Here is a 109,302-nt window from a genome sequence, read left to right as displayed (position 1 = left end):
TAATACTCAAGCTCGCCTCCTTTGCCATAGCGTTTTACCTTGACATAGCACATATGTGATAAATGCAGTCTGATCTCACAAGAAAACGTAAAAAATGTAAATTTTGTGTTTAGTGGCTATTTCGTATGAAAAAAGGTTCTCATTGAGACCCTGATTACACTAATATGTTTTAAACGATAAGTTTTGCTACGGTTACGCCATATGTCCACACTACGCTGGAGTTTTCTTGCGCCGGAAACGCTGGAGAGGCCGTTTTCATTCTAAAACGCTGCTGCTCCGTCACAGTATGGATAGGGGAAAACGGAAACATCTGAAAACGAAGGCGAGGCTGCAGACGTTCACCATCTGATTAGAGCTTTTTACTTAATATTAAATAGCCTAACACAGTTCAGTCCGGCATCTTCTTCTTGTAAGTTCAGACTTCACAAGTTTTATATGGAAAACAAACTCACGATGACGTGTTGGGTAAATCTTTAAAGGGAGTACAGTGTACTTTATAACATCATTCACATCACCCTGGCTACATTGTGTCACTTTATTAACATTAAATGAAAACATGATTAAAGAAACTGCTATTTTCATTCTGAAAATAACAACTTAACAGACAGCAGAAACGTTGAGGCATCAAGCTACTTATTTATATGAGCTTCATCTTAACCGTATGCGTATTTATAACATAATGGAGCCTATAACATTACTTCCTCCTTTCATTCTCACTGAAGTTTCGAAACATTCCCTCTCTTTTGCTGAATATCAGGTTTAATAATCAATAGTGGCCATTATAAAAGTATAATGTAAGTTTATACATTATAGGAAATAAAGGCAAGCAATCAGTCAATATACAGAGTGTACGTGGTTACATTAATTATTAGTTGATCTTTGCGCTCAGCCAAAACATGTTACCTAAAAACAAGCAATAAACTCAAAAGACCAAAGTCGGGGAATGTGTCGTTAGGTAGAGACAAGATGAATTAAATATCACATTTAACAAATATAGTGAGATTGGATCCACCGGTAGATCATTGATGAACAATCCAACGAGCACAGCTCTCATCTATGCTCCAGCGCGTGCTAGAGAGTGTGTGTGTGGTCACGTGATGTGCATTTTCACTGGTGTGGTGTAGACGGAGAGCTGTTCAGAAACGCTGGGTGAAACGCTAGTGTGGACGCAGATCGTTTTCATTCTAAAACACCTTTTTAAAACTAAAACGTACTACTGTAAATGGGGCCTAAGTAGTGTACAGCCCCTTTCAATATACTGGGGCATTAGGACCAACACTAAACGCCCCCTGCTTACCTAACACCACTTCCAGCAGCAACCTGGCTGTCCCATGTGGTCTTCCATCCAGGTACTAACCTGCTTAGCTTCAGTAGGTGACCATGTGAGAGTTGCAGACGGCTGGCTGCTGTCTGTTTAGGTTGCTTTTCAAATGTTTTCATTCCAATCAATCAATCAAAAAAAACATTTTACTTTTTTTTTTTATTAGAATATGCAAAAATCATACAAATACAAGAAAACATCAACAGATAACAAATACAAAGCAACAAAACAAAAACAAAACAAAAACATCAACAATATAGTCAGGTACTGGTATGTGCGTGAGTGTGTGCGTGTGAGTGTGTGTATGCATGTAAAGGTAACTTGGTGGACAGGTCAGAGTACATACATTAGAAACAATAACAGTCAATAAATGAAGCAAGTGTCACAGATATAGATAAAACATATAGAAAGAAACCAGTCAGAGGTAGGGAGTAACAACAATGCTTATTAATGTATGATAGTAAATATGAGAGTAAAAAGAGAGAAAGGACAACAGTAATAACTGACAACAATAATAATAAATCACAAGTGCTACACCAACTACTACTACAGAAAGTTACTTATATAACAACTACTACTGCTTCTACTACAGCCACAACCACGACTACTACTACTAAAGTGTCTACTAATACTGATACTACTACAACGACTACCACTACTGACACTACTATAGTGTTTGCTACAACTAATACAACAACGTCTACTGCGACTACTACTTCTACTACTACTACTAATACAACCACTTCTACTACATCTACATCAACAACATCTACTACTGATATTACTACACCAACAACGACTACTACTACTACTACTGTAACAACCACACCATTACTACTTCTGCTACAACTATACCAATGACATCTAATACTACATGAACTACAACTTCTATAATCTCCGTAACAATTACTCAATAACAATCAATACTATTACAATGACTACTACTTCAACTACTACTACTTCCACTACTACTACAACTACTACCGTTACAACTACAACAACTGCAACCTTACTAATGATAATGGTATAAATACTTGTAATAATGATAATGAAAAGATAACAGGACAAGTCAGAACAGTAATAATAATAATGATAACAAAAAATAAAAGTAATACCATTTATGACAAAGGTGTCGAGGAAAGGGGAGGATGGGAAATCAGGGAGAGGACAAGTAATAATAATAATAATAATAATAATAATAATAATAATAATAATAACAACATTAAAACAAATAAAAACATTTTACATTTTTCTTGCTCTGTTAAACATCACTTGGGAAATATTTGAAAAAAAAAATGCGTTCAATTTTAGCATATTATTGAAATGCATTTTCAGTTGTACAATAACTATCTCCTTTTTAATGCCATTTAGATACAGGAGGTATTAGAGACAAGGAATTGAGCATTTTGATTGGCCACAGATCTGTTAGGTGCAGGATGAGTCATGATCTGTTCTTCTCAAAGAGAAAAACAGTACGTTTAGCAAATCTACTAGGAGCACACTACAGCATGACCTCAAAAACAGACTAAAAGGAAGAAAATGTCTCATGATAACAGACAGCGGCCCTTCTGTGCGAACGTGCTAGTCTTTGTACGACCCACACTTTGTATCTTTGATGGGCTGATAATGGAGTACAAGTAGTTTCAAGAGCGATCGGCATCTGGAAGCGGCGTCTTTAGTGAAAACTCTTCACACTCTATCGCTCAAAGACTACATAAGCATCGGAGAGGGCAGAGGGGTGTTTTTGGGATATGTGTTTGCATCGCCACAAACAGAAGCCCTCTCTATTGTTTGCTTGTTTGTTTGTGTATGTGCGCTGGAGGTGAAGGGAGGGGACGGCGAGTCAAGAATGGGGGCAGCTTGTTTCGAGTTGCATCATAACAAGCAGGTTCAGCGCAAAAGTGCTGTATGTTCGAGTACACAAAGGTCTGCAGGGTCAATGCGTTTGCCAAAAACAGAGTTGAAAAACAGGTCACATTTTTTTCCATGATGCCTCGACTGAGCCTCAGGTGATCTGCGCAGGTAGACGCATTGACATTCAGATATTAAAGCAGCTCATTAAACAATTAGTTCATGGTTGGAGGCGAAAGTATGAACAACAGCCTGAGGCGTGACAGTGGTCTGAGAAGCAGTTGGATGAGAAATTCATAATTTGCTAGGACTGTGAAATGTGTCAGCATATGGATTTTCTAAAAGTTGATGTTTGTATATATATTTTTTGACGTTGAGATATGAAATCTTTTTTTTTTTTGACATGTAAGATTTGGTGTTGAGTACAGTATTATGTGAATTATGACACATCATATCACCTGAGCTAACCATGGTAAACGGCTAGAAAAGACTTGTGGTAATTATAGTTAGAGGGAGGGTATGTTTGCAATTATAATAATTTACAGTGTAAGCACTGTAAGTGTCATCTTTCCTCACTGTGAGATGCAGTCTTTGTTTTGTTTTTTGTTTTGTTTTGTTTCGTTTTGTTTTGTTTTATTTTAATTATTCTATTATTTATTTATTTATTTATTTATTTATTTATTTATTTATTTATTTATTTATTTATTTATTTATTTATTTATTTATTTAATAATTTATTTTATTCTGTTTATTTGTTTATTTATTTATTCAGTTAATTATTTGTTTATTTATTTATTCAGTTAATTATTTGTTTTATTTTTAATTCATTATTTATTTTAATGTATTATTTATTTTAATTTAATTATTTATTTAATTTTTCTATTTATATTAATTATTCAATGTATTTTATTTATTTTGTTTTATTTAATTTTTTATTTATTATATTTATTATATTTATTTATTTATATATTTATTTAGTTTTTTGTTTCATTTTATTTATTTATTTTATTAATTATATATTTAAATTTAATTATTTATTTAAATTATTTATTTATTTTAATTATTCTGTTTACTTTTATTTATTATTTAATTTTAATAATTTATTTAATAATTTATTTTATTTTATATATTTTATTTTTTTAATCAATTTTATGTATCAATTTATTTATTTGTTTATTTATTTGTTTATTTATCGTTTTAATATTTTATTTAAAATATTTATTTTATTGAATTTAATTAATTAATTAATTTATTTTTTTATTTATTATTATTTTGTTAATTATATTTATTTTATTTAGTTTTAAGGTATTTTATTTTATTTATAAATATCTATTTATACTGATAAATAGGTTGTGTATTTATAATTCTTTTGGAAATGTTATTGTGACTATGTAATTCCATAAATTGGTTGTATGGAATTCAGCATTTTTTCCAGAGTATCTATCTTTTTTTTCTCTATTTTTTGTCTGATCTGTTATAATTCATTATCATTATTGATGTTTTTGGTGGTTTGTACTATATTTGTCATCAATTTATAGAATGAGATGATGCAATCTGAGAGCATATACACCAGAGTGACACATTATGGAGCAGTTTGTCTGACAAAAAGCCGCTGTGCTCGAAACATTACTGTGAGTTTTTTATATGTGATTAAATTTGATACTGTTGGACCTTTTGGTGTTGCCGCATTTTCAAATATATTTACAAATGATTAGCATAAACGTCACTTCGTTCACTGGCTTTTTTAATATATTACTTGCTATTTTGACCAACACATTTTAGTCAATAGCTTTATATTCTCGGTTTGCACAAGCTTTCTTAGCAAGTGCTTTGCTGCAACCTGTGGCCTCCGAGGGAACTGCAAAGTGGGAGGTAAATCTAAAGGGTTGAACTTCTTACTTTAGAAACACTTGTGCTTTTAGATTATAGCAGCTGCTGAAGAGCTGTTTTTGATTTTTTTTTCTTTACCTTAAAATATGTGTACTAAAATAAAAAAGTGCATATCTAGAGTTTAAAATCCTAGTTCATTGAATGAACATTATTTACATGATCGTATGTTGTCTCAAACCAAACCTGTATGACAACTTCTGTAGTAAACCAACAGATTTTTCCCCCAAACCTGCAAGTCTTGCTTTCTTCTGTGGCACATAAAAGAAGATCTTTTGCTTTTTTAAATGCAAAATATCTTATTTTGTTACTTTTATTAATATTGCCATGAAACATTTATTGAAATGTTGTGTCATTTGAGTGTTTAATGTGTCTCTGAGGCTGTGACATCCACTCTTTTTTTCCTGTTTTAAAATGCTCTCTACCCGCATAAGCAGTTTTAATTGTTCTTGTCTGAACTGAAATGTTGGAAAATACTAAAAGTAAATTTCTGTAGGACAAAAACATTAAGTTCTTATACTGAAATCTAAAAAGATCACATATTTACATTTATGCATTTTTTATATTTATGATGGAGAGCATCATCAAGTGTGGAAGGAAGACCTTTTTTTTTTTTTAAATGTGTCTGGATTATTGTAGCATTTTTTTATTGTAACATTTTATTTATTTAATTTTTAAAAATTGTTTATTTATTTTACTATTTTTTATTTTATTTTTTTATTTATTTAATTTTTGTGTCTAATTCTGCACAAAACATACATGCTTAGTTTGTCTTTTCTGCCAATGAACCTGTATTTAAAGGCATAGTACACCCCCAAAATGAAAGTTGCTGTTAATTTACTGAAACTCCAATCATTGCTGATTAACAAAATGCAAGTCAACATCTGTCAACACTTTTAAGAGTCAAAAAGCCACATATAGAGTGGCTCTTCACATTACTGGGTGGGCCATTTATATGGGTACACCTTAATAAAATGGGAATGCTTGGTGATATTAACATCCTGTTTGTGGCACATTAGTTTATGTGAGGGGAGCTTTTAAATAACTATATAAGAATATATAAGTAGCTTTATAAAAATAAAGTTACGTTAAAACCAAGCACACTATTGTTTTTCTTAAGAAATTTCGAATAAGTTTATTAAGGTGTATCCCTATAAATGGCCCACCATGTACAATGACGTCTGTTGGAGCGAAAGTAATGTGAGCAAGAAGCTCAACGTTATTTAAAACATTATTTAATACCCTTAAGCCAAATCCTCTGCAATCTAAAAATGTTTTCTTCTTCTTCAAGAAAAAAAAAACTATCTCTTCCCTTTGAAAAGTTTATTATCACTACTATTTTTTCATTAAAGGGAAATGCATACATATTTAAACTTCTACACACTGTAAAAAACCTTGCTGTGTTAAATTTTAAAGTCGAATCAAGTTAACTTTTCTAGTCATCAAATTGCATCAATCAACCTGACTAAGAATATTAAGTTTAACTTTGTTCAACTTTAAAAAAATGTTAAAACCTGATTGACCTATTAAAATAAAATAAAGCAACATAAACATTTGTTGTCTTAATTTTATTCATTACATTTTTCACAGTGCATTTTATGTTACATTTATTGATTTCCCCCTATGCTATATCTGCAATCGCACCTTTCAAATCATTTTTTCAGGTCATGCAGTCAAATACGGCCATTTATCATGAAGTGATGGCTAAATGGGCAGTTCTGTGTTTCGGATTAATGCTGGTGAAGTCATGCATTATCTTAATGCAGATAAAAAGATGAACACGATATCATCAGTCTTCTTTCTAGCCTCCGCAGCAGATCAATCCACTCTGCATTGAGTGACAAGCCTATTTTTTTCTGTGCGCATTCATATTCATGCAAACCACAGCAAGTTTGATGCATTAATTGCACCATATTGAGCTACTTATACAATGGCGTATGGCCAAATGAAACCATGTCAAAGGAAAGCCCTATAGGATGGGTTATAAGATGATATTGATGGCACTATTGCCAAGTAAATGCCGGTAAGCTGAGACTTTGGGCTATTCGTATTCACATATGAGGCCTGGCAGCGTTGTGCAATGCATTCTTAATGCACAGCCGTTATTGACCGATAAGTATTTAGACTAGCAATTTCATCTTGGCATCTTTTCATTATGCGCAGAGTGGTCAAAAGGGGCTAAATGGAGTTGGACTAATCACCTCTAGATGGCAGTGTTGTACTTTGTATTTTGATTTGTCTTTTTTTTCTAAGGTAGGAAATGTGTGAAACTATTTTAAACTCATTTGCTGGTTTTAATTTAGTGTATTTAATCTTTTTGGCCTAATTTTATCTATATATAGAACCCTATGTGGTTTAATGCACATGCTATACCAATTTTTTTGATGTGCTGATCGGGTTTTGACCTTTTTTCTCTTTCTCATGGGACATAAATCAATGTTAGACTTGCGATCTTAACCTCTTACTGTATATCCGTACTTCTGATTCTCATCTTTCACTGATGCTTTCACACCTCCTACATTGTTAATTAGCACTGTAAACAAGAACAAACTTTCCCCACTCGCCCACTGATCCTTCCAGTGACATCATACTGTGGCAAACCCAAAAGTTGCTGTTGTTTGTCAGTTGTGTGTTTGGAAAGGTCAGTGGAATATGTTTTCCCTGAAGGCATGTAGGGGAAATGGTAAGCTCACCTATCAGTTTGCACACAGAAATTGGAGATTTTTGCACTTTTTGTCTATATTGAGGAATTATATATGTGACAGATAGGTCAAAGTCTAAAAGTGCATCTGAACATATATTTTGTAAATGCATTAAAATACACTCACAATGATTTTGCTGCTTGTTCAAACTACTAATGTAAAATGAGCTTAAACAACACACTTCTTTAGTTTTTTGGGAGAGCTTTAATTGCTTTATGTTCAATCCACTTATATGTTTTAAGTTAACTTTAAAAATTTGTGTTGACAACATTAATGAATTGTGTAAAACCCTTTATTTAAAAAAAGATTCCACACAATCGATTTGTGTTGGGACAACGTTACAAAACAAAAGGAATTAAGTTACCTCACAATAAGAAAAATAATTATTGAACAAGTCATGTTTTTTCCCTGGGAATTATATTTCTAAAGTAGCTGTTGACATGGAAATAAACCAGATTTGACGGAAAAAAAAAAAAAAAACATAAAAAAATGAGTTATGTGTAATAACAATGGAATGACACAAGGAGAAAGTACTGATTACTAAAATGTAATACTTTATATAAAAGGCTTTTTTAATGATTGCATTTTAGAGTTTCTGGGCTGTGTTTTAGATCATTGTAATTGCTCAAATGTCCACCCTGGTTTCATCTTCATCATCCAGCATAATGTAAATGTTGGATATTAATTTACAATGGCGAAGGGCAGAGGGTTGCTAAAAAACTACAGAAAGATTTCAGTTTCTGTCTGGGCTTTCCATGTCTTTCTACAGCTCCCTTTCTTCATGTGTTCAATGCTTTTTTTCATCCGTCATTTTATTTTATTATGTATAACTTAATTTATAAACTAATTATGTATAACTTAATTTATAAACTAATTAGATTTGTTTTCTTTGTTTTCCGTCTTTCGGATGAGACGTTAAACCGAGGTCCTGACTCTCTGTGGTCATTAAAAATCCCATGGCACTTCTCGTGAAAGAGTAGGAGTGTAACCCCGGTGTCCTGGCCAAAGTCCCTCTATCGGCCCATACGATCATGGCCTCCCAATCATCCCCGTCCACTGAATTGGCTCTATCACTGTCTCTCCACTCCACCAATAGCTGGTGTGTGGTGAGCGCACTGGCGCCGTTGTCCTGTGGCAGCCGTCGCATCATCCAAGTGGATGCTGCACACTGGTGGTGGTGTGGAGAGACCCCCCCCCTCATGATTGTGAAGCGCTTTGGGTGTATGGCCATACACAATAAATGCGCTATATAAATACACATTACATTACATTACATTACATTGCATATACTGTATAGATTTCTTTGGTTCTGACCAACATCCGGGTAAAATTTCAAGTTAACAGCCCCTTTAGAAATATGTTTTCTGAGAAAAAAAGATGACGTGTCAATATTTATTTTCCCTGCTGTTTTAGTTTTTGCAAATTTAAGTGAATTTATCATAAAAAATAAGATTAAAATAAGTCATTTAAACAAGCATTTTTTTGTGAATGAATCAAATATTTTTACCATGATTTATAGAAAACTTTTACTAAAATATCAAGCAAGTATATTTTGGGGAAAAAACAACATATTTTCAGATATAGTTAGACAATAATCATTTAATGACATATTAAAATAATCTATTAGATAATTGCAGTGGGGGCGGCACGATGGTGGTTGCCTCACAGGAAGAAGGTCGCTAGTTCGAATCCCAGCTGGGCCAGTTGGCATTTCTGTGTGGAGTTTGCATGTTCTCCCCGTGTTTGTGTGGGTTTTCTCCAGGTGCTCCAGTTTTCCCCACAGTCCAAAGGCATGCAGTATAGGTGAATTAAATAAAATAAATTGGGCGTAGTGTATGTGTGTGAATGTTGGAGTGTATGGGTGTTTCCCAGTACTGAGTTGCACCTAGAAGGGCATCCGCTGTGTAAAACATACGCTGGATAAGTTGGTGGTTCATTCCGCTGTTGAATACGACCCCTGATGAATAAAGGGACTAAGCCGAAGGAAAATTAACGAATAAATGAATAAATGCAGTGCTGCCTCTAAATAAAATTTTTTGACCGAAATATCAGTTGTTGAAAACTAAACAATTTGTTTTTTTTTAACTGAAGCAATTTTACATTCTGCACCTTTAAATAAAAGTTTTTATTTTCAATGTACACATTATTCTCATGTTTATGCTAAGACGTAAATAACATTCAAAAACATGCATTTGTTCGATTATTTTTATTCAAGGCTTTGCTGTAGACCGTCAGATAATAAGAAAACAATATGGGACCATGTGGCAATAAATGTGTATATTGTTGCAAAAAAAAAAAAAATCTAATTTCAAAAACTTAAACCATAAATAAAATATAATAAAATAATCAAAATCCTGCTTTTAAGAGCTCAAGCATTGACAGGTGACAGTAAAACAGTACACAATAAACAGTAACAACACTGAAAATTGGTGCAAATACAAACATAAGAATTGTTATGATTAGGGCTGCACCATATTGGAAAAATGTGACATCGCAATATTTTATTTTGGTGTGATTTATATTGCGATTTGAAAAAAATCTGTAATTTTTTTTAGGGTTTTTTGGCAGCTGGGGTGCCGGAAAAAAAAACTTCAAATAACGGATTTTTTTCATAGTGTATATCGTATCGTACTACTGTACCTAAATATCTGAATACTTATTTCACTTTTATGTTTGCTCTATCTTATTTATTTATTCTTGCAGTTTATTTTATTCACTTTACAAAATTATTCCAATCAAAGTTAATGCTGAAATTGTATTCATATCACAATATAAAACCCAGCAAAATAAAATATTGCAATGTCAGATTTTTCCATTATGGTGCAACTCGTATTATAGCAATACTTATATTTGTATAACATCGCACCAAGATTCAGTGTTATAACTGTTAACTGTGTACTGTTTTACTGTTTACCTGTCACTTGCAATGCTTGAGCTCCTAAAAGCAGGATTTTGATTATTTTATTTTTGAAATTAGATTTTTTATTTTTTTTTTGGCAACCATATACACATTTATTGCCAAATGGCCCCGTATTATTTTCTCTTCTTCTGACAGTCCACAGCAAAGCCTTGCATAAAAAAATAATTGAATAAATGCATGTTTTTGAATGTTATTGTCACGATTACCAGCGACCGTCTTTCATAAGATCGCTGGATTTCACTCTCAATAACCATAGACTACAAATCCGCCACTTCTGGACCACATTTTCATACATGCACTCCGGTCACACTCACACATGCTTCCTCATCTAGACTGATTCCTCGCACCACCTGAGCATTGTCAGAAACTGATTGCACACACTATTTAAGCTACACACTCACTCATTCACTTAGCAGAGTCTTGTTAGCTGTATAGATGACATTACAACGCGTTACTCCTGTCTAGTTTTCCTGTATTTCGACCAAGCCTTGTATTCTTGCTCTCTCTGCCTGCCGCCTGCCTTTTTGACCTCTTGCCTGTTATTCGATTACGATTCTAGACTGCCTACATATACCCGTTTACACCTGTGTTGACCATCGCTTGCCTGACTTTGAATAAACCTGCATGTGGATCCAAACTTCTGTTGTTAGTGTCACTCCCCGGGGTTACAGTTATTAACATCTTAGCGTACACATGAGAACTTTTATTTGAAGTTATATATTGCAGCACTTCATTCATTCATTCATTCATTCATTTTTTTTAAATTACGGATTTTTTTTTACAGTGTACAGTATTATCATGATATTTTCCCCTGATAATGATAGATCATGATGTCAGAGGTATATCACAAGAAAATCGTCCACAATCTATCATGATATTTGTAAATGAAGAGGGAACTGCATCAAAAAATTATAAAATTTATTTCTTTTATTAACAGCACATATATTTTTTTAGACTTGCAACACTGATATATGTTCGATCCGCCATTACGAGAAGTGCCACCTCCTGCATATCGCCATTTTGTCCTGCCCCTATTATTGAATAATCAAATGTAATGTCAAATGTAAACACTGAACATTCGTCATTGCTGATCAACAATAATAATCCTAACTCCACATTGCAGATGCTGCCATGAGACTATTGCGAATGCACACATTGTGATATCGATGCTGAAACGATTTATTGTGCAGCCGTAGTTATAATCATTTTAATAATCTTTGAATAGGCCTTTAAGTGTGTCATTAGGTGTCGGCGCCAGTGGTTTAGTGGTTAGTTCGTCGACACATGCACTCCGGTGCTCGCAGCGACCCAGGTTCGATTCTGCCTCGCGGTCCTATGCCTATCCTTCCCCTCTCTCTGCTCCCCAGGCTTTCCTGTCAATTCTCTCTACTGTCCTTTCAAAAATAAAGGTGAAAACCCCGAAAAAATTATTATAAAAAAAAAAAGTATGTCATTAGGTATTATTTTGGCTAAACGATAATTTCTGAAATTGATAAATGTAAAGAATATCATTCATTTCTTTTTGCATTAGAACTCTATGCGGTTTTGTAGCTTAGAGAGCAAGTATAGAAAAGAAGCGAAAGGCCATGCACTTAAAGCACAGTTATGAATCTCATAACCTTTTGCATGAAAGAAAAAAAAAGCTTTACATGCTGTAACATGAGCAGATAAAAGTTTCAAAGCATATTTTATCATTAAATCTGTACTTCTGAATAGGTTTAGTAGGTGCTGCTACTCTCTAGGCTTCGGAATAATGCATCATTGACTACACAGTACATTCACGTGCTTGATAAATCTGGGTGTAAATGGGGGTGAGATGTACAGTGATGTTCATTGCATTATTCATTGGGACTCATGGGAGTGCATTGTACTGTAGATGAACAGAAACCAGAATGTGGTAATGTTTATTTCCTCTTCCTATGTCTGTCTTCATTGTGAGGTGTGGTTATTGTGTATCTTTGGGAATATCTGTTAACACAAGATCAAACCCAACAGGAAGTTTCATGGTTACAATATTGATGTATGCGCTTGTGTGCTCTGATAATGGGATTTGTAAGCTTTGACGCCTTTATGCTGGCCAACTCCCAAGGGGATTGTCTTTTCCCAGATGTTGTGTAATAAAGTCTGTCACAAGATTTTTTTAGAAAAAAAAAATGATTAGAAATTGCCTTTCAGCTATTTAAAGTTCAGTTCAGAATTATTAGCTCTCCTAAATTATTAGCCCCCTGTATATTATTCCCCCATTTCTGTTTAACGGAAAAAAGATTTTCTTTAAACACATTTCTAAACATAATAGTTTTAATAACTCATCTCTGATAAGTAATTTCTTTTATCTTTGCCATGATGACAGTACAAATTATTTGACAAAATATTTTTCAAGGTACTAATATTCAGCTTAAAGTGCAGTTTAAAAGTTTAACTAGGTTAATTAGGCAAGTCATTGTATAACGATGGATTGATCTGTAGACAATCAAAATATAAAAGCTTAAGGGGACTAATAATTTGAACCTTAAAATATTTTTATTTAAAATATTTAAAAAACTGCTTTTATTCTAGCAAAAATAAAAAAAAAAGACTTTAGAAAAAAAATTGTAGGAAATACAATTGAAAAATTCCTTACTCCATTAAAAATCATTTGGGAACTAGTTTTAAAAAAGAACAGAAGGCCTGATATTTTTGTCTTCAACTGTATATATAATGTTTGTGTTTATATAAAGATCTTAATTAGGTATAAATGAAGCTTTTAACCTTTCCAACTTTCAAATCAAAATAATTTATTTATTTTTCCAGGTAAATGAAAATGGATCAAAATGATTTCTGAAATTAAAACATTTGAAATTAAATCTCAAGATTAGGGTTTATTCCATTAATATTTAATTTTAGAATTCTTCTGATGTCAAAACATTGACATTGTGTTGTCTTAAAGGGCACCTATGATGAAAATCATGTTTTGTAACCTGTTTGGACACAACTGTGTGTAGGTATAGTGTCTCCAGTCATAATGGAGGGATGTAAACCCAACAAGTCTCTTTTTTTTTAAGTTCTTGATGTTAAAATAGGGCCCAAATCCCAGTGATTTTTAGGCCCACCGCAATGTGACATAAGTGCAGTTTTCCCCCACCCACCTAACTGATTGACAGGCACCATGTTTCTATGATAACGTGTAAAAACATGTCCACAGAACATTTTTTGCAAAGAAACTGTGATTAAAAATCTGTTCCAATGATTTTTATACGTTTTAAATGTTTAAAATGTTTTTAAAAACAGAGCATGTTTGTAATGAATACAGTAAAATTGTGATTAATTCTTAAACGCTAGAATTACTAAGGCCACATGGTGTCAGTAAACGCGTAAATGTATGTGTGTGTGTCTGTGTGTGTGTACTGCAAATGGCATTTGATTGGGACTCATCATTTCAGAAAGGCTTGAATAAACTCCACCACATACATGAAATAAACTTACTTGGTAGTTTTGACTAATGAGCTGTCTCTGTCACTGACTGCGGTTTATCTGACATAACACAGCAAAAGCAGACACACATGTGGGAACGGTGGGTGGGGAGAAGCAGTTCATTTGCATTTAAAGCCACAGGCTAAGCTACACTGTATTCAGACACCAAAATGGACAAATTCTGGAGGCTATAATACATTATCTGATGTGTATTTTGAGCTGAAACTTTACAGACGCTTTCTGGAGACACCAAAGACTTATCTTACGTCTTGTATAAGTGGTAAAATGTGTGCCCTTTAAATGATTAGAAATCTGTTTGAAAACATGGCACATCTTATGCAAAGAAAGAAATTCTTAATGACAAATTATTTCAAAATTAATTGACTCCTAATATTTTTTCATAGCTGTATATTATTTGTATATCATTTTCATCATTTACCTTCACAGCAGTGAATTCACTGTTTTTGGAAAAGTCATAATGTATTATTTGCATAAATTGTTGTGCGCAGATATAGATTGTATTATTAATTTGTTAAGTTTGCATTTTTTGAAGGACATTACATCTCTGTTATTGAACTTTTCTTTCAGGTCTTAAGGGAGAAAAAGGATCCTCTTATCTTCAAATAGGTCATGTCCCATGTTCCAGGATCTAAACTTGGCAGTTCTCTGATTGGTTTTGAGATTGAGATAATAGGTATTTAAAAGACTGCAGAAGATGAAAGGCTTTATATTTCTTGATTCCCATGAAGGTAAACAGCATTAAAACATATTTTCATGTGGCATGTTAAAATAAATATATGTTGAATCTTACCGCTGCTTCATCAACAGCCAACTTTACAGCTAATCATGGGAGCAAATCTTTTACCAGTTTGTGTTGTGATATTTCTGTTTTGGGGTAAGGCTCTTTATCTTTTTGAATTACTATTTTAATTAACCAATATGCATTTAAAGAGTTTCTGCAGTTCTTAAAGTTTTAATTGACTCTTGCTTCCACATTTCACCTTTAAAAAGTTAAGAATCACAGCAGAATGTGGTATAATGTTGTATTAAATGTTGCCAGCACTCCAAAAAGATAAATGTTATTCTCAAAATGTTTGTTTTCTAATATAAGAATATAAAAAAAAACTTTAAGTTAACATATATGTTCAAAGCGAAGAAGTTAAGTGTTGTTTTCTTTTGATATCATGTGAAAATGTGTTTTAATCAAGTTGATTTTTTTTACCTAAACTATTGACATCATTTGAATCAATTGGAACCTTTAGACGTTTCATTGGAAGACAAAACCAAAATAATGAACAAAGCACCACTTTTTTTTAGAAGAATTATTCAAATCATTATACAAAGTTTGCTAATATTTTGTGCGTGTGTGCGTACGTGTGTGCGTGCGTGCGTGCGTGTGTGCGTGCGTGCGTGCGTGCGTGCGTGCGTGCGTGCGTGTGTGTGTGTGTGTGTGTGTGTGTGTGTGTGTGTGTGTGTGTGTCATTAGTTGCACCCTTTAAATGTTTATTTAGAGAACATACTGATGAACTTTTAAATTTATTAATTATTAATTTAATTAATTAATTAATTATCAATTAATTATTTATCAATTACCATTTGATTTCTAGGTCTTTTGTACTGTATTTACAGTACAAGTTGTGAAATGTTATTGCATAATAAATTACTGTTCAAAAGTAGTTAATTTAATTTAATTTAATTTAATTTAATTTAATTCCAGTAATTTTAATGATGAATTTTCAGCTTCATTACTCCAGTCTTCAGAAATCACTCTAATATTATTATTGTTATTATTATTATTATTATTATTATTATTATTATTATTATTACTTGTAATAGTAATAAAAGCAACAATGACTGGAGTAATAATTTCATTTGTTTTGCATTTAATAAATGTTTATTTTTTTACATTTAATAAATGATGAACAGATTAATTTTTGGCAAGACTTTATTTTGATGGTTCCTATTGCATATTTTGTTGACTAAAAGTTGCATTGCAACTACATGCCAATGACTTCTCACTAGAGTATTAGAAGACTGTTTGTTTAATATCTGTTGATACTGCTACTTCGACATTTAACTGACTATGAGAAATTTTGCAAGTACATGTCAACTTATACTAACCCTAATCTCAACCCTAACCCTAACCTCACACTCTACTTATAATCTAATGCGAATTAGTTGGCATGTAAATGCAATGTAACTTAAATACAACAAAATGTGTTAAAGGGAGCATGAAAATAAAGTGATACCTAATTAAAAAAAAAAAAAAAGACACCAAACTTTTAACCGGTAGTGTATATTTTATATAAACATTCATTGATTTAAAATGGACAAATATCTTTATAAAGTAATCATTAAAATATGCAACAAATTATTACGTGTAAATAAATGCATATGCAATGGCATTTGATATCAATGTCTTTCCAAGCTGTTTATATAAAATAATTCTCTCAATTCTTCTCTCTTGAATTCCTAAAGATGGCATCCAGGCTCGATCTGCAGGACAAGAATTTGCCACCGCGTTCATGCAAAACTATGTTTCTCCTTTTGACCTCCCGCTCTTTCAGCTTTATATCACTTGTCTGAATTATAATTGCCTGGTAAAGGTCTACATACCAGGTCTTCGTTTCACTCAGGAGGTGCAGCTGACCTCAGGTCAGGGCATCACGGTGACCCTCCCCAATGAAGTTGAGCTTTCCGGCACCAAAAGATCCCGCAATACTGTATCCATTCAGTCATCTAAAGATATAACAGTTTCCGCATTAAACTCAAAACAGTACACAGCAGATACATCGCTGGTTTACCCTTTGAGTGAATGGGGCACTGAATATTTTGTGTTCACCCCTACCAACTCCCCTCCATCTATGCTAAAGGAGTTTGTGCTGATCAACGGTAAAGAGCAAAACACTGTGGAGGTGTTTCTTCGAGCAGCGGTCCGATTCGAAGGCCGCTTGTATGCTGTTGGTAGTAAACTAGTTGTGGTGTTGGAGCCTTTTGAAAATGTACAAATCCAAAGTCAAGGAGATTTAACAGGATCCCGCATTTCATCGCAGCTTCCAATCGCTGTGTACTCGGGTCACATGTGCACTTGGTGGTTTTCTAAGTGCAATCACGTTTATGAGCAACTTTTGCCTGTGCAAAGCTGGGGAACTCAATACCTGGTGGCTCCGCTTAGCATCCAGACCCAGTTTGACAGCATTTATATTCAGGCATCTCAGTCTACAAATATAACAGTTCAGTTTGGCCGTACTACATTAACAAACGTTCTTCAGCGAGGTCTTATCCTAGAGTACAAAATCCAGTTTCCTGATGGTCTTAACATCATGGCGGACGGCGGAATCCAGGTGTTCTTTTTGTTTAATGGTCTGCGAACATCCAGCGGTGTCATATATGATCCGTTTCTTGTCAATGTCCAGCCTAGCAACCGTTTCTGTTCCTCGTATGCGGTTGATGGGATAGCAGGCTTTGGCAACCGAGCCCTCCTAATTGTTCCCACCAGAGAACAAGCAGGGATTCAATTTGATGGCTCGTCTGTACCTGGAAACATACAATGGAGGGTCATCAAAAACAGCAACTATTCCTGGACTGAGCTGATTTACCAGACTGGAGCAGGTCAGCACAAAATAACCCATCCGAGTGCTTCTTTTGGTGTCTATAGTATTGGATTTGATCAAGCTAATGGGTACGGAGCCCCAGCCCCATGCACTGATCCAGGTAATTATACTTTCTAATTAAAATTACAATAGAACCTGTTTTAGTTGAATAAAATCCATACAGTAGTCAACATTTGAAGTGGATCAAAACCTTTCGTCAAAGTTGTTCTTGTCTTTTGTCTGGAAGTATTATGGTTTTAACAATATTAAAACTTTCTCTTGAAAAAAGTGTTGTAAAAGATAAGGTTGCATATAACATCATAAAGGTTGTTTCATTAATAAAAAAGCTTTCAACAAAATAAATAAATACAGCCTATAACCGGCCCTTATACAAGGAATACAGTGGTCCCTCGTTATTCACAGTAGTTATGTTATAAAAATAACACGCAATAGGCGAAATCTGCGGAATTAACAGCTTTATTTTTTACAATTATTATAGCTGTTTTAAGACTGTAAAACCTCTCACTACACACTTTACTCAGACAGGCATTAATATGAACAGAGTCCTGAGCGGCACTAGTGTGCATACCCTGATGAAACCTCTGTTTTTACACAGTAAAAAAAAAAAAAATATATATATATATATCGAACTGAAAAAAGAAAATCAAATCACTTTTCAATTTAGCATATCAATTTTTCACCATAAAAAACAAATTGCCTCGCATTTCAATTTTCGTTATTTAATTTTAAAGCAAAAATAAAAAGGCTCTTTTTTCGTTTTTTAAATATCCATTTCTAATATTAAAATCCAATGCCCAAAATATACACTGACCTTGTCTTACAACAATTTTGAAATGCTTTTTTTTTTATTCAATTTAAAGGTTGACTACTATATTCCAATAATGTGTTTGAAATATACAGTTGAAGTCAAAATGATTTGCCCCCCTGTGAATTTTTTTTCTTTTTCAAATGTTTCCCAGTGAAGTTTATTTATAAACAATTTTCGAGAGAGTCACGTGCTTATGATTGTTCTCAGCTGTTCCAGCATCAGCTTATGATCAATTATCCAATCAGATGATTCCTAACTCCCTATAAATAACCAGAGTTTTCTTATCTCAATATCTTCGTCTTGAAGAACCCCTCCCCCACCTATCCCTACTTTCCCTCCTTTTCAGATGGGCGACACGGCAGCCTAGTGTATAGCACTGTTGCCTCACAGCAAGAATGCCTCTGGTTTAAGTCCCTACTAAACCAGATGAAATTTCTGTGCAAAGTTTCGCTTGTTCTCCCCATGCTCACGTGTGTTTTCCCCGGGTTCCTCCCATAGTACAAATAACAAGCACCCTAAGTAAATTGAACAGACAAAATTGATACATCACTTCCAAACTTGAGTACTCCACTCCCAGTCATCCATATCCATCATTTAGCTAGAAATAAGCTGGGGGGAGTTTATCGAGATTTACCTGAGCTCAAAATCCCCTGCAAATGGGAGGGAACCCAGGGTTTTAGGATCTCATAAGCTCAGGGCTCTCTCCCAGGACAGCATGCCAAACAAGCTTTTATAATCAATCATCAGCTAAGTGTGAACTTTTGAAATGATGTTAAGCAGATTAAGGAATGTTTGACAATACTTCCTATGATATTTTTTCTTCTGGAGAAAGTCTTATTTGTGTCACGGTCGAGGTGGGGAAAAGGAGCGAGGACTCGAGTGCAAAGAAACAATGGGAAACAGGACCAGACATGGGTAGTGTCCGAGCTCTGCTACCAAAACAAGAATTTACAAGACCAGAGTGGCAGAACTCTGACAATTTGTTTTATTTTGGCTAGAATAAAAGCAGTTTTTAAGGAAAAAAAAAAAAAAAACATTTAAGGGTCATTATTATTAGCCCCCTTTAAGCTATATATATATATTTTTATACAATGATTTGTCTAATTACACTAACTCGCCTTGTTAACCTAGTTAAGCATTTAAATGTTTAAGCTGAATACTAGTATCTTATTAATATACTAAAAATTATAATAAAATATTTATTAAAATATTATGTACGGTCATCATGGCAAAGATAAAATAAATAAGTTATTAGAAATTAGTTATTAAAACTATTATGTTTTAAAATTTGTTGAAAACAATCTTCTTGCCATTAAACATATATGGGGGGTAATTATTCAGGAGGGCTAATAATTCTGACTTTAACTATATGTATTACAATAAAAAATAAATTATCATAAACCCATCCAATTACTTTCTTACTTAGACTCACTTTCTTATTTAAACAATCAATATCTCTTTTTTTTACTAGTGGCCTTGGCATCACCTCGCTCTTGCTTCGGCATCATCTGTAATGAGGATGAGGATTGCATGATGAAGGGTTCATTCCCCGTCTGTGTGAAGAAACCATTAGGAATCTGTTGGGCTATGGGTGACCCTCACTATTCCACATTTGACCAGCGTTATTTTGACTTTATGGGCACTTGCACCTATGTTGTCACCAAGAACTGCCAGAAAAATGACAGTCTGCCTGCTTTTGAAGTCCTGGCTAGAAATGAAAACCGTGGAGACACAAGAGTCTCCTATGTGGCACAAGTAACTGTGCATATCGGTGGCATCACAATCAGTGTTGACAGTTCTAAACCCGGGAAAGTCCAGGTAAGTTGAAGTTACAAAATCAATTAAAACTTAAAATGCATTGTGAAAGAACATTAAAAGTGTCTCTGATGTTTTAGCTCAAATTAACAAACATATAATTATTTATAGCAGGTCCAATTAATTACTTTGTAAGTGTGAGCATTAAAAAAACATTTTCTTTTTTCTTAATTTTTAATTCAAATAAGCAGTTGCTTCACTTCCCCCTTTAAGAAGATATGGACAGTTTAGGGGGTGTCTCAAAAGTGCAAATGATTCCATAAATGTATTATTGTAAATATTATTTATTTTTAAATATAGTGATTACTTTGGAAAACAAAAATACATACTGTAATGATAAGGTGACAACAGGGGTTGGATCCAAATGCAGCTTTTTAAGAGCATCATCAGGCAAACAAGGTTCAGTACAGGAGCAGACAGTAGCATACAGATAATTCAAAGAGTAAATGGTGTGACAGGTCAAGGCAGGCGGCACAACAAACATTAACATAAAACAAACAAAGGTTTAAAAACATGGCAAGACAATCCTGCAAAATGCTAACATAATGCACACTACAGTATAACACGATTAGATATCAGTGTGTCTAGTGTATGTATAATCCAAGTAATCAGTCCAGCTTCAGTGAGAACCGTATAAACGGAGGTCAGAGCCTGTTTCAAGTGGGTGGGACTTGAGCTCCAAGTGGGCTGTACAAAACTAGGTTTTTTATTTATTTAATGTCTTGTACATGACACAAAGACCAACATTGTGTTTTATAAATGTCTACACATGCCTCAAACCTAAACCTAACATCCCAATAACCTAATGTTTTTTATAAATGTCTACTCCACCTACACCACCTAAACCTAGCCCACCTGCAGCACAAGTCTCTCCCTCTTGGAGGTCACCCAAACTACTTGTGGTGTAAAACCTCCCACTTGGGGGCCTCCAGGCTGCAGCGATATCTACTCGGCTTAAGCTATGAGTGTGTAATCAGGAGGTGAACTGAAACAGGTGTGGGACTGCAGGACATGATGGGATTTGTAGTTCGGTAGAATGACAGGGAGTGTTTTCCAGTAGCCTGCAAGGGCAACACTGCTGGTGATCATAACACATATATAAAGATATAAATATATTGCTTCAGTGTTAGAAAGAGTGATGGTTTTTGATTTTTGAGTTTTTGTAATGTTTTTGAAATCTATAGCATCTAAAACAATTATAATATCTAGCAATATCATAATAGTTCAATCGAGCCATTTTTGGAAGGCCATTACTTTTTAACTTTCAGATTTTAAACATGCTTAAACATCTACATAACACACTAAAGAAAAACAAAACAAAATATGGCCCCTTAAAATTTTTCTTTTCTTTTCTTTTTTAATAAAACACAGCATAAAAATGAACTGTTTACTTTGATATGCATTATGTTTTTATTCCTGCAGATTGACCAGATTTTGTGGAGCCTTCCTGTCATTCTTGATGATGTTGGAGTGAACATTTTTCAGTCTGGGAGTTTCGTCAGCATCCTTTTTTCTTTCGGACTGAATGTACAGTATGACTGGAGCCACTATCTCACAGTTTCCCTGCCTGCTGCCTTCATGAATAAAGTCTGTGGACTCTGCGGCAACTTCAATGGTGATCCTACTGATGATTTTACAATGCCTTCCAGCACCCAAGCTCCCAATTCGACAGTGTTTGGCCAAAGTTGGAAAGTCCAGAACTTAACACTTGATAAAGGCTGTAGAGATGATAATGGTGGCCATGAATGTGATGCTCAAGCACTTCAACAATGGCAGACTGAAAACTACTGTGGACTTTTAATGAAGGATCCATTCAGCCAGTGTCACTCTGTTATAGACCCTAATATTTACATCCGCAACTGTGTGTATGATGTTTGCATGGCAGACGGGAGCGGAAGCTACTTGTGTAAGGCGTTAGAGGTGTATGCAAGTGTATGTCAACGTGTTGGGATACAGCTAACCAAATGGAGAGAAGCAGCCAATTGTAGTAAGTATAAGAAGTAAGACTTTACTTAAAGGGGTGTTCATAAGGCTTCCATTAAACCTTTATAATCATGACAATGACACATGAGTTTTTATGCATGCTTATAACAACTGCCAATAAGTGTCATTTGCACTGTTACGACGTTTTAATCCAAACATGGCATTGTTTGTTATGACCACTCGACATTACCAAGAAAGCAATAATTGTCATAAATCTGTCATAAACATGATTGTCATGAAGCCATTATAAATATAGCATGAATTTTATAACACCATTATTTTTTTTACCTCAATTACAGTAGTACAAGCTAAATTTCTTAATAAAATGTCATTAAATAGTATTAACGCTGTTTTAAAAACTATTTTTAACACTTTTAATGAGACATTTTAAAGACAAATACAGTTTGTTTCACATAAAACATGATCAGAACCAATTATAATGCTTCATGGCCATCGTGTTTATGACAGAATTTTGACAAGTTATGTTTTCTTGGGAATGACAAGTTGTCATGGCAGAGATAAAGACTTGTTGCGATGTATTTGTCAACATAGGCTCATTCTGAGAATGCAGCCTTATATACGTTTCTGGAGATCGCAAAATATGTAGCCAGAGGTACGAATGGCTGCATTTCGTTTTTAAAACGAATGCTACGGGGCAGTATGACCCCCTTCCTTGTTGCGCTGTCCAGCTGATCGCCAACCTCCATATGGACAGCTTTCCCGCTGTTACCAGTTTGTCTGGTAGCTCGACATGTATGTCGGTGGACTTGAGACGCAGAGCGGAGTTAACTGCGACAATGAGGTTTGAATCCGGAGAAAAACGCTTCCAGAAAGCAGGTAAAACAAAACAAAAATAAAATAAACAAGTAAATAACAAGGTGAGAATGTGGTAAAATCTGAAAATGTAGTAAAAATCAGACGAGGGCTTTTCTTTTTCTGGAATGCTTTTTAAAACACTGCGGTTGGGGTTAGGTAAGGTGGTGGGCGGGTCAATCAGTGCTTTTTAAAACACTATTGGTTGAGTTTAGGAGAGAGTGGGGGATAGGTTGGTTGGTCATTCAGTAAATCAGTCAGTTGACAGCAGCCTCTGGTGGATTTACGAGACAGCAGCAGGCGCGAATGACACTCTAAAGAGAAATTTGAGATCTGAAAAAGCACACAGTGACCTATGGTGGATTCGCAAAAACAAAAACTGCAAGTATACGTAGCTCCTATTTTGCTCCCTCCAGAAATGTATATAGCGGTATGTAATCAGAATGAGCCTGGGTTGAAGAAATAAGCAAAACACATAGTAAACAATAATGTTGTTATTAATATTATCTGAATGTGCTTTCAGCTTACAGATGCCCTGAAAACAGCCATTATGAATCTTGTGGTAGTGCTTGCCCATTGACCTGCATGGACCTCAAGTCTCATAAGAACTGCACTTTACCTTGTATTGAAACGTGCACTTGTGATCCTGGGTTTGTTCTGAGTGGATCCAAATGTGTCGCATCGACTCAATGTGGCTGTTCCTACAATGGACGATACGTTCCTGCTGGGGAGGCTTTCTGGGCGGATAATGCTTGCCAGCGGCTTTGTCATTGCTCCGTAGAGGGTGGACTTCTTAAATGCCAGGATGCCAGTTGTGGAGCAGGACTGCGCTGTGAGGTGGTCAATGGCGTTACGGGGTGTTATCCATTCCTCCAAAGCACCTGCATGGCATTGGGAGACCCACACTACTACACCTTTGATGGGAAGTTCTTCGATTTCCAGGTACTACTTTGTTGATATCATTTTTACCACACTAAATGGAAGAAAATTTAGAAAATATGAAAAGCTATTGGGATTTTTGCATTGTTATACATTGACAAAAATGAATGTAGCAAATGATCGTTTTCGACAGTTTTTTTGTTTTGTTTTGTTTTGTTTTTGCAAAACTTTTTTCATATGGTTGATTACTAGTTTGTCCCAAAAAGGCAGCCTAAAAACCATAGTACGTTCTGTCAAATGTATCCACTTAGTGGCGTTTCACTTTATTTTGAACAACAAAAAATTAGGGGAGCAATAATATGTCAATAAATTATTTGGCAAAACATGATCAAAATATTCAAAATGTTGAAAATACTCATGAAGTCACATTGAAATTGTTCATTACCTTGATTAAAACAATTAGGCAATCAAATATGTAAAATTAAATTAAATTTAAAAATCTAAATGGCTACAATTACTTTTAAAATAAAACTAAAATGGGTGGCACAGTGGCTCAGTAGTCAGCACTGTTGCCTTACAGCAAAAAGGTTGCTGGTTCGAATCCAGCGTGAACTGGGTGCTCTGGTTTCCCCCACAGTCCAAAGACATGTGCTAAAGGTGAATTGAATAATCTAAATTGGCCGTAGTGTATAAGTGTGTGAATGAGAGAGAGAGTATGGGTGTTTCCTAGTACTGGGTTGCAGCTAGAAGGGCACCTGCTGCATAAAACATATGCTTGAATAGTTGGCAGTTCATTCTGCTGTGGCAACCCCTAATAAATAAGGGATTAAGCCAAAGGAGAATGAATGAATGAATGAATGAATGAATGAATGAAGTGTGAGTGTGTTTGAATGAGTGTGTATGGGTCTTTCCCAGTACTGTGTTGGGGCTGGAAGGACATCCGCTGCATAAAACATAAGTTGGAATAGTTTGCAGTTCATTCTGCTGTGGCAACCCCTTATAAATTGGGGACTAATTCAAAGAAAAATGATTGAATGAATGAATGAAATTGGCCTAAGTGTATGAGTGTGTGTGAATGAGTATGTATAGGTTTTTCCCAATACTGGGTTGCGGCTAGAAGGGCATCCGCTATGTAAAACATAAGCTAGAATATTTGGAAGTTCATTCCGCTGTGGCGGCGCCTGATAAATAAGGAACTAAGTTGAAGAAAAATAAATGAATTTGTAATGTAAATTTATAATATTACATAAAAATACTTAATACTTCATTGCTTCAATGTCTTTGTACAAAATAAAAGTATTATTTGTATAAATTTTCTTTTCAGGGCAGCTGCGTATATCAGTTAGTTGGAGTCTGTGTCTCAGCTCCTGGCCTGGTGCCCTTCAATGTGCTGGTGCAAAATGAGTTCCGTGGAAGCAGAGCGGTGACATTCACCAAACTACTGGAGATTAAAGTATATAACATCAGCATTGTTATCGATAAAGAATATGCCGGATTTGTTACCGTAAGTATTATTTACACACCTAAACCACTGCCAAACTATTTTATCATTTCAAATAGCTCGGTGAAATTGAAGCAGAATTGGCTTTCTTTTCCAGGTCAACGGTGTACTGTTGAATCTCCCATTTAATCTTCTTCAAGGTCAGGTTTCTGTCTTCAGAAGTGGCTTTTATGCTGTTGTTCAAACCTCTTTCGGCCTCAAAGTCACGTTTGACTGGAACAGCTTTGCAACCGTCACCGTCCCAAGCACCTACATGGGTGCCGTTTGTGGCCTCTGCGGGAACTATAATGGAAACCCAGAGGATGATCTGGCTGTCAAAGGAACAACTTCACTCTCTTATGGAGCCATGGAGTTTGGTGCCAGTTGGCTTGTAGCTCAGATCCCAGGCTGTGCTCATGGCTGCACAGACAACTGTCAGACTTGCGATCCGTCCAAAATGAGTCTCTATGGGACGTCTGATTACTGTGGGCTGCTGCGGGACCCACAGGGGCCTTTCGGGGACTGTCATACCATCCTAAACCCTGGTGCATTTTTTGAGGACTGTGTTTATGATGTCTGCCTGTATGGAGGAAGGCGAGATATCCTATGCCAAGCCATAACGACGTATGCATCTTCCTGTCAGGCCATGGGAAAGACCATCAGTCCCTGGAGAAGTGCTGAATTCTGTGGTGGGTGATTTCTGGCATTTTGTACCGAGAACTTTTGGGGAAATAAACACCGAGGAATATTGTTTCCATTCACAAGATTAAGTAGAGATAGACATTCATGATGCTGTAGTACTGGTTTCGTTCACATCAGCAAAGGCTTTGGGAATGCTAAAGCAGAGCACAAAAAACAAAGATAGTGAGGATAAAAGGGTGTGTTAGGACATTCAATAAGGCTATTCGAGATCAAACTGGACAGGATAATCTAGCCCAAGGGGTTCCCATCCTTTTGATGCCATACCCCAAAGTCATCCTTTTCTTAATATATAAAGGAAGTTGTAGATTTGTTTATCGTTAGAGGCACAATATGTACAATTTCCCACTTGAATATACTTATTCATAACCATAACAAAGGCGTTGATACATATTGCCGTAAATGAACATGGAATCATGGGAGTTATTGTGCTTACATAAGTCGGATGAGAGTCTGGCTGAAAAAATGTTCAGGATGTGGTAATGATATAAATAATTTTACAGAAATTAAGCACAGTTTAAATAAATATGAATGACAGGCTGCGTCCGAAACTGCATACTTCCATACTATATAGTACAGCACAATCAGTATGCAAGCCGAGTTGTGTCCGAATTCATAGAATTCGAAAATCAGTATGCGAGAAGACCCCAGATGACTTACTACCTCCGACAAGATTCTGAAGTACGCATTCCATGCACGCTGAGCTATCCCATGATGCCCTGTGAGAGAATTCATGAATGGGAGTAAATCGACGCAAATGACGCATGTAGGTCACGTGACCATGAAAAAATGGCGGATGTAGTACATCCGAATTCCATTCATACTTTTCACATTCATACAATAGAAGGTACTTTTCTAACGGCTGAGTAGTACGTTTAAATTCAAATGCCAAACCTACTGAGTAGTAGGCAGTTTCTGACTTAGCCTAAGACACTGATTTAAGCAACACAGGCTCATTGTGGATATGTATCCCTGTCAACATTTCTGGAGAAAGTGAATTATGTAGCCAGAGGTACATCTGGCTGTAGCTACTGTATAGGTGAGCTATTATTTAAAACATGAATTTACCTCACGTCATAGAGCATACATTATTGGTTTTATTTCATACTAGACTATTTATTAAGAAATCTGTACAATATATGACATGGGCCTGTTGGTTAGAACATTTTTGCAGTGGTTTAAATGTGTCAACTTGTAAAAATAGACTTTTACAATAAATAAAATAATAAATAAACAAGATCCTTCTTAATTATAATAAAAATAAAGACAATAATGATAATTATTATTAGGTAGGTTTTTTTTTTCATTTCTTAATAAATAGCCTACTGTAAATTACAGCAATTACCAATTTATATGATTTATATATGAGATAACAATACGTATTAGCAAAGTGGTTTTATGTTTTAAAATAAAATATGGAATCTTCTCAATAATAGCCTATTTGTAAAGGAAACATTGGCCCTATATGTGCCGTTTACATGTATATATTTCAATTAATAAGGAAAATGAGTGCATGTTTTTACCAGAACAAATGTTGGATTTTTTAATTTTTTAAATGCGCATGTGTGTAAAACAATATAATGTGCACAAAAAATCATGGGGTTTTTCCTCCAAAGAAGTTTTTACTCCACCCCGTTTAAAGTAGCCCCTTTCACACATACAGATCCTTCTGTATGTGTGAACGGGCCCTTTTTGAAAATACCGGTAAATTCGTTTCGGCTATTTTCCGGAAAGAGGAATTGTAACATGCCAGATTGCTGCGCTGTGTGAACGTAGAAAGAAGATAACCGTAAAGAGCGCGTTCACGTCTAGAACATGCTGATGTTAGACGTCTACTTTAGCCAATCAGGGGTGTGTTTCCTAAACAATGACATAACTCGCGGCTGAACTATCATAGTACGATGCATCGTTAAGGAAAAGAACGATGTAGTGACGAGTGCTTCCCAAAACGCACAGTTTCTCTGTCGCAGATCCATCGCTTGAACCACGTTAGTTATAACATTAAACGCCCATAATGACGCTCTAAACTGGGTGGAGTAACTACTTCTTTAGAGAACAACCCATAACTTTAATGCTTTTTTATTTTTAATAATTCCAACTTTGAATGTTAGAATGTTCTAAATGAATAGGGCATTGGGGGGATAAGTGGCAATAAAACACAACCAGGAACTATGTTTGTAACTACAGCTCCAGAGCTGTAAGTGCCAGTGCTCAAGTTTGCGATGCAGTTTGTGAATGTTTGTTGGAGCGACAGACTTGGGAAATGGCAGATCAACAAACTATGTTTCTAACGACAGAACAGTCAGACGCATTCACGTCTGTGCGTGTGTGAAAATAAAAGCCTATGAATATTTTCCCAGACACATTTATCTGCTAGATGTTAGTCAGATAACGTTTACATGTTCCTTCTTAATGCCAACTGTGTAAATAATTATCGATAATCAATAATAATCGATAATAATATGCCTACTGTATGATAAGCTGTTGTTTGTTTACCTTCAAGCTCTGCTTCCTTCAGTTGTGTGATGCGTCGCATGTGCCTGTGAAGCACCCCGTAAGCACCAGCACACACACATATCATGTACATCTCGACATGCAAAAGTGTTCCTCTATATTTTCATCAAAGTTGTTAACAATATTCATCCATTCACAGAGTTTGTAATGTAATCAAATGTTTACAAATACAAGCCCAGCCATTTAGAGGTCATCTCTGGTTAATGATGTCAGAATTTTATTTCTAGAAAAATACCGTAACGTCCTCGCCTGTGTAAATAGCGTTTTTTTTTTATTTACCAGTAAAGTCGTTTCAGAAATCTTCCGGATATTTACCGGTATCACTGTGTGAAAGGGGCTAGTGTCATCATGGGTGTTTTACATTATAATTAACGTGGTTCAAACAACGGCTCTGTGACAGAAAAACTATGGGAAACGCACTCCTGGTTGGCTGAAGTGTATATTGCGCCCTCTGGTGGATTTATACAAGAAGCGCGAGAGAAATTTGAGATCATCAAAAAGCATACACAGCGGCCTCTGGTGGATTTGCAAAAATAAAAACTGGGGTGCCTTCAGGATAAGGTTTTTACTTCAGGATTATTAATGTTTTTGTTTTCTACCTTTTTAATCTGCCCATTTGTCATTTTCCAGGTGTTCAGTGTCCTCTTCACAGCCATTACGAGCTGTGTGGATCTGGCTGTGAAGTCACCTGTGAGAGTTTGGCTCCTCCGGTTGGTTGTCGTAGCCTCTGTACGGAGGGATGTGTGTGTGACCAGGGCTTCATCAGGAGCGGGGATCGATGTGTACCGCTGGCCCAGTGCGGTTGTGTTTATGGAAGCCGCTACTACTTGCTTTACCAAAAGTTCTATCCTGGCAATAGCTGTGAGGAGGTGTGCACGTGTTCACCAGATGGCCTGGTAAGAAGACACAATTCTGTCACGATAGATAGAGTATATCATTGTTGTGATTTTGTAACATGATTGGATTTGTTTTGCAGGGTTATAAAGAAATTTTAGAGAAGATGTAGAATGAGACTTTTTTCTAATAATGAAATATTTTAACATCCTGCTCAGTTTATGAAGTCTGTGGAAATAATATTTATTTGAACAAAATTGGCAAATAAATTCATTTGAAGCAACTACTATACATACATTACTTACATTGGATTGTTTACATTTCTCTAGTTCAGGGGTTTTCAAAGTGTGAGGCGCGCCTCCCCTGGGGGGCGCCAGAGCATGTCAGGGGAGGTGCGGGAAAAAATATTATATAATAAAAATATAATTATTAAGTTTAATTATTTTATGTATTTTTTATAATTTTAAAACTTTTTAATTAAACAAAGCTAAAAAAAATAATATGCCAAAAATAAGAAAACCTTTTTTACCCAGAAGGCCATAGCTGTGAATTCGCTTCTGTTTGGCAAGCCCGCCAATACAGGTATATGCCTGCTAATACAATGGATCGGTTTCTGAGACCCCCCAATTCAAAGCCTTCAAGTTCAGGGCTTATGATGATCAGTATTTGAGTTTAGGATTTACGTGGACAGGACCAGCTAATGAACCACGACCTTTATGTGTGGTTTGTCAAGATATTTTGGCTAATGACAGCATGAGACCCGCTAAACTTCGGCGACACCTTGAAACCAAGCATGATTAGGTAGCAGGAAAACCTCCAGAATTTGTGTGTGTGTGTGTGCGTGTGCGCGCGTGTGTGCATGCGTGTGTGCGTGCGTGTTTGGGAGGAGGGGGGCGCCAATGGATAAGTTGTGTCAAAAGGGAGGCCCACTGTCTTAGACTTGCTCTAGTTTAATTTGTCTGCTACTGTAGCAATTTGACATGCAAACGTCTTCCCCAAGTTATGTATTTATAATATTAAAAATTATTTAAATATTGAAAGTATGGCTTCTGATAATTCAGATCAAGTACTTCACTAAATACAGATAAATTCACAACACCTGAAAATGCATTGCTCATCATTTTTGCATCATTTAAACAATAAAGCAATTTGATAGATGGCATTGATGACTTTATTTAGCTAAACCGAGTTCAATGTTGATTCAATAATAAAATACTTGCATAAATTCCTCAATGTGTAATAGGGTGTTTTTCAACTTGTCATTAAAGTGATTGTTTTTCATGTTTAAACTATTATTCTTGTATTTAAAGATTTTGTCATTGCGCTACGTCAGTCTCTCAGAGTCATTCAGAAATTATTATTAAATGCTGGATTAATCCACTAGAGAGTTTTTTACAACAGTTATGCAAACATGTTTTATACCATTTCAAATAAATTTTGTGCATGCTGTATATGTGCACATACATTGTTTACCCATAGTGTTTACATGGTCATAATACAGTAAGTAATACAACAAGCATTTAGTTTGGGCTAGCTTTTGCAGCTGGACTTTGCTTTACAATGCCTTTGATGGGTGAACATTAGCCAGTGGGGGAGTGTCTTTTGTCTCTTCAGGTGTGAATTATTTATGGCCATAGTCACTCACATGCTAGCTGAGCTGAGCTAACCCACAACACTTTACAAAATGTAAATCATTGTAATGTTTTCTTTGAATGAGAGAACAAAATAATTTTCACATAACTGAAGTAAATATTCTAGCATACAAGACTCAAAAGTCCTCAGTGTGGTTATTTGGACCTTATTTCAGCTACTTTTTTAACCATTTTAACCAAGCAGAATATTGTTTTTTCTAAAGAAATGCAAGCATGTACATCAATATTTCTCACATATTATTGTAGCACAGTTTGTGCTGAATACAAAAAATACATGTTAAGCCAATACTATGTAAAAAGTAGCTGAAATATGTCAAGGATTGTCAAATTGACCTCAGACCCCAGAGGGTTAACAAGCAATTTTATGCAAATTTGACAGTATCTTTATGAATGCTTGCGTATTGTCATCCTTATAAAGTTAAATTTGATTTGCTTGTGGCTGAAATTGCCATCTCTGCATTTATGTATTTATTTATTTATTTCTGATCATCTCTTTTAAACCATGCTTTGCCCAGTGCATTGACTCTTAATACAATGCTTTTCTCTTCACAGGTGGTCTGTAATAAGATATCCTGTGGCCCCTTTGAGAAGTGCGAGTTGGTGGATGGTGTTCAAAAATGCCAGCCAATTGGGAAAGCTGTTTGTCAAGCTTCTGGAGACCCACACTACGTGACGTTTGACGGACGGCTCTTTGATTTCCAGGGCACCTGTAGATATATACTGGCCCAGTCCTGTGGTGTGGAGTGGACCAACCTCACTTATTTCTCCATTCAGGTGGAGAATGAGCGATGGACTCCCAATAGAGTGTACAAAGTCTCCGTTACCAAGCAAGTGGCTGTAAGTCTGTACGGCAGCACCTATGTCTTAAGACAAAATCAGCCTCAGATCTTGGTAAGTGAAGGTTTATCTGCTTTTGTTCTTGATTGTGGTCTATAAAGCTCCCATAATACATAATGATAAGCAATTATGAGTTCCTATAATATTTGAAAACATTGTCTTCTTATTTGTTTCTTGGAATCTCAAAAGTGGAAATTGACAAACAACATATATCATTTGTGCATCCATATAGATTCAGTAAATAGGGAAACTTGGAGATGATTGCTTTACCACTGTATTGAAGGGACCCAAAATTAAAAATTTTGTCATTATTTACTCATCCTCCACTTGTTCCAAACCTATTTGAGTTGGTAAAAAAGCAGTCATTGACATCTAATGAAACAAAAACACTATGGATGGCTGTTTTCCTTTTCAGCATCCTTCAGTATGTTTCTTTCACTCTTCAACAGAAGAGAGAATTTCATATTTTAGAATCACTTGCGGTTAAGTACTACAATGATAAAATATCATGCTAAGTAAGGCAATATTCAAGGCATCAATCACATTTGCAATTTAATTTTGCTTAATCAACCAGCCCTACTATAAAAACAATGTAAGTCAGCACCAGTTTGAGCACAGCCCCTGGTGTGAACTTAACACATGTCAGTTTCACTAATAATACCTAGGTTATAGCATTTACATTTATGATGTAAACACCTGCACTGCCAAAAATGGATTTCTTGTTTTAAGTTTTTGTCTTTTGTTTGTTTTTTTGTTTGTCCAAATCTCATATCACAACATTCATATCTCAAAATTATTTTAAGTTTTCCCTTAAAACAAGCTAAATAATTTACCAGTGGGTAAAGTAAAATATCCAGTGTATATATTTAGTAAATATTTCAAACCAAAAACTATTTTGCAATATCAAGAGAAGCATTTTTGCAAATACAGGCTCATTGTGAAAATGTACCCCTGTATACATTTTTGGAGAGCGTGAATTATGTAGCCAGAGATACGTATGGCTGCATTTCGTCTTTAACACAAACGCTAGTGGTCTACCGGCTGACCACTTACTTCAGTGTGGATGGCTTTTCCGTTAATACTAGTTTGCCCAGTGGCTCTCTGCGCACGTTGGCGGACTTGAGACAGAGTGGAGCTGACCGCAACGATTCCAGAAAGCAGGTAAAACAAAAGGCTAAAAATAAAATAAACTAGTAAATAACAGGATGAGAATGTGGTAAGAATTGAAAACATAGTAAAAAAAATATCTGCTTTCTTTTTCTGTGTTGCTTTTAAAAACATTGACGGTTGGGTTTAGGGAAGGCGGTGGGTGGGGGGATAAATCGGTCGGTCGGTCGGTCAGTCGGTCAGTCAGTCAGTCAGTCAGTTTACAGTGGCCTCTGGTTGGTCGGTCGGTCAGTCAATCAATCAATCAATCAATCAATCAGTCAGTCAGTCAATCAGTCAGTCAATCAGTCAGTCAATCAGTCAGTCAGTCAGTCAGTCAGTCGACAGTGGCCTCTTGCCTTACGCAAGAACAGGATGACACTCGCAAGAGAAATTTTAGATCTAAGAAAGTGTACACAGCGGCTTCTGATGGGTTGGCAAAAATTTCGTGCTGTCGAGAAATGTATGCAGGGGTACATATCAATAATGAGCCTGGTTTGATTTCTGCAGTTTGGAAATGCATTATCACAAAGTGAAAAGGGTCCATTGCTTTCAATGTCTTTTAATAATACACCAATATTCCCACAGGTCAATGGGGTTTTAACAAACCTACCGTACAGTTCAAACAGTTTAAATGGCTCACTGGTGCGGGCCTATAAGGACGGTGTGAACTACATCATCGAGACTGGCTTTGGCCTCAAAGTGACCTATGATCTGGTCTACTACGTCACTGTTACCATCCCTGGAAACTATCGTAACAAGACCTGTGGACTCTGCGGCGTCTTTGATGGAAATCCATCCAATGACTTCCGTCTCCCAGATGGCAATATTACAAACGATCCTACTATATTCGGGAGAGCCTGGAAAGTGGACGTCCCTGGATCTGTGTGTGAGGAAGACGGTTGTGTAACAGGCACATGTCTGAACTGTGATCCCCAGCTGAAAGCCATCTATGAAAAGCCTCCATATTGTGGCGTTCTGATTGATCCCAATGGGCCGTTTTCTGCCTGTCATGTTGTGCTGAACCCTGCAGCTTATCTGAAGGACTGCGTGTTTGATACGTGTGTGTCTGGGGGCAGCAGCAAGGTGGTTTGTGACAGTGTGGCAAGATATGCTATTAACTGCCACACAGCCGGAGTCAATATACAAAATTGGAGGACGGATTCTTTTTGCCGTAAGTTTGAGCAATCAAAAAGATGATTTTCGATTTACATTATTTAAATATGACAAAAACAAGGAGTTTATGTCCATAAAGATCAATTCATCAATTAATATATTATGCATTCTACAAAACATGATTAAGCAGCACAAATGTTTCTCATTTATTAAATCTGTGTGTGTTGATGCAGAGAATTTAGATTTACCATCCTAGAAATAAATGCAGTTTAAAACATATTAAAATATGACCATAAACAAAGAGGTTATGACCATAAAGTCCAATCAATTCAAAACATATATTATGGGATTCACAAAAGTATTAAGCAGCATAAATGTTTATTATCAGACATGGAAAAAAAAAAAACTATATAAACAATATAATTGTTAAATATTGTTTTGTTTTTATTATTATATTTAAATATTTAAAAATAAAATTGGCGATTTTACTATTTGTACATATATGTGTAAATATATGCGTGCATACATGTACATATATAGGTTCATATATGAATGTATATATGTGTATGTGCACATATATGTTCACCTAAATGTTTACCTATACATTAGTAAAATGATTCAAATCCATAGCTGCTAGGCAACATAAATAAAATAAATGTAATTTTTTTATTTACTTAAGAACAATTAAATAGTACAATATATATATATATATATATATATATATATATATATATATATATATATATATATATATATATATATAGTACAAGAACAAAAATAAGACAAAAAACTTAACAGAAAAAAAAAATGTCATACATTACAATTGACCTTGTAAATGTTTCAGGAAAACGTGTAGACAGCATAGCTTTACATCTCCTATAATAAGCTATATAGGAGACATATCTTGTATGTACATATAGGGCTAATATGTGGATATAAAAAAGCAATACATGAGACCTATATGGTCTGTATATGCACATACATGCAGCTCAATTTTACCTATTTGTGGCATATGTACACATATATGCAGTATATACTGTTGAAGTCAGAATTATTATTTGTTCTTATCTTCCAGCAATGTTGTGTCCCGCTCACAGTCATTATGAGCTGTGTTCAGATGTCTGCTCTGCTGCTTGTCCCGGTCTCACCTCAATAATCCAGTGTCCTAAGACCTGCACAGAGGGCTGCGCTTGTGACAGGGGTTTCCTCTTCAATGGCCAGATCTGTGTTGAACACCGGCAGTGTGGCTGCTATGAGCAGGGGCGTACGTTTAAGGTAGAGCTATTGATTCATACTAGAGTTTATGAACCAGTCAATATCAGTGTCCTCATGGATATCCCTATAAATCATGTCCTGCTTGTGACTGTGTTTGTGTTTTCAGGCTGGTGAGGTGGCTTACCTTAACTACTGTGAGCAGAAATGTCAGTGTGATCCAGGGACAGGACTGACTTGTGAGAAATCCAATTGTCCCAATGGCACCGAGTGTTTACTCAGAGATGGAGTGTGGAACTGCTCTTATCAAGGTCAAGAGAATACTTCTTTTTTTTTTCTTTGTATCAGAAATCAGTTAAAGATATTAAGTGGAGTATGTCCCTCTACTCAGTGGTGTAGCAAATTACAAATACTTAGCATTTCTGTGTGGAGTTTGCATGTTCTTCCTGTATTCACGTGGGTTTCCTCCGGGTGCTCCGGTTTCCCGCATACTAGTGCAAAGACAAGCAGGATAGGTGAATTGAATAGGCTAAATTGCTCGTAGTGTACGTATGTGAATCCAAGAGTGTATAGGTGTTTCCAACTGATGTGTTGCAGCTAAAAGGGCATCTGCTGCATAAAACATATGCTAGATATGTTGGCAGTCAATTTTTCTGTGGCGAGCCCTGATTAATAAAGGGACTAAGCCAAAAAGAAATTAAATAAATGATAATCTCAATTTTGGGCTTGTGGCAACAAAAGAAAAACATGGTGCTAAATAGAATCTTTAATAGCTGTCCAATGGTTAATTTGGCTGGTGATGGTGCTATATAGCCCTATATAGGTGCTGTGTATCTCTAAAAATGTTCTTTGTCTTCTAATCATAGCAAAACCATTTTCATTGGTATTTCAATTGATATTTAGCATCTTTTTATAGAGTATTTATAGTGGTATAGCAACTTTACCACCACAAACAACCACTGGAGAACCATTACAGGTTCTTTATAGGCAGGATGTGATTTATACATTGACAATTGGTAGTCAAGTTGTTCAGTTATGTTTGGTAATATGCCTCAGTGAACCAAAGTTATATATTTAATTAAATTACATCTAATTTATAAATCAAACTTTTGCTTTCAGTGATGGATATTAATGACATTAATTTAACACTTAATTAATTAATTAATTATATGGTACTTAATGACATTGTGAAGTTTATTCATAAACTAATTTCGAGAGGATCAGGTGCTTATGATTGACACGGCTGGCTCTGAGTCAAGCTAATGTACGAACCACTTATCAGACTATTCCTAACCCAGTATAAATAACCAAACATCTTACCTTTAGTCATCTTCGTCTTCAAGAATCCCATCGTCCACCCCTTCTCCTCCTCTTTTTTACAGGGCAGCATGGCGGGCCAGTGGCTAGCACTGCGGCCTCACAGCAAAAATGCCTCTGGCTCGGGTATCCACCCAACCGGAGAGCATTTTCATGTGGAGTTCATGTTCTCCCCGTGCTTGCGTGGGTTTTCCCCGGGTCCTCCGGTTTCCTCCCACACTCCCAAAAACATGAGACTTAAGTATATTGACTAAACCAAATTAGCACCAAATTCAATTCTGTCAGCAACACATCAGCTTAGCAATCCTTACGCAGCAGGAGGGGGGGCCTTCTCGAGATCTACCCGAGCTCAAACTCCCCTCTCGCCCTGCAACGGGAGGGAGCTCCGGGCTCGAGGATCTTATGAGCTCGGGGCTCTCTCCCGGGACATCATGCCAAACTAGCTTATTACCAATCATCAGCTAAGTGGGAACTCTTGAATGTGATATTAAATAAACCTGACAGGTTTGCATTCCTGCACCTATTAATGGATGACCATGAAAGACTGCACATATTTTTTATTTTACTTTTTAACTTCCATGTAAGAGCAAAAGTGTGATAAAATACAATCTATCCATCTAGTTTCATGGACACCTACAGTACAAATGCGTATTTTAAAAGAAACATGTTTTATGAACATTTACACTGTTTGTTGGTGCTCTAGATTTGCCTGTTTCAAACTGCTACATTAATATTTTTGGCCCAACTAAACATTCACAATGCGTTCACAATTGTATAAGCCATTATATTGGTGGTCAAATGTATATACAGTTGAAGTGAGAATTATTAGCCACCTGTTTATTTTTTTTCCCCCAATTTCTCTTTAACGGAGAGAAAAATGTGTCCACACATTTCTAAACATAATAGTTTTAATAACTCATTTCTAATAACTGATTTGTTTTATCTTTGCCATGATGTCAATACATAATATTTTACTACAGATTTTTTCAAGACACTTTTATACAGCTTAAACTGACATTTAAAGGCTTAACTAGGCAGGTCAGGGTAATTAGGCAAGTTATTGTATAATGATGGTTTGTTCTGTAGACTATCAAAAACGTCTCGGGTTACGTATGTAACCATAGTTCCCCGAGAGGGAACGAGACACTGCGTCTAACCAGAACGCTAGGGGAACACCTCTTTTATACGCGTCTTGAAGCACATGTGAAATCAATCTAATGTAATTAAGCAGGTGTCGTCAGACCAGAGAGTATAAAAGCCTGTACTGAGCATTCAGTATCAACTTCGAATTTGCTTGAAAGAAGTAACAGGCAGAAGAGAGTATGGCGGAATACGCAGTGTCTCGTTCCCTCTCGGGGAACTATGGTTACATACGTAACCCGAGACGTTCCCCTTCTAGGGAACTTCAACACTGCGTCTAACCAGAACGCTAGGGGAACGCAATACCCACTAGGCCAGACTCACTGCTGACTGTGAACGCACACTACGCAGTGAGAATAGAGGACCCTGGTGAGGGGTCTACATCGAGTTGATAGTGACGCACAAATGTATGTGGAGTCGACCATCCTGCCGCCAAACAAATGTCAGAAAGGGCTGAGCCCGAAATAGAAGCTTTGGAGGCCCTGACAGCCCTTGTGGAGTGGGCCTTAACAAATTTAGGTACAGGGCGTCCAGCAGCCTGATAGGTAAATGAGATAGTCTCAACTATCCAATTACTTATTGTCTGCTTATTTGCCGGACTCCCCCTTTTTGAGGGTCCGAAGCAGACCAGTAACTGTTCACTCTTTCTCCAGTTGATAACCCGGTTAACATATGTATTCAGAGCTCTAACTGGGCAGAGTAAGTTTAACTTCTCTTGGTCCGACGACTGAAATGGGGGCGGGTGAAAGGCCTGTAGCACAGCAGGTCTCGCCACATGAGTGGGCACCTTAGGCACGTACCCCGGTCTGGGATAAAGAAAGGCTTTGGACATGCCTGGAGCAAACTCCAGAAATGAAGGTGCAACCGACAAAGCCTGGAGGTCACCAACCCTTTTTAAGGAAGAAATAGCCAATAAGAAAGCTGTTTTTAGTGTCAGAAACTTATCTGACGCCTCCTGCAGTGGCTCAAATGGGGGAACAGAGATGCCCTCGAGCACCAATGTTAAATCCCATGTCGGTACCCTGTGTGTGCTGACAGGCCTTAGCCTTATGGCTCCACGAAGGAAGCGACGAATTAGCGGATCCTGTCCTAGTGACTCATCATCTAGGGGAGAACGGTAGGCCGCTATAGCTGACACGTACACTCTCAGAGTGGATGCAGCTAACCCAGCAGACAGGCGATCTTGGAGAAATTCCAGCACTGAGGCTACCTGGCAGCTGACTGGGTTCAGCTGGTGTTCTCTGCACCAAGCTGAAAAGAGAGCCCATTTTAGGGCATAAAGCTTCCTTGTGGAGGGAGCCCTGGAGCTTAGAATGGTCTGAGCAACCTCGGTTGACAGTCCATACTCTATGAGGTGGGCCCCCTCAGAGGCCACACCCACAGTTTCCACAGGTCGGGTAGGGGATGAAGTATCATTCCTCCCGCCTGGGACAGAAGGTCCCTGCTGATGGGGATCTCCCACGAGAGACCCGCCAGCAGGGCTATGAGGTCCGAAAACCAAATCCTGGTAGGCCAAACCGGGGCTACCAGCAGTAACTGTACTCAGTCTTGACGGACCCTCTCCAGGACTCCTGGGAGCAGAGCGATCGGGGGAAAAGCATACAGACGTAGCCTCGGCTATGTCTGAACCATGGCAACCAGTCACAGAGGGGCTGAATGCGAGAGAGAAAACCATAGTACGCAATGCTTGGTCTCTTGGGAAGCAAACAGGTCTACCTGCGCTTTCCTTAATCTTTCCCAAATGGACTCCACCACCTCGGGGTGAAGAAGTTTCCATTCCCTGGATCTCACCCCCTGCCTCGACAGGAGATCTGCTCCCATGTTCAGATGGCCCGGGACATACATTGCCCTGATGGACAGGATTTTGTTCTGGGCCCACAGGAGGATCCGATGTGCTAGTTTGCATAGCATTCGAGACTTCAGACCCCCCTGCTGGTTGATGTAAGCGACCACCAATGTGTTGTTCGTGCAGACTAAAACATGATGGCCCCTTAGATCTGGGAGAAAGTGTTTTAAGGCCAGAAACACGGCCATCATCTCCAGGCAGTTTATGTGCCAGTAATGATGACGTTCTCCCCATCGTCCCACTGCGGGAAGCCCCCTCAGGGTTGCTCCCCAGCCCGTTAGAGAAGCATCTGTCATAAGCATGACGCGATGACAGACAGCCCCCAACACTAGGCCCTGGGACAGGAACCAGGGCATTTTCCACATACTTAAGGCTCGAAGGCAGCGCCGCGAGACCTTGATCATGCGGATCAAGCCCGTTGCTCCCTAGCCCATCAGAGAAGCATTTGTCATAGGCATGACGCGATGACAGACAGCCCCCAACACTGGGCCCTGGGACAGGAACCAGGGTATTTTCCACATACTTAAGGCTCGAAGGCAGCGCCGCGAGACCTTGATCATGCGGAAAGGATTCCCCTTGAGGGAAAACCCCCTGGATTTGAGCCACCACTGCAGGGGTCTCATGTACAGCAGACCGAACGGAATCACGCTGGCTGCTGCTGCCATGAGACCCAACAACCTCTGAAAGTGTTTCACAGTGATGAACTGGCCTAGTTTGACTCTGTGTACGGTTGACTGAATCGAAGCGATTCATGGCGGGGACAGACGTGCTCGCATCGTCATGGAGTCCCATAGCACACCTAAAGAAATGGTCGTCCTGGCTGGAACAAGCACACTTCTTGCGGTGTTTAACCGAAACCCCAACCTTCTGATATGGGTGAGAACGACATCTCGATGCCGAACTGCCATATCGTGAGTCTGAGCTAGAATTAGCCAATCGTCTATGTAGTTTAGGATACGTATCCCCTGCATACGAAGTGGAGCTAGTGCCGCTTCGACTATTTTGGTAAAGGTTCGAGGTGACAGAGCTAGGCCGAATGGAAGAACCCGATACTGGAACGCTTCGCCCCCGCAAGCGAACCTCAGGTATTTCCTGTGTTGGGGAAGGATGGAAATATGGAAGTATGCGTCTTTCAGGTCTATCGTCACAAACCAGTCCTCGGACTGAATTTGTGACACCACGTTTTTGATGGTTAACATCCTGAACCTGAGGGCCCCGACGGCCCGATTTAGATTTCTCAGATCTAATATGGGACGCAATCCTCCATCCTTTTTGGGAACTATAAAATACCGGCTGTAAAACCCTGACTCTCTGTCGAGTGGGAGAACACGCTCTATTGCGCCTTTTACTAATAAGGCCAGTACTTCCTGTTCCATAACCAGAGCCTGTTCTGGCTTCACTATGGTGGGTGGAATACCGTTGAAGCGAGGTGGGCGTGCACAAAACTGTATTTTGTAGCCATGTTTTACTGTGAACAGGACCCACTGGGACACCATCGGCAGGTGGTTCCACGCTGCCAAAAAATGTGCTAGGGGTACCAGCCTCTCGAGACTGGCCTCTGGTTGTTCTTTGACCCCCCTGCAGAGGGGGTGGGGCCCCCAATGCCCTCAGACTCTGAGGAACGCCCACCCCGGGAGACACAGAGCCCCCCACCAACATAAGTGGTGAGGTGGCCTCTCCCTTTCTCTGCGGACCCTGGTTCAGTGAGAGCGCTGAATGGTGCTCTCGGTGTCCAGGGGGGGCCCTGGAAAGCCTGACTCCCAACACGTCAGGACTTTGTTTTATCCTTCGTACCTAATGATATGAGGAGCTGGTTGACGGCTGGGGCTGTCTTTTAACAGCCCCCTGACTTTTTGATCTTGGGGGGAGAAAGTCCCCGAGGGAGCTAGAGCGTTTTTTAACTCTGTCGAGGGATTCGGCGACGCGATCGACGGCGTCACCGAAGAGCCCTGAGCTCGATATTGGAGCGTCCATAAGAATAGCTCTATCGGTTTCTGACACTTCTGCTTGTGTCAGCCAGAGGTGCCGCTCAGTAGCCACCAGGGTAGCCATAGATCGCCCCACCTAGAGGCTGCCTCTTTAGTAGCTCTTAAAGCTAGATCTGACGCCCGAAGAGCTTCTCGAAGCTGTTCGGGTGTTGCTCCCCCACCATCTAGGCACTCTTTAATTAGGTCAGCCTGATATGCCTGCAGCACTGACATGGTGTGCAGGCATCCAACAGACTGACCAGCCGTCATATATGCTTTACTGACTAGACCCGATGTTACTCTTAATGGTCTCGACAACAAAGGAGGGACCCTTGCAGATTTTAGATCTGAACGACAATGACGTGCTAAGTCCTCTTCTATCATTGGCATTACTGTACATGCCTTTTCCCCTAGCCCACGAACTGCTGAATAAATAGCTGTTTTTGGTGTCATTAACCATGCTGAATACGGATTTTTCCATGATTTAGAAACCGCATCATGTAGCTTGGGACAAAAGGGGAGGTCCCTTAGTGGAGGATCTACTCTGCTGGGTAATTCTCTCTCATCCAGCATTCCTGTCAGACGCAGCTGCTGCTGCTCACGTGCTGGCTGCCAATCTATTACTTCGAACCTGTCAGCAGCACGTGAAATCACCTCCACTAACTCCTCATATTCCACTGACTGGGGCGGCAGATTCCCCGACCCTCTTTGTATTTGTTGCTGCGGCGCCTCGGTTTCCTCGGAAACGGAGGACGCCGCCCTCCCACGAGGTGCAGAAGAAACCGCAGAGCGTGCTTCTGACGTTCCCGAAGGAGGATTAGATCTCACGGATCCAGAGAGAGAAAGGACAGAGTCCGTCTCCATCTCATCCGCCAGATCTAGCTGCGAACCCCACAACCGAAGTCGACGCTCATCCTCAGCACGAGCGGGACCCGAACCGCGAGGAGCGTGCGCCACGGGAGCTTTATTAAAGAACTCTCTCCGACTACGCAGCTCTTTTCGGGAGAGAACGTCACAGTGTCCACAGTCAGCATTCTCAAATGCTGCCAGGGCATGCTCTTCTCCCAAACACTCTAAACACAAATCATGTGAGTCACCAGCCGTAATAAAGCGAGGGCATGGAGGCACACAACGTTTAAAGTTTTTCTCTGCCATACCAAAATAAAAAAGTAAGTTGTCAGTTTTTTTGTATTTTGTGTATGCAAATCAGTAATGAAAGTTCACAGAAAGAGGGTGTATTTTCACGTGCGTGCTTCTTGAAAGCAAAGAAGTTGATACTGAATGCTCAGTACAGGCTTTTATACTCTCTGGTCTGACGACACCTGCTTAATTACATTAGATTGATTTCACATGTGCTTCAAGACGCGTATAAAAGAGGTGTTCCCCTAGCGTTCTGGTTAGACGCAGTGTTGAAGTTCCCTAGAAGGGGAAACATATATAGCTTAAAGGGGCTAATAATTTTGTCCTTAAAATGGTTCAAAAAAATTCTAAACTGCTTTTATTCTAGCCTAAATAAAACAAATAAGACTTTCTCCAGAAGAAATAATATTATCAGACATACTGTGAAAAGTTCCTTGTTCTGTTAAGTATAATTTGGGAAATATTAAAAAAATAAATAAAATAAAATAAATAAATAAATAAAAGGGGGCTAATAAATCTGACTTCAACTCTATACATTATCTATTATTTTAATTAGTAATATTATTTAATATACAGATCACAGCAAACTATTTCTTAACTATTAAAGGGAATCTTGTTTTGATGTTCTTTCGGGGGGGGGGGGGGATTAAACGTTAATTAAGACCCTGTTTATTGGTTATGAAGCACTTCAGTTGGTTCTGAGAAGAGCAAAACTAAATGAACAACATTATCATATTAATAATATTGTTGTTTTAATGATGTTGAATTTGTCACTTAGTTTGTCAAAAAGAACTAAAATCATCTGTGTATGAAAGATTTTGTAAAACCATTCAACAAACAAGAAATTAATACTGAGCAAACATAATTTTACATACAAATTTGCTTGATTTTATTTTGTTGGCAATGTAAATAATTGGCTTAATTTTAAAATGATCTACTTTTCAATATTTCTTTATACATTTTAATGTAATCCTCCAACTTCACTGCATGGTAAGCCTTTTGGACACAATGGTGGATATCAACAGGTAGCACATAATATCAGCATTATGATTGCTCATCAATTAAACACAAGGCTTAGCTGCATATGTGCATGATTATTCACAAGACAATCAACTAATATGCAAATAACCTGAAATATACAAACAAACATGAGATTTTACCTTGTGTGTGATTTTTCTGCAGATCCATGTAAAAACATCCGCTGTCGAGAGAAAGAGACGTGCAGCGTTGAATCTGGTAGGGCTGTTTGCGTGCCCCTGTACCGCAGCAGCTGCTGGGCATGGGGCGACCCGCACTACCACACCTTTGACGGCTATGACTATGACTTCCAGGGCACCTGCAGATACGTCTTATCTAAGACCTGTGGGCTTCTGAGTGGACTGGAACCTTTCTCTGTGACCCAGAGCAATGAAAATCGTGGCAGCCCTGCGGTGTCTTTTGTGCGAGAGGTGGAGGTCATTGTATATGGCAACACTCTTACTTTGGTGAACCACCAGATGGCACAAATCATGGTAAAGAGCTCCTTCAGATATTTGTATTATTGTTAGTCGCATCTATTCAGTCATTTTTTATTATTAACATTAGCTAACATGATTTGACAATGATCAAGATTTAATATAATGTAATTAAAAATATATAATTTAACATATATGTATTTTAGTTTTTATTGATCTTAGCTGTTCATCTCGCAATATCCTAATATATATTTAAAGGTCATGAGAATATTCACAAGAGTGTATAGATGTTTCCCAGTGATGGGTTGCAGATGGAAGGGCATCCGCTGCGTAATATTCAATATTTATTCATTCATTTTCTTTTTGGCTTAGTCCCTTTATTTATCGCGGGCCACCACAGCAGAATGAACCGCCAACTTATCCAGCATATGTTTTATGCAGAGGATGCCCTTCCAGCTGCAACCAATCATTGGGAAACACCCACACACTCTCATTTACACACATACACTATGGATAATTTATCCTACCCAATTCACCTGTACCGCATGTCTTTGGACTTGTGGGGGAAACCGGAGCACCTGGAGGAAACCCACACGAACATGGAGAGAACATGCAAACTCCACACAGAAATGCCAACTGACCCAGCCAGGGCTCGAACCAGCGACCTTCTTGCTGTGAGGCGACAGCCCTACCCACTGCGCCACCACGCCGCCCATCCTAACAATATTTTATTTATAATTTACATTTTATACATGTTTTAATATAATATTAACTGAATACAGCTAAAATGGCAACTGGTTTATCACTTATACACTCTTACTGAACAAACACAAAACATACATGCATAGGTTTCCTCCAGGTGCTCCGGTTTCCCCCACAGTTCAAAGACATGCACAACTGGTGAATTGAGTAGGTTTCATTGTCTGTAGTGTATGAGTGTGTATGGATGTTTCCCAGAGATGGGATGCAGCTGGAAGGGCATCCGCTGCGTAAAAGCTTGTGCTGGATAAGTTGGTGGTTCATTCCGCTGTGGCGATCCCTGATTAATAAAGGGACTAAGCCGACAAGAAAATGAATGAATAAATGAAGCAACGAATTAATAAAAATTGAATGGTAACATGTTTGAAATATTTTTAATATTTTAAAAATGCTAATGTTTAAATATATTTATCTTAATGTGTCAACCTATGTATATATTCTGAATTATTTGTTAAATCTGTGGGATACAGTAAAAAGGATTAAATAAATTCTTCTTTCCAGGATATTTTGTCACCTTACTTTAAGGTACAATTCTCACTATAAACAAACTGTTAATTATGATTTTTGCTTCAATAAAATTTGAAACTGCTGTTTATAACCAATATCCACTACCTAATAGTGAGAATTAGTACATAAACTGGAATGTTACCGGATATTTTATCATCATGGTTATTACAGTATTATGTAATATTGTGTTTATATTTATATAATGTGTTTATTGGTGTTACATTTGTATTATAATGTATACATTTTTATTTAAATTATATTATCTGTTAATATGTACAGTTAAAGTCAAAATTATTAGCCTTCCTGTTCTTTTTTTTTTTTTTTTTTTACTTTTTAAAAATTTCCCAAATGATGTTTAACAGATTAAGGAAATTTTCAGAGTATGTCTGGTAATATTTTTTCTTCTGGATAAAGTCTTATTTGTTTTATTTCGGCTAGAATAAAATCAGTTTACCCTTTAATATTTGTCTACAGAACAAACCATATTTATGCAATAACTTGCCTAATTATCCTAATGTGCCAAATTAACCTAGTTAAGTCTGTAAATGTCACTTTAAACTGTATAGAAGTGTCTTGAAAAATATTTAGTAAAATATTATGTACTGTCATTATGGCAAAAATAAAAGAAATCTCCGTTAAACAAAAATAGGAGAAAAAATATACAGGGGGCTAATAATTCAGGAGGGCTAATAATTCTGACTTCAACTGTAAATAACAAATATAGATCACTGATGATGTCATTATAATTTCTTAGTCATTCATTTTTTTTACTTGTATATTAGAATATCTTTCCACTTTAATCATATAATCTTTAAGCATGATCTTTCTGATTTCTGGTCAGGTGGATGGTCTGCTGTTCTATCTTCCTCTTGATCTTCACGACGGCCGTGTGAGGGTTCGACAGAGTGGTACAGCAGCTCTTTTAGAAACTGATTTTGGTCTGAGCGTCTCTTATGACTGGAACTCAAAGGTTGTCCTGCAACTTCCCAGTAGTTACTATGGACTTGTGTGTGGCCTGTGTGGAAACTTCAATAATAATAACGCAGATGAGCTCAGAGACCCTACTGGAAGTCTTCTGCCAGGCGTGTACCAGTGGGCAAAGAGCTGGAGAGCAGAAAACAGCAGCACATCTGCATGTCAGGATGGCTGTGACACCAACTGCCCTGTTTGCCCTCCCGAACTGGTTGCTCTCTATAAAACAGATACTTTCTGTGGACTCTTGACATCTGCAGGTCAGAGTGTGTTTAATGCATGTTATGCTAAAGTGAATCCACAGGCGTTTCAGCAAAGCTGCGTGTTTGATTTGTGCTCCAATAATGGCGACCGGAGACTTCTGTGTCAGGCTCTGGAGACCTACGTCCAGCGGTGTCGACAAGAGGGAGTCATTATTACAGATTGGAGAAGGAAATTCAATTGCTGTAAGTTTGCTTTAACACTTATTTACTAAAGTTAACTAAAGTTTGGAGTCATTATTGGATGATTTTTTTTAAAGAAGTCACTTGCTGTGTACATGAAGGCTGCATTTATTTGATTGGAAGTTCAATTTATGAAAATATGAAAACTTATTACACAGCGGTCTGAAATACACAATGCTGATTGGTCAGTCGTGACATGCACGATATGTTAATCAGAGATAATAACCGCTAAATAACACTGGCTCATTCGGAAACTTCGAATTGATTGTCCTACATAGACTCATTCTGAAAACGTAGCCCTATATACATTTCTGGAGATCGTGAATTATGTAGCCAGAAGTAGGTATGGCTGCATTTCGTCTTTAAAATGAATGCTACAGGCGGTATGACGATGTTTCCTTTTCACGCTTACCAGCTGACTGCTTACCTCCATATGGACAGCTATACCGCTGTCACCAGTTTGTCCAGTTAGCTTGCCATGTATGTCAGCGGACTTAAGATGTAGAGAGGAGTTGTCTGCGACTATGGGGTTCAACTCCGGCGAAGAACGGTTCTAGAAAGCTGGTAAGACAAAAACAGAAGCCAAAAACGTAAATAAAAGGGTGAGAATGTAGTAACATCTGAAAATGTGGTAAAAAAAAAAAAAAAAAAACAGGCGATGGCTTTTCTTTTTCTGGATTGCTTTTTAAAACTGTCGGTTGAGTTTAGGGAAGGAGGAGGATGGGTCAGTCAACAGTCTGTCGACAACGGCCTATGGTGGATTTACACAAGCAGGTGCAAATGGCACTCACAAAAAAAATTTGAGATCTAAAAAAAGCATGCACAGGAGCTTCTGGTGCATTTGCAGAAAACAAAAACAGGGGAAAAAAAAGTAGCTCCTGGGACGTATTTGGCGCTCTACAGAAATGTATATAGCGGTACGTTTTCAGAGTCATACCTGAATTATTTGGACTACATTCACAGTTCATGTATATTTAGAAAGACACTTTGGGCTTTATGATTCTTTATCTATAGTTTATAATGCTCAAAATGAAAAAAAAGAAAAGAAGTTATAGATGCTTAAGTGTTGTAAAAAATGCACTGCACTAAACATTTTATTAATTCATAAACAAATATATGAAATTAATCCTGGAGTGATGTAAACAATTAATAGGTCGAAAGCCACAATCTCTCAAGTATATGTTTTGAATTTGATGGCAATATTACTCAAAATGGGTTACACAGTGGCTCAGTGGTTAGCACTGTCGCCTCACAGCAAGAAGAAGGTTGCTGGTTCAAGTCCCGGCTGGGTCAGTTGGCATTTCTGTGTGGAGTTTGCATGTTCTTCCCGTGTTGGCATGAGTTTCCTCTGGGTGCTCCGGTTTCCCCGACAGTCCAAACACATGTGCTATAAGTGAATTGAATAAATAAAATTGTTCGTAGTGTATGTGTGTGTGTACAGTATAAGTGTGTATGGATGTTTCCCAGTGATGAGTTGCAGCTGGAAGGGCATTGGCTGTGTAAAACATATGCTGGATAAGTTGGCGGTTCATTTCGCTGTGGTGACCCCTGATAAATAAAGGGACTAAGCCAAAGGAAAGGAAATTTTACGCAAAATGACATTTCTGAAATAATTTTTCTGAGACAATGTCTTGTGCTTTTCTCCCTGTCCTTCTTTGTAGAGATGCAGTCAGATGACCACTTGTAGGGGAGAGCGAGGCACAAAGTAACACTTTTTGGTTTTGGCCAAATAATTAACAATGTAATGTAATTAAATATTTTTTTTCTATTCAAATATATTTGTAATAAAAATTAAAAGTTCCCAACACTCAAAATTAAATAATTGTATTGTTAGTTTAATTAGTGTCCAACAGTGTGTGGCTTCATTGTAACACCCTGTTAAAACTAACCCCGCTGTGTTGTGTTTTCCTCAAAACTGGCAAGCAGCCACTGTGTGTTTATTACATCTTTTAAAATGGTTAAAAAGATTTAACGTACGTACGTTCACAGATAAAAAAAAAAAATTTAAATATGGAGTATATTAAAAAATACTTTTATGCTGCAAAAATGGTTTCTCAGATGGGCTGAACTTTTATAATAATTGGCAGGAAAACATCTGCCGACACTGTGGTGAAAGCCTCTAAAGCATGCCATGGTTAACCCTGAGCAAATACCTTAAAACTTTGTGTTACATTTCACCCCGTGTTACTTTGTGCCCCGCGCTCCCCTACTGAAGGTTTCTAACAACTATTTTAGTCTTTTTCACGTAACTTCAGACTATAAAGAAAAACTGTCTCCAGCACAGCTTTCTCCAAAATGATGAAGCTGGTTTAAGTCAAGAGATTTCACTCATTGACCATCTTTGAAACGCCTTTCAGGCAGTATGCTCTGACATTCTGTTTGAATGGGGAAACATCAAATTCCCCAAAACTTTTTGCAAAGCTTACGATTCAACTTCACATTTTGAATCACCAATAAAGTTAAACATCGACTGTCTCAAACAGTTAAACATCGACTTAAATAAAAAAAACTGGCATTTTTTCAGGTTGCCCAAGCTAATGCGCATATGTACACAATCGAAGGGAATGAGGGAATCACGACAACACCAACCTCTGTTATGGCCGTTTCACATTAACATGCTCTGAAGAATGCCTCATCTAATTATGTGGGTCTTCTGAAGTAATTCCTAACTTGGTCTTGATAACAAATCTCCCAAAATGAAGATTACAAAACCAAGAAAAAACAAAAAAAACATTTGTTTTCATGTGTAGTTGGTTCATTTAAAAATGTACAGATTTCAAGTTTAATGTGGATATACTGTATTTCTCATGCTGGTGAATCAAGTATTTACATTTAAAAACATGTACAGTAATTATTGCACCTCTTCATTGTTCTGCTGGTAATCCTCTGCTCTGATCTTCTACAGCGATGACCTGCCCGCCGAACAGTCATTATGAGGCCCGTACATCTCCCTATGCAGTAACCTGTTCACATCCAGACCAGCCGCAGAATTGTACTGATACCTGTGTGGAAGCATGTGTCTGTGACAGCGGGTTTGTCCTCAGTGCTGACACTTGTGTGCCCACCAATCAGTGTGGCTGTTCTTTTGAAGGTGTCTACTACCAACCAGGCCAAACATTCTGGGCCGACAATCAATGTCTTCGGCTGTGTGAGTGCGATCGTAACCTGAGTGTCGTGGTGTGTCGTGAATCCTCCTGTCCTGCTGGTGAGAGATGCTCAGTTGTTGACGGAAAACGCAGATGTCAACCAATGAGCACCGGCGAGTGTGTCGCATCTGGAGACCCACATTATCGCACATTTGATGGACTCCGTTTTGACTTCCAGGGTACGTGTGTGTATCAGTTGGCAGCCCTGTGTGTTTATAAAGAGGGTCTTGTGCCTTTCAATGTGACTGTTCAGAATGATCATCTCTGGGGCAATGCAGTGAGCTTTACTAAGACTGTCAATGTGTCTGTCAATGGATTCTCCATCACAATGACTAGAGAACATCCCAATCAGATACTGGTGAGTACCATCACGAAATTTACACTTATGCACATTAAAAACTTTAAGAACGCTCTTGTGTTTAGAGTTTTGTAGCACAATATTCCTTATTTCTGTCTTTTTTATCTGTTACAAAATAGGCTAGCATGAATCCCAAAGAGACTCTGATTTAGATCTAATAGTAAATTAGATTTGATTCCCAAGTGTAATTAGATTCCAAAAACATATGACTCTAAATAAGTCTTTTTAGTGAATCTGATTCCTAAACAAATGATGGATACTTTTATCCAAAATGACATAGTTGATAATTATCTTTTTTTGTGAATCTGAGTTGTTTAGTGAATCCAATTCTTACAGAACAATATATACTGATTTAGACAAGTCTATACCATGACTGAATGCATTCAGAATGACCAACGTTTGATGTTTGACCAATGTTGAGTTTGTTCTTTGTTTTGTAAATCAAATCAATACACAATGTCTTACCTGATTCCAAAAAAATGACTCTGAGTTGATTCTTTTTCAATGAATCAAATTCATACTGAGCGACCAAAGTTGTCTGATTCCAGAACAAGTGACTCAGAGTTGATTCTTTTCAATGAATCAAACTTATACTGAGCCATCAGTTATGTCTGTTTCAAAACCAATGACTCAGAGCTTGTTTTTTTTAATGAATCAAATTCATACGGATTCACCAGTGTTGCGTGATTCCCGAACAAATGACTCTGAGCAGACTCTTTTCAATGAACCAAATTTATACTAAGCAACCAGGGTTGTCTGATTCCCCAACAAATAACTCTGAGCTGATTCTTTTCAATGAATCAAATTCGTACTGAGCAACCAGAGTTGTCTGATTCCTGAACAAATGACTCTGAGCTGATTCTTTTCAATGACTCAAATTCATATTAAGCAACCAGTTTTGTCTGATTCTCCATCAAATAACTCTGAGCTGATTCTTTTCATTAAATCAAATTCATACTGAGCAACCAGAGTTGTCTGATTTCTGAACAAATGACTCTGAGCTGATATTTTCAATGAATCAAATTCACACTAGGCAACCAGTTTTGTCTCATTCTCCATCAAATAACTCTGAGCTGATTCTTTTCAATAAATCAAATTCATACTGAGCAACCAGAGTTGTCTAATTTCCAAACAAAAGACTTTGAGTTAAGTATTTTCAATGAATCAATTCATACTAAGCCACCAGTGTTGTCTGATTCCCAACAAATGACTCTGAGTTGAATCTTTTTATTGATTGTCTGATTAAAACAGAACAACTATTGTAATTAAATACATGTAATTGTTGTTGTTTAAACCCATATTGCAATAAAATAAAAGTTTTCAAATTATTTTTTCTTTGAGCGATACTAAAAGAGTAATCAGTAATCTTAATTTAAGAAGAACTGCATTTCAAATCATTTTAACACAAATAAGCAATGTTGTGACTGTTAAACCTATTTGTTTTATTCTCTCTTTAGGTGGATGGCCAATTAGCAGATCTTCCGTTTTTGCTGAAAGGCATGTTAATAGTTTTCCGTAGCGGTAACACTGCTGTGTTGAAGACAAACTTTGGTCTCCAGGTGACCTTTGACTGGTTCAGTATGGCGAGGGTCAGTTTGCCAAGCAATTACAGCGGTGCAGTGTGTGGACTTTGTGGAAACTTCAACGGTGATGTTCAAGATGACTTTGTGATGCGCAATGGTACGAGCGCACCCGACAGTGGTAGTCTGGGACAAAGCTGGCAGGTTTCCGCTATCCCAGATTGTACCTCAGCTGGTTGCCTTGGCATTGGTTGCTCAACTTGCCCTTCGACCCAGAGGGAAAATGCAGAGTGCTATTGTGAGATCATTGCAAATCGGACAGGGCCTTTCAGAGAATGTCACACCTATATTGATCCTGGGCCTTATGTAGAGGACTGCATATTGGACACCTGCCAGATTCAGGGATATCAGGGTGTGTTGTGTGGTGCGGTGGCAGCCTATGCATCCGCATGTCAGAGTCAAAGCATTACGGTCTACCCGTGGAGAAACGCCACTTTCTGTCGTAAGTAATTTTTTTTTACTGTACTATGAAACTTAATTTGTGTACTTAAAATTGAAAAGAAATAGGAAACAGTTTAAATAGTTGATCTGGAACAAGCATGTTTGACCATTTTTTTTTTTGGCAAGAGTACAATTAAAGAAATTGTTTTCCTTTTTGTTGTTGTACTAATTTTTAAGGGCTTTTGACGGCAGTCAAAGTAAAAAAATATGTACAATTGACTTTTTTGGTTGTTTAGATGTTAAAATAAATAAATTATTTGTTTTAATATTGCACTTGTTATAATATACTTTTAGCTGTATTACATTTTTCTATTATTTTTTTACATTTAGATGCTTATTTTTAGAACAAAAAAATTATAATAAAAAACATAATTTTTCATATTTTTCAAAATGGCTAAATTTAAAGTATTGTTGTAAAAACAAGGCTGTTTTAGTATTATTGTTTGTCTAATAATGTATTTTTTATTATTGGCTTTTATTTACACTTTTTTTTGTTGTTTTTGTTGTTTTTTTATGTATGATTTAGTTAGATTATAGTGTTTGAACTTAAATGTACTTATTTCAATTAGTTGGTAAAACCACTTATAAATTGAATAGTTCCAATTCCAAACCTTTAATTTAAAATCAAATTAAAATACGTTTTTTTTTTTTTTTTAATCTCTCAGAGACATATAATGGATTCATTTTTAAACAAAACTGTATGAAATATTTTTCAAAATATATAGGTCTGGAACAGAATGAGACTTATTTTTGGGTGAACAATATTTTTTAAATTGTGCCATCAAACTGTATCTATATTAAAGATGAAAATATATTTATATTTTATTTAGCCAAAGTACTTTTTAAAATAGTTTTAGTTTTTGTTATCATTTGTGCTTTTATGCATTTTACTTTATTTTTCCAGCTGCATGCAAGATCCTTACATTCTGCATTCTCTTCTCACATAAATCAAACCCTTGCTATCATCATCCTATAATGCTCACAAAAACAAAAAGCCTGACTAACTAAACTAAAAATAAACACTGTCTCCAATGTCTTCATCCCAGCTCTGTCCTGCCCACCAAACAGCCACTACAACTCCTGTTCCCCAGGCTGCACAGAGACCTGCGCCTATCTATCTGAACACAACTGTACCAGACCCTGTGCTGAGGCCTGCCAGTGTGACCGCGGCTTCATCTGGAGCGGTCTGACCTGTGTGCCACAAACTGAATGTGGCTGCTTCTATCAAGGACGCTATTACAAGAAATACCAGACATTTTACAACCATCCCCAGTGCATGCAGCTTTGCATGTGTGGGGAAAATGGAAACGTGTCCTGCCAGACATCAAGCTGCGGTCCAGGAGAAGCCTGCAGGATTGCGGATGGACTGTTTGGATGCCATCCTGTCAGTTTTGGACAGTGTGTGGCCACTGGTGACCCGCACTATATTTCTTTTGATGGAAGGAGATTTGACTTCCAAGGAACATGTGTGTATACGCTAGCTAAAGTGTGTGAGTGGAGTGTAGGACAGCTGAGGAATTTTTCAGTGGATACGCAGAACGAGCAGTTTGGAAACAGAGGCGTTTCTGTCATCAGGAGTTTGACTGTTAATGTCTACAATTTCACAATCACCATCAGACGAGGAGAACGCTGGAGAGTCATTGTAAGTGTTTACAGTCAGAGTTTGGCCTTTTTGTTAATGATAATAATACTTTGTTTTCTGCAAGGATGCATCAAACTGATTCAAAAAGTCAAGATTGTTGATTGATGTTATGAAATGTTTCCAATTAAAATATCTTTTTAGGTAACACTTTACAATAAGGTTGTATTAGCTAATGTTAGTTAATGTATTTACTATCATAAACAAACAATGAACAATATGTTAATTGCAGTATTTATTCATGTTTGTTAATGTTAGTTAATGGAATTAAAGCTGTTCATTGTTAGGGCATTACCTAATGCTAATAAGCATGAAGTTGGATGTTGCATTAGTAAATGTTGAGATACAATTAATAAATGCTTTACAGGTATTGTTCATTCTTAGTTCATAATAGTAAATACATTAACTAATGAAGCCTAATTGTAAAGTGTAACCATTTTTTATTTACTTACTATTCATCATGGAGTCTTTAAAATTTTTACTCTACTTTTCCAAGTTGCAAATTCAGTTTTTAATAAAAATTATAAGGCTTTTTAATACCTGTGCAAATCACAGAAATAAATACAAATTAGGCAAATAATATACTGAACGAACAGTGTTCTATAGCCCAGTGTCTATAATAGTATACTACTAAGCCATGAAGTTAATGTAATAACCATTAATTGAATACAAAATAAAATGTTGTACATGTAATAATTTTAAATCGTGTAATTACATAAATGGATATTAAAAAGTGGGTTTTGAAAAAAAAAAAAAAACAGTCACAACACATACTGTGAGTAGGTAGGTAGGTAGGTAGGTAGGTAGGTAGGTAGGTAGGTAGGTAGGTAGGTAGGTAGGTAGATAGATAGATAGATAGATAGATAGATAGATAGATAGATAGATAGATAGATAGATAGATAGATAGATAGATAGATAGATAGATAGATAGATAGATAGATAGATAGATAGATAGATAGATAGATAGATAGATAGATAGATAGATAGATAGATAGATAGATAGATAGATATAGCAATGCAGTTGATAGATAGATAGATAGATAGATAGATAGATAGATAGATAGATAGATAGATAGATAGATAGATAGATAGATAGATAGATAGATAGATAGATAGATAGATAGATAGATAGATAGATAGATAGATAGATAGATAGATAGATAGATAGATAGATAGAGTACTGCAGTTGATGATAGATAGATAGATAGATAGATAGATAGATAGATAGATAGATAGATAGATAGATAGATAGATAGATAGATAGATAGATAGATAGATAGATAGATAGATAGATAGATAGATAGATAGATAGATAGATAGATAGATAGATAGATAGATAGAGTACTGCAGTTGATGATAGATAGATAGTTAGATAGATAGATAGATAGATAGATAGATAGATAGATAGATAGATAGATAGATAGATAGATAGATAGATAGATAGATAGATAGATAGATAGATAGATAGATAGATAGATAGATAGATAGATAGATAGATAGATATAGTAATGCAGTTGATGATAGATAGATAGATAGATAGATAGATAGATAGATAGATAGATAGATAGATAGATAGATAGATAGATAGATAGATAGATAGATAGATAGATAGATAGATAGATAGATAGATAGATAGATAGATAGATAGATAGATAGATAGATAGATAGAGTACTGCAGTTGATGATAGATAGATAGATAGATAGATAGATAGATAGATAGATAGATAGATAGATAGATAGATAGATAGATAGATAGATAGATAGATAGATAGATAGATAGATAGATAGTTAGATAGATAGATAGATAGATAGATAGATAGATAGATAGATAGATAGATAGATAGATAGATAGATAGATAGATAGATAGATAGATAGAGTACTGCAGTTGATGATAGATAGATAGTTAGATAGATAGATAGATAGATAGATAGATAGATAGATAGATAGATAGATAGATAGATAGATAGATAGATAGATAGATAGATAGATAGATAGATAGATAGATAGATAGATAGATATAGTAATGCAGTTGATGATAGATAGATAGATAGATAGATAGATAGATAGATAGATAGATAGATAGATAGATAGATAGATAGATAGATAGATAGATAGATAGATAGATAGATAGATAGATAGAGTACTGCAGTTGATGATAGATACATAGATAGATAGATAGATAGATAGATAGATAGATAGTTAGATAGATAGATAGATAGATAGATAGATAGATAGATAGATAGATAGATAGATAGATAGATAGATAGATAGATAGATAGATAGATAGATAGATAGATAGATAGATAGATAGATAGATAGATAGAGGGATGGATAGTTTTGTTGTTAAAATATATAACTAAAAATAATATTTCTTTGTCCTCTTTGACAGGTAAACAATGAGAGTGTCAACCTCCCTTCATCTCTTGACCATATCACCATTAGCCAAGTTGGATTCAACATCATAATCCAAACTGATTTTGGCCTGAGAGTTCAATATGACACCGGTTACCATGCAGAAGTCCATATTCCATCAAGCTATCAAAACAGCACTTGTGGCCTGTGCGGCAACTACAATGGCAACCCGTCAGATGACTTCATGTTGCCTAATGGGACCCAAAGCTCCAGCGCAGAGACATTCGGACAGGCGTGGGCATTGAAAACAACTAGTGTTCAATGCGTAGGTGGAAGTTCCCCGAAACAGTGCATTCAGTCTGAAAACGACAGATACCGCAGAGATGATGCCTGTGGCCTGATGGCATCTGCCACCGGTCCCTTCAGTGCCTGTCATGACTTGGTGAATCCTGAGCCCCATGTGATTAACTGTGTGTTTGACATGTGCATTATGGATGGAGACAGAGCAACACTGTGTCAGAATCTTCAGGGTTATGCCATTATCTGCCAACAAGCTGGGATACAAATCATGCCATGGAGAAATAGTTCATTCTGCCGTAAGTTTGAGATAAACTCAAAACCTGTAGAATCAGAACTGCCTTTAAGAGCAGTGGTTCTCAATTTTCGGGCAAATTTTGTATAGCTGCATCCCAAATGGCACACTATGCACCTATGTACTATGTACCTATGCACTTACACACTCAACAACATAGTATGTGTATGTAATATGGTCCCGAATGGATCACTGTTTTTTACTAAGTGGAAATTCAAACCTTCACAGATGATGTTTGATGGTTGGCAAATTGTCAAAATAATTGACCAAACTACCAAATAATACATGCCATGAGTACAACCGCATTCACCATTGGGAGGTGGTATAATCATTCTCATAGGATAATTTGGCTTTTACAATCCAAAATAAATAAATTAATCCAACATACAGCACTTCATTTTAATGGTTGAATAAGTACATCATCCAGGATTATTAAGGTGCACTTATTATTTTTTAGAGTTTCAATGTGAATGCACTATCTACACTATTTATACTACAAAATGGCATAGAATAGTGCTAAAGTGTGTGATTTGGGGCGCACCTTATGTCTTCTTTACTTAACACACCTGTTCAACTTGTTAATAGAGAGATCCATGAACTGATTCTTGTGTCAAATAAGAGGGACATACAAAGCAGCCCGAGGACCATTATTGAGAACCACTGCTTTAAAGGGCCATGAAAACCCTCTCTTTCGGTTTAAGTCTACCTAAGAATTTTAAAAAGAAAATGCTAAAGATAGGTGTGAAGCTCAGCGAGCAGAGGGAGAAGTGGGCATGGTCGGCAGAGAAGGGGAAGGGTAAGAGGAGAGCGAACAACTGTTGTCAGTTGGCTCCCAAAATGAGACACAAACCATGAGGAGACCCATGATTTTATAGTTTACAAAGTTACAATGCAAAGAAATAAAGTAAGCAATTCAATTTCCTGCTACATTTGTTATCCGTAATTACATATACACATAACCACAATTTGTTAAATCATCATTAAGATAATCGGGTTTAAAACAGCAGCACAGATAGGCGATGTGTCTGAATGGTAACAAACTCAACTGATAAAAGACAAAAAGTCCACCATTCTTCAATTCTCATACAGCTAAAAAACAGACAAAAATGCTTGCTGCAAACCAACCACTTTGCTGTATTGGCCCTGACAGAATCGTGTAGAAAAACATGAAACAAATCCCATAGATATTGAAAACAAACACACAACCCGGTCTCACGTATGGCTCACCCGGTCGTTGGGTCTCACAGCTTGGCAGGTCTGCCTTGCCTTCGGAATACATGTGCTCTCATAAATAATTAAGAAGCAGGGTCTTCTCATAGGATAAGAAAACTAAGCTATGAATAATAATGAGAAACCGACGCGACATCAATCCACTAGCAGATTCGCGCTCATCACTGATTTTAATACTGCCCCAAAAATTATTTTAAACCTGGAAGATGAAATTAGCTGACAAAAGCTCAAAATGATCCAGTTTTCCCCACAATTAAAGATGACAGCTGCTAACGTTGTTTTAAATGATGCTAAACACACACACACAAATGTTTTAAAATCTCAAAAAAGGGTGTCTTGAACCTTTAAAGACACAGTTTACCCAAAAATAAGAATTTACTTACCATTTACTGACCCTGAAGTTCTTAAGTGTCTAATGAAAACACACACACACACACACACACACAAAGATATTTTGAAGAATGTTGGTAACCGATAACAATTGACCTCCATAGTAGGAAAAGCAAATACTATGAAGGTCAGTGGTTACCGGTTTTCAACATTTTTCAAACTATTTTCTTTTAGTCAGCTCAAATAGGTCAGTGACAAGTAAAGAGAGAGTGAGTGATGAGAGAATATTTGTTTTAGGGTGAACTATTCCTTTAAGCTGTGTAACAATCAATTTATGTGCATAATATATAACAGTAAAATATAAATTCAGCCATGGGGGAAAAAATCATAAGACCACTTAAAAATTCTCAGTTTCTCTGAATTTGCTGGACATATTGGGAATGTGTTTTACAATAAATTTAATCAATTAGGGTGAAAATTCAGCTCTGCTGTCATATAATACAGTTTATTACCTCCAAACATTACATTATAGTGAATGGGGTATATGCACAGCTAATGTTTTCAGCCAATGATAACAGTTTACAGGTTTAAGTGACTATTTAAAATTTTAACTTATTTTGAGGTTTCTTTTACAGCATCAATGTTATAATTTAATTAAAATACAAATAGACTTAAGCATTTATCTAGTTGTTCAGCGTTAAACAAGATAAAAGACTGTGTTAATGCAGGTGCCATCAGTAGCAGAAGCAGTAGCAGACAAAAAAAATACTGGGGTACAATAAATGTACAAGTTTAAAGACATGGTGCAGAACAATGGCATTTAATGCAGTGCTTGTTGGTCTGATACTTACTTTATATCATTTATATCAGCTTTTACTATATTTTTTAAAAAGCAGCCTTAGTAAGTATAAAGCACTTAATTTCAGAACATTTAAAAAACAAACTTTTTAATGGTCATGTAAAATTTGCAATATTCCATTTTAAAGATTAAAATGGCATGATTAATTTTAGTAAATTCTTATACATTTGTGTTTTCTTTTTAGCCGCAGACTGTCCAGCTAACAGTCATTATGTGCAGTGCTCTAATAACTGTGCCAAAACCTGCGCCAGTCTTACTGGGTCCATTAACAGCTGCCCAAATATTTGCATGGAAGGCTGTCAGTGTGATGAAGGTTTCCTCTCAGATGGAGATCAGTGTGTGTCTGTTGGAGACTGCGGGTGTGTGCATAACGGCAAATACCTAAAGGTGAGATTTATTGCTTTTTCTTGAATTCATAAATGATCATTAGTGTGTTACTTCATATGAACTTTTCCACCCCGTCACCAGGGGTGGACTTAACCAATAAGCAAGGTAAGTAGCCGCTTAGGGTCACGCGAATTAAGAGGCTTCCACCAATGCCAAGAAGCCTAAATGAATTATATAGCTTTTTTAAACATTTTCTATCATATGTTGTAAAATCTGTTTATAACTGTAAAGATTTTAATGTTATTTCTTCTTTTCAAAATTGGGGGCACCCATGAATAGTGGAACGTGCCTTCCATACTGCACACACAAATATTAAAATCTAACCACAAATATGGCTAATTAACTGTACATAGTTTGTGAGCTCGCTTTTTATTTGTGAGTTTATTGTATTTCAGTTTACATTAAGAAGATAAAGGGTTCACTTAGAATATATTTTTAACATGCAGTTATTTTTACAAAACAAACTAAACAAAAATTAATCTACAGAGAAAAAAAATATCTATAGAGAAAGAGAATGTTTTGACTTAATGCTAGAGCCCCATACCTGGAATTGCTTAGGGCCCCCAAATAACTAAGTCTGCCCCTGGCCGTCACAGTTTTGAAAATAATAGGGATTCTAAATACTTTTTTTGGATTATTTTTCAGCAATTGTTCACATTAATAATTGTTCACATAGCATACACTGTAATAAAAGTCTGTTAATTAACTGTTTCTGTATTTTGTGACTCACAAGTGTTTTCTGTTTAATTACAGTTGTGAATTGCATTGTGGGATGTTGATCTTTGCTCTGTACACTTTTGGTGTTGAAAATTCAACTCTACAGTTTAACAAAGTAACTTTTATTGACATTTTAGTAGTTTAAAATAATACAACATATAATAAATGATATATAAAGAAATAAGCCTGTAAAAAAACAGAAAATGTATTGTACTGTAATATACAACACCAACTCAGACAATATGTCACCTTAAACTATTGAAAATGTTAATACAAGTCACTTTTTTAACTTGTCAAAGTTAAAAGTTGTTAAAAGAAAAATCAAGATCTCATTATGCAATTTCAAAGTGTAAATAAATAGGGGGAAAATAAATAAAAACATGAATCACAAAATATGAAAAAACTGCTATTTTTTACAAACTGAAGTGTGCAGTTTTGGCCAAATAATCATGAAAATGGTAATGGTATCATCCTATAGTTTGATAAGACATTCAACATTGTATCTTGTATATAGGCTACTATATATCATGTTATTTTATATACTGTATATATGTCAGCATCTGCTACTAATTAGGTATACAAAAGTTGTTTTGTATAGAAAGAAAGCATATTAAATGCAACGTCTGCTATTGTTTCAAATGACCGTTGTTAGAGTAAAATCTCCAAATATAGGGTAGATACAACTCCATCATCATTTAGAGATGTATTGATGCTAACATTTAGATGAAAACTTATTCAGATCTGTAATTATTAGAACAAGATTATAAAATATGAATAAACGAATTTTACTTGTTAATCAATTATTCGTTCATTTATTTTCCTTCGACTAAGTCCCTTAAACTGTATATCAGGGATCGACACAGCAACTATTCCAGCATATCTTTTAAGTAACGTATGCCCATCCAGCTGCACCCCAGTACTGGGAAACACCCATACACTTGCATTTACAAACGCACTCATACACTATGGCCAGAGGAAACCCAAGCGAATGCGGAGAACATGCAAACTTTACAGAAATGCCATATTTCGCAGATGGGACTCGACAGTGCTAACGACTAAGCTACCCTGTCACCTTATTAAGTGACGTTTATATATAAACTAAATTCGAGAGGATCACATGCTTATGACTGACCTACCTGAGCTCAGACTCCCCTCTCACCCTATAAAATGGGAGAGAGCCTCGGGCTCAAGGATCGTCTGAGATTAGGGCTCTCTCCCGAACAGCATGCCATACTTGCTCATACTCTTACCTGATCAATCATCAGCAAAGTATGAACTCTTGAAATTGGTTATTTACAGTATTACTTATTAAAGTTTACAACTGGGTAAATTTTTGTGGTGTAAAGGTGTTGACAAAAATAAAAAATGTTTTGCGGAATATTTTGTGGACAATTTAAACAAGATGGATTTGAACTTAAATTGTTGCATGGAAAAAAAATACTACATTATCTGTTGGTAAAAACTTTCCTCTGCTCTTTCTCTTATAGGTCGGCGAAGTCTCCGTGACTGAAACCTGCGATATGAAGTGTTCCTGTCGTGCTGCTGGAGTGCTGGAGTGTGTGAAACAAGCCTGTGCCAGCGGAGACACTTGCGATGTTCAGAACGGCAAACGTGATTGTTACCCTCTACAAGGCCTCTGTGCATTTGATGCCAATGACCAGTTGTTGTCCTTCGATGGTGTGAAAGCCACTATTAGGCAACTAGGAGCCTTTCAGATGGCATTCCTATGTGATGAAAAGTCTCCTGATTGGTTCCGTGTGGTGTTAGATGTACATGCGTGTGCCAGTAATCAATCTGGTAACATGAAAATAGTCCACGTTTTCTTCCAGGACATGATCATCACTGTCAACAATAGGCTACACAGTTGGGTAAGTGGAATGAGTGTTTACAGTATATAGCAATATTTTTTTTCCATATTTTGACCCCCTTAGTGGGCAACTTGATGTCAAAACCATATCAAAAGACATGCCAAAAATAAAATTCAATTTGATGTCAATTGACTAACTTGATCAGAATCAGAAAGAGCTTTATTGCCAGGTATGTTCACACATAAGAAGAATTTGTTTTCATGACAAAGCTTCTACTGTCAAAAGAGCTATCAAAACGACATCACATTTATTTTTTATTATTATTTTATTATACATTTTTCATTATTTTTATTTATTAATAATTTTTTATTATTAATAATATTTTTATGTGAATTGGCATCAAACATTGGTGTCAACAACACTTCAAAAAACGATTACTGGACTGTCCTGTCATCGGTTTTTGATGTGTTGTTTTTTATTTTTATTAAATATTTATTTTTGGCATTTTTGCCTTTATTTGACAGGACAGTACTTTGACAGGAAGTGAAGTGGTAGAGAGAAAGATGTAGAATTGGGAAAGGTCCACGAGCCGGGATTTGAACTCGGAGCGCTGAGTTCTGATGTGTTCTTTTTTTTGCCAATGTTAGACATCAATTTGTGGTGTGAATGTCAAATGGATCTTAAGGATTTGACATGTTTTTTTGACATCATACTTCATGTCAATTTGATGTTGTTATGACATCAAGGTGCTTGCTGGGTCATTAAATTCTACCATGTACGAAAATAAATCATGCATTATTTAAACTTTTTAACTTGTAATTAGTAATTTTTACAACAAGAAATGAATCACTACAAGGTGGAAATCGACTTTCCATATTAAAAATGTAGATATTTAAGTACCATCAGTTTAAAAACTATGAAGTAAATTCTGTTTTTTCTCTGATTGAAACAGGTGAATGGAAGAAACATCTCCTACCCCTTTATGCCTAGAAAAGGGCTGTCAGTCTCATTCAGAAATGAGGCAGTCGTCATTGAGAAAACATCTATCCTGAGACTGACTTACTCTGTCGCTGAAGGGGTGGTGTTAACCGTAAGCAGAGACCTGAGGGGCAATGTTTGTGGTGCGTGTGGTAACTTTAATGGAGACACTGCAGATGATATGACAACTTCTTCTGAGAGGAACTCCACTGTGATGTCTCTGGATGTATCATCCTGGAAGGCTGAAGACTTCTTTACATGGTGAGCACTTGCTAGTACAGAAAATAAAACTATTTTAGTTCTGCGAGTTTAGTCACCTATAATGGAAAAATTCACAAAAAAATGTAAATTGCTGTTAATTTGTTTGTTTTAGTACAACATTAAAGAAATGTTTCAGCTGAAATCGTATTCCTTGGTGATTCACACAACGCAACCTGAACAGCTACTCACACTTTTAGACATTTACAGTTGAAGTCACTATTATTAGCCCCCTGTTGAGTTTTTTCCCAATTTCTGTTTAACGGAAAAAGATTTTTAACACATTTCTTAACATGATAGTTTCAATAACTCATTTCTAACAACTGGTCTCTTTTATTTTTGCTATGATGTCAGTACATAATATTTTACTGGATGTTTTTCAAGATACTAGTATTCGGCCTACTGTAAAGTGACATTTAAAGGCTTAACTAGCATAATTAGGCAAGTTAGGGTCATTAGGTGAAACATTATATAACAATAGTTTGTTCTGTAGACAGTCCAAAAAATATTGCTTAGGGGGGCTAATAATATTGACCTTAAAATGGTTGTAAAAAAATACACAATAATGAAACAATATTAAAACAAGTATATATTTCTACAGAAGATTTTTTTTTTTTAAGAAAATACTGTGAAAAATTTGCCACTGTATAGGCAAAACAAAATTACTACCCATGGCTCCTGAAGATACATTGAGGTCTTGCATTGCAAAACAGTCATCCATGCAATAAACTGAATGTTATTTACAGCAATAACACCTTTAAAATGCCACTTTTGCTAATTTTGTCACTTAATGGCCTTTATCAAACACTGGGAATATGTAACCTCAAGACTTTAATGCAGGGGTCACCAATCTCAGTCCTGGAGGGCCGGTGTCCCTGCAGGGTTTAGCTCTAACTTGCCTCAACACACCTGCCTGATTGTTTCAAGTATACCTAAGACCTTGATTAGCTTGTTCGGGTGTGTTTGATTAGGGTTGGAGCTAAAGTCTGCAGGACACCGGCCCTCCAGGAACAAGTTTGGTGATCAATGTCTTAATTTATTGTCAAAAGCCACTGGTATTAATTTTGATTTGTTTAGGGTTTTTTTTTTATTCAAAGTATTGAAAGTATTGACTTTTACAGTATTTAATAAATCTTAGATCTAAAAATCATTAATGTTATGCTGATGAAATTAAGTCATCTACATTTAAGAGTTAGTAAAATAATTGCACTTTCATTTTTGAGTGAACCCGTTATACTGTATAGGGCATTTGAGCTGCCTCCACAATATTGGCATCACATAGTAAAGAATGTGTTTGTTTTGCAATTTTACTAACTAACCCATTACTCATCATTTGCTTTTATTACAGTGATATGTAACAAAACTGGAAAGGAAGATGTTGCCACCGCAGAGATGCGTACCTGAAATTGTACATCTCTTTATTGCACTTTTATATTTTGAGAATATGCACAATAAATACACTTCTCTTCTGAAATCTGCCTTCAGAATTGTTTAGGAATGTGTTTTTAATATATAACTCATTGACATGTACACAAAACCCCAGCAGATGGCAGCAACAAGCAATTCTTTACTCAAACGTATTGAGAAGTATTTTAAAACCATACTATAGTAAAGTACTTGGATTAATTTGTTGTGGTCATTCTAGATTTGCTGTGGTAATAACTATATTCATATGAACAAATTACTCAAAAGGTTTTTAACAGCTATATAGGCTAATTATGAATCAGCTATTTAATTATATTAATATATACAATTTACTTTCGTAAAAACTATCTACATTTACTAATATTATCTTTAGTGAAATGATAAGCTGTAATATACAGTATACAGTAGTTAATATAGCTTACCTTAGTTTACTTAGTAACGTAGTTTTACATTAAGAAAGTGTATAAATAAAAGATACTTAAGAGTTAAATGCATTTTACTGCAGTATGGTTCAAAAATACTTACTGTAAATTTCTGTGTTATTTTTAACATGGATACTATGTAGTCTTGGATTGTATGATTTAATAAGATATGTTAATAAGTCTTTCATTAAGGTACATCAAATCTTAACTGTAGTGATTTCTGAGGTTATGCCTATTGGAAGACAATATATATATATATATATATATATATATATATATATATATATATATATATATATATATATATATATATATATATATATATATATATATATATACACATACTGTATTCAGTTTCTGATTTAACATGTATGACTTTCTTATGCAGTTGAATTTCACTCTGGTATTGTTCTAAAAATGTTCTTAAGAATAAATGCAACTGTCTTTGTATTGGGATACATTAAACTATGGATTGTGCATGCTCTTTCCTCTGTTTTCTTTTTCACAATGTCACCTTTACAAATAATGCATCTTTCATGTGTGTTGAATGAGTTCTTTAATAACGATTTATACTTTTAATAAAGATATGAAGATTGTTGATTTCAATGTGTCTTATCAAATAAACATGTTTTTATATATTTACTAGATTATCTGTTTTTTTCACTTTGCTGAAATGTCAACATAACTATTCGATTTAATAATGGTTTGATTTATATTTTATTTATATTTATATGTAGTTGAGAAAAACTTCGTTTAGAAAAATAATAATTATTATAACCGATTTGAAGAACAAAAACCCATCCACCCAGCACTCTACTTCTTACTTTTTGTGAAAAATGCAGACAAATAGTGAGAAATTTAGCAAAACAAACCAGCAAGGTTTAAATAATGAATACCGGTTTATTATTAATATATAATAGTAATAAATATAGAATAATAATGTATAAAAATATAGATAAATAAGGCCGAGTTATGTGCATTTTGTTTATTAAAAATTATAGTTGGCTATGCTGAAATTACCCTAAACCTTTCAAAAATAACTACTAATTCTGTTTTACTACAAACAAGCATGGTTATAGTAGTTAAACCATAGTAGAAACAGTGGTTATACGAATATTAATGTTAATATATTTTCATATGGCTAAATGATGTGACCTGTGATGTAGCTAAGTCAAATAAATAGCAGGCTGGTCTCTAACGTGTATTTTGGAAATCCTTCTCATTCTGTAGTTCAGAAGGAAACAGTGCCACCTTCAGTCTAAAAGTAGTCCTCCACATCCACATGCCTTATGGGATTAATTCTATATGGGGCGTCTGCAGACTTGGATCCAGGCAGTTTTACGACCAAGGCAGTTTTACGCCCCACAGCTTTACGCCCCTGTTGTTCCTAATGCGTTCAGTAGGGGGGATGAAAGATACATGACCACATAATACATTTGAAGTCAACGCTCTCAGATTATTAAATGCCCTGTTAATAAATATAAATAATTTTAATTAGATTACGCTAAATATGAACGCTAGATTAATGTATCATAAAGTGAGTTATAAACTCACTATAAAAATATGCAGAATTGATACACTCACCAAATAATTCCAGATTTGCAAAAGCTCTATTGCAAATTAATTTAGATTCATTTAATTAAAAAAATTAAAAACACAAGTTGTTGGATACTGTAATGGTTAATTGTAGCCAAGCTATACGTTTTCATATAGAGATATGCATTTGTTGTATTGTTTATATATAAATTTGCATTTTGAAAATAACAAAATGATAACCAAACAAAACAGTGTAATTTGGAGTAATGATGTGCTTTGATAAGAATGCAGAGGTATTGTTACAATAAATATTATGAAACAATAAGGGATAAACAATATGATTGCATGTGCAATGCAAACTTCATTGGTAATATATAAAATGTACTGTATGGCTATATGAACAAAAATTAGTAGACCGTTTATAATTGTAAGTTTCTATATGCATTTATAGATATATGATAGTTTAATTGTTTAAACTAGAACAGGATTGTATTATATTGATTGTAATTGAAAGCAATGTGATTTTAAAATTTAAAATAAAATCAATTAAATTTTTTAGATCTGTTTAGATTTATTTCAATATTTAAGAAAGTCAAATTTGGAGGAATAATGTTGTGTAGTTGAAGTGTAGATCTGGCTGACAACCCAGACCATGCAAGTGTATTGTCTAATCTATGAGAAAATATATATCTTTAAATAATTATTAAATATATAATAATTACTCCCTTGCTGAGACAAAAAGGTAAAAGAAAATTAGCCTACATAACACACTTTCTTATGTAGGTTAATGTTATTTTACTCTTTTGTTGATGTAGAACATGTACACATAGTTAGCTAAAATTGAGTCAAAGTAAAACATTGCTGTTATACTACACCAATTTGTTTGTGTTGACATACAGTCATATCGACCTTAATCTAATAAAAAAAGGTTTAAGTTTCATGTTTGCTTCTGTTTTAAACACGTATTTAACATAGATACCTCTTCATCTTGTCGCGTTTGGTTGGGTGTGATAAAGTTCTGGAGGCTTAAAATAATACTGTACTGCCTCCCTCTACTGGACACAACAGGAACAACAGGGGCGTAAAATTGCCTGGGCCGTAAAACTGCTTGGGCCGTAGATCTGTCTGGATCCAAGTCTGCAGCCTCGTTTGTGTAGTATTGTTTACAATATAGCCCAGTAACTGAGGTTAGCCTCATGTTCTCAGCAGTTGTCTAAAAACTGCACAGAAATGGTGTTTCTGCACACCACTCATCTTTATTCAGGTCAAACAGAGGTAAGTGGGTATAAGGTAAAAATGTTTTTATCCTATTGGAACAACATGAATCGAAAACGAAACCTAGAGCATTTTTTGGGAATCGAAACTCTCAAACTGACCCGTTTGTCGTTTCCCCCAGTCTACAGTTCTACGTTCCTTCGTTCGACCATCATACATATTAAAATTTGAGAGAAACTGTTATCACGAGTTTTCCAGGATTCATCTGCTCTCTACTCTGCTGCAATGGCAAGTTAATCTGGAAACGTTGAGGTAAATCAGATTATAAATCACCTTCTTCCCGCACTTTCTTGTCTTTAATCAGTCCAGTATTACCACAATTCTTGAAAGTACTTGCATTTCAGACATGGATTCAAGGCCTGGAAAGTGCTTAAAAACAAACAAAGGTCTTTGTTGTGCTTGAATTAAATTTTAAATTAAACTTGTTTATGGTGTTATTTTAGCAATTGTACCGTGCTACTGCAAAAAAACAGAGCTAAAATTATTAATTTGATTCGTAATTGTACAAGAACTATCACAAATAATGCACAGTTTATAATTTTTTCAAAAACCTATTACCAGTATTGAATTTAACAAAATTTACTTAAGTTCTTTGAGCATGACTGTTACTTTTTGGCTTAGTCCCTTCAATAATCTGGGGTCGCCACAGCAGAATGTACCGCCAACTTATCCAGCATATGTTTTACACAGTGGATGCCCTTCCAGCCACAAACCTATCACTGGGAAACACCCATACACACTCATTCACACACATACACTACGGACCATTAAGCTTAGCCAAATCACCTGTTCCACGTGTCTTTGCACTTGTGGGGGAAACCAGAGCACCCAGAGGAAGCCCACGCAAACACGAAGAGAACATGCATACTCCACACAGAAATGCAAACTGACCCAGCCGGGGCTCGAACCAGTGACCTTCTTGCTGTGAGCCGATTTTGCTTCCCACTGCACTACAACATAATTTCTCTGACATTTTAATGTAAATATTAGTTGTTAGTGAAATGTTAAGTACAGTAAGGACTTCCATGGCACTACATATGCTGGGGGAATTAATAAAAGTACTTGATTTAAAACGAATAGTGCTTTAAAATGTCCATGAAAGTCCTTCAACTTGCTGTTATTAAAAAATTCAAAGATTTTTAATATGAGAAATTCAATAAGCACTCACTTTCTTTCTATGTGTGAATGTGTTTCCTTATAGGTTTAGTGCTTGTGGAATCACAGATGAGGCCTGTTTTGCTCTGGCTAAAGCTCTGACATCAAAACTCTCACACCTGAGAGAACTGGATCTGTCTGAAAACAAACTGGGAGATGCAGGGGTGATGGTGCTCTCTGCTGCACTCGAAAATAATTGTTCTGATCTTGTATCATTGAAGTAAGATCCTTTCAAAAATGCTTCAAATCTTAAAATGAGCTCTCTCCTTTAAGAATATTATGTGTTTGTTTCTCTGGTCAAGTTGTATATAAATTGTGGTTGCTTTATATTTTACAAGCTGAGTGATAATTATCTTGTAAATATTAAAGGGATAGTTCACCCCAAAAATAAAAATTTTGTCTGTCACTCGTCATCCACTTGTTCCAAACCAGTGCAAGTGTCTTTCTTTTTTTTTTTGAACACAAAGGAATATACGCTGAATAATGACAAGAAAAAATAGCCATTGATTCTATAGTGTTGTTGCTCTTCCAATGAATGTCTGTTTTTCTTATTAAACATTCAAAAAACATTTAAAATCCATAAATGTCAAGAAATTCATAAACTTCAAGCTTTGCTTTTTTTATTTTGGGTGAACTATCTCTTTAAGTAAATATATGATAATGCCAATTTTAAATAAAGCACATGCACATTTTTGACCACAAATAGTAAAAAAATATATAGTTATATTATGTGTGAACCAAGTCAGTTCAAGTTTTAGCACAATACAATAACATTAGCTAACATTTTAAGGTCCAAAACCCTCAGGGTAAAATAAATAAATAAATAAACTGGAACACAACATGAGGATTAAAAAAGCAGGATAATTTAATTCAATTCACCTTTATTTGTATAGCGCTTTTACAATGTAGATTGTGTTAAAGTAGCTTCACGTAGAAGTTTGTTGTAAATTGGAACAGTGTAGTTCAGTTTTTTAGTGTTTAAGTTCAGTTCAGTTTAGCTGAGTTCAGTGTGGTTTAAAAATCACTACTGAGAGTCCAAACACTAAAGAGCAAATTCATCAATGCGTAGCTCTACCGACGAATGTGCTGGCCTAATAATATACAGTATGATAGTCAACAACAACGGTCAATTAAATGAAAAAAAAATTTATGTATTAATGTGTGAGATTTTGTTCTGAAAATTCTAATAAGTTGTGTAAAATTTAAGCAGTGTGCGAATTATACATTGACTTATGGGGCGGAGGCCAATTTTTATTCAATAGTAGTTTGATAAAAACATGCTTCAGTAAATAAAATTTATGAATTTTTAAATTACATATAATTTAATGATACAATGTATACGTTTTCAGTGTTTTGAGGGCTATTTTGTGACCATTTTTATTTGTAAATCGCTTTGGATAAAAGCGTCTGCTTAATGACTAAATGTAAATGCAAAGGTTACTGTAGGTTAGACTAAACAAATGATTTGCCTAATTTGTCTTTTTTTAGGCTACATGCATAAACACCCATTTTACAAGAATCATGTTTTTTAAATACTTAAGATAGTTAAGACTAGTTTCAGACTGTTAAATAATAATTATCCTAGCATTAATTGGTGCGATCATGCATTCACAATGGTATAATTTGTTTTAGGGGGATCAAATGTATATTCATATTTTACATTTTTAATTATTAATATTTAAGATCAGATATCAGAGTAAGCTCTGCCTTACTATTAAAGGGCAGACCCCCCCATACATCTTGTTTTGATGTCCTTTAAGGGAAATCAATCGTTAATTATCAATCGTCAAACCCCCCTGTAATTTGCACCCTGGGTTTAAGTATTTTATTATGTGAAGTATGTAATATTGTTTTCTGCAGGATGAATGATTGTGATCTCACATATGAAGGTTGTAGTCATTTGGCTTCAGCTCTCGCATCAAACCCCTCACACCTAAGAGAGCTGGATCTGTCAAAGAATAAGCTAGATGATGTAGAAATGTTGGTGCTCGCTGCTGGTCTGGAAAATTCTTCCTGCAAATTGGAGAAACTGAGGTAAGATTTAACACGAGTGCTGTATGCAATGGAAAATCAAGAATCCCATATTAATAACGTAACCTTTTGTTAAAAGCACAAGTGTGTCAATATGGGGCATATTTCATTAAGTAAATCACAAAATTGTTAATTAAAAGTGAACAGTAAATCAAAATTTTTTGGACAGTGGATTATTTTACACATACAAATTACAGCTTTTTTATATATGCTGTAAATTGGGGGGTTGCTTTTGACATGCTGGTTGTTTTTAAATGTCTTTAAGAAGCTAATGCGTTCTCTAAGAAAATAAATGAATTAATAATTTGCTGAAATTTGGTAAACCTTTTATTGCATGGTATCTTTTCGGTAAAGAACTATTTCAAAACATAACCCCGACTGTTCATGATTTCTTGATCTAAAAATGTAAGGATGTGTAACCAAGATTTAAATGAACCAATTGTAACAATTTCGAATATCTAACCATTAACAAATCCATATCAGTCTAAGGTCTTATAGTTGTTATTTTCTTAAAGCTTCATGTTTTGTTTTCTTTCTTTTCTGCAGGTTGGTCAAGTGTGGTTTAACTGATGAAGGTTTTGTTGTTCTTAATAAAGCTCTGAGATCAAACCCTTCACACCTAAAAGAGCTGGATCTGTCTGAGAATAGCCTATGCTATTTACATACAATGCTGCTCTCTTCTGTATTGGAGAGTCCTTACTGGGAGCTGAAGACATTAAAGTAAGATTATGAATCAAACCTGAGGCAAACCTCGTAAGATGCATCTTAGCAGTTGTCCATTGTTGCACTGGTGATTATTGTGTGCATATTTTGTTTTATTTTGTATTTTTTATCTTGCAGATTGGTGAATTGTAGTTTTACAGAAGAAGGTGGTGCAGCTCTGATGTCTGCTCTGAGATCGAACCCCTCACACCTGAGAGAGCTGGATCTGTCAAAGAATAACATAGGTTACTTAACCATGATGGTGCTGTCCTCAGCCATGGAGATTCCTTACTGGGAGCTAGAAATACTGAGGTAATGTCATGTCTTTGAGCGATACAGTGGATCCAGACGAGCATCAGTATATTCAGATTTTTTATGCTGCCCTTCAAAGGCAAAGTGCAGTAACTATGCAAACACTAAATCCCTTAGTAGACTAAATGTTTACACCCTCCAGCCAGTCATGCTGTGATTATGGATAGATCAGGGGTTACGATTCTCTGAAACGGGACAACATTGAACCAGGATTTCACAAGACAGAATTGATGTCACAAAGCCCAGTTCAAGAGTTCCCACTTAGATATGATTAGCATTAATACTAGGTTTGGCATGCTGTCCCGGGATAGAACACTGAGCTTGGAGAAACTTGAGCACAAAGCTCCCGCCAGGTCAATAAGCATATAAGGGGATCTGAGGTCAGGTAGGTCTCGAGAGCTCCCCATAGAAAATGGAGGAAAAGGAGGAGATGGGGTGGAAGGGGGGATTCTTCTAAAATGAAAATAGAACAGTTGGGACAAATGACAAGTGGTACTCACTGCAGAGCCACTTGGGCAGTGCTGAGCTCCAGCAAGGAACGGGGACGACGACCGGGATCGAGTCCAGGGAACAGCGGTTCCAGAAATTAGGTAAGATGAAAAACAGAATCCGAAAAATAAGTGCGAGAACGCGGCGAAGACGAGGGCTTTTGCTTTTTTTTTTTCTGGATGGCTTTTGCAAACCGTCGCTCGGGTTTAGGGAAGGAGGAAGAAGTGGGCGGCCGGGTCCACAGCAGCCTCTCGCGGATCCGCGAAAACAAAAAACGCTCGAATACGTACCTCCCGGGACGTATCTCGCGGTCCGCAGAAACGTCCACGGAGCTACGTTTTCACAATGAGCCCGGGTTGTTATAGGGGGAAGAGTTGGAGCTCAAGCTCCCCCTCATTTGAGCCCAAGTGGCTCTGCAGCTAGCAGTGTCTTAAAAATGATCCATTTATTGTAAGCTTGGATCACTTTGATTGGATTATTACTGATTACAGATGAGCAGCCAGTCGTGCTCAATCATATCACATGCTCCTCTCAAAATTAGTTTATAAAACTTCACTTCAGGCTCTAAAGTAGGGGTCACCAGACTTGTTTCTGGAGGGCTGGTGTCAGAGATGGGTATAAATGGTGGTCAGAACCAGCTCTAAGTGGGTGGGACTTGAACTTCGAGTGAGTGAGCCTTAGCTCCAAGTGGACTGTCCAAACCTAGAGTTTTTCATTTTTAATGCCTTGTACATGAGTCCAATATTGTGCTTTATGAATGTCTACATCTATCCCAACCCTTAACCCAACATCACAGTAACCTAATGTGTTTTATTAACGTCTACATCTACCCCAACCCTAAACCCAACCTTACAGTAACCTGTTGTGTCTTATGAACTTCTACATCTACCCCAACCCTAAACCCAACCTTACAGTAACCTGTTTTATTAATATCTGCTCCACCTACACCCCCTAAACCCAACCTACTTGTGGTATAAGTCCCTCCCACTTGGAGGTCACCCAACCTACTTGCGCTGTAACCCCTCTTACTTGAAGTCTCTGGGCTGCAGCGAAACCTACTTGCGGTGTCCTGCAGAGTTTAGCCCCAACCCTAATCAAATACACCTGATCAAGGCAAACAAGATCTTACCAGGTATATTTGACACTTCCAGGGACGTGTGTTGAGGCAGGTTGGAGCTAAACTCTGGAGGGACACTGACCAAGATTGGTGACACCAGCCCTAAAGGTTTACTTCGGCCAAAACTGAAAACTCTGGCATCTTTTACTCCTGGTCACTTGTGGCCTGTTTCCACTGAGTGGTACAGTATGTACAGATTTTTACTGGTCACATTTATCAGGCTTGCATTTCCACTGCCAAAAGGGTACCAATGGTAACTTTAATGTTTTAAATGCAACACACTGTATATGAACACATACAGACCCTTACAGTCTTAGATGTATTACCAAATACAGAAAAACTACACACAGCATACATTTAGTCCTTATTTGGCTTTAAAAAAAAACATGCAGCATATACAGAAGCCTCACAGTAAGTGCATAATAGTCCAAAAGGTGATGATAAAAAATGTCAGTTTGTTTATGTTTTAGGTTGCTGGAAGAATCATTTGCTCCTTTGTTTTTTCGTGCATCACTCTTGCGTTTGTTTCTGAAAGGATCAGATGTCAGAAGCACTTCAATAATCACATGCACTTTATTATCATCAGCTCAAGTCGTTTGTTATTTTAAATATAGATGTTCATGCAAGCTCTCTGAAGAAAGTGAATCCGTTCGCGCTTTTAGACGACCTCGTAAAACAAAAACAGGACACGGCAGATTTTATTCTTTTTGGCTTTGTGGCTGTTCATCAAGGCGACGACAAGGTTTGTTTGAGCTCGGGTCGACCATTGCTTGTTATTATATGTATATAGTATTACGTTGTAATGTCACAGCTCAGCTGTGTATTTTAAAATGGCAGTTCCTTTGTTTTCATTCTCCTGCTTGTGTGCGCTAGTGACGTATCTCTGTAAACCAATAGCGTTCGGCTGCACGTCAAGCCCCATCTTATGGTACCCTTTTGTCATGCTAGGTACCCTTTGCAAAGGGAATGTGAAAAGTGGTTCGGTACGGTTCGCTTTTTGGTACCTTTTGACAGTGGAAATTGCCATAAAAGCATACCGAACCGTACCACTCAGTGGAAACGGGCCATTGTTCCAAATCTGTTTCACTTTCTTCTGTTCAACAGTAAATTGGACTTCCATATGATTTTTTTTTCTACTATGGAAGTCAATGCTTTTCAGCTTTCTTCAGAGTATTTTATTTTTATGTTCAGCAAAACAAACTCATAAAGGGTTGGAACCACTCGAGAGAGAGAGAGAGAGAGAGAGAGAGAGAGAGAGAGAGAGAGAGAGAGAGAGAGAGAAAAAGTAAATATTGTAAGATTTCTTTTTTAGGGTGAACAACTTTAACTTAATTTTGAAAAAATGTGTTGTCACTGTACTTTGCCCTTGAACAGCAATGTAGTAAATTCTGGTTCTAATCTTACTATACGAATGAGCGGTATCTTCAAAATCTTTTGAAATAAGTTGCCCTAAACTGAGTGTGTTTCTCCAGGTTAAATGATTGTGGAATCACAGATGATGGTTTTGCTGCTCTCGGTGCAGGTCTTAGATCAAACCCTTCATACCTGAGAGAGTTGGATCTGTCTAAAAATAAACTGGGAGAATTTGGGGTACACATGCTCTCTATTGCACTGGAGATGCCTTATTGTCAACTTGAAACACTGAGGTAAGATCATGAACATGAATCTCAAAAAAAGGCTACTTTGCATTTAGTTTTATAGTTAAGGCAAAGCTGGTTTAATTTTAGGTCAAATACAGTTGTCGCTCATGGAGATTTCAGTTTATTATTCTCTCCGCAGGTTGGTCAGTTGTGACATCACAGGTAATGGTTGGATTGTTCTGGTATCAGCTCTGAGATCAAACCCCTCACACTTGAGAAATCTGGATCTCTCTGGGAATAACCTTGAATGCTTCGAAATAAAGCTGCTTTCTGAAGTATTGGAGAGTCCATACTGTAAACTGGAGACCTTGAAGTAAGATCATGGCTTTGACTGTTGCAATTGAAATTGTTCTCAAAGGAAGTATTTTATTATCATTGTGACACCTAAACTTGCACATTGTTAAGGCCAATTCATTCAGCACAGACACACATGGACAATCACCAGATTACAGCATGTTGTTTCTCAGATGATCTACATCCTAAAAAACAAGCTCAGGCAGATGGCAAAACTGACTGATCCATTAAAAACCAGCAAAGTGTCTGCTGGCATCTGTCAGTGCAGTGTGAATAAGCCTTTAGGCTAAAAGTCTGTCTAATTAGGGTGTTCTATCTGAAATCTCACCAATTAGGAATCATATTCTTGATATGGTTTACAACTGTTTGTCATGCTCAGAAATGTAATAGTGTACTTTCTCTGTCTCTAGATTGCGTAATTGTAATCTCAAAGATGAAGAATGTGTTTCACTGGCATCTGCTCTGAGATTGAAGATCTCGAAGCTTAGAGAGCTGGATCTGTCTGAGAATAAACTAGGAGATTCAGGAGTCAAGGCTTTTTTTGCTGAGCTAGAGGGACATTTATCAAAATTTGATGCTTTAAGGTAAGATTCTCATTTTGAGTGCCACCCATGGTCCCATTTTACATTAAGTGGCCTTATTTTTTAAGTAGATGCATTTAAATCAATCATTTGGTGCAATACACAATACACTATGTACATAAAGTTTTCATATTGTTCTTAACTCACTTTGCTTCGGCTTAGTTCAAGATTTATCACGGGTTATCTACCACCAGTTACTCTGGCAAATGTTTTTTTGAGTGAATGCCCTTCCAGCCGCATCTCTGCATTGAGAGTACACTTACTTGTAAAGCCCCATTGCTGGGAAACACACATATGCTCTCTCAGGCCCTGTTTACAGTAATATATTTCCTTTTAAAAAGCATAAGTTTGGCTACGGTTACATCATCCATCCACACTATCCCGAAGTTTTCTAGCGCAGAAAATTTAGCATTTTGAAAACGCTTATGAGGCTGTTTTTATTCTAAAATGCTGCTGCTCTGTGTCAGTGTTGATGGGGGAAAACAGAAACATCTGAAAATTGAGGCGAGGCTGCAGACATTCGCAATCTGATTGGGGCTTTTTCCTCAATATTAAGTAGCCTGCACACAGTTCAGTCCTGCATCCTCTCCTTGTAAGTTCAGACTTTGCAAGTTTGATATGGACAACAAACTCCCGAGGACACGTCAGGTAAATCTTCAAAGTGAACAGTGTACTGTATAACCTTATTCGCATCACCCTGGCTATGTTGTTTCACTTTCTTAACAATAAAATGAAAACATGATAAAAGGATCTGCCTATTTTCATTCTGATAATAACAACTAAACAGTCAGCAGAAATGTTGAGGCGTTGTGTAGCTACATATTTATATGGCCATCATCTTCACTGCATGCATATTTATAACAAAACACAACCTATAACACTGCTTCCTTTAATTTTCATTGAAAATACGAAACATGCCCTTTCTTTTGCTGAATATCAGTTTAATAATCAATAATGGCCATTATAAAAATATAACGAAGAATAAGTTTATACAATATAGGAAATAAAGGCAAGCAATCAGTCAATATACAGAATCAGTGTACACGGTAACATTAATAAATATATTAACTTATTTTCGCGCTCAGCCAAAACACATTACCTGAGAACAAGTAAAAGATTCAAAGAACCAAAGTCGGGGAATATGTTGTTAGATATACAGTAGACAATAAGATGAATTTAATATTACAGTTAACAAATATTGTGAGATTACATCCAGCGGTAGATCCTTGTTTGACGTGCACAGCGACTGGCCTGACCGCAGTTTCATACGGGTAGATGTGCTCAAAGCATGCTGCAGTGCATGCCAGTGTGTGTGTGTGTATGTGTGTGGTCACGTGATGTGCGTTTTCAGCGGTGTAATGTAGACGGAGAGTTGTTCAGAAACTATGGGTGGAAAGACAGTCTGGAAGCGTATCGTTTTCATTCTAAAACGCAGTTTAAAAACTAAAACATATTAGTGTAAACGGGGCCTCATTCACACACAATAGGCAATTTTAGTTTACCTAATTCACCTACTGTATACTGCATGTCTTTGGACTGTGGATATGTACTAACCGCGTTGTTGTTTTTCTCTAGATTTGTGAATTGTGGTCTCACAGATGAAGGATGTGGTGTACTAGCTTCAGTTCTGAGCTCAAACCCCTCACACCTGAAAGAGCTGGATCTGTCTGGAAATAAAGTGGAAGATTCAGGAGTGAAGATGCTCTCTGATGGACTAGAGGATTATTGCTGCCGACTGGAAACATTAAAGTCAGACAATCTCTGATTATTGCAACTGATTCTTTGTTGCTTTTCTAAATTCTGCTTCATATTAATCTTTATGATACGGTTTGGGTCATACTTTTAAAGAAAGTATGCACAGGAGCCAAGTGCAGATTTCTGATATTAGTTATATAGTATATATATATAACTTTAGTTAGCACCAATTTGGCTGTTCTAGAGTATGACACATAACATTTATTCTGTAGATGAAGTGGTTAAGACAGTGTTAAATGTAATGTGAAAAAATACAATTTTTTTTTAACTAAATCACTCATTATTTGAAAATATACTGTAATCATTGTTCTCGTGGATTAAATCTGGGTTTTATATTACTCTAGATATCTATAGTTAAATGGTTCAAGAGTGTAGTCTCTGAAGGATGTAAATACTGAATAGAGCTGATTGTTGTTCGCTGTGCAGGTTGGTGGGTTGTGGTCTCACAGATGAAGGTTGTGCTTCTCTGGCTTCAGCGTTGACATCAAACTCCTCACACCTAAGGGTACTGGATCTTTCTAAAAACAAACTTTCAGACTCAGGAGTTAGACTGATCTCGACTGGACTGGAGAATCCCCATTGTAAAGTGGAAATCCTCTGGTATGCTGGTTGATGTTATAGTCAGTAAATGAGTGATGTGGGCATGCATGAGTGATGTACAGTAATGGCTAGTTTTTTTTAAGTCAGTTGTTGTTTTCCCTGCAGGCTGGTCGATTGTGATGTGAACGATGAAGGATGTGCAGCTCTGGCTTCAGCTCTGACATTTAACTTCTCAAATCTGCGAGAGCTGGATCTGTCTGAGAATAATCTAGGAGATTTTGGAGTGAAGCTTCTCAGTGCTGGACTGGAGGATCCCCACTGTAAACTGGAGATACTGAAGTACAGTAAAACGCAGTTACAGCCCAAAGCTATATGGACAGAGATCATTGATCTGTTAATTTAAGAAACTTGAGTTACTCTGTGACACTGATGATGAAATAAAATTTTAATAAACTGAAATTAAAAAAAAAAAATAAAGAGAAACAAAGATAAAATTTTTGTTCATCCCATAAGATCAAGCTTGATTTTTTCTAAAATCACCAACTTACTTTGACCACTTTCTGATTTCATTTTACAATAGTAATATAAGTTTTATTAACTCTTTATAGAACAATAAAATAATAAACTGCTGTTTTCTCTCTTTAGGTTAAAAAATTGTGGCTTCACAGATGGAGGTATTGCTGCTCTGGCTCCTGTTCTAGGATCAGATCACTCATACCTGAAAAATGTGGATCTGTCTGGTAACAAGTTTGAGGATTTTGGGGTGCAGCTCCTTTCTATTGCATTTTACTAAACATTCTTGAGGCAACAGAAGAAGTCATTAAGATTAATATTCTAATGAAGCATATTGGCTGTTTATTATTGGTTGTTAATGATTGATTTGTTTTTATTGTATGACTTCTTCCCCACATGCAAAGTGATGACTGGGCCTCAAAGATGGCAGGTTTCTCTTTCGTTTTTGCAGATTTTTTTTACTTTTATCATCAGACTAATTAACTTACAACCAATAAACTGAATCTAGGAAGAGTTAATGTTTAGAGGAAGTGGATTTCATGTAATCATGTACAAGCAAAAGGTGACATTTCATAAACACTGATAGTGATTTGAGATTCATCTGAGCAGTTCTGTCTTTTGAAATAACTCTTCAAAAAAGTGGACCTTACTAAAATAGTTTAGACCTTTATTCTGTGTATTATATGTCTTGTCAACATCTTTGAACGACTTCATTTTAATGTACTATATGAGTACAAGTTTTAACTTTGATAACTTTTTTGCACATTTTTTTTTATATAATTCATTTATAGTAATTGTATAGTTTTTTCATTGTGGATCTGAGATGCAGTTAATGCATGTATTTCTTTTGGAAACAACACACCTAACTGCTCTTTGACCGCTTGTAAAAATATATGGCTCAATAAAAAAACAGCTATAAGGAAATACAGTTCTGTTCTTTTCTGAAAACAAGTTAGACTGCGCAACACAACGACGTCTTTGAAAAGTGCTCAACTGTATATTACTACAGTTAATGCATTATTTTATAAAACAGAACCTCACATTTAACCATTCAAGAGGACTTTCAGCATCATAATGAATCCAAGCAGTCCATATGATTCCTCAGGTGAGTGCGATGAATTTAGATGTTTGCAGTTTGATCTATCAAATTTTAATTAGTGTATATTAGAGCTGCACAATATGTAATGATTAATGTATTTGTTATTAATTGACATTTTTCTAGGGCAACTAAAACCTGTTTCTTATTCATACATCCAAGACAACCTGAAAACTGTTTTATATATCATCACCTATTGCATAACAAGATATTTACTAAACAGTCAAGTTAACAATACACAATATATCGATTTTTTTTTTACTTGTTCAAACTACTTAATTAAAATGAGCTGAAACAACACAGTTCATGAGATTTCATTTGGACAGCTATTTTTCTTTAAGGTTCAATCCACATGAATTTGTTAAAAGTGTTAAGTTAACATAATCAATTTGTGTTGGGACAACATGAATGAGTTGTGTGGAACCCTGCATTTTTTACAGTGTAGTCACTAAGCAATATGAAAATCAAAGTAAATGCATGATGTAAAGAAGGTTCACAATCAATGCTACTGTTATTACATTATCTATCACTTAGGCTGTCAGTCACTTTAATTTAGCTAGGACTGAATTTAAATAGAAGCCATTGATCAAAATGTTGTATTTTTTTATATTTCGCAATTAATTGTGGCAGCTAATGTTGTAATGCCATTCTTTTAAGTTAATTGTGCAGTCCATCTAGAAGTGCCATATTACCACAAGCAGATTGGTGTTCTTTCTAGACGTTTTTTTTATTTGTAAAGTCAATCCCTTATGTTCACTTACAGAGCTGAGGATTCTTCTTTTGGGTCCAAAGAATGATGAGAAAAGTTTAGCTGGAAACACTATCCTGGGCAAAACGGAGTTTGACTCAAAGCAGACTTTGCAGTGTGTGGAGAAACACAGTGAAATCGCTGGAACAAAGATCACTGTGGTTGATACTCCAGGCTGGTGGGGAAATTTACCATTTGAAGAAAACCCTGAACTGTACAAACAAGAAATTGTCCTGAGTGTGAATAAATGTCCTCCAGGACCTCATGTCCTGCTCCTGGTCTTAAATGTGGACACACCGTTTAAACAAAATGAAAAAGACATCCTATGTGATAATATGAGATGTTTTGGTGAGGAAGTGTGGAGGCACACCATAGTGTTGTTCACCTGTGCAGATCTTACGGAAGATAAGACCACTCGACTGTTGGAGAATGAAAACCTCCAGTGGCTCATTGAGAAATGTGGAAACCGATATCATGAGCTTAATATTAAGCACTGGGATGACGGATATCAGGTCACACAACTGATTAAGAAAATGCAGGAAATGGTGGACAGGAACAGAGGCAACCATTATAAAATGAACAGAGATACTTTACAACGTGTGGAGGAGAAGAGGAGAGAACAGCAAAAGAGAGCAGTGGAAAGAAGGATCAAGCATATGCAGCTGAAAGACAAGACAACTACTGGTGAGCGTTCTATTACCACGAACTTTGCTTTTGTTGAAAAGAGAGTGATTGTAATTTCAAACACTCAAAATGGCATCTTCTAGAATAAACAGTAAGTCTCAATTTTCAATTAAAGGAACCAATTATTACCTCTCTCTGAGTTTGATTTATAACCCTCAGGCACATTATGTTATTATTTTGCATGATTTGTACTAAAGTTACCAACTAGCATAGAATGTGTTTAATTTACCATTGCTGTTAATAGTTACTTGGACTGCACAGAAACACAATCTTCACAAATAGTTTTGGATTTTTTAGTTATCTATTTTAAGGGATAGTTCACCCCAAAAAGAAGATGTCCTTACCATTTACTGACACTTATGGTGTTCTGAACTTTTCAACATTTCTTCTTCTGTTGAACAGAAAACAAGATATATTTTGAAAACTGTTGGAAAAAAGCAGCCATTGACATGAAAAAAAAGTGTATTATCAATGACTGCTGCTTTTCAATAATCTTAAAAATATCTTTTGTGTCCATCAGAAGAAACTCAAACAGGTTTGGAACAAGTTGAGGGTGAGTAAATAATGACAGACTTTGCTTTTTTTTAGGACAACTGCCCCAGTAAAGAGTAGTAGCTATACGTTAGTGACAAACTGCCTATTTTGATTGAGTATGCTATATATAGTAACTATTACACCCTGTGTAATATGCAGGGAGATGCACTCACACATACAGAAATTCAAAAACATGAATGTGTTTTCAGATGGAGCATCATTCCAATAGTATCTGGATGCAGCCTTGATGATGCAAGCTGAGATTGCATATCTCACAGATGCAATGTCAGACTCAATGCACTCAATGGAGCTAGTGGCGTCACTGTGAGGGGTGGGGTTAGGTGAGCACATTAAAAAGCATTGGATGCAGCTCAGATTGTACTGCACCAGGTCTATCCAGACCCTTTTCCATCCTTTTGTGATAATGAAAGCAGTTTGCATCACTTCTCAGGGAACTATGGCTGTGTGTAGTAAGTGATGCACGTGAAAATTCCACTTTAATAAGTTTTCACTCCTGATTCAATTTATAACTTCATTCAAGTGTTTGAAATAAATCCTTCTGTGAGATGTTTCTGTGGTCATGTGATTATTAGTCACGTTGAATCAATGAACGCAGTTAAATCTTCTGTTTATAATGCAACACTTTGGGGGTTTCCTGGGTTTTCTGTGCGGGAGCGGACTCTGGCAGAGATTTACTTTACTAAACAAACAACTTGCTTCCCTGATAAAATAGGTATGACAATACCTCAACCTAGTCTGGACCATTAAATTATTTCAAGAGTTCACACTTAGCTGATGATATATTCTAAAGCTTCTTTGGCATGCTATCCCGGGAGAGAGCCCTGAGCTCCCTCCCATTTGCAAGGTGAGAGGGGAGTTTGAGGACAGGTAGATCTCGAGAACTCCTCTGCGGTAGTAGCTAATGAACACATGGTGATTGTTCTTAAGAGATAACTACTTACTAGGTGCATGTCTATGGTGCCGATTTAAGTTAGTCAATTAGCTTAAGTTGTATGTTTTTGGACGGTGGGAGGAAACTAGGAGACCCAAGGGAAACCCATGCAAGAAACGCTGGCTGGCATGGCAAGGACCAGAACCGTTCTTGCTGTGAGGCAACAGTGCTAACAACTGGGCCACCATGCCACCCATCTAAAAAGGCGGAGGAGTAGGGGTGGAAAGGGGGATTCATTCTTTAGAATGAGGGCTAGTATATGGAACTTAGGGTTTTTAAAGTGGCTTAGAAATCGTCTGATTAGTAAATCATCAAATGGATAATTCGGGACCAGACACAAGCAATCATAAGCACGTGCTCCTCTCGAAATTTGTTTATAAATAAACTTCACAAGACAGCAATGCACAAATTATTTGGGTATGTCCACAAACACCTTGTATAGACCAACTGTTCCTGCTAAATTGGCTGCCTCTAAACAATATGCTAATCTAGTTAAGTAAACTGACTTCAAAGGTCTTCAGCCTTTTTAGTTGTATTGAAGATATCCCTTTATATTATTGGAAGCCATAAAAACGAAGCTTAAAGAGTAACAGAATTTAGACCTGTCATAAAAATAAGCATTTATGTCTGCCAGCAGATAATGAACATCACCTCTCAGAGCTGAAGATTGTGCTGCTGGGATATAACAGTTCTGGCAAGAGTTCAGCAGGAAACACCATCCTGGGCAAACCTGCATTTGACTGCAAAAGATTGCGTAGATCTGTGATACAAGAAGGAGATGTTTCAGGAAGACACATCACTGTGGTGAACACTCCAGGCCGAAAAAGAAACTACCACTCGAAATACACCCCCAGACTGTATAAAGATGAGATTGTGTTGAGTCCATCTCACTGTCCTCCAGGACCTCACGTCTTTCTGCTGGTCATAAGAGTGGACGTTTCTTTCACTGAAGTTTACAGAAAGGCAGTAGAGGAGCATGTGGCCCTTCTTGGTCTCACAATCTGGGATCGCATGATTGTTCTCTTTACTTTTGGTGACTGGTTGAGAGACACAAGCATTGAGGTGTTTATCGAGAGTGAAGGAGAAGCTCTTCAGTGGATAATAAACAAATGTGGGAACAGATATCATGTTTTCAACAACAAGAACACAGATGATGGCAGTCAAGTGGCAGAGCTGTTAGACAAGATACAAGAGATGATTGCAGGAAATGAAGAACCCTGTTTTATGATAAATGAAACAAATTTACAAGAAGTAAAAGAAAGGAGGATTAAAATAGAAGAAAGAGCAAAACAACTGCAAGATGAAGTGCAAAATATAAAAGAATTCAGATCTTCAGTAGCAGGTGAGTAGACTGAAAATGTGGTTTATTGTTGCTTTACATGCTTGAATTAAATATAATCAATGGTGATAAATTGTCTTTAAGCAGATGCTGCAGAACTTTCTGAAATGAGGATGGTGTTGCTTGGACCTCACTATTCCAGCATAAGTTTGACAGGAGAAACACTTTTGGGAAGGCATGTTTTGGACAAGGAAATCAAAGTAAATGTAGAAGAAATTGGGGAAGTAGCTGGAAGGAAGCTCACTGTGGTTTGCACACCAGGTTTTGAAAAAGATTACCTCACTGGAGAAAGACTTGAGGATTCTAAACGTAATATCTGGAGAAGTGTGACAGAAAGCTCCTCTGGAGGAACACATGCTTTCATTTTAGTCCAGAGTGTCGACTCTTCTTTTGCAGAAGAAGAGAAAGGTGCACTTGAGAAGATCATGGAGCCTCTTGGTGAAAGAGTCTGGAATCACACACTGGTTCTGTTCGCTGTTGGAGATGAACCGGAAGAAACTCCAATTGAGGTGTTCATTGCAAGTGAAGGTGACATGCTCCAGTGGCTCATTGAGAAGTGTGGGAACAGGTATCATGTCCTCAACTATAAGAACTGTGGTGATGGATCTCAGGTCACAGAACTCCTGAAGAAGATCGAGGAGATGGTGGGAGAAAACAGAGGACATCATTATGAAATTGACAGAGAGACTTTAGAGAAGATTAAAGGAACAATCGCTGTACCTATTAAAAAAGCACATAGTTTAGATGATCCCGTAAACTGTAAGCTGCTGTTTAAGATTTATTAACAATAATTTTTAAGGTTTTATTTGTTTTATTTTATATGCTTTTATTCCTCTCTTTGCAGTTGGTGATAAATCCAGTCTTTCCTCGGGGATAGGTTCAGCATTTGTATCACAGAGATCCCAAGAAGCACCGGGAGAGTCAAGTTCAAAAATGAGTTCTGGAGTGCAGTCTCTTGGGTCAATCCCTGAGTTTGATTGAGAACTTAATTCAGATTAAGAAACACATATAGTTTAACATTGTGTAGTAACGTGCGGTAAAAGCAACAATCATTTCATATACAGAAACAATAATTAATACCAATTTTGAAAGTGGAATCTGCATGAGTATTATGCCAGAGTGCGTGTATGGTCTCATGATGTACATTTAAAGCAACATAGCATAGATAGAGACCTTTTCAGAAATGCTAGATGAAACACCAGTGTGGATGTGGATTGGTTTGGTGAAGTTATTCCCTTGAGCAAGGCACCGAATGGCCAACTGCTCCCTGGGCAGCCCACTGCTCTTGGTGTGTGTTCACAGGTGTAAGTAATTTTTGTATAAAAAGCGTCTGCTAAACACATAAATGTAAATGTCTTAAAACTAAAACACATCAGTGTAAATAGGGCCTGAGTTCAGATCCCTGTAGCTTTTTTTTCAGTGGCAAACAAATAGGCTGAGCTTGATTACCAGCAATAATTATGGGCAATGTAAAACATTACAGTTTAATATGGAATAGGCAAGCAGCAAACATTCACAGGTACAGATTAAAAAATAGCCAACGGTGAGGAGTATCAGCCAGAACAAAATAAGGCTTTGCAATGAGAGTGTGTTTGTGCACTGTTTGAAAAGTCCAGGAATTACAATGACAATTTATTGTACATACAATATTTTAATTATAGAAATATACTTGTACATACATTTTTCAATTTGTATATTTTTAATCTCATTATCTATGTTTATGTCATGTCACTGCCATTCTGTAGCACTGTAGAAGCTTTAGTCACAAAAACTAATTTCTCACATGTAAACATATCTGGCAATAAAGCTCTTTCTGATTCTGAAAAATCAACACAATCTCATGGCAATTCGTAACTTTTTGATTTAGTGGCTAATTAGTATGAATTCATATGATCTAATTTGTACAATTTAGTACGATTTGCTTATCCCCTAATGACGGTTGGGTTTAGGGGTGGGGTTAGGTGCCACACCTCCTTTTTAAAATCGTACAATTCCGCACGACTGAATTCGTACAAATTAGCCAATAAACTGTAAAATACTTACGTTTTCTCGTGAGATCAGACTGGAAAAATAGGGAACAAAAAGTCAATACCCACTGAGCAAGTAAGTGTGACTCCTCTAGTGGTGAGTGAGAATAGAATTATAGGGTAGAATCAAGGCTTTGTCTGTGAATATCTGTGGTATGTGCTCTTTATGTATGTACAGTATCTTTAGTTGCCAGAGCTATATAAAATGTAATTATTTGTTGTACTGTTTAATATTTACAGGTTAATTTTATGGTGGTCTCACTTCAGCTTGCTTTAAATGTGTAATAATGACATCATGCTGGGGTTTGAGTAGGTTATTTTAAAAACCATGCAATATTACTGTATTTCAAAAAGTAATGTTTAGAAATTACTGAATTGTTTATTAACTGATTTAGATATACAGCGAACTGTCATCACATCATTGAGAAGAAAAACATTTTTGATCAGTTCTCTTTATTTAATCCGCTTATATAACTTTTAATAGCTGTTAAGTTGTTAAAAATAGTAGGTGAGCTTATTTAAAAGGTTAATCAACAACTTGGGTACAAAAATGATGAAGAAATTGTAATATGTGATTTGTGGTGGCACATCTGACATCTCACTTTTAATGTATCTTCCTTTTAAACCTGTCTTAATACATTTTTATACTGTTTTTAATCATTTAAATTCTGTGTCATATTTTGTAAAGTGTTTTTAATTACCATTGTATATGAAATGTACTATATAAATAAACCGAGAGGCTGCTTGTAGTCATAAGTTGTTTTAACCCTAACCCCAACCCCCAGTGATGTCACTATAGAGAAAGTGCCGAAAGAAGTCTCTGAACTTGCCCCTCCTTGCTAGAGCTCCGCTGTGCCCATGTGGCTTTGCAGTGAGTACCACTTGAATATATGTATATATTCAATTATCAGCCTGAATTATTAGCCACCGCGGTTTATTTTTTTCCCCACCAATTGTTTAACAGAGAGCAGAATTTTTTCAACACATTTCTAAACATAATAGTTTTAATAACTCATCTCTGATTTATTTTATCTTTGCCATGATGACAGTAAATAATATTTTACTAGATATTTTTCAAGACACTGCTATACAGCTTAAAGTGACATTTAAAGGCATAATTAGGTTAACTAGGCAGGTTAGGGTAATTAGGCAGGTTATTGTATAACAATGGTTTGTTTTGTTCTGTAGACTATCAGAAAAAAAAAGATTAGTTTAAAGGGGCTAATAATTTTGACCTTACAATGTTTTTTTTAAATAAAAACTGTTTTTATTCTAGCCAAAATAAAACAAATAAGACTTTCTCCAGAAGAAATAAAATATTATCTGACATACTGTGAAAATTTCCTTGCCCTGTTAAACATCATTTGGGAAATATTAAAATAAATAAAATTCAAAGGGGAGCTAATAATTCTGACTGCAACTGTAATTTTACAAAGATTTTGAATGTTTCAAAATCAAGTACATTTAGTCCACATTAATCTAGTGAATTGCAGAGTGTTTTTTGTTGTGTTTTATTTCATTAAAATAGCTGTGTTTATTTTTCCATATTAAATTATAAATAGATTTTTTTTATCTCATTAATGATGCTTATTTGCCATGGGCATAGTTAAGATTTATTCTTTTTTTTTGGTCTTTTTAAATTTTTATTCCTAAATAAGTAATACAGTTTTTTTTTTTATTGGAATGTCACATAATTCAAAACCAGGGTTTTCTTTTAAAGCAAATAATTCTCATTTTTAAAAATATTTTTTTGCTAAACCTCAAAAAGATGGAAGATGAAAGAAAGTAGAGTTAATGTATTTATCTTGTATTTACAGCTGCAAAAAAAGTAATACCAAGAAGACTGCTTTTTAATTCAGTATTAGATTATGTGTAACTTATTAATTAAAAGGAAGTACAGATATCAAATGAAAACCACCCTGTAGGTAGCAGCAGGACTGTCTTAATTTATTATTTATAAATGAAAAAAAAAAAAGAACCAAGCATGTGAGAATGGATCAGTGAATAATTGCATTATTGATTGCATTTATAAACGACATTCTTGTAATATGAGAAGACCTAATAAATAATTGTGCTGTAACATTTAATAGATTATAGAAATTTCTTTAGTATCACCAAAGTAAAAATTAATTAATTGGTGAGGAAAAATTAAACTTAATTAATTAATGCAACCATTTCACTTTAACTAAAAGGTTGCAAATACATTATTTATTTCCTTAATGAATAGCTTACTCCTATTGATAACGTGAGGAAACCCTCGTTTTTAAACTCAGAAAGCATTTCGGTGTTGAAAGAGCAAGATTTGGACACAATACCTACAATTTAATAATCTTAAATAATCTGTCGTTGCTTTGTGTCAGCTTTGTAGCCTATCACTTTCACTTTCGCTTTTAAACACTTGAAAGACTGGTAACTGGTAGGTTATTTTGCTTGATATTTGTTCACAGTACATACTACATATGGCATCGTTAACTGTGTAAAACATTTTTGTTGATAACCGTGTTTGTAATTCAGTTGATTAGTCTAATGCCCATGTTTTCTCAAACGTAACTTTAAAAGTTTTAAACAAAACTTAATAGAAAATCGGTACACTTTCCTTGTCATCCGTGTCGTCCATTAGCGCATACATGATCCAATCCGACAGATGACGCTGTCACAAAAAAAACTAGGGTCCTAAAGATGCGATCCTAAAAATGGGATCCTGACCATCCTGACAGTGCAGCCACTCCAGTTGTGCAGGAACACCCTTCTCGAAATTTGAGGCATTTACATGTAATTCCACTAGAGAGAGATATTTCTCAGTTTAACTGCTATAAATAGAAAACGTGAATATGTACACATGTTAAATATTCTTTGCTCGTTTTTATTATTTAATAACAAATTAACAATAAGAATATGATGGTGGTGTAGGAATGAATTGATGCCATTAATTTGATTATTACCATGAATGTATGCAAGATATTTATGCCTTTGCTGTGCTAAATACTTGATACTAGTAGGTTATATATTGTTTTTCAATATATGATACTTACAATTTGTGCACAACTGCCTACTTAAATCAAATTTAAATGCGCCAAACTCGTTTTAAAACAAGCTCATCAGAATTACCTGTTGACGCTAGGTTTGTCATTGTGTGATTTGCCTGTCAAAACAAAACTGCTGTAGGCCTATCACGGTCTTACTTTCACTTTTACTTAAAAAACAAGTTTGTCTTTAGATCTATCCACAGGATATACCACAGAAACCAAACTCCAACATACAGGCCGCTGCAGAGACTGGTAAAGATGATTTTTCATTATATTTATCACTTAACATATTACATAGCGATGCTAACATTACAGACTTTTTTTTGTTAATAGCCGTGTTTGCAAATCAGATGATTAAAATACAGTAAGTACGGCTGTAAACAGGGATGGGCATTATGAGACATGTATTTCTAATACATCTAAAACAAAAATGTTTGTCGTTTGAATTTGATGAGGTTTATAAAAAATGTATTTATATTTTGTACCAAAATACTTCTGGTGTCTTTTTGTAGTTTTTTATTTGTAGTTTATGTACTTTGTACATAAAAAGTCGACACAATAACAATATAAAAATGTGGCCTCTGATTGGTGCTTTCTCGGTTGGCTAAGCTTGAGATCAAAACAGAAAATTGATTCATATTGAAGGTGGTAAATCCTTGGAGTATATCAAGAAATTAACAGACCATTAGGGGTACAGTAGATTCAGAAAGTCAAAAATGATTGAAAATACATTGCACAATGCTAAATATAAAATTGCAGTATCAAGGATGGGCAGTATTCTTGATACATGTATTTCAAATGCATATTTCTTATACAAAATATGTGTAATTTGTATTTGATAGGGTTGATGAAAATGGCTTAATATTTTATATCAAATTATTTACTGTCTTGTATTTTTTTTAATGCATTGCAAGAAGTCTACAGTATATGATGGCATCTTAAAAGTTAAACCTCTGATTGGTGCTTTGTTAGTTATTTACCTAAGTTTGACATCAGAACAGAAAATTGATTCATTTTTAAGAAGGTGGTCAATATTTGGACTATGGATGGAAATTATGCATCACATATAAAGAAAATAACAGGTCATTGGCATGGGGTAGATTCAGAAAGTCAACAATCATTCAAAGTAGTATACTGCACAATGCTAAATAATATATAATGACAGTATTAGGGATGGGCAGTGATACATGATACATGTATTTCAAATACATATTTGGAATGGATGGCAATTATGCATCAAGAAAGTAACAGAAAAATGGTGAGGGTATATTTAGAAGCAAGTCAACTATCATCAAAAAGTAAAGAGTTTATTTACACTTTTTTTTTTGTTGTAGTTTTTAGATATCATGGTTTATGTTGTGGGGTTTTTTAGTAGTTGAAAAAAATATTCATTTAGGCATAGCACCCTTTTAAATATAAGATTGTTAATAGATTGAATAATCATTGAACAGAGATGATGGGAATTTTACTGGCCACACTATGGCCAGAAAGTATTCAACACTCAGATATAGTAAGACTCATGGACTCATCTGCATTAAATGTTGACTGCCATCAAATTCACAATGCTTAGAGATTGAGGTAAAGTTGTTCAGTGGCAATTTGTGAAACTGTATTTTGACTAATCGGTCTGAATTCAAATGCAGGTGAATTCAAAACAACATTAGCACTATTTCTTTGACCGAGAACTATGTGGTATTTTGATATAGTTATTGACTTCTAATATGATTTCACTATTTAGAATTCGCAACAAATACTTTCCTAAAATTTTAATTTTATGAAGAAAGTCTGAATACGCCAATATAACCAACTTTATCTCAGTTGCTTAGGAACAGTTTAGGTTTTATGTTGTAGAATAAAGCCAATGTTTTTTGTTTCCCAGATTGGTAATTAGGTCATTGTCATAAGCAACGTCTATATCAATAGAGTGTTTTACTACAATATTGTCAATAAAATCTGTCATGTCATTTCAGTAGGCTATTTTAATAATCTTGTTTCCTTGCAGTACGTGCTAGATGAATACAGTGTATTATAATTAGGGTAATGTTGATTTTATATTCTACATTCAGATTTTCTCTTTAATACAATTTCAGACAAATATTCTTTGCAAATTCTAAATAGAGAAATCATATTACAGCATTGAATATTATACTAACAAACAGACTTGCTTATATTTTAGTAAGTAAATAAAGAATATGATAACTTAAGTTTAGCTTTGATGATGATCAAATGCAAATACTACATTTCTATACACCAGGGTGATGCGGTGGCACAGTAGGTAGTGCTGTCGCCTTACAGCAAGAAGGTTGCTGGTTACGAGCTTCGGCTAGGTCAGTTAGCATTTCTGTGTGGAGTTTGCATGTTCTCCCTGCGTTCGTGTGGGTTTCCACCGGGTGCTCAGGTTTCCCCCACAGTCGAAAGACATGCGGTACAGGTGAATTGGGTAGGCTAAATTGTCCTTAGTGTATGAGTGTGTATGAAGGTTTTATTCTGCTAAATTGTTTGTGGTGTATGAGTGTGTATGGAGGGTTCATTCTACTGTTGCAACCCTGGATTGAAAAAGGGAATAAGACGAAACGAAAATGAATGAATGTATTCACCTTTTGTAAAAAATTAACGCTTTAAAAGAGAATTTACAAACCAAGTGTTTCTGATACAGGTCAATAGGGCTGAAAAAACTCTGGATCCCCAAAGTGATGCTCCATTCAAGCAAGTGAGAGACAAAGTTTGGAGACAAAGGACCCTAGGAACACGAGTATAAACAATGTAGAAAATTTATGTGGTGATGGTTTAATGACAGATATAATAACAGGCAAGGTCTTACATATAAAACTTTTCTAAATGAAGTGCAAATTCATTTTTCTTAAAGCTCAATGGAGACGGAGGGTCCAGACTCACCAGAGCCAAGCTGTGTGTCCTTAAGAAGTGACCATTCAAAAGCACATCATGTGCTCTTCAAGGATGAAGACCCCTTTGAATACAGGTATTTAAAAACGATGGGTTATAAATGTAATACTGAAGCAATGTCTGTCTTCTAATTATATTATCTCAGTATTAATATTACTGACTGTCAACATACTAAAAAGAGATGAGTTAGCCACTCTGAGTGTCAGTTTTCATCACTCATTTTTTTAAATACTGTCGAAGTAAACCGTTCACCCACTAAAAATAAATAGGGTGAAAACATCAGCTATGTTTCCATTCAAAAATGTGAATACATTTTCAGTCAAAAAAAAAAAAATTCACTTCCTGATTAATTGGAGCCAAATATCAACAGTAAAAATGGAATATGCTGCTGAAGAATACGCTGCGTAAATCTTTTATTTTATAAATTACTTGTTCCTCAGAAGACAAATGCCTACATGCAATGAATGCAGAGTGGTGTTTAAAGGCATGAGACACAGAGCGCCGACGCTCTTGATTTTTAATGTTTTTATTTTGTGTATAAAATATGTTTTACCTCTTTAAAAAGCAATGGAGAGAGTCAAAGTCTTCTCAAACAACCACACCATTTAAAAAGACTGATGAGGAAAAATGCATGTGTCTGTATAAATTAGAGCAGTATTACATTAGTTTAGGTCACAAAACATGCTATTAACTGGCTTATTACCTGCCTATTTGTAAGTTCTATTTATGAGTAGTTATAAAGTCTGAACTTATTCTGCATCCATAATCCCACCCAAAACCTAAACCCAACTTCTATTTTACTATTAATAAACAGCTAATTAGTAGTTTATAAAGCTGGTAGTGTTAGCTAATGGTGTGTTAATACTGCAAATTGCCACTCTTTATTAACTATTACTTCTTGGAGACTTTATTAATTAATTTAAGGGAATATCTGCATTGTTAGGCTGTCTTTAACCCTACAATTTCTCGTCAGACTCCCTAAAGATATATACACAAGTTTATGATGGCCTTAGTCACCTTCAAATTCATGTAGCTCTTGAATGTAGCACATTAATGAACACTTTATCAAACACTAATGCAGTTTATATTTGAAAATGTATCAATTTGAATCTAAAAGTTATTCCATCTGCACATGGCCATACGGATATTTACAGAAATACACTCCTTTGAATGAGAGACTGTGGCATGGTGGCTCAGTCGTTAGCACTGTTACCTCACAGCAAGAAGGGTGCTAGTTTGATTCCTGGATGTGTCATTTGGCATTACTGTGTGGAGTTTGCATGTTCTCCTCATGTTTCCTCCGGGTGCTATGGTGTCCCCCATAGTCCAAAGACATTTGTTATACGGACATGTGGTATTGGCCGTTTTAACAAATGCTGCAGTTAAATTGTCAAAACAAGCATTTAAAATAAAAGGTTTTCTCATGGCACATAATGACTTTTTATGGCAGTGTATAAATTTGCAAAAGTTAAATAAATATTTGGGATAGATAAGACATTAAGTATTGGATTAAAACATAAATAGTTTGAATATTGTTAATTAAAATTTACAGTCTTTGATGACTACATCCATTTTCACTTATATTGAAAAACCCCCGCTCTGGGTTTTAAAGCTGCTTCATAAACCGGTTTGTCTGGAATGTATTTTTGACCATTGTTCTACTTTGTGATTGTAGAGATAAGGGTTGTTTTGCTGTGAGAGTTATCAGACATAGCTGTGAGTGCATGAAAATTCAAAGTTTAGAATTGCTTAACAAAATCCCGGGGGACTGACTTGTCTCCTGTTGCTGGACCAGAGAAAGTATCTTTGGCAACAAATCAGGTTAAGACTGAAATTCTCTTCTTAAAAATATTGCTTTTAAAAAGTAAGATAGACATTATGTAACAATACATTGTCCAGGACATTGTAACATTCTGCATATAAATTGTTCTTATTTGGGGTGTATTAGGTTTTATTCGTTAGCATTTTTCTAATGAAAAATAAACTTTTTAGTATGTGTATTTGTAAAGAAGATCCTACCTATGTGACCATAGTTTTACTTCAATGCCATGCTTAGACAATGTTTAGTAGCACTTTGTGGTTATAGTTCAACTTTTTCTGTTTTTTTATGATCTACATAAGCAAAAGGAAAATGGTTCTGACCGAAATACCAAATGCTGTAAAAGTATGTAAAATAAAAATAACATACTGTAAACTATTTTGAAATTGTTCAGAAGTCCCACTATCAGTTCATCTGTCCGATTACTGTACCATGATGTACTGTGAATGAACTTGTTTGGCGACATGTTTTCATGTGCTTTGACAAAAGCAACAAGTTTTAAGATAACTTGTTTGCTTAAAACATTAAAAAGGAAACTGCATGTTTACACAATTAAAATGGGTACAATTCTATATGTTCACATTAGTAACAGCATTTTAGATTGACATTTAAGTGTCTCGAAATGTCCCGTTAACTGTGTTCACATGTTGTGCTGACAATAAATGCTTTAAACACAATCTGTATGAACATGCGAATAAAGTCAAAGCCTTGTGACTGTCAACTGTAAACATGGCCACAGTGACTATAAAGAAAATAAAGAGTGCAAACCCAAAACCAGTACATTGTACGAATACATTTGACATGGCAAATGTTCATCTGAGATGTGATTCCATCCATCAAATCATCCTCAGCCTAAACAAAGCGCTTTCTCATCACCCAAGTTAAGAACGGAGCATTTAAGTCACATGTAAATTACAATTACAGCACTAACAAAAGCTTTTACTGATCCCCAGTAAATCATTGTTTTTAAGGCTTTCTCTGTTTTAGCATTAAGTAATAAAACTAAAGCCTCCTTTCTTCACTTACATTATAAAATGTACACATCAATTTTTATTTGACATTTGTAAATTTGTATTGTTTATGTCAATTGTATATTCTGCAGTAACTGGTTCTGAAAAGCAAGAACATTTATTGAAATAATGTTATATTCTGTTTCACTGAAGCTCAGGGCAGACAGGTAGATCTTCTCCAACTCCCAGCCATGTGTCCTTGGCCAGTAATATGTCAATCAATCAGCCTTTGGAATTTAAATCATGCAGGTAAATGTTTTATATTTATAGTAATTATCCTTTCTTCTCTCATGCTTTTTTTTTATAATGTACTGTAGAGAAAACTGAAAGATTTATAAAAAGGAAGGAAATTCTATAGGTCTAATTCTATGGGAAAATTATCATTTTAAATTAGTGGTTCAGAGATGGTGGCATTGTGGCTCAGTGGTTAGCACTGTTGCCTTATAGCAAGAAGGTCGCTGGTTCGAGTCCTGGCTGGGTCAGTTGGCATTACTGTTTGGAGTTTGCATGCTCTCCCTGTGTTCGCGTGGGTTTCCCCCCCAGTCTAAAGACATTTGGTATACAGACGTGGTATTGGCCTTAATGTATGTGTGTGAATGGAAGGGCATCCGCTGTGCAAAACATATCCTGGATAAGTTGGTGGTTCATTTTGCTGTGGCACCCCATGATGAATAAAGGGACTAAGCCAAAGGAAAATTAATTAATGAATGGTTCAGAGCTTGTATTAAATTGGCAAGATCACTTGATGTCAGTAAACGACTCTTTTACATTACATTACAACTGTTTAGAAACATTTAAAAACATCAGTGCTCTATTTGGGGGCAATCTATGTAATGCAGAAAAGTCCATTTGAATCAAATAGGTTCACTTAGATCGATTCACAGTGATGAATCACTGAACAAGTTTCATAGTTTGTGATTCAAGATCAGTTTTATTTGTTTTAATTTTCCTGAGACTTTTGCAAAACAAAAAATATATGCCTGAGAATTGATCAAAGAATTCATATTTGATAAGTTACTGTGCGATCACACCGAAGGCGACGAAAGCGTCAAAGTTTGTTCTGGCCGCCCTGGTGAAAATGATGTCTGCCTTTACTGCTCCGCCAGCGAGAGTGTAAAAAAATCGCTACATTGATTTTATATTTAAAGGAACCGTTGCAGCATATCAACAAAACAGTTACATTTCTGCATAAAAACATGCTTTCTAGCCTGACATTTTTACCAATTTTCTTGCGCGTTGTGCGTTTTTTTTTTTTTTATCAAATTCATTTTGTCACTTTAGAATTACAAGGTTCTATCTGACACTTTTGTCAAAATTTTGAGTTATTGACATATTCTTAAAGAGTTATTGACATATTGTTATTAAATGACATCTTATTTACATTATGGGATGTTTTTACATTTTAAGACTTTTAAAAAAAAGTTACACACATATTGTTTGCTATGGAATGCAAAAACTTTGAAGCTCAATATCTCAAAATCATTCAGATTGCAGATTGAACTTTATAATTCCAGGGTGACGATATAACAATGGAAAATCAAGTTCCACTATCCAAAATGTCCATATGTCTGAAATAATGTGAAGCTGTTAAAGTTAGCATGAGATTACCATTTTTTAAAAGAAAAAAAATATAACATTAATGCACAATATAACTCGCCAGTAACTTTATGTTCCTGTAAGAAAACATTGCAAATATTTGGAAATTTGGCGACTGTAATATTCAAACTCATGAGAACAATTGTGGTCGGAACCAAAGTTCACAGGACATGCTCTCTAGGCTCCTCTCAAGAGGTGGACTTCTACATTCTGATTGCTCGCCACTTACACCGCTGGCTTCTATTGAAAAATGACTGACCTCTGACTACCTTGACCCTCTCGCTGCTTTCGGTGTGAATGCACGGTAATAATTTCCATTGTAATGCATGCTCTGTCTTTGAAACTGAGAATCATTTTGCGAAACAATTAGCAATTAGAAGCTTTAAAGTTTCTCCAATCAATACAGAGAGGCCACATCTAGATCTTTTATTTGTCTAAACTCTAGTCTAAAGCATTGACGTGATGCTAATTCCTAGGTCAGAGTTCACCAAGATCTAGAGCGAAACTTCAACAGTATTTAGATGCAGACCTGCATATGCAGAATGCACTCAATGTAGCTAGTGACGTCACTGTGAGGGGTAGCGTTAAGCCTGGTTTATACTTCTGCGTCGAGTGATCAGCCTGACCCACGGCGCAGGCTCTGCATCCACGCATAGGCTGCGCCATAGGATACGCGTGCGCTTGATGCAGAAGTATAAATCAGCCTTTAGGAGTGAGGTTAGGTGTGCACATTAAAAGCATTGCATGCAGCAAGAAACTTGCATTTCTGATGTAGCACATTCATGTGCATTTGAATGTAGGTCAATGGGGTACAAAGGTAATCATTTGTGTAGTTTTCTTTCATTTAAATTCCATTACCGATAATAAAGAGATCAACGATATAATGTTACAGTTTTACAAGCGTCTCATTGATTCATATATTTAAATAACTAAATTAGCTGTTGTGTGAATAATTGTTTAAAATGTATTCAAGAGTAACAAGTTCTGTGTTGATTTTCCAGTAATACCTTACTGCTGAAAGAAATTCAAGAAGCAATCCAATCAGTCCTAAGGATAAGGTTTCAGTGTTTGCATGAAGGATTATCAAAACACAGTGTCCTCATACCTCTCAATGACATCTACACTGAGCTCTACATTACAGAAGGGGAAGGTGGAGAGCTTAATAATGAACATGAGATCAGATGGATTGAAACAGCCTGTAGGAGGGCATTGACAGAGGACAGACCAGTTAACCTGAATGATATCTTCAAACCATTACATGGACAAGACCGACCCATCAGAACTGTGCTGACTAAAGGAGTCGCTGGCATTGGAAAAACAGTTTCTGTGCAGAAGTTCATCATAGACTGGGCTGAAGGAGAAGCAAATCAGGACATATGGTTCATTTTCCCACTTCCTTTCAGAGAGCTCAATTTGCTGAAGGACCAATCATTCAGTCTTAAAGGTCTCCTCCAGTATTTCATGAACATAGAACTTGATATCTCTTTACATGAAGGTAAGATCATGTTCATCTTTGATGGTTTGGATGAGTGTCGTCTGCCTCTGGATTTTCACAACAATGTGAAGTTGTGTGATGTGACTGAATCAGCTTCAGTAGATGTGCTACTGACGAACATCATTAGAGGGAATCTGCTTCCCTCTTCTCTAATCTGGATCACCTCCAGACCAGCAGCAGCAGATGTTGTCCCCTCTAAGTGTATACATCGAGTGACAGAGGTACGAGGCTTCAGTGACCCTCAAAAAGAGGAATACATCAGGAAGAAAGTCAGTGATCAGACTCTGTCTGACAGAATCATCTCACACCTGAAGTCATCCAGGAGCCTCTACATCATGTGCCACATCCCAGTGTTCTGCTGGATCTCAGCTACTGTTCTGAAGAAGATGCTGAGTGAAGCAGAGAGTGCAGAGATCCCCAACACTCTCACTCAGATGTACACACAATTCCTGATGCTTCAACTAAGAATAAAAAATGAGAAGGCCTATGATAAGAAGAGTAGCGATATAGACATAGTTCTCAAACTGGGGGAATTAGCTTTTCAGCAGCTAGAGAAACTCAATCTGATTTTCTACAAGGAAGATCTTCGAGAGTATGGCATTGATGAGCAAGAAGCATCTGTGTACTCGGGACTGTTCAGAGAGGAATCAGGAATGTTTCAGGGCAAAGTCTACAGCTTTGTTCATCTGAGTGTTCAGGAACATCTTGCAGCTTTATATGTGTACCTTTATTTTGTGAATGAAAACATAAACAAATTAAACCAACCAAATTTTCTAACTAGCATCCTAAAATGTGTTCCAACTGTATTTGATGTCTATCAGACAGCTGTGAAAAAAGCTCTGCAGAGTACCTCTGGACATCTGGATCTGTTTCTTCGCTTTCTACTGGGTTTCTCACTGGAGTCCAATCAGAATCTCTTAGGAGACCTACAGGTGCAGACAGAAAGCAGCTCTGACAGCAGAGAGCAAATAGTTGGGTTCATAAAGGAGAAGATCAAAGAGAGTCCTCCTCCAGAGAAGATGATCAATCTGTTCCACTGCCTGAATGAGCTGAATGATCATTCCCTAGTGGAGGAGATACAGGATTTTCTACAATCAGAGTCTAGAATAAATATGAAACTCACAGCTTCACAGTGGTCAGCAATGGTCTTTGTATTGCTGACTTCAGGACAGAAACTAGATGTTTTTGATTTAAACAAATACATCGGAACTTACATCTTGCCAGATGAAAGTCTTCAAAGGCTACAACCAGTGCTTGCAGCATCCAGAACCGCAAAGTATGTCACTAAAATATAATAAAAGTATATTTTACTCCTTTTTTCCTTTTAAGTGCTTTTATTTAAGTCTAAAATAAAGATTTGTGTCATTCCAGAAGTCATCTTCCCATCTGTTGTACCTTGCCTATATACACAACTTATATATAACAAGACCTTTTTAAATCTCTTTCAGGCTTTGTGAGCATAACCTGACAAAGAGAGGCTATAGTGTTTTAGTGTCTGTTCTTACCTCCAAAACTTCATGCCTAAGAGAGTTAAACCTGACTAGGAGTGCTGTAAATGATTCAGGATTAAAACTGCTATGTTCTGGGCTGGAAAATCCTCAATGTAAGCTGGAAACACTGAGGTACAGTAATTCATCTTTTTTTCTTCATTATGTTTTTGTCATTTTTGTTTTGATTTAAATTATTCACTTCATTTTTGTCATTGATTAATTTTGTTACCGACCTATCAGAACTGTGCTGATCATCCAAATCACAAAAAAAATCTGCAGAAACTCGCATCTGGTCGAAGCCCCTCCCCCAGAGTATCGTCAGTCTATAGCGATCGATGATTGGCTCTTATACTAGAAGGCGTAATTTATTCACCATATAGGAATCGATGATTGGCTCCTCTACTAGAAAACGAAATTCATTCGCCATATAGCGATCGATGATTGGCTCCTGTACTAGAAGGCGGAATTTAATCCCCATATAAGGATCTATGATTGGCTCCTGCACTAGAAGGTGGAATTGATTCACCCTATAAAGCTCGATGATTGGCTCCTGTACTAGAAGGTGGAATTTATTCACCCTATAGAGCTCGATGATTGGCTCCTGTACTAGAAGGCAGAATTTATTCACCACATAGGGATGGTTGATTGGCTCCTGTAATAGAAGGCGGAATTCATTCACCATATAGCGATCGATGACTGGCTCCTGTACTAGAAAACGGAATTCATTCAGCATAGTGTATAGCGAACTATGATTGGCTCCTGTACTAGAAGGCGGAATTCATTTGCCATATAGCGATCAATGATTGGCTCCTCTACTAGAAGGCGGAATTTATTCCCCATATAAGTATCTATGATTGGCTCCTGTACTAGAAGGTGGAATTTATTCACCCTATAGAGCTCGATGATTGGCTCCTGTACTAGAAGGTGGAATTTATTCACCCTATAGAGCTCGATGATTGGCTCCTGTACTAGAAGGCAGAATTTATTCACCACATAGGGATGGTTGATTGGCTCCTGTAATAGAAGGCGGAATTCATTCACCATATAGCGATCGATGACTGGCTCCTGTACTAGAAAACGGAATTCATTCAGCATAGTGTATAGCGAACTATGATTGGCTCCTGTACTAGAAGGCGGAATTCATTTGCCATATAGCGATCAATGATTGGCTCCTCTACTAGAAGGCGGAATTTATTCCCCATATAAGTATCTATGATTGGCTCCTGTACTAGAAGGTGGAATTTATTCACCCTATAGAGCTCGATGATTGGCTCCTGTACTAGAAGGTGGAATTTATTCACCCTATAGAGCTCGATGATTGGCTCCTGTACTAGAAGGCAGAATTTATTCACCACATAGGGATTGTTGATTGGCTCCTGTAGTAGAAGGCGGAATTCATTCGCCATATAGCGATCGATGACTGGCTCCTGTACTAGAAAACGGAATTCATTCAGCATAGTGTATAGCGAACTATGATTGGCTCCTGTACTAGAAGGCGGAATTCATTTGCCATATAGCGATCAATGATTGGCTCCTGTACTAGAAAACGGAATTCATTCAGCATAGTGTATAGCGAACTATGATTGGCTCCTGTACTAGAAGGCGGAATTCATTTGCCATATAGCGATCAATGATTGGCTCCTCTACTAGAAAACGGAATTCATTCGCCATGTAGCGATCGATGATTGGCTCCTGTACTAGAAGGCAGAATTTAAAAAAAATCTTTTTATTAAAAAAAATAAGAGTTACATGTCTTTGGTAATACTCATCAAAATCGCCATAATATAATATAATTAATGATATCATTTAATATGAATAATAAAATTATTTTGAGTTTTAAATGCTGAATGGCTTTGCTGTGGTATGTTTTACTGTATATAAGGGGATTTCGATGGTAATTTTATTCTTTGTTATTGACTAAATTTATTAGGCTATTTTTGCGTGACAGAACTTGGGACAGTAAACAGAGCTAAAATACTGTCTCAGAAACCATGGGATGTCAGATCACCCTAGATGCCATACGTTAATAGAAAATGTAATATATTAGTAATGTTTCAAGCCCAATATTAGAAAAAATGTACCACAATGAACATTGTGGTATAGTCTTAAAATTTTCTTGAATGATGAACCCCTTGTTTTTTTGTTTTTGTTTTTCAGACTGGAGTTTTGTGGTGTTTCTGATAAAGGTTGTGACTTTCTGGCATCAGCTCTGAGATCAAACCCCTCACATCTGAAAGCACTGGATCTCTCTGGAAATACATTGAATTTCACTGGATTGAAAAATCTTTTGGCTGAATTTCAGAAGCCTCATTGTAAACTTCAGAGACTGTGGTGAGATTACTATAGCTATCCCATATCCCAAATCCCATATATATATATATATATATATATATATATATATATATATATATATATATATATATATATATATATATATATATATATATATATATGTATGTATATATATATATATATATATATATATATATATTGCAATATTATTACAATTTCACCAGATGACATAATACCGATTTGGAGAGAATTTATAACATTAGATTGATTGGGCGTATTTATGCAGTGGGAGTGCATTTCTATAAAATCTAATAAGCAATCTATAAATACAATCAAGAAAAAGACAGAACTAAAATAAACAGTGTTTTATTGTTTTCCGGGTCTAACCGTAATCAGGTACAGTAACTGAATAATAGAAATAAAAATAATTCAATAAAATTAATTGTTATTAATGTTACAAATATATTATGCCTGAATGCTTTTACAATCATTATGCAATAACAGGCCTCAAAAACACATGCAAATGATAAATTATAAAATAAACTCAACATTGCATATCCTGCGATGTGACTATTGTGAATGATCACATTGCGATATCGATGCTGAAATGATGCTACTTTATATTTAACATTACCTAATGTACCTTAGCTAAGAGATATCATTAATTATTCTTGACGTATGAAAATCTTTATTTTTTAAAATAAACCTTATGGCATTTTTTTGCACAGTTTGAGACTTTGTGGTCTCACAGATGTAGGTTGTGATGCTCTGGCTTCAGTTCTGAGATCAGACCCCTCACACCTGACAGAGCTGAATCTGTCTGGAAATAAACTAGGGGATTTGGGAATGAAGCTGCTCGCTGGCGGACTTCAGAATCCTCACTGTAAACTACAGATATTGAGGTAAGGTTATTTCAGACAATTATAAATGACAATCACTGAAGAATGAATGACCTTGTTTTTTCTGCAGGTTGGGAGACTGTAGTATTACTCATGAAGGCTGTGCAGCTCTGGCTTCAGCTCTGAGATCAAACCCCTCACACCTGAGAGAACTGGATTTGTCTGGGAATAAACTCAATAACGCTGGTGTACAGATCCTGTCTGGTGAACTGGAAAATCCTGACTGTAATCTTGAGATACTCAGGCAAGATGAGCACTCATCACTTTTGTAAAAGAAATGGTTCACCCGAAAAGGAAGATTTATCCACTAATATTTAATCACCTGCATGTGGTTTAAAACCTTTATGATTTTCCTTTTTCTGCTTAACACAAAAGAAGATATTTTGAAGAAACGTAAAAACTGACTTGATTTGAAGGAGTAAAAAATACTATGGAAGTAATGGGTTACAGGTTTCTTACTTTCTTCAAAATGCTAAAAGTCTGCTAAAAGTCTATTATAGTGGTGTAACAGATCACAAACCTCACGGTTCAGATCATGTTAGGTTTTGGGGTTTTTTTTGTCACGGATTGGATTATTTTTCGGATCAGCCAAAAAGGGGAGATGACAAATGTAATTTGATTTCCATTTATTACAATGGGCGAGGCAGTGGTGCAGTAGGTAGTGCTGTCGCCTCACAGCAAGAAGGTCGCTGGTTCGAACCTCGGCTCAGTTGGCGTTTTTGTGTGGAGTTTGCATGTTCTCCCTGCCTTCGCGTGGGTTTCCTCCGGGTGCTCCGGTTTCCCCCACAGTCCAAAGACATGTGGTACAGGTGAATTGGGTAGGCTAAATTGTCTGTAGTGTATGAGTGTGTGTGTGAATGTGTGTGTAAATATTTCCCAGAGATGGGTTGCGGCTGAAAGTGCATCCACTGCGTAAAAACTTGCTGGATAAGTGGGCGGTTCATTCCACTGTGGTGACCCCGGATTGGTGAAGGGACTAAGCCGACAAGAAAATGAATGAGTGAACGAATGAATGATTTATTACAAAAACAATTGCAAGAAACTTTTGGTTTTAACAAACAGAACTTAGAAGCTGTAATTGTAATAAAAATAAAATGAAGAAATGATCAGCAGAATACAAATAAAAAGTAAAATATTCAGTACTGTGAAAAAGTCACTGTTCTACTACGGTTGCTGATAACGCTAAATGTAAAAATCTAACATTATAATTTGTACAACCCATATTTATTTTCAGTCTCATTTTCAATAAATGATTCAATTATTCACTCCTATTTTTTTATGGCTGGTTAAAAATGCCATTGCAACTTACAATTTTCATTTTTGAGTGTGAGTGGTTATATCTAAACTATAAACTGTTATCCCAGTACTTCTGTAATGGATTGTACTAACTCAAAAGACTAAAAACTGAACCTCATTCTTGATTTTTGCCTTTTTTAGATTTGAATGCAGTGATTCGAAGGATTAATAAGCATTATTATATTGTGTGGCTGTTGAGATCCTGATTTTTTGATGATTAATCGTGCAGCTTACACTAAATGCATTAACGCAGGCTAAACAAGTAGTGACAGAAAACACCTTTAATAACCTAAGAAACCCACCACATCCCGAATAACCTACCACAACTTCTTCTGTCATCATTATATTTTACAGGAAAGCCTAAATGCTTTCATACATGTGATTCGAATGATGTGAGAGGCGATCTCTCTGTGATCGTTACAAATTTAGGATTAATCTACAAAAAAAAAAAAAAAAAAGTTTTATTTAACGGGTCACGTGTGTTCTGAACCATGGGTTGTGATTCATATGAATCACAGTTAAACCATGATCCGTTACACCCAGGATGACAGAATTATAATTTTTGAGCAAACTATCACTTTAGGTAAATTTTTTGTGCTAAACGTAGCGACAGATATGAGTGGCTCATTCTCTTAGCAGGTTAGAGAATTGTGATGTCGGCGAAGAGGGGTGTGCTGCTCTGGCTGAAGCTTTAAAATCAAATCCTTTAACTCTGAAAGAGCTGGATCTATGCTGGAATAAACTGGGAAACTCAGGGGTGCAGCGACTTTGTACTTCATTGGAGAATCCAAACTGTACATTGGGAGTTTTACGGTAAGTGTGAATTTCACTCCCAGTCATCAATCTACAATGACAGAGAGTTCTCAGTTTTCAGGATAGAAGCTGTTGCATAGAGTTACAATTTTTTTTTTTTCCACTTTTTTGCTTCTATCTATTAAATATATTTACAATTTTGTGCAACACATTAGTTTAGGTCATTAGCTACTAGCTTATTACCTGCCTACTAGCTTATTGCCTGCCTATTATTAACCTAATAACTGCTCATCTGTAGTTATAAAGTGTGATCTTACTCTGCATCCCTAATCCTATACCAAAAACCTAAACCCAACTTCTGCCTTGCTCTTAATATACAGGTAATTAGTAGTTTATTAAGCTAGTAGTGTTAGGTAGTGGTTTGTTGATACCATGAATTATAACCTTCTTTGCAGACTGACAGGCTGCAACATATCAGAGAATGGCTGTGCAGCTCTGGCTTCAGTATTAAGATCAAACCCCTCATATCTCAGAGATCTGGATCTTTCTCATAATGATCTGAGAAGCTCAGGGGTGAGATTGCTCTCTAGTGCTCTAGAGAAGCCTGATTGTAAACTGGAGATACTACGGTAAGTTCTTCATTTTAACTATGAATCTCCTGTAACTGTTTCCATCTTTCCATCACCATTTATTCTATGCACTTTTTGGTGGATTGCAAAAAAAAAAAAGATTGATGAAAACACCAAGATAACTTTGAAAATGCACATAAAAACATACACAGACAACTGAGTAAACTTATGATCCAATAGGAAAAAAAATGCATGTTTCTATAGGATGGAAATACATTCATCAAATATTTATGAATGACTCTGATTCACAGATAAATTCATTTTAGGGTCAAAAAATGTAAACAGTTTTGTAAACGTTCTAAATGTTTTTTTTCTGCTGCTTTTCAAAATTGCAAAGCTTTTGACATTAAACAACTATGACAAAAAAAAATTGCTAACAATATGGTTGTTTCTTTAAAGATTTTGTTATTTAGAGCAGGGATGCGCAAACTTTTTCTCATGAAGGGCCAAAAACCAAACTTAATTGAGGGTGGTGGGCCAAAAATAATTATGGCAAACTTTTACATTAAAGTTGCCATGGTAATTTTTGCCATGGTAAAAAGTACTAATTTATTAGGATTTTAAAATAAATAGAAATATAAATACTTTAATTGTATTGATAATTAAATATATTTATTTTTATATTCTAAAATGAAATTTGTATTGATTTGCTTGTCGATGTCTTGAGCATTGTCCTCTATTTTGAGTGACAGTATTAACATATTTTGAAAAATCTGATTTAGGCTCAACATTTAATTCCAGTTAGCTTTTTTGAAGCTCAACAATGAAAGAAACTTACGTTCATGACGATCTGTTACAAGCATTCGCTCCAACCTTCTTCCTCTCTTCTCAGATGGAATGGCGGGCCACACCAAAGGTTACCATAAGCCAACTTTGGCCTATGGGCCCTAGTTTAGGGATCTCTGATTTAGAACCTTTTTATTTCATTACAAAGTTATAATTATACCAGTGTATACACATAATAAGTGTTTTAATTGCAAATATTTAGAAAAAATATATATCAGAATATATATCAGCTGGATCATTAAATTGCTGTGTGATTTAAGAGATCATGATATAACAAGTAAATGGGACTCACATTCTATAAGTTTCATTTAACTTTTTATTTATTTGACACTAGTTTATCAGAAAGTGACACATTTGTTTTCTTTGACCAATTGGATGGAGATGGTGCTTTATTTGCAAATGTTTTATGCAATATTCCAGTTTTGTGCATAGGTTTAATTCACATCTTTGGCTGAAAACATAGCTTATGATAAGGTCTTTGCCAATTTAAAGGCTGCATTGTTTAAATCCCGATCCAAAGTCTCATTCAAATGCTTGCATCCTTCCCCTTGTAATGAATGACGGGTATCCCTTTATTTTGATGGTCTCTTTTAGGCATTTTGTCGAATTTAAGTTACATTGCATCTACATGCCAACTTATTCTCATTAGACTATAAGTAGACTGTGAGGTTGAGGTTATGGTAAGGGTTAGTGTAAAATGTACTTGCAAAGTTTCTTATAGTCAGTTAAATGTCTGTTGAAGGAGCAGCATCAGCAGATGTTAGACAGTCTACTAATACTCAAATGAGAAGTCATTGGCATGTAGTTGCAATGCAACTTTTAGTCATCAAAATGTGCAATAGGGACCATCAAAATAGGTGTAAACGAATTATGCAAGCGATGGATTCTCCAAAGTCCACATCCTTTGAAACATGCAGAATCTGAATTGGGACACAGCTTTAGTGACTGAAACAACAAGGACCTGAAGGACCTTCTAAATTTTTCTTTCTTTTTTCTTGTCTTGGCAGTTTGGAATATTGTAAAATCACAGATGATGGTTGTGCTGTTCTGGCATCAGCGTTGAAATCGAATCCCTCACACCTGAGAGAGCTATATCTGTACATGAACTCTTTTAATTTAACAGCTTCGGGAAGACAGCTGTTGTCTAAAATAAAAGATGATCCACACTATAAACTACAGACACTGCATTATGAATCACATTTTTTTTGCTAAATAAGTATTTGTCTGTACAGAAAGTGACATGCATGTCTGAAATGAAAAGAGACTGATTTAGACCTTTCACTCCAGCTTTATTAAGTCATCTGAAATGAATTGAATATTGTTTGACTGATTTTACAGTAAGTTTACACTGGCTTTCTCCAGTGACTTACTGTCATTTTTTTACATAATTTTTCTTGTCATGTGGATGCAGGAAAAAAAAACATGATGCAGTGTTTAACATGAATGTTTCACATGACAACAAGGTACTTTGACTTGACCAATGTCTGTATTTTATTGTTAAGTGTATTGCTTTTTGTTTTGTATTTTTCTATTTCTGGAGCAATATTGTTTTTGTTTTTTTGTGGAAGTACAAGCTGCCCCTTAATTATTAATAATAGTAATTTACAGTACTTTTTATTAAATAATTTTTATAAAAGTGTAACAGATACTATGAAAATGACCATACCTACGGTTACTGTAACAAATGCATAGTTAATTTTGTTTATCATCAATGTATACAAAGAGTGTGTGTGTGTGTGTGTGTGTGTGTGTGTGTGTGTGTGTGTGCGTGCGTGTGCGTGTGTGTGTGTGTGTGTGTGTGTGTGTGTGTGTGTGTGTGTGTGTGTGTGTCTCTGTCTGTCTGTCTGTCTGTCTGTCTGTCTGTCTGTCTGTCAACTTCCTGGTGCATAATTGACATTTTTACTGGAAATGCAGGCACTTTAAAGTTGAAATGTAACTGGTAATTTGACTATGTAAACGCTATGACAGATATGTGTGTAATAATCATTTGTGTGTATAATACAAAGTTGTAAATGTCAACAAGATTGTATTTTATAATTGATGATATTGTTTACTTTTTACATTTCCAGGTGTATTATTGGTCTAAATTTTTAACTGGAAAGTCATGTATGAATGCAGCAGAATACGTAACCAAAGTTGCGTTTTTAGATATTAAATTAGCCTCTTGACTAAATCAGTATTACTCGTCATATCATTTTTTATTTTTATTTTATTCTGGTAGAAACTTTATAGGCTACTGCAAAAATTGTCATCTGGAGCGGATGATATCTTGAATGGTTTTTATATGGTTTTTATATGCTGCATTGTGAGTCTAGCCAGTGCAAGCAGCCTACACAACATATAGAACAGCACAAATAAATAATTCCTACTGAAAATTAATAATAAT

The 109,302-nt window shown here is 36.1% G+C and overlaps 4 protein-coding genes across 20 annotated transcripts; all 4 read left to right on the top strand.

The window, feature by feature from the left end:
* The first annotated feature begins 1,257 nt into the window (after nucleotides 1-1,257).
* Nucleotides 1,258-65,238, top strand: fcgbp (Fc gamma binding protein). Its single transcript, XM_087284414.1, has 23 exons — nucleotides 1,258-1,349; nucleotides 14,720-15,026; nucleotides 16,610-17,845; nucleotides 20,025-20,371; nucleotides 21,791-22,355; nucleotides 23,688-24,106; nucleotides 25,368-25,547; nucleotides 25,642-26,212; nucleotides 29,367-29,632; nucleotides 31,775-32,113; nucleotides 33,794-34,379; nucleotides 35,397-35,596; nucleotides 35,703-35,844; nucleotides 44,126-44,454; nucleotides 46,505-47,081; nucleotides 49,984-50,582; nucleotides 52,040-52,604; nucleotides 53,650-54,245; nucleotides 56,633-57,191; nucleotides 59,791-59,993; nucleotides 62,198-62,578; nucleotides 63,471-63,757; nucleotides 65,103-65,238. Exons 2-23 carry the CDS (start codon nucleotides 14,978-14,980, stop codon nucleotides 65,110-65,112), a joined length of 9,006 nt encoding a protein of 3,001 aa, XP_087140540.1. The 5' UTR covers nucleotides 1,258-1,349; nucleotides 14,720-14,977; the 3' UTR covers nucleotides 65,113-65,238.
* Nucleotides 65,239-68,262: 3,024 nt separating this feature from the next.
* Nucleotides 68,263-80,465, top strand: si:dkey-23k10.3. Of its 8 annotated transcripts, none has more exons than XM_087284455.1 (13): nucleotides 68,263-68,412; nucleotides 68,534-68,664; nucleotides 69,614-69,787; nucleotides 71,457-71,601; nucleotides 72,145-72,318; nucleotides 72,439-72,612; nucleotides 75,691-75,864; nucleotides 75,998-76,171; nucleotides 76,563-76,736; nucleotides 78,309-78,482; nucleotides 78,915-79,088; nucleotides 79,194-79,367; nucleotides 79,674-80,465. In XM_087284455.1, exons 4-13 carry the CDS (start codon nucleotides 71,546-71,548, stop codon nucleotides 79,819-79,821), a joined length of 1,596 nt encoding a protein of 531 aa, XP_087140581.1. In that variant the 5' UTR covers nucleotides 68,263-68,412; nucleotides 68,534-68,664; nucleotides 69,614-69,787; nucleotides 71,457-71,545; the 3' UTR covers nucleotides 79,822-80,465. The 8 variants fall into 8 exon arrangements, with proteins under 8 accessions (XP_087140581.1, XP_087140585.1, XP_087140580.1 ...); XM_087284459.1 differs by having other exon boundaries at nucleotides 72,145-72,351; XM_087284454.1 differs by having other exon boundaries at nucleotides 71,428-71,601.
* si:dkey-23k10.5 lies at nucleotides 79,674-87,670 on the top strand. 7 transcript variants are annotated; one of them, XM_087284447.1, is made up of 6 exons: nucleotides 79,674-80,646; nucleotides 81,401-82,069; nucleotides 82,593-82,622; nucleotides 84,193-84,897; nucleotides 84,982-85,653; nucleotides 85,739-87,670. In XM_087284447.1, exons 1-6 carry the CDS (start codon nucleotides 80,616-80,618, stop codon nucleotides 85,873-85,875), a joined length of 2,244 nt encoding a protein of 747 aa, XP_087140573.1. In that variant the 5' UTR covers nucleotides 79,674-80,615; the 3' UTR covers nucleotides 85,876-87,670. The 7 variants fall into 7 exon arrangements, with proteins under 7 accessions (XP_087140573.1, XP_087140572.1, XP_087140571.1 ...); XM_087284446.1 differs by having other exon boundaries at nucleotides 82,590-82,622; XM_087284445.1 differs by having other exon boundaries at nucleotides 82,590-82,622; nucleotides 84,979-85,653.
* Nucleotides 87,671-90,095: 2,425 nt separating this feature from the next.
* On the top strand, nucleotides 90,096-109,089 carry si:dkey-23k10.2. Of its 4 annotated transcripts, none has more exons than XM_087284435.1 (12): nucleotides 90,096-90,199; nucleotides 92,604-92,699; nucleotides 92,814-92,927; nucleotides 95,834-95,929; nucleotides 98,278-100,047; nucleotides 100,220-100,393; nucleotides 102,419-102,592; nucleotides 103,282-103,455; nucleotides 103,523-103,696; nucleotides 105,388-105,561; nucleotides 105,957-106,130; nucleotides 107,924-109,089. In XM_087284435.1, the coding sequence occupies exons 3-12, from the start codon at nucleotides 92,818-92,820 to the stop codon at nucleotides 108,126-108,128; spliced, it is 3,225 nt and encodes a 1,074-aa protein (XP_087140561.1). In that variant the 5' UTR covers nucleotides 90,096-90,199; nucleotides 92,604-92,699; nucleotides 92,814-92,817; the 3' UTR covers nucleotides 108,129-109,089. The 4 variants fall into 4 exon arrangements, with proteins under 4 accessions (XP_087140561.1, XP_087140560.1, XP_087140562.1 ...); XM_087284434.1 differs by having other exon boundaries at nucleotides 90,128-90,199; nucleotides 92,604-92,710; XM_087284436.1 differs by lacking the exons at nucleotides 105,388-105,561; nucleotides 105,957-106,130; nucleotides 107,924-109,089 and having other exon boundaries at nucleotides 90,128-90,199; nucleotides 92,604-92,710; nucleotides 103,523-104,086.
* The last annotated feature ends 213 nt before the right edge of the window (nucleotides 109,090-109,302 follow it).

Source organism: Danio rerio, chromosome 15 (assembly GCF_052040795.2).
Source record: "Danio rerio strain M-AB ecotype USA chromosome 15, GRCz13ab, whole genome shotgun sequence".
Lineage (NCBI taxonomy): Eukaryota > Metazoa > Chordata > Actinopteri > Cypriniformes > Danionidae > Danio > Danio rerio.
Note: the sequence above shows the minus strand (reverse complement) of the source record. Positions and strands in the feature narration are given on the sequence as shown.

Coding starts and splice junctions, on each gene's coding strand:
- fcgbp (XM_087284414.1), top strand. CDS start 14,978: ATGGGAGCAAATCTTTTACCAGTTTGTGTTGTGATATTTCTGTTTTGG. Junction 32,114..33,793: donor AAAATCAGCCTCAGATCTTG/GTAAGTGAAGGT, acceptor ATATTCCCACAG/GTCAATGGGGTTTTAACAAA. Junction 54,246..56,632: donor GAGAACGCTGGAGAGTCATT/GTAAGTGTTTAC, acceptor CCTCTTTGACAG/GTAAACAATGAGAGTGTCAA.
- si:dkey-23k10.3 (XM_087284453.1), top strand. CDS start 68,368: ATGGTGTTTCTGCACACCACTCATCTTTATTCAGGTCAAACAGAGGTA. Junction 72,319..72,438: donor TGGGAGCTGAAGACATTAAA/GTAAGATTATGA, acceptor TTTATCTTGCAG/ATTGGTGAATTGTAGTTTTA. Junction 75,865..75,997: donor TGTCAACTTGAAACACTGAG/GTAAGATCATGA, acceptor TTCTCTCCGCAG/GTTGGTCAGTTGTGACATCA.
- si:dkey-23k10.5 (XM_087284445.1), top strand. CDS start 80,616: ATGAATCCAAGCAGTCCATATGATTCCTCAG. Junction 80,647..81,400: donor CAGTCCATATGATTCCTCAG/GTGAGTGCGATG, acceptor GTTCACTTACAG/AGCTGAGGATTCTTCTTTTG. Junction 82,623..84,192: donor AGGTTTGGAACAAGTTGAGG/GTGAGTAAATAA, acceptor GTCTGCCAGCAG/ATAATGAACATCACCTCTCA.
- si:dkey-23k10.2 (XM_087284435.1), top strand. CDS start 92,818: ATGGAGACGGAGGGTCCAGACTCACCAGAGCCAAGCTGTGTGTCCTTA. Junction 95,930..98,277: donor TTGGAATTTAAATCATGCAG/GTAAATGTTTTA, acceptor TTGATTTTCCAG/TAATACCTTACTGCTGAAAG. Junction 105,562..105,956: donor TGTACATTGGGAGTTTTACG/GTAAGTGTGAAT, acceptor CCTTCTTTGCAG/ACTGACAGGCTGCAACATAT.